Source organism: Oncorhynchus gorbuscha, linkage group LG16 (genome assembly GCF_021184085.1).
Source record: "Oncorhynchus gorbuscha isolate QuinsamMale2020 ecotype Even-year linkage group LG16, OgorEven_v1.0, whole genome shotgun sequence".
NCBI classification, from domain to species: domain Eukaryota; kingdom Metazoa; phylum Chordata; class Actinopteri; order Salmoniformes; family Salmonidae; genus Oncorhynchus; species Oncorhynchus gorbuscha.
In genome coordinates, this window is record NC_060188.1 from 71,454,752 (window position 1) to 71,598,930 (window position 144,179).

General features: G+C 41.7%; 7 protein-coding genes and 2 pseudogenes across 9 annotated transcripts; 5 read left to right on the plus strand and 4 right to left on the minus strand.

The window, feature by feature from the left end:
• Window positions 1–20,062: 20,062 nt before the first annotated feature.
• Window positions 20,063–21,722, minus strand: vma21 (vacuolar ATPase assembly factor VMA21). Its single transcript, XM_046306123.1, has 3 exons — window positions 21,546–21,722; window positions 20,942–21,051; window positions 20,063–20,716 (listed from the first exon to the last, which is right to left on the minus strand). Exons 1-3 carry the CDS (start codon window positions 21,605–21,607, stop codon window positions 20,571–20,573), a joined length of 318 nt encoding a protein of 105 aa, XP_046162079.1. The 5' UTR covers window positions 21,608–21,722; the 3' UTR covers window positions 20,063–20,570.
• Window positions 21,723–26,612: 4,890 nt separating this feature from the next.
• Window positions 26,613–30,003, minus strand: LOC123999811 (annotated as a pseudogene).
• Window positions 30,004–37,741: 7,738 nt separating this feature from the next.
• Window positions 37,742–42,580, plus strand: zgc:113208 (uncharacterized protein LOC550591 homolog). Of its 2 annotated transcripts, XM_046305901.1 has the most exons (7): window positions 37,742–37,860; window positions 37,958–38,122; window positions 38,356–38,511; window positions 38,592–38,690; window positions 38,806–38,876; window positions 40,757–40,887; window positions 41,004–42,580. In XM_046305901.1, the coding sequence occupies exons 2-7, from the start codon at window positions 37,990–37,992 to the stop codon at window positions 41,236–41,238; spliced, it is 825 nt and encodes a 274-aa protein (XP_046161857.1). In that variant the 5' UTR covers window positions 37,742–37,860; window positions 37,958–37,989; the 3' UTR covers window positions 41,239–42,580. The 2 variants fall into 2 exon arrangements, with proteins under 2 accessions (XP_046161857.1, XP_046161858.1); XM_046305902.1 differs by lacking the exons at window positions 37,742–37,860; window positions 37,958–38,122 and having other exon boundaries at window positions 38,372–38,511; window positions 38,603–38,690.
• A 3,664-nt stretch (window positions 42,581–46,244) lies between these two features.
• On the plus strand, window positions 46,245–51,423 carry LOC123999587 (non-POU domain-containing octamer-binding protein-like). Its single transcript, XM_046305498.1, has 10 exons — window positions 46,245–46,402; window positions 47,084–47,210; window positions 47,303–47,496; window positions 48,992–49,293; window positions 49,403–49,498; window positions 49,640–49,836; window positions 50,063–50,250; window positions 50,492–50,513; window positions 50,624–50,730; window positions 50,926–51,423. The coding sequence occupies exons 2-10, from the start codon at window positions 47,084–47,086 to the stop codon at window positions 51,028–51,030; spliced, it is 1,338 nt and encodes a 445-aa protein (XP_046161454.1). The 5' UTR covers window positions 46,245–46,402; the 3' UTR covers window positions 51,031–51,423.
• Window positions 51,424–55,702: 4,279 nt separating this feature from the next.
• Window positions 55,703–71,096, plus strand: aifm1 (apoptosis inducing factor mitochondrion associated 1). The gene is given in 21 exon segments (XM_046304163.1): window positions 55,703–55,947; window positions 57,019–57,149; window positions 58,123–58,231; window positions 58,342–58,368; window positions 61,425–61,487; window positions 61,598–61,663; window positions 61,767–61,841; window positions 62,283–62,354; window positions 62,819–62,967; window positions 63,161–63,291; window positions 63,378–63,468; window positions 63,842–63,926; window positions 64,043–64,119; window positions 66,153–66,261; window positions 68,517–68,624; window positions 68,783–69,012; window positions 69,250–69,392; window positions 69,485–69,609; window positions 70,227–70,309; window positions 70,311–70,421; window positions 70,543–71,096. Coding segments are annotated over 21 exon segments (2,145 nt in total). The 5' UTR covers window positions 55,703–55,859; the 3' UTR covers window positions 70,615–71,096.
• A 3,351-nt stretch (window positions 71,097–74,447) lies between these two features.
• On the plus strand, window positions 74,448–81,971 carry glra4b (glycine receptor, alpha 4b). The gene is made up of 9 exons (XM_046305833.1): window positions 74,448–74,556; window positions 79,058–79,125; window positions 79,217–79,440; window positions 79,639–79,721; window positions 79,925–80,062; window positions 80,154–80,368; window positions 80,576–80,812; window positions 81,300–81,410; window positions 81,698–81,971. Exons 1-9 carry the CDS (start codon window positions 74,448–74,450, stop codon window positions 81,965–81,967), a joined length of 1,455 nt encoding a protein of 484 aa, XP_046161789.1. The 3' UTR covers window positions 81,968–81,971.
• Window positions 81,972–85,525: 3,554 nt separating this feature from the next.
• Window positions 85,526–86,734, minus strand: LOC123999813 (annotated as a pseudogene).
• Window positions 86,735–86,959: 225 nt separating this feature from the next.
• Window positions 86,960–119,413, minus strand: LOC123999944 (dystrophin-related protein 2-like). Of its 2 annotated transcripts, none has more exons than XM_046305992.1 (24): window positions 118,909–119,413; window positions 118,568–118,703; window positions 101,040–101,220; window positions 99,309–99,465; window positions 98,037–98,145; window positions 97,598–97,860; window positions 97,170–97,316; window positions 96,878–96,956; window positions 96,676–96,736; window positions 96,250–96,311; window positions 96,081–96,155; window positions 95,753–95,972; window positions 93,291–93,376; window positions 93,031–93,188; window positions 91,665–91,831; window positions 91,463–91,568; window positions 91,230–91,366; window positions 91,050–91,115; window positions 88,660–88,707; window positions 88,403–88,534; window positions 87,962–88,196; window positions 87,719–87,842; window positions 87,509–87,607; window positions 86,960–87,311 (listed from the first exon to the last, which is right to left on the minus strand). In XM_046305992.1, the coding sequence occupies exons 1-24, from the start codon at window positions 118,987–118,989 to the stop codon at window positions 87,292–87,294; spliced, it is 2,949 nt and encodes a 982-aa protein (XP_046161948.1). In that variant the 5' UTR covers window positions 118,990–119,413; the 3' UTR covers window positions 86,960–87,291. The 2 variants fall into 2 exon arrangements, with proteins under 2 accessions (XP_046161948.1, XP_046161947.1); XM_046305991.1 differs by having other exon boundaries at window positions 91,463–91,574; window positions 118,909–119,412.
• Window positions 119,414–127,135: 7,722 nt separating this feature from the next.
• Window positions 127,136–137,260, plus strand: LOC123999127 (nuclear fragile X mental retardation-interacting protein 2-like). Its single transcript, XM_046304569.1, has 4 exons — window positions 127,136–127,264; window positions 128,713–130,380; window positions 131,592–131,624; window positions 131,784–137,260. Exons 2-4 carry the CDS (start codon window positions 128,877–128,879, stop codon window positions 131,834–131,836), a joined length of 1,590 nt encoding a protein of 529 aa, XP_046160525.1. The 5' UTR covers window positions 127,136–127,264; window positions 128,713–128,876; the 3' UTR covers window positions 131,837–137,260.
• Window positions 137,261–144,179: the final 6,919 nt, after the last annotated feature.

Here is a 144,179-nt window from a genome sequence, read left to right on the forward strand (position 1 = left end):
ACGACTAACGCTACCAGGCATTTAGCCCCCCAAATCAAACCATCATAGTTTTGGAGTTAAACCCTTTTCTCGGCTTGGCCCTGACCTGTCTGTGACATAAAGGGTCATGGCACAGTCTCTGTCTGACCACAGTCCGGCTGATTTAATCAAGTGAATCCATTCCGAATCATTCTCTGAATGTATTTTTTTTACCTAACACTTGCATGTACACTGGATTAGGAGCATTGCTATTTCTCTGCAGAGTCACTTTTCTGAAGTGCAGGTATGATTAGATTGTGTCCTGAATTGCTGCTGAGCAGAATGCACTGTCCAATCAGAGCCACTGACGATGATTTGGTGGTCCTCAGAACGGAAAAGGTTGGGAACCGACGCAGTAGGCTAAATCCTCACTGATGTCCCAAAATAGAGGAGTTCAACTGGGTGTCACAATGCTAAAACGTCGCTTCATAAAATTGAAGTTTTCGGTAATATAAAACTGCCCTTTAAAAAGGAAAACTCCAGCCAGCACACTTGAGTTGAGCTTGATGCTTCACTTTAACAACTACACCTAATAACAAAATAATAAAAACACTTCAGCAATAGACATTCTTCTCAGGTTAGCCTTCATGCAATGAAAAACGACCAGCAGGTACGTTCCATTGAAAGAGTTCATAATGAAACATTCTCAGGTACATTTTAGAAACAGGAAATGGTGCGGTGCGATCGATCCTCACTGCTCACAGCTAGACCTAAGAATAAAGTGAATTCACTGCTCATCTCGAGACCTCTATGAAATAAACCTGTAGTCATGTTTCACTCATTTATTGTGTGCTTGAAATGAACCATCATGAGTTGAACATCAAAGCCTTGAAGAGAGTCTTTCTTAAAGGGACAGAGCACAGGGGGAAAAAATTACTTTGCTTTTACACGGACCTGCTCCATTTGTGCATGGCTAGTCACACTTAGCATCCCCAGCGATATTCCAACTAGCGTTCAGTTTAAGCTTGCAGGACATGGCCCAGTAACCTACTTTCCCTCCAGCAGGCTCCGTAACAGCAGAGGCTGCGTGTCATGAGTTACCTAACATTCACACAGCATATTTTCAGGCAGAGAGACGTGAAAACCCTCTACAGCATAAGGAGGGGGCTGAGACCCCCATTTCCTCTCTGTACACCTTTCGATTAAAAACAAAAACTTGTCAAGGAGCTCTGTGAAAGTAAAGGTTATGGCATCACCTCTTTAACAGAACTCACTGCATCTGTTCTAAAAGCTCATAAAAAGCATGTTGCATATTTTCAACCTTTATAGGGCAGCAGGTAGCCTAGTGGTTAGAACGTTGGACTAGTAACTGAAAGGTTGCAAGATCAAATCCCCAAGCTGACAAGGTAAAAATCTGTTGTTCTGCCCCTGAACAAGGCAGTTAACCCACTGTTCATAAGCTGTCACTGAAAATAAGATGTTTTTCTTAACTGACTTGCCTAAACTGACTTGCCTAAATAAATAAATAAAATAACCAAGGCTTGAACTGACCCTTTATACTGCCATGACACAGCTTTACTAAGAAGACCTTATAGAGCCCCACAGTGGATGTGTCATAATACTCATATAACCTAGCTGTAAAACAGGGAAATTGTTCCAATTGTTTTTCCACCATTCAATTTTCCAATAGGGTATTTTAGAAACACTTCAAATAAGGGCTGTGTTTCGTGTAGGCTTACCATGCTGTGACGTTTTGATAACCATGTAAATCTCTCTTGGACAAGGTGACTTTTATCAATGCAGTACCAGTCAAACGTTTGGACACACCTACTCATTAAAGGGATATTCTTAATATTTACTATTTTCTATATTGTGGAATAATAGTGAAGACATCAAAACGATGAAATAACACATATGAAAACATGTAGTAATCAAAAAAGTGTTTTATATATACAGTGCCTTGCGAAAGTATTCGGCCCCCTTGAACTTTGCGACCTTTTGCCACATTTCAGGCTTCAAACATAAAGATATAAAACTGTATTTTTTTGTGTAGAATCAACAACAAGTGGGACACAATCATGAAGTGGAACGACATTTATTGGATATGTCAAACTTTTCTAACAAATCAAAAACTGAAAAATTGGGCGTGCAAAATTATTCAGCCCCTTTACTTTCAGTGCAGCAAACTCTCTCCAGAAGTTCAGTGAGGACCTCTGAATGATCCAATGTTGACCTAAATGACTAATGATGATAAATACAATCCACCTGTGTGTAATCAAGTCTCCGTATAAATGCACCTGCACTGTGATAGTCTCAGAGGTCCGTTAAAAGCGCAGAGAGCATCATGAAGAACAAGGAGTACACCAGGCAGGTCCGAGATACTGTTGTGAAGAAGTTTAAAGACGGATTTGGATACAAAAATATTTCCCAAGCTTTAAAAATCCCAAGGAGCACTGTGCAAGCGATAATATTGAAATGGAAGGAGTATCAGACCACTGCAAATCTACCAAGACCTGGCCGTCCCTCTAAACTTTCAGCTCATACAAGGAGAAGACTGATCAGAGATGCAGCCAAGAGGCCCATGATCACTCTGGATGAACTGCAGAGATCTACAGCTGAGGTGGGAGACTCTGTCCATAGGACAACAATCAGTCGACAACTGGTGACGAGTGGAAGACCGCTTTCAACACGCCTACTGGTCACTATGAATACTTGGTGATGCCCTTCGGCCTGACCAACGCCCCAGCGGTGTTCCAAGCGCTCATAAACAATGTGCTTAGGGATATGCTTAACATATTTGTGTTCGTTTACTTGGATGACATCCTCATCTTTTCGAGCTCTCTTCAAGAACACACTAAGCATGTCAGAGAAGTACTCAAACGCCTCCTAGACAGCCATCTGTACGTTAAGCCGGAAAAATGTGAATTCCATTCATCCCGAGTACAATTCCTGGGATTTGTAGTGGAACCCGGTCGAGTCCAAATGGACCCCAGGAAGGTAGGGGCGGTAGCAGATTGGCTCCCACCCAAATCCGTTAAGGAAGTTCAGCGTTTCCTGGGCTTCACTAACTTTTACCGCAAATTCATAAAGAACTTCAGCTTGGTGGCAGCCCCTCTCTCAGCTTTAACCAAGGGTGGCAATGCAAGGTTTTTGTGGGGAAGAGAAGCTGAAACGGCCTTCCAAGGACTCAAGCAGCGCGTCCTCTCTGCTCCCATCCTGATACTACCGACTACGGATGAACCGTTTGTGGTGGAGGTAGATGCCTCAGAGGTTGGTGTTGGAGCTGTCCTGTCTCAGAGGGGTGAAGACAAGAAGCTTCATCCGTGCGCTTTCTTCTCACACCGGCTTAACCCGGCTGAGAGGAACTACGATGTGGGGGATCGTGAACTCCTAGCGGTTAAGATGGCATTGAAGGAATGGAGACACTGGCTCGAGGGGGCTTCTCACCCGTTTCAAGTGCTTACGGACCACAAAAATCTGGAGTATATCCAGCAGGCGAAGCGGTTGAACTCTAGACAAGCTAGATGGTCTCTTTTCTTCAATCGATTCCAGTTTATCCTCACCTATCGGCCCGGGTCGAAGAATCTCAAACCGGATGCCCTGTCCCGAGTCTACGCTCCTGCCATTCGAGGTGACACGGACATGCCTGTCCTTCCTGCTGCTAAGATCGTGGCTCCGATCTCGTGGCAAGTTGAGGATACCGTGAGACGAGCTCAAGCTATTGAACCGGACCCGAAAGGAGGTCCTGCCAATCGGTTGTTTGTCCCCAAGGCAGTGAGGACTCAGGTCCTTCTGTGGGGGCACTCCTCTCACCTCACCTGTCAACCGGGCGTAGGTCGCACCTTGGAGTTCATCCAGCGTAAGTTCTGGTGGCCTACCATAAGAGAAGACGTTGCCACTTTCGTCAATGCCTGCCCCGTGTGCTGCCAGGGCAAATCTTCTCACCTCCGCCCGCAAGGACTCCTTCACCCTTTACCTGTTCCCCACAGACCCTGGTCCCATATCTCGTTGGACTTCATTACTGGCCTTCCTCCATCCCATGGCAATACTACTATCCTAGTCATTATCGACAGGTTTTCTAAGGCGGCCAGGTTCGTCCCTCTGACTAAGTAGCCTTCTGCCAAGGAAACGGCTGAGTTGGTAATTAATCATGTGTTCCGAGTCTTCGGCATTCCTCAAGATATGGTTTCTGACAGATGGCCCCAGTTTGCCTCTAGGTTTTGGAAGGCCTTCTGCCAACTCATGGGGGCTTCTGCCAGTCTATCTTCAGGGTACCATCCGGAGTCCAACGGCCAAACTGAGAGGATGAATCAAGAGCTGGAAACCACCCTCCGATGTATGACTCGTAACAACCCGTCCACATGGTCGTCCTTCATTGTTTGGGCCGAATACGCGCACAACACCTTGCGCTCCTCCTCCTCTGGTATGTCCCCACACGAGTGTCAGTTTGGCTATGCCCCTCCATTGTTCCCGGACCAGGAGGCAGAAGTCAGAGTGCCTTCAGCCTTGAAGTTCGTCAGACGCTGTCGGCTTATGTGGAGGAAGACCCGTCTTAATCTTATGCGTTCCTCACAGAGGTACCAACAACAAGCCAACAGACGTCGCCGTCCCGGGCCTACCCTGCGCCCCGGCCAGAGAGTCCGGCTCTCCACAAGAGACTTACCACTATGGGTGGAGTCTCGCAAGCTGTCCCAAAAATACATCGGTCCCTTTAAGGTTGCCAGGAGAGTTAACCCAGTTTCTTATCGCCTACACTTACCCAGATCCCTTAAGATTAATCCCACGTTTCACATTTCCTTATTAAAACCTGTTGTTTTTTCTCCCCTTGTACCGGCAGACAGACCTCCGCCTCGTGTCATTGGAGGCCAGCCGGCTTATACCGTCCATCGGATACTGGATTCCCGCCGGGTGCAGCGGTCCTGGCAGTATCTGGTGGACTGGGAAGGCTACGGTCCCGAGGAGCGCTCCTGGGTTCCTGCCAAAGACATACTGGACCCTGACCTCATTCGTCAGTTCAGGGCCCTCCACCCTGAGAGAGCTGGTAGGAACGTCAGGAGCCGTTCCTAGGGGGGGGATTCTGTCAGGATTTGGCCAGGGTTGTTCCGGTTTTTGGTCACTAGATGCCCCCATTGTGCCTTTTGACCTTTTGTTTTCCCTTGATCCCCATTATTATTTGCACCTGTGCCTCGTTTCCCCTGATTGTATTTAAACCCTTTGTTTTCTTCTGTTCTTTGCTCTGTGTTTGTATGTTAGCACCCAGCCCTAGTACTCTGAGAACTCTTGTTGTTCCCGGTGGACTCTCTTGTGGAATTCTGTTTTTTGTTCTTGTTTGTTTTTTGAGTATCTTTTGAGGCTTTTTGTGCCTTACCTTCCACCTTGTGGATTTACCTTTTTGTCTTGGAGGATTACCTTTGTTCTGGTAGGATTCCTTTTGAGGTTGTGGAGTTAAATGTTTTCCTGAAGAACTTCACTTTTTACTTCATTAAATACACCGTCTTAAGTACTGCTGTGTCTGCCTCATCTTCTGGGTTCTGCTGACTATTCGTGGCTCAGTTGGTTAAGTAACTGTTTCTCACTCCGGAGACCTGGGTTCGTAACCGGGTCCTGACACGTGTTATTTCATAGTTTTGATGTCTTCACTGATTATTCTACAAAGTAGAAAATAGTAAAATAAAGAAAAACCCTTGAATGTGTGTCCAAACTTTTGACTGGTACTGTATATTCGGCTTGATTTACTCTCATATTTGAACATGCTAATTCGAATCAAAGTAGACATCATGCAAAACTACAATTCCCTGCAAGCTCCTACACCTCATCTCTAGCTGACAACTTTTCTAACCGATACTGTGTCAAATTTAAAACTTGTACAAGACATTTCACAGAACTGTCCATTTAAATACATTTGGCCAATTTTTTCATTACTACATTTAGCTATAATTCAGAGATTCTTACCTCTGCCTTGATTCGGCAATCTCGTCCAGATAATCATGGCATTTGTAGTTTTTTATGATAGCCACATTAGTAGCTAATTAGCGTTTAATTTATAGGATAAGTCACCTTATCCTAGAGAGTTTTACACGGTTATCAAAGCATCAACCAGGGTAAGCCTACACGACACCCTTATTTTAAGTGTTTCTAAAATCACCCGAGGGAAAAATGAATTGTGGAATTAGCGATAGGAACCATTTCCGTTTTGGTATTATGACTCATACTGTGGTACTCTATAGTATAAGTATCTATCGATGGAAGGGAAAGTTACATGAAGAGATAGATAAAAATGGGCAGATGAGTGAGGAAAATGAGATGTCAGCCAGTAGAGGGCAGACAGTGTATCTCTTGAGTTAAAAGTCTAACTCTTAGTGGGTTGTCTCAGTAAAATAAGCTTAGCTACCTCACTTCACCATTACTTCACCTCACCTACTCTGGCAACCAAAACCCTGACCACATGGGACCAGCCTCATCACAGACCAGATGAACAATAGTAAAACTATCAACATAGGCTTCCAATCCTGGCTCCTTGAACACTTTATCAGGATCATTGTGAGCCAAAAATCATCAAATCGTCAGTATAAAGGCAAATGGAAACTTAAATAATGTGATGTCTTCAAAATAATGTCTCACATGATTGTACTGTGTGTTGAAGTAATTAAACGATGACCGCAAACTTTTTGCCATTATAGATTGTTTTTGTGAATAATATCCATTATCTGAACTAAGCCAGCACTTTTTCTGCGAGTCTGATATACATTCAGGATCGGTGTGAGTGGAGAAGAGTCACCATCATCATCATCAATCGTACCACGCAATCATAGGCCTACATTTTCTCATAAGGATGAACAGCTTTCGTTGCAAATATTTTCTCCTGACGCCCAGAACAACTGCGCAGCACGGGTAAATTTAGTTTCCCTTCTTTAATAAATATATCTGAGGCGTGACGTCACTGCAACTGGCTCATGCTTCTTCATGAGTCATGAGTTACATAACAATGTCTCTTTTAGTGATTAACCTACATAAATTAGATGTTGTAAGGAGTGCTCTCCTGATAGTGTGGTCACGATCAACCTTTCAGAACGAAGTAACTTTTATATCGGACCAAAACTATAATTCCACGACTGGTCTGGCTCGCATGGATAGCCTACTGTCTTTCCAAGTAGACTACAGGCTATTCAACACATCCAAAACGTGCAGCCTTATTCTTAATACTGTATGAAAATAAATAAAAAATAACTTGGTATAGCCTGTCAAATTAGGTAATCTAATAGAAAACCGTGAAATCACCTGGAAGTTTCCATTTCCGACAACTGCACGACTATAAAACCATAGACTATCATGCACCGGCATATCAATGGAACATCAACTTTCGATCAACCTTAGCCAGATGTCACTCACTCCACTCAATGTAGGTTACGCGTGAACTTGCTGTAAGCGAGTAAAAGTAATGCATTAACTTACTTAATGTAAAGCAGCAACGAGGGGACGATTCCGATATGAAAATCCCATCCGAGAAATACAACAAGGCTTTTAGACTCCTATTCCCACCATGAAATAGTGTTAAGTAACTGGCACCGTTTCTGTAGGCAATGAGATACTTCGAAGTGTTTTCACTGCTGATGTTCATTTTCCAAACCACACACCTCACAATTTACATCATCAGCCGTCGTCGCACCTTAAAAGGAGCTACAGGGAGTGACCTAACCAAGCGCGTCGTGTCCAGATTCGCTACAGTAGGGGAGTGAGGAGGAGCGTCCGGCACGAGCGCATATCCTCAGTTCATTGCCATTGAAGCGTAGCCCGCCAACGTCATCGCCTAAAATTATGGACAACATTCACTACTCAGCCAATTCGTTCACAGTAATGATCGAGTCCATCTGGCATCTAGTGCTTCAGGACAACCTCATCCCATTTTTATCACATTGCTATTTTTCCGATTTATGCATGCATCATAGTGCTGTAGCTTTAGTTCTATTGTCGCATTAAAACAACTGGAAACTCGAAAATCTCCGACTTCTAACTTCAGTGCGTTCAGGACAACTGGAAACTCAGATTGGAAAAATCGTTTTTATCCAACTCGGAATTACAATTTTGGGCCTCTTTTTAGAGCTCCGACTTTGCGACTTGAAGATCACTGACGTTATGATTTGATCTCGAATTTTTCTGAGTTCCCAGTTGTCTTGAAAGCACCATAAATTGACGTGTGCCCAGCAGCCAACGAAGTTACACAACAAACATTATTTTGCAAGTACAGGGCTTCTGCTACTTGTAAACTTCCATCACAGTAAATTATTGAAATTGCAGAATGGACTGATATTACTACCTTAACACTCATTTGCTTTTTATGTCTAACCTTATTGCCTATTTCAAATAATCGCCTACCATTGGCCTATTGACATGTGGTGCACATATCGGACTAAACTACATAGGCATATGCTACAGCTCAAAGTAGCCCACTATAATTTGAATAAAATGGTGGGTTAAACTGGGTCATACAGGGTATTTACAGTCTCTGTACAGGACAGATAAAGGACACGGTATTGCTATCTGGTGACAAACATGATCATTGGCAAATTATGATTTTCCCTCAAAAAATCAAACCCAACTCATAATAGAAAATAAGTATGACTTTTGTATCTACAATGATTTAGAATGAGACATTCACATTATCTACAGTATATCACTGAAACATTCAAATGTCATTCAAAATGTTTTAAATGAATGATTTCCACATTTACATGGATTAACAGGTGGAAAATACATTTACAGATAACATAATTTGTGACATAGTCTATCATACTTACAAATTCAATTCAACATTTGCATCAACATGATCACTTAGCCTATGTGTGAGATATTTTCACATTTGCATAAGCAATGATGTGGCATGGCTAATCTTATTCACCAGCAGATTATCAAACGTTGTGGCAAGTAAGGTTTTGGTGTGGAATGTTTAAAGCTAGAATCCTTAGTTGCTACATCCATATTTGGACTTTAATGACATATACCCATTGATTCTTGAAGAATACAACCTATCAATGCCTGATGAGCTTAGTTCAATTGTTGCCAAATTCTCTTTGGTGAATCACCCTTGGTTACATTGCATGATAACCTTACAGGATATGAGTTCAATGTGTGTCCATGGCGACAGGTTGACTTCATTCTATTTCAGAAGAGGAGAGAGAGCAAGCGATATCTCTTAGCCATTACCTAACCCTTGGACTCTTCCCTGTGCTGTATTCAGGGGAAGTAGGGGTGCTGAGGGTGCTGATAAATCCAAATCAAATAAAAAGTAAGGGTGCTGAGGGTGCTGATAAAAATATATATGCAAAAATATATATACAAAAAATATCCTACCAAATTAGTACACTAGGCGTTTATTACTCCTGTATGATTAATTACATTGTCTGAAAGTATGAAAAATACACTGACAACATCACAAATACATTATCTGTACAGCTAAAAACAACAATCCAATGTAAAAACAAGTTGACATTGAGGTTAAAGAAAGTGTGCTTTCTCAATTTACCAAATTTTTAAAACTCTTCATTTAGACAAAATCAAGACATCAATATTCATGTAATGTTTTTTGTATAAAAATATTAATTTACAGCTTAATTTGAGCCAATTCAGAACAAATCCTGCGATGAACTGAATGACATGTTTTCTATTGTTTGATAGCCCAACATAAAACATGACTATTATAACATAAAAAGCCATCACTACAGTTAATGCCTACACAGACATGTATTAGGGGTTGTCCTAGTATCCATGGTAGCAGTTGCATAAATGATAAACTTCCTTATTAACAATTCACATCTCACACACCAGTGGAGTCATCATGGTATATCTTATTTCATCATTAGTTGACCAGGATCCATGAAGCAATGACAAGTAAATTACATTAACTGTGTTATACAACTCCCATCTACCTTACAGACCTGGCAACCTGAGGTTATGCCATCATGGTGAGTCAGAGAAGAGTGAAGAAATAAAGTGAGAAACACACATTTACACACAAATGACAATCAATTAACGCAAGCGTCCAGCCAGTCACATACGTTGTACTGCTGTAATTTAGTAGTTCAGCATTTCTCCAAAGCCAAACTAGAGATCTTCACATACAGACACATACAGCCTACAGTACGTGATCAATTCTCTTTCCTTAAACATATATTAACGCAACGGTATTTTAATGTACTGTACATTTGATTGGATTTTTATTTATATCACTAACATTTAGGAGACATTTAGGAGACTTTTTCAAACAAGTTATGTTGACAATGGCTCTCTCTATTCGATTCAGTTTGTCAACTAGACCTAACAGAACTGTTTGGGATTGAGACAAACATGAATTCAAGTTTGAAAACAGGCTGAAAGAGAGCTGCCTTTATATGAGGAATATGCTGGTGTAATTGTCTGTTTCAGTCTTTCATTCAATCCATTGAGACAGTTATACAAACCTCCAATCCAGTGGTGACCCATCATTCAGGGCATGTGGGGCAGAGCCCCACTTGTTTTGAGCCCCACATTTGTAGCTATGTTTTTGCATGTTATTTTGGCATTAATACGTGTCACATATCAGTTTGCAAACAATGTAAAAAAATATATATATATATATTTCCTTGAGTTAATAATGCTGCATACAAACATGATCTCTTGTTATGCTTTATTGAGTAAGGCATCTCCAAAATGCAGGTGTTTCAGCCGAGCTCAGTGCTTTCTGTGGTGGTGGGGCAGCCAACATAAAATACGGAGCATAGGAGTTGGTAATGTTCTCTAGTTGTGCTGTGATTGACTCGCTGTGTAGAGCTCGAAAATTCAAGCCCCTTGGGTGCTGCCATAGAGTTACATTAGAAGTGCCCATCCAAGAAGGCGCAAGGTCATTGGCCATAGATACAATGACATCAAATCACATTTTGTATTTACAGAAGCTTTGATTGGACGAATCAATCAATCAAATGTATTTATAAAGCCCTTTTTACATCAGCCAATGTCACAAAGTGCTGTACAGAAACCCAGCCTAAAACCCCAAACAGCAGGCAATGCAGATGTAGAGGCAGATATAGAAGCATGGTGGCTAGGAACAACTCATTGACTGATCATGTCAACATCATACTTTCAAAGTCTTAACTAGCTGTCATCATGAATCAAGTCGACAATCTACTGGAAAATCATATAAATCATATCATATCATATAAAGAGAAATAATGAAGAGAAATTATAAATAAAACGTATTGGTGCTCATCGGCCATTGGACATTACAAACATTACACAACACGTTGGAAATCACAAATTCAACAATGAGTAGTTTGGAAGGAATCAGTGGCTGACTGCAAGCATTGCAAAGCAATCACTAGCCTGCTATTCAGTGGAGTGGCTGTTGAAGAGTCTCTTTTTGCCAAGCTTAAAATAATTAACATTCAACATTGGCCAATGCAGTCAATGAAGCGTTATTTGTTCCGTGCTCAAAACAACTGTTAACTCAGGAACTGAGAAATCTGACTTCAGTGAGTTCAAGACAACTGGAAACTCGGGATAAAACGAGCTCCGACTGGGAAAATACGTTTTGAGCGCTCATCCATCTCGGAATTGTAAGTCATGAACTCGGGCCTCTTTCTAGAGCTACGACCTGAAGATCACTAACGTCATCATGATTCGACCTAGTTTTTTTCCAAGTTCCCAGATGTCTTGAAAGCACCATAAATCAACAGAATGCTGGACTTTGATGATAAAGTTTGATTACAAAATTTGCACACGAAGGATCGTCACTCCACCTTCCTGTTCAAGTGAGCACAGCACAACAAGGTGAGCCCAAAAATGTATGGTATGCTGCTGCATAAATTATGTAATATGCCAGGGAGATATGTATATTGTAGCTAAGAAAGTAATACTAAGTGTATGTTGTGTAGTAAGCTGTTAGTAGCCCACCCTAATAATTTGATCTATTTCCCCCTCTTAATTTTGCCAACTGTTCTGACTTGTTCTGACGAACGAATTGACTGTTCTGACTTGCCTACTGTTCTGACAGTGCACATGTGGCCTATAGCCTGATTTAGAGAAATGTTATCAAATATTGTAAGAACTTTCATTGTCTGCTTACATGCCCCCTTTATTTATCCTCCGGTTCTGACTTGGTGTACAGGGAAAAACTGTAAGAACGTCCCATGTTCTGAATTCTGTCGCTGTATACCACTGCTCCACCTGGCTATCAGCAGAGCCTTGTTTGGCAGAAAAACAGTTCATTCAGCCTCATTTACTGCCTTTTAAAAATATAGCTTATATGGCTGACTTGCTTAAACAAATGTGGTTTCTACTGACTATTGAGATGTACAAACTACGGTATATTTGGATGACAAGCACATAATTAGGATTAAGACAATAAGCTAGCTAGGACGGAGGTAGTCAATAAAACTATTTGTTCAGCATGTCATGGCTGTTGAAAGGAGAGGACCAAAGGTGCGGCGTGGTGAGCATACATTTTCCTTTTATTAATCAAAATGACGCCGAACAAAAACAAATAACACTACAAAAACAAACCGTGAAGCTCAAAGGCCATGTGCCCTAAACAAAGTCAACTTCCCACAAAGAAAGGAGGGAAAAAGCTACCTAAGTATGGTTCCCAATCAGAGACAACGATAGACAGATGTTCCTGATTGAGAACCATATCCGGCCAAAACATAGAAACACCAAATGATAGAAAACGAAACATAGAATGCCCACCCCAACTCACACCCTGACCAAATCAAATAGAGACATTAAAGGCTCTCTACGGTCAGGGCGTGACACAGCACTTTTGAAATGCACACAAAAAAATGTGGGTTTCAACAACGGTTCTTCTAAGATCCTCAAAGTTCTTCAAAGAACCTTAGGGTTCTTGGCACTGAAAATGGTCCCCAAAAGGTTCTTCAAGACCCCATAGGAGGTAGGGTTTATCGAGGAACCTCCTTAGTTGGTGGGGGTTCTTGCAGGAACCTAACTGCCCAACTGAAACACTTGGATTTGAATTTAAAAGGACAACAGGTGCAGACACTTAACTGAAACGTGTAAAGGTCTCCTCAATTTAAGGTAAGGTTTATCCCTTGTATGATCTAAATGTATATTATTTTATGATGATACCATCTTTTCATATTTGTGCAAATCTTTCTAAAACATAGAATAGGCACAATTCAAATGATATGAATCAACAAAGAGGTAAGAATATCTAGGCTATAAGAATATGTTGAAGGCTAGCTGTATTGGTTGAAGATGACAGAACTGCTCCCTTTTGTGTCTGTGTCTGCAGGTATACAGACAAGGAAGCATACGTATGTCAGTTGGTATTGGTATGTTATGCAAATTATATTTACCATCCTCCGCCCTTACCTCTTCAATGAATATCCCATAGGCCTCTACATTATCGACAAGGTATGTGATCAAGACAAAGGAGATTATTGTAGACTACAGGAAAAGGAGGACTGAGCATACCCCCCATTCTCATCGACGGGGCTGTAGTGGAGCAGGTTGAGAGCTGATGTGGATGCAAAGTTCCTTTGCATCCGCATCACCAATAAACTAACATGGTCCAAGCACACCAAGACAGTCGTGAAGAGGGCACGACAAAACCTATTCCCCCTCAGGAGACTGAAAAGATTTGTCATGGGTCCTCAGATCCTCAAAAGGTTCTACAGCTGCACCATTAAGAGCATCCTGATGGATTGCATCACTGCCTGGTATGGCAACTGCTCAGGCTCTGATTGCAAGGCACTACAGAGGGTAGTGCGTACGGCCCAGTACATCACCGGGGCCAAGCTTCCTGCCATCGATGACCTCTACACCAGGCGGTGTCAGAGGAAGGCCCTAAAAATTGTCAAAGACTCCAGCCACCCTAGTCATAGAGTGTTCTCTCTGCTACTGCACGGCAAGCGGTACCGGAGCGCCAAGTCTAGGTCCAAGAGGCTTTTAAACAACTTCTACCCCCAAGCCATAAGACTCCTGAACATCAAATAAAATGGCTACCCAGACTATTTGCATTTCCACCCCTTCCACCTTTCCAGAAACAAGTCTCTCACCGCTTGCTATAGACCACCCTCTGCCCCCAGTTGTGCCCTGGACATTGTAGGTGAATTGATTGCCCCCCATCTATCTTCAGAGCTCGTGCTGCTAGGTGACCTAAACTGCGACATGCTTAACACGCCGGCCATCCTACAACCTAAGCTAGATGCCTTCAATCTCACACAAATTATCAATGAACCTACCAGGTACAACCCCAAATCCGTAAACACGGGCATCCTCATAGATATCATCCTAACCAACTTTCCCTCCAAATACACCTCTGCTATCTTCAACCAAGATCTCAGCGATCACTGCCTCATTGCCTGCATCTGTAATGGGTCTGCTGCCAAACGACCACCCCTCATCACTGTCAAACGCTCCCTAAAACACTTCAGCGAGCAGGCCTTTGTAATCGACCTGGCCAGGGTAACCTGGAAGGATATTGACCTCATCCCGTCAGTAGACGATGCCTGGTTATTCTTTAAAAGTGCCTTCCTCACCATCTTAAATAAGCATGCCCCATTCAAAAAATGTAGAACCAGGAACAGATATTGTCCAGATATAGCACAAAACCATCCTGGGGCGTACCGCATTAACATCAAATAGCCCCCTTGATATACAACATTTCAGGGAAGTTAGGAACAAATATGCAGGCAGTTAGGAAAGCTAAGGTTAACTTTTTCAAACAGAAATGTGCATCCTGTAACACAAACTCAAAAAGGTTCTGGGGCTCTGTAAAGTCTATGGAGAATAAGAGCAGCTCCTCCCAGCTTCCCACTGCACCGAGGCAAGGAAACACAGTCACCACCGATAAATCCACTATAATTGAGAATTTCAATAAGCATTTTTCTAAGGCTGGCCATGCTTTCCACCTGGCTATCCCTACCCCGGTCAACAGCCCTGCACCCCCCACAGCAACTTGTCCAAGCCTCCCCATTGCTCCTTCACCCAAATCCAGATAGCTGATGTTCTGAAAGAGCTGCAAAATCGGGACCCCTACAAATCAGCCAGACTAGACAATCTGGACCCTCTCTTTCTAAAGTTATCTGCCGAAATTGTTGCAACACCTATTACTAACCTGTTCAACCTCTCTTTTGTATCGTCTGAGATTCCCAAAGATTGGAAAGCTGCCGCGATCATCCCCCTCTTCAAAGGGGGAGAAACTCTAGACCCAAACTGCTACAGACATATATCTATCCTACCATGCCTTTCTAAGGTCCTCAAAGGCCAAGTTAACAAACAGATTACCGACCATTTTGAATTCCACTGTACCTTCTCCGCTATAAAATCTGGTTTCAGAGCTGGTCATGGGTGCACCTCAGTCACGCTCAAGGTCCTAAACGATATCATAACCAGCATCGATAAGAGACAGTACTGTGCAGCAGTATTCATCAACCTGGCCAAGGCTTTCGACTCTGTCAATCACCTCATTCTTGTCGGCAGACTCAACAGCCTTGGTTTCTCAAATGACTGCCTCGCCTGGTTCACCAACTACTTCTCTGATAGAGTTCAATTGAAGGGCCTGTTGTCCGGACCTCTGGCAGTCTCTATGGGGGTGCCACAGGGTTAAATTCTTGGGCGGACTCTCTTCTCTGTATACATCAATGATGTCGCTCTTGTTGCTGGTGATTCTCTGATCCACCTCTACTCAGACGACACCATTCTGTATATTTCTGGCCCTTCTTTGGACACTGTGTTAACTAACCTCCAGACGAGCTTCAATGCCATACAACTCTCCTTCCGTGGCCTCCAACTGCTCTTAAATGCAAGTAAAACTAAATGCATGCTCTTTAACCGATCGCTGGCCGCACCAGCCTGCCCGTCCAGCATCACTACTCTGGACGGTTCTGACTTGTGGACAACTACTATATGTGGACAACTACAAATACCTAGGTGTCTGGTAAGACTACAAACTCTCCTTCTCGACTCACATTAAGCTTCTCCAATCCAAAATCAAATCTAGAATCAGCTTCCTATTTCGCAACAAAGCCTCCTTCACTCATGCTGCCTAACATACCCTCGTAAAACTGACCATCCTACCCATCCTCGACTTTGGATGTCACTTAAAAAATAGCCTCCAACACGCTAGTCAACAAATTGGATGCAGTCTATCACAGTGCCATACTACCCACCACTGTGACCTGTACGCTCTCGTTGGCTGGTCATCACTTCATACTCATCACCAAACCCACTGGCTCCAGGTCATCTACAAGTCTTTGCTAGGTAAAGCCCCGCCTTATCTCAGCTCACTGGTCACCATAGCAGCACCCACCTGTAGCACGCACTCCAGCAGGTATATTTCACTGGTCACCCCCAAAGCCAATTCCTCCTTTGGCCGCCTTTCCTTCCAGTTCTCTGCTGCAAGTGACTGGAACAAACTGCAAAAATTCCTGAAGCTGGAGACTCATATCTCCCTCACTAACTTTAAGCACAAGCTGTCAGAGCAGCTCACAGATAACTGCACCCATCTGTAAGTAGCCCATTCAACTACCTCATCCCCATACTGTATTTATTCATTTATCCTGCTCCTTTGCACCCCAGTATCTCTACTTGCACATTCATCTTCTGCACATCTATCACTCCAGTGTTTAATTGCTATATTGTAATTACTTCGCCACCATGGCCTATTTATTGCCTTACCTCCCTTATCATACCTTATTTTCACACAATTTTTTTAGAGTTTTTTTTACTGTATTATTGACTGTATGTTTGTTTATTCCATGTGTATCTCTGTGTTGTTGTGTGTCGAACTGCTTTGCAATATCTTGGCCAGGTTGCAGTTGTAAATGAGAACTTGTTCAAAACTAGCCTACCTGGTTAAATAAAGGTGAAATAAAAAATATATATGCTGCTGCTACTCTGTTATTATCTATGCATAGTCACTTTAATAACTCTACCTACATGTACATATTACCTCAATTACCTCGACTAACCATTGCTCCCGCACATTGACTCTATACCCCCTGTATATAGCCTCGCTATTGTTATTTTACTGTTGCTCTTTAACTATGTTACTTTTATTTCTAACATTTTTATTTTCTTAAAACTGCATTGTTAGTTAAGGGCTTGTATAAGTAAGCATTTCACCTGTTGTATTCAGCGCATGTGACAAATAATCATGCAAACAGGTTTTTTCCATCACATTCACCACAAATACCAAAGGTATGAATTCTGTTGTGTGCATGTTTTGTTAATCATCTGTATAATTACATTTTTGGGGATAAACAGACTTCACCCTCCCTACATCTCTGATGAATATGACAGGAAACTTGTTCAATCACCATGCACGGCAAAATCATTCTGGCTGTTGATACGGAGAACATCAACACATTAACATCAACACGCCAGAGGATATACAGTGCCTTGCGAAAGTATTCGGCCCCCTTGAACTTTGCGACCTTTTGCCACATTTCAGGCTTCAAACATAAAGATATAAAACTGTATTTTTTTGTGAAGAATCAACAAGTGGGACACAATCATTAAGTTGACCGACATTTATTGGATATTTCAAACTTTTTTAACAAATCAAAAACTGAAAAATTGGGCGTGCAAAATTATTCAGCCCCCTTAAGTTAATACTTTGCTGCGATTACAGCTGTAAGTCGCTTGGGGTATGTCTCTATCAGTTTTGCACATCGAGAGACTGAATTTTTTTCCCATTCCTCCTTGCAAAACAGCTCGAGCTCAGTGAGGTTGGATGGAGAGCATTTGTGAACAGCAGTTTTCAGTTCTTTCCACAGATTCTTGATTGGATTCAGGTCTGGACTTTGACTTGGCCATTCTAACACCTGGATATGTTTATTTTTGAACCATTCCATTGTAGATTTTGCTTTACGTTTTGATTCATTGTCTTGTTGGAAGACAAATTTCCGTCTCAGTCTCAGGTCTTTTGCAGACTCCATCAGGTTCTTCCAGAATGGTCCTGTATTTGGCTCCATCCATCTTCCCATCAATTTTAACCATCTTCCCTGTCCCTGCTGAAGAAAAGCAGGCCCAAACCATGATGCTGCCACCACCATGTTTGACAGTGGGGATAGGGTGTTCAGTGATGAGCTGTGTTGCTTTTACGCCAAACATAACGTTTTGCATCGTTGCCAAAAAGTTCAATTTTGGTTTCATCTGACCAGAGCACCTTCTTCCACATGTTTGGTGTGTCTCCCAGGTGGCTTGTGGCAAACTTTAAACGACACTTTTTATGGATATCTTTAAGAAATGGCTTTCTTCTTGCCACTCTTCCATAAAGGCCAGATTTGTGCAAAATACGACTGATTGTTGTCCTATGGACAGAGTCTCCCACCTCAGCTGTAGATCTCTGCAGTTCATCCAGAGTCATGGGCCTCTTGGCTGCATCTCTGATCAGTCTTCTCCTTGTATGAGCTGAAAGTTTAGAGGGACGGCCAGGTCTTGGTAGATTTGCAGTGGTCTGATACTCCTTCCATTTCAATATTATCGCTTGCACAGTGCTCCTTGGGATGTTTAAAGCTTGGGAAATCTTTTTGTATCCAAATCCGGCTTTAAACTTCTTCACAACAGTATCTCGGACCTGCCTGGTGTGTTCCTTGTTCTTCATGATGCTCTCTGTGAGACTATCACAGTGCAGGTGCATTTATACAGAGACTTGATTACACACAGGTGGATTGTATTTATCATCATTAGTAATTTAGGTCAACATTGGATCATTCAGAGATCCTCACTGAACTTCTGGAGAGAGTTTGCTGCACTGAAAGTAAAAGGGTTGAATAATTTTGCACGCCCAATTTTTCAGTTTTTGATTTGTTAAAAAAGTTTGAAATATCCAGTTTCAGTTTTAATTTAAAAATGAACCCTGAAAGGTTCTTCAAAAGGTTATTTGAGAATCCATTAAAAGGGGTTCTTTGAAGAACTTATAGGGGTTCCCCCACAGTTTCAATTTGAAGAACCCATAAAGGATACTCCAAGAACAGTTTTATTTTTCTGAGTGTAGGGTGTTGGGACTGCTGTTGAGACTCTGCTGCTGGGACAACTTTATGCAGGCACTAACAGTTTGTGGGCAGCGTTATAGTGCAATTAATGTATTGTTTAGTGTTGTGCAGTGACTTTGCTGGCATGCATCCCAACTTTTTTGTTGTTTGCCCCACCACACTAAAATCACCACTGCTCCACCACACTAAAATCACCACTGCTCCACCACACTAAAATCACCACTGCTCCAATCCTGACCTGAAACACATGGCTGTCAGTCTTGCTGTGACAAGTTGGTTTCAGAAAAGGTTTGTGTTGTTCGTGTAAGTGCAGTATGTCTACCAAGTACTATTTATTATATATTCATTACATTGATCTGACGTTTTACATAAATTCAGCCTGACTTAAATCTGAGGTTTAATGCTAGTTTTGCCTTTTTGTAGGATGCAGTTTTTCTTTGAGGGAATGGTTAGATTTCTAAATCATTGGGCATATTTAAGCAAATCATTACAAAGTTACTAGGCCAATCAGTGGCCTTGGTTTCCATATTTCCTCCATCAGAAGCCAGACATGTTCTCAAGGTTTCCATGATTGTCTTTACTTTCCATGTTTTTAAACTCTTGGTTTGCTGCCTTTCATTAAGTCAAGACCTTCATTCTTTGTTTTTCCAGTAAGTATTTGCTGTGTGAATTGAAAACATTTTTGTTATAATTCTTGAACCACAAATCAGAGATGAATGCTTTATTGAACAACCCGTTGTTTTCCCCCAATGACTATTCAATTTCATCCAATTGTCAAACCTTGACAGCACACCTTCATGGTGTCAAGTTTGAATATATTTTTTGTTGAGACAAGCTTACAGAAAGAGACCCAGGGTGGAGGTCTCTGCAAGCATGATCAATAAAAACGCCTTCATGGGTATTTCACATATCATTGTGAATTGTATCAAATTGGGTGAAAACAAACATAGAATACAACATATGTGACAGTGAAAACGAGCCCTGGGAGTTCAACAAACTAGAATGTGCAAATCACATTTGAAGGAATCAGTGAGAAGAAAACATGCATTCTAAAGTAAAAAAAAACAGATGAAGTGAAGATAGATGTGGTACATGACATTAAGACTTATTATCAGCCATCTATTTTATCCATTATTCTTTATTTTGATACAATCTAACCTCCGATGAATCAAAGCCACAGGTGTTCATATTAGGTTGATACCTACAGATGTTTATCAAGTATTTAGATTCAAAACAATGACTGAATGATGATTGATTACCTTAATGGCATATGGCAAAACACCAAAATATAATGCTCTTCCCTTCCCTAAGAAAACCTACCAAAAACATGCTTTTGACTCATCCCCAAAGCCCTGTTACCAGGTTAGATTTAATAGGGCCCCATGTCTTAAAAATAGTTGTCCCTAATTTTTTAACTGCTGAAACTGGACAAACTCATTGAGCAATTCTTATGCCTGAACACCACATTGCATACTTTCGTGCCTCTCCAAGCATATAAATCCTGAACATCAACCATCCACTATTGCACTGCATCAGTGGGCTCTAGGCTGTAGCCTCACTGTCTTCTCTGTGTGTGGTGGTAGTGATGTGGTCACCCTCTTCTGGTCCACACACAGCCTGATCCTCCTAGTCCTGCTTTCCTTCTCTTGTCTGATGTGAGCCGGTGCCCTCATTCCATGCAACATACACAAAGAGGGCCAAGACCACATGGACAGCTATCACTGCCACGATGGCAGCATAGAAATAACTGTCATTGCTGGAATACCCAGAAGCTGAGGAAGCAAGAGAGAAAAAAAATGTTCTTGTATATGACATTAAAACAATATAGGCCTATGGAAAAGCCATCATGATGGCAGAAATGGATGTCTTTAGAAAATTACACCAAAAACAGACATTTTACACATAAAATATTCCACTAAACAAAAACAATGTGGCTCCTGCTGTGCATAATTTTTGGTGGGCAAGCGGTGGGCTACACCCTTAGCTATCAAATTTACCTTCAAAAATATATGATTTTGATGTAAAATATAATCCTATTGGCAGGGTTATCATCATGACCGTGAAAAACAGCAATGTCTTCAGTACAGACACCAATGATCCATCGTTCCTGAAAGAGAATGAAACAAAGAAAACACCTTTTGTTTTAATTTAGATGATTTGGTGACCACATTTCACAAATCTAACCACTTTACTTGTTAGATTCATAAACTGTTTCTTATACAAGGAAACAAAACGGAAAGCTATAAGCACAAAATTAAACTGTGTCAAGTATAATGGCATCATATGCATAACCCCATTATTAATGTGCATGTATAACTGTAGTGTAATTTAGCTAGTTGGTTAACCCTGGACAGAGAGCGCAGTTAGCTATATTTCTTGTCTGGTGATGACTTTGTAGGTGGTCAAACACTATATGCCCATGGTGAAGTACCGTAGCTAACAACATTGCATGTAACCTTGCAGCTACATGCAAGTAGATATAGTATTGCATAAATTAAGTTCACAAGCTGGGCTAGCAAGATATCTAGCTAGCTAGCAATCCATCCCGTTAGCTAGCAAGGCTCCAGTTTCACAACCTTTTGCCTATCCGTAATAACTTACCCTCTGAAATCTGGAACAGGACCTGGCATTGAGTTCAAAGATTGTTTATTATAGTTATCCATTTTTGGTTTAACTGAATGACACAGGCAATATTTTCTAGAAAAGATTACTATGTCGATGGCTCTTGTAGTGTGGCGATGAAAACATAAAACTTCCTGGTAACATCACATGATCATGACGTATACATTTTAAAGGAGCACGGTATACAGTTGACCGAGTCGAAGGTGCTGACGTTATTTATTTAACTAGGCAAGTCAGTTAAGAACAAATTCTTATTTATAATGATGGCCTACCCCGGCCAAAATCTAATCCAGACCACACTGGGCCAATTGTGCACCACCCTATGGGACTCCCAATCACAGCCGGTTGTAATACAGCCTGGAATCAAACCAGGATCTGTAGTGACACCTCAAGCACTGAGATGCAGTGCCTTAGACCACTGCACCACTCGGGAGCCCATGACATGGTATATATTTGTATTTGTGCAGTGTCAGTGTTCTTTGTACCATGTCTATGTTTTTAACAGGAGCATTTTATTCACCGATGTTATTTTTTGTACTATCTCTACAGATGTACTCACTTATTGTGGCTACTTCGCGTGATGTATTGTTCTCTACCTTCTTGCTGTTGTCTGGGCCGAATAATGTTTGTACCATGTTTTGTGCTGCTACCATGCTGTGTTGATATGTGTTGCTGCCATGCTATGTTGTTGTCTTAGGTCTCTCTTTATGTAGTGTTGTGTTGTCTCTCTTGTCGTGATGTGTGTTTTGTTCTATATTTTTATTACCAGTCCCCCTCCCCGCAGTAGGCCTTTTGGTAGGCTGTCTTGGTAAATAAGAATTTGTTCTTAATTAACTGACTTGCCTAATTAAATAAAGGTTAAAAAACACACACAAACATGACCTGATAAAATGTCACTTCATAGCCATTCTCCCAGAGAAATACATATTCGTGAAATTGTATACAGTGATACTAATTTTAAGACATGAAAAGCATGCTGATCAATGGAAATATGAGTCTACGTATATATATATATATATGCCATTTAGCAGACGCTTTTATCCAAAGCGACTTACAGTCATGTGTGCATACATTCTACGTATGGGTGGTCCCGGGGATCGAACCCACTATCCTGGCGTTACAAGCGCCATGCTCTACCAACTGAGCTACAGAAGGACCACGTAATTGCATTATCTTTATCTTACCACTAGAGGGTAACATACTATTAGAATCGGCACTAAACTAATGTTTTACTCTGGTTTTACCAATGGGCGGATTCGATTATTCTGGGTGCCGGGCACCGGTCTATGGCCTGTGATGTGAATGGGCAAAAGTGGTAAGGGAGGAGCGCCCTTCTCAAATCGAACAGTAATCTGCGTCGCTCCGTCATGGTGTCAACAAGTCAGCATCGTCCAGAAACCTATATTTTCCATGAAATATCTGTTTTAATTTCCAAACTAGTTTTTAACTGGAAGGCGGATAAAGCCTTTTTATCAAAAGTATGTGAAAACACAGAATCCAACTCATTACTCCACATGCTAATTACATCACTTTTGTTTTCAACTGGGTTTTGTAATGGGCATCTGGCTCACGCCCGGGAGGCAGCCGGTTCCTAAACGAATGTGAGAACATGCCTACTCCGGCGCCCGAGGCCAGATGACTGTATGATGAGTTTTACCCAACGATGTATAAACCCTGGATTGATATTTTGCTATGTATTGGCCAATGAGAAGCTTTGAAGCCACCGGTCGGCCATATTGGCACTCTCCAGAAAAAGCAGTCCGCTATAAGAATGAATTGATTTCTACAGTATTTCAATTAAAGGACAAAATTACATGTATTTAAGTATTTTTGCTGTTGTAGTGGGGACAGTGACATTGGTACTTTAAAACAAAAAAAACTGTAATTAAGGTTTTTTTATATATATATTCTCTTCAAAACAGCACCCACTGTTATTTTGTTTTGAACAAAACTTTTGTTGAAATGTTTGGGTAATGTCACTAATCACCATGATTCTTTCTCACTATTGTGCAGTACAGTCTTCGCTGTATTTTTTTAAAAATGGTGTAGTAAGGTAAAGGATCCTCAATCCATCAATATGTGTTGCATTTCTACCTGTTGGCTGACCAGTGCAAGAATCTCTTCATATAGGATTGGCCTTGTATAGGAAGTGATTTATATTTTGCTCTTATCATATATTTTAGACTCAGAGAGGTACTGTATGCAATTACAATAAGGTTTGGTTGCTTTCATTTGCCTTGGCAAAAAAAAACACAAAAAAAACAGGTGCACCCAGGTCACCATGCAGTTTGGCTGTATCAGAATAAGTACATGACTTGCACTGACTGAGGCAGCAGAACACATCTCTGAAATAAATCAACTTACATCCTTACAGCGAGTGCCCTTTGCCAAAGTATGGAGAGTGAAGTGATTACACAGCCCATAAAGCCACATATATATTGATCAACCAGGTACCCAATGAACAGAAAAAACTATTCTTGAAGGGACATACCATCCAAAGGCGGACCTCCAAATCTGGGGCCCAGGGTCACCTACCTACATTTTAGGGGGGGGGGGGGGGATACTGCTAGCTTGCTGCAATTCTACACATTTTGCCATGGGGCAGATATTTTTTTTTCTTCAGTTTTATAGCTGAAGGGAGGATGGTAAATGTGATCAGCATAACATACCAATACCAATTGACATACCTTTGTATGCCTCCGTCTGTATACCTGTAGACAGAAAGTGAGCAGTTCAGTCATTTGCACCCAATGCAGCTAGCCTTCAATATATTCTTATAGCCTACAGTACATATTCTTACATCTTTGTTGATTGATATCCATTGAATTGTGTACATTTCCTGTTTTAGAAAGAATTGCACAAATATGAATGACCTTCTTGATCCAAAATTACCTTCTTGATCCAAATCAGTCAGGTTTCAAGACTAGTCATTCAACTGAGACTGCTCTTCTCTGTATCATGGAGGCGCTCCGCACCGCTAAAGCTAACTCTCTCTCCTCTGCTCTCATCCTTCTAGACCTATCGGCTGCCTTCGATACTGTGAACCATCAGATCCTCCTCTCCACCCTCTCCGAGTTGGGCATCTCCGGCGCGGCCCACGCTTGGATTGCGTCCTACCTGACAGGTCGCTCCTACCAGGTGGCGTGGCGAGAATCTGTCTCCTCACCACGCGCTCTCACCACTGGTGTCCCCCAGGGCTCTGTTCTAGGCTCTCTCCTATTCTCGCTATACACCAAGTCACTTGGCTCTGTCATAACCTCACATGGTCTCTCCTATCATTGCTATGCAGACGACACACAATTAATCTTCTCCTTTCCCCCTTCTGATGACCAGGTGGCGAATCGCATCTCTGCATGTCTGGCAGACATATCAGTGTGGATGACGGATCACCACCTCAAGCTGAACCTCGGCAAGACGGAGCTGCTCTTCCTCCCGGGGAAGGACTGCCCGTTCCATGATCTCGCCATCACGGTTGACAACTCCATTGTGTCCTCCTCCCATAGTGCTAAGAACCTTGGCATGATCCTGGACAACAACACCCTGTCGTTCTCAACTAACATCAAGGCGGTGGCCCTTTCCTGTAGGTTCATGCTCTACAACATCCGCAGAGTACGACCCTGCCTCACACAGGAAGCGGCGCAGGTCCTAATCCAGGCACTTGTCATCTCCCGTCTGGATTACTGCAACTCGCTGTTGGCTGGGCTCCCTGCCTGTGCCATTAAACCCCTTCAACTCATCCAGAACGCCGCAGCCCGTCTGGTGTTCAACCTTCCCAAGTTCTCTCACGTCACCCCGCTCCTCCGTTCTCTCCACTGGCTTCCAGTTGAAGCTCGCATCCGCTACAAGACCATGGTGCTTGCCTACGGAGCTGTGAGGGGAACGGCACCTCAGTACCTCCAGGCTCTGATCAGGCCCTACACCCAAACAAGGGCACTGCGTTCATCCACCTCTGGCCTGCTCGCCTCCCTGCCACTGAGGAAGTACAGCTCCCGCTCAGCCCAGTCAAAACTGTTCGCTGCTCTGGCCCCCCAATGGTGGAACAAACTCCCTCACGACGCCAGGACAGCGGAGTCAATCACCACCTTCCGGAGACACCTGAAACCCCACCTCTTTAAGGAATACCTAGGATAGGATAAGTAATCCTTCTCACCCCCCCCCCCTTTAAGATTTAATGTACTATTGTAAAGTGACTGTTCCACTGGATGTCATAAGGTGAATGCACCAATTTGTAAGTCGCTCTGGATAAGAGCGTCTGCTAAATGACTTAAATGTAAATGTAAATACATGGTACTGTATCTTCATAAAATACTATAAATTAACATCATACAAAGGACAAACCTTACCTTAAGTTGAGGAGATCTTTAAAATGTTTTGTGAAGTGCCTGCACCTGCTGTCCTTTTCAAATCAAAATGTTTCAGTTAGTTAATGTTTTTTTTATTTTTTTGCAGGAACCTAAGGAGGTTCCTCGATGAACCCCCAAAAAAGGGAATAGCCTTTTGGGGGCCATTTTCAGTGCCAAAAAAGTACTCGGTGCATGTTGAATGTTTAGCAGGATAGGACCATGGTCCAATTTACGCACTTATCAATAGAACACGTGGACATCCCTACTTCCTCTGATCTGGCAGACTCACTAAATACAAATGCATCGTATGTCAATTATGTCTGAGTTTTGGAGTGTACCTCTGGCTATCTGTAAATTAAAAAAACAAGAAAATCTGCTTTGCTTAATATAAGGAATTTTAAATTATTTCTACTTTTACATTTTATACTTAAGTATATTTTAGAAATTACATTTACTTTTGATACTTAAGTATATTTAGAACCAAATACTTAGACTTTTACTCAAGTAGTATTTTACTGGGTGACTTTCACCTGAGTAACTTTCTATTAAAACATATCTATACTTTTACTCAAGTATGACAATTGGGTACTTTTCCCACCACTGTATACAGGTTAAAGGTTAATTTAACACATTTATAATTTGAGCAAATATATTTCTTGCTCCATTTCATAGTATTTTAAAGGAGTAAGTGAACAGTCATTTGCTATTCAACTACAGGTTCACCCTCGGCCTGATTGCTGTTTGACACTACATGCGACTGTTTACTTGTTGTTCTTATAAATCCCTCAGTCCCACACCTGGAGCCTTCCACAAAAACTGTTAGAGCGGTGCACAGCCACAGGAAGATGGGCTGGTATTCCTTACGAAAGTTCTGATTGAGTAGCCCGTAGATGACAGCATTGAGACACCCTTCCGGGTCAGTGGCCACTGCCAGGCCAATAAAGCTGAGTGGTCCCCAGCACACAGCAAACAATAGGAACACAACAAACATAGTCAAGAAGTTGTGAAGTTCGCTGGGCTTTAGTTTCTGCTTGTCATTTGGTTTCACCCTTTGTTTCACCTGGATGACGAACACCCAGATCCTCAGGTAGCAGTAACAGACCACCGAGAGGGGCACCAGGAAGTGGATGAGCACCACAGAAATGGTGTAGTAGGAGCTGCAGTCTGGGCGAAGGTGCAGGAGTAGATGCATGGGTCGTACTGCAGTGAGCCCACAAAGACGTTGTGCACCGTGACCATGGCAGTGAGCAGCCAGATGATGCCCAGGTAGCAGCAGGTGTTCCTGGTGCTGAACAGGCGGTTGTAGTGCAGGCTGTGGCAAATGTAGCAGTAGCAGTTGATGGCAATGACCATGATGTTGAAGATGGAGCCAATGACACTGAGGCCCATGATTAAGCCTCTGAGCTGGCAGTGCACGTCCAACTGTCCAGTCATTGTGGAAGATGGCCAGGAGAGCCAGGAGGTTAGGCCACCACCATGTCTGCCACCAACAGACTCACCACAAAGATATTCCCTACAAGAGACAATACAATCATTTTAGTAGTCAAACTTACTGAATACAAACATGCTTCCATATTAAATACACACACATATATTAAACCCACACACACACACACCACACACACACACACACACATTACACACACACACAAATGTATGTGGACACCTCTTCAAATTAGTGGATTTGGCTATTTCAGCCACACCCATTGCTGACAGGTGTATACAATCAAGTACACAGCCATGCAATCAAACAAACATTGACAGTAGAATGAAAGTCACTGAGCTCTTCAGTAAGGCCAACATGGCACCATCATAGGATGAAACCTTTCCAGAAGTCAGTTCGTCAAATTTCGGCCCTGCTGGGGGGGCATTAAGGTCCATGTGCTTATTGATTGTGACCCGCGGATGCCTTGTTCACCTTGCCCGGGCAGAGACTGAAGTGTGAGTGTTACGGTTTTCTTCCTGGGAAGGAGAGGAGGACCAAAATGCAGCGTGGTTATGGTTGAACATCTTTAATAAAGATGATAACGTGAACAATAATCGTATACAAAATAAGAAATCGTGGAAAAACCGAAACAGTCCTAACTGGTGCAAAACACAGAGACAGGAACAATCACCCACGAAATACCCAAGGAATATTGCTGCCTAAATATGGTTCCCAATCAGAGACAACGATAAACACCTGCCTCTGATTGAGAACCACTCTAGACTTACCTGGAATACTACACTGAACACAACCCCATCAATCTACAAAACCCCTAGGCAAGACAAACACATAATCACCCATGTCACACCCTGGCCTAACCACAAATATAAAGAAAACACAGAATACTAAGGCCAGGGCGTGACAGTACCCCCCCCCCCCCCCCCCCCCCCCCCCCCAAAGGTGCGGACTCCCGGCCGCACACCTAAACCCATAGGGGATGGTCTGGGTGGGCGTCTGTTCACGGTGGCGGCTCTGGTGCGGGACGTGGACCCCACTCCAACATAGTCTGCTTTCTTAGCGTCCTTAGAGTGGCGACCCTCGCCACCGACCTTGGCCTAAGAACGATTCCCGGGACCACCCATACGTAGAATGTATGCACACATGACTGTAAGTCGCTTTGGATAAAAGCGTCTGCTAAATGGCATATATTATTATTATTATTATTATTACTAACAGAGGGCAGCTCCGGACTGAGGGGCGGTTCTGGCGGATCCCGGCTGAATGGCGGGAGACTCTGGCAGCTCCGGACAGGCGGGAGACTCTGGCAGCTCCGGATAGGCGGGAGACTCTGGCAGCTCCGGACAGGCGGGAGACTCTGGCAGCTCCGGACAGGCGGGAGACTCTGGCAGCTCCGGACAGGAGGGAGACTCTGGCAGCTCCGGACAGGCGGGAGACTATGGCAGCTCCAGACAGGCGGGAGACTCTGCGCTGGAGAGGAGGGAGGATCTGGCAGCGCTGGACAGGCGAAGCGCACTGTAGGCCTGGTGCGTGCTGCTGGCACTGGTGGTACTGGGCCGAGGACATGCACCTCAGGGCGAGTGCGGGGAGCTGCCACCGGAGGACTGATGCGTGGAGGTGGTACTGGATAGACCGGACCATGCAGGCGCACTGGAGCTCTTGAGCACCGAGCCTGCCCAACCTTACCTGGTTGAATGCTCCCGTTCGCCCTGCCAGTGCGGCGAGGTGGAATAGCCCACACTCGGCTGTGCAGGCTACTTCAGCACAATAACTGTTCGTCGGGGGCATCATGAAATAGGTTTCCATGGCAGAGCAGCCACACACAAGCCTCAGAACACCATGTGCAATGTCAAGCATCGGCTGAAGTGATGTAAAGCTCGCTGCCATTGGACTCTGGCGTGATAAATCATGCTTCACCATCTGGTAGTCCGATGGACGAATCTGGGTTAGGCGGGTGGCAGGAAAATGTTACCTGCCCCAAATCATATTGCCAACTTTAAAGTTTGGTGGAGGAGGAATAATGGTCTGGGGTTATTTTTTAAAGGGTCTGGCTAGGTCCCTTAGTTCCAGTGAAGGGAAATCTTAACGCTACAGCATACAATGACATTCTAGACAATTCTGTGCTTCCAACTTTGTGGCAACAGTTTTGGGAAGGCCCTTTCTTGTTTCAGCATTACAATTCCCCTGTGCACAAAGTGAGGTCCATACAGAAGTGGTTTGTTGAGATCGGTGGGGAAGAACCTGACTGACCTGCACAGAGCCCTGACTACAACCCTAACGAACACCTTTGGGATGAATTGGATTGCCGACTGCGAGCCAGGTCTAATCACCCAACATCAGTTCCCGACCACACTAGTGCTTGTGGCTGAATGGAAGCAAGTCCCTGCAGCAATGTTCCAACATCTAGTGGAAAGCCTTCCCAGAAGAGTGGAGGCTATTATAGCAGCAAAGTGGGGACCAACTACATATTAAAGCCCATGACTTTGGAATGAGATGTTTGATAGTGTCCACATACGTTTGGTCATGTAGTGTATGTCTGAGTGTTTCAGTGCATACTAATCTCACGGCCAGCCAGTTCCTGCATACTATCCAGAGACACACGGTCCAGAGTATGTGAGCAGAGTTGAGTCTTGGAGCTGCTCACATCCATGTCCTTTCTTCTCCGCTAAAAACCGCTCCATGCTCACAGAATAACTACTGTTCCAAATTTGCTCCATTCATTAAAATCACAATTGAACCAACACCCATCTATTTTTGTGACTACCTGGACCTACCATTTGGGTTTGAAGTATTGACACCAAACCATATGCTTGAATTAAAGTATTTTAATAAACATGAAAATATTAATGTAAGAAGCACCCATAATTTCAAATAGGCTACATGCCATATTAAACAGCATATAAACACTTTAAAATAGGTCAGGAACTAGACAGGGAGCCTGAGAAGGAACATAAATGAACTATTTAGGCTATATTATTTCAAGGCTATAACCTACAAAGAAATACAATGTTAAGCATTTGCGAGTGCAACACACTAGGCTGGTAGGCAGTCAGGGACATTACGCGCTCAGCATTTAAACATTTAGTTTTATTAAATCATTAGTCTATAAATTGCGTGTATAGGCTGTGACTTACTAAGAAATAAATACACAATAAATGAAAAATGCCTTATTAGGCTCAGTGCCCTTGAATACATTTTTTTTTTAAACACCAGTTTGGCCAGAGTCTGTGGCTTCAGGCTCATGCGATGGTACCTTGAGAGAGAATATCCTCTCCATGTTTGCAGAGCCACTGGGGATACTAAACACCCTTTTGGCCACTCTTGCCAGGATGGGCAGGGATTCAGAGTATTTTTTTCCTCTATAGGTAAGCCTAAATGTTTTTAAATAACCCAATCAAAAAAACAAAAAAAAGCTCCTTGAAAGTTTAAATATGCCAGGCCTATTGGGCCAAAATCAAGTATGACCTGTTGTATAAACAATAGAACAAAAATGTAGGAAACTTTTAAGAGATCTGATTTTTTTGTTTACAAATACTTTGCTACAATGACACTTAATTATCTACCCACCTAATTCCTTACTTATAGCATATGCATGCATGAAGTACACCATCTTGCTTTCCGGATATGTGTCTTTTCAGATTCCACAATGATTCTTTCATTGTGGACATCACCGCACTCCCTCTCTTGCTCTATATCTTTGTATGTCACCTTGATTTTGTACCTGTGTGTTTTATCAGTTTCTTTATAAAAATATTTAGTGAACTCCATGACAGTAGCTAAAGCAAGAGGCTATGAAGTGAGTGCTATGGAAGAGAAGTTGGAGAAGGGCAAGAAAGCCGATGCTCCAGCCTTTGGGAATTTTTAGCAACAAAATACAATAAAATAACTTTTTTCCGAGGGGTCTTGACTGTTTTGCATTTTATTTTGACATTAATATGTGTCACATATCAGTTTGCAATGAGTAAGGCAGATCCAAAATGCAGGTGTTTCATCCTAGCTCAGTGCTTTCTGTGGTGGTGGGACAAGCCAGTGGAAAATACGGAACATTGCACCATGATTTGTCTCAGTATTCTGCCACTCATGGGGACACTACGTCACCACCAAGTCTAAGGGTAGAGCTTGAAAATTCAAGCCCCTTTAGTGCTGCAATTAGAAGTACCCATCAAAGGCTCGAGGTCATTGGCCACAGATAAAATGACATCAAATCACATTATATCTACAGTAGCTTTGATTGGATTGATCATGTCAACATCATACTTTCAAAATCTTAGCTAGCAGTCATCATGAATCAAGTCGACAATCTATTGGGAAACCCTTTTTAATCCTTGTCAAATGAAAATAGTAATTATAGATGAAGATTATTGGTGCTCATCGGCTATTGGACATAAACATTACAAAAACAAGTTGGAAATCGCAAATTCAACAATGAGTGGTTTGGAAGGAATCAGTGGCTAACTTCAAGCATTGCAAAGCAATCATTAGCTATTCAGTGGAGTGTCTGTGGTCCCAAGTCTAAGATTAAAGATCTGCTTTCCTAGTTTAAATGATAAACATTCAACATTGGCCATGCTGTCAATGAAGCATGATTTGTGCCGTGCTCAAAACAACTGTTAACTCGAAATTGCAAGATCTGACTAGTAAGTTCAAGACAACTGGGAACTCTGGAAAAACGAGCTACGACTGGGAAATTACGTTTTGAACTTTCATCCAATCGGGTAAATCGGGAACTCGGGCCTCTTTCTAGAGCTACAACCTGAAGATGACTGACGTCATTATGATTGAAATATATACATAAATATTTTTTTTCCTTCCCAGTTGTCTTGAAAGCACCATAAATCCAGAGATTGGACTTTAATGACAAAATTTGCCCACAAAGGACCGCTGCACCACCTTTCTGTTCAAATGAGCACAGCACGACAAGGTGAGCCCAAAAATGTTTTGTATGCTGCTGCACAAATTATGTAATATACCGGGGAGATATGTATACTGTAGCTAAGAAAGTAATACTAAGTGAATGTTGTCCAACACTCTAACCACTAGGCTATCGTGCCGAACTTTTCTGGGGCCACGGAATACATTGCACTGGGAGTGGGAACATGATGGGTGGTAGTGCAGGTATAGTATAGGGGCCAACAAGCTGGAGAAACTGGCCAAATCTGGAAAAGGCAGATTAAGCTTTTGATAGGATGCCCTGGTCCAGGGATAGCCACATAAAATTCAAGAGACACTACATGACCAAAAGTATATGGACATCTGCGCGTTGAACATCATGGGAATTAATATCGAGTTGGTCCCCCCTTTGATGCTATAACAGCCTCCACTCTTCTGTGAAGGCTTTCCACTATATGATGGAACATTGCTGCAGGGACGTGCTTCCATTCAGCCACAAGAGCATTAGTGAGGTCGGGTACTGATGTTGGGCGATTAAGACTGGCTCGCAGTCGCCGTTCCAATTCATTCCAAAGATGATCGATGGGTTGAGGTCCGTACAGACAAACCATTTCTGTAGGGACCTCGCTTTGTGCACAGGGGTATTGTCATGATTAAACAGGAAAGGGCCTTCCCCAAACTGTTGCTAAAAAGTTGGAAGCACATAATCATGAAAAACAGCCCCGGACCGTTATTCCTTCTCAACCAAACTTTACAGTTGGCAATATGCATTCAGGCAGGTAGCGTTCTCCTGGCATCCGCTAAACCCAGATTTGTCCATCGGACTGCCAGATGGTGAAGCGTGATTCATCCAGTGGAGGTCAGTGACGTTTAAGATGGAGGACAATTCTTTTTTCTATTACAGCATATTGGATGATATTGGATGAATCATTCATATTCCATTCACCCAGTTCAATGTAACAGCGAGAGGTTTAGGCTACTACATGATACAAAAATGTTCCATATACCCATCATGAGGTTGCTACAACCTAGCCTATGAATGAAAGTTTACAAAGTAGGTGCACACAGGTCGAGAGAAACATTTGAGGTGAAAGACAGTGACACATGGACAGACAGTGACACATTAAATAGTTGCAAACAAGAGTTTCTATTGAACAAATTCAGGTATGTTTATTCCTGTTTTGTTCCGTTTGCTTCCGTTTAAGAAACGCTTTTCAACAGAATCGGCAGAATGAATACACTGATCACGCGTAAACAAAGTTCACTTTTATTGCAGACATATTGCATTCCTTCTCTCCTCCTCTCACCTTGTCCCTTCACTTGTGGACTTCAATGCACAACACATCAGCTGTATGTGACCTGGCGAAAAAAGATTTCCAAGCCAAACCATATCATAACCACTACACACAGCCTTTCATCGTTTGTCAACATATTAGCTAAAGTAACGTCATAGTCAACATACATATAACTAACTCGTTAGTAAACTCACTAGAATCATGCAGTAACGTTACAGTGTACAGTCATTAAGCAGTTTAGCTCTAACACCGACAGGCAACCAAAAGCTTACCTGTTGTGTTGGATAGTCATAGCCAGCTAGCTAACATAGCATCCCTCTATTTGAGCAGGGTGTTTGAGTAGGCTAAACTAGCTAGCTGCATTTGCTAGCTAAGTAAGTGAAACTGAAAGCAAAAAATAAATAAATAAATAAAATAAACTTTCTTCTCCTTCATTTTGGAAGAAATACATTTTTTCAAAATTGTTAATCTAGTGCCCTGACATACATGGCTTTGAGGTGGGCCTCCATACCCATAAGTTATCACTCTTTGTGGATGACTTTATCTTATTTCTAACAAACCCAGAACACTCCCTCTCTCACTTGCATATCCTTCTACAGTGTTATAGTTCTTTCTCTGGATATAAGGTACATTTTGATAAAAATCTAAATCTTACCGTTGTCTGTCTTTGACCATCATACCATCAAGCACAAGTTTCCTTTTAGATGGTCTCCTATGGGCTTCACATATTTGGGCATAACGGTGGATGGTAACATGAAGAACCTTAATAAACTCAATCTGGCCAGCTTGTTGCAAAAGGTGGAGGGTGACCTGTGTAAATGGATGGACTTGCCTCTCACTCTACTGGGTATAATCAATGCAATTAAAATGAATATCCTGCCCAGATTTCTATATTTGTTTCAATCTCTCCCCATCCCTGTTCCCGCAGCATTCTTTTCCTCTCTCGACAAGCAGACCATACGGTTTATCTGGCACGGCAAAACCTCTAGGGTTGGCCTGGATAAACTGACCCTTGATTACGGTCAAGGGAGCTTAAACCTCCCCAATTTTAGAATGTACTACTGGGCTGCACAGTCTAGGTTTCTGGCTCAGAGGTTTGACAATGGTCCCTCTCCCTCATGGTTGAACATTGAAACGTTTGAGGTAAATTATGACACTGGGGTAGAATTGTTTTACAAATGGGACAGAAAATCTATAAAACCCATCACAGACAACCCTTTAATCATGCATTCTGTCCTGGCATGGTGCAAACTGCCTGAGCTGTTCAGACGAGGGGGATTCCTTTCCCCTAAAACCCCTTTATGGAACAATAAATTGATCCCTATGTTTTTCCAGAATAGTAACTTTAGACCATGGTCTGATAAGGGGATCACTCTTCTGGAACATTGTTATGAGGAGGGAGTTCTTATGTCTTTTGATCAGCTGAAACAGAAATATCACTTGCCTAACAGCGACTTCTTTAGCTACCTACAGCTCCAACACTTTATCAGGGTGACTCTCAAGGGACAATGGAACCTACCTAAGATGTCACCTATTGAACAACTCTGCCACGCAGACCAACCACTGTTCAAGACCATTTCCCGTGTTTACGATGCTCTTATGTCAGGACTAACACTGCCTGAGCTAGATAAACCCAGACTTAGATGGGGAAAAAGATCTGGGTATTAATCTTGATGAGGGTCTATGTAGTGACCTATGCAGGGATGGTGTTACATCCACATTGAACTCCAGATACAGACTGATCCAGTTTAATTTCCTCCATCAGCTCTATATCACCCCATCTAGACTGCACAAGTTCAACCCTGATATATCCTCCCCATGTTTTAGATGTGGCTCAGATGAAGGAACATTGCTCCATTCCACTTGGCAGTGTTCAAAACTACACGGTTTCTGGCAGGGGTTATGCGATACCATATCCTCAATTCACGGGGTTGCATTCCCTTTAGACCCGGAGCTCTGTCTACTGGGTAACTTTACTAACTCCAATCTTAGACAAAGCCATACTATAAAGCTAACAGAAATATTGCTAGCGATTGCCAAGAAATGTATTGCCTTGAAATGGAAATCGGATTCCTCCCTGCCAGTTGCAATGTGGCTATCGGAAGTTAATAGTTGTATCCCACTGGAGAAAATCACTTACTGCTTGCGGAATAAGTTTGAGACATTTTACAGAATTTGGCAACCTTTTGACTATATGGAGAATCTCCCCTCACATCACATTGATTGAATCTCTATATAATCCTCACATAATGTTTCACACATAATGTATAATATGTAGTTTACGGCAGGTGACCACGTGATCCAATGTCTCATTATTATTATTTGATTCTTTATTATGACTTATTTACTTTATGTTTGTATATATAATTATTATTATTTGTTTTCTAAATTTACGCTCGTCTGTTACTGTCACTTTGTCATATTGTTGTCTAATATCTTTTCACTTTTGTTATGAATGTTCTTAATCGGAAAATGGAAAAATAAAATATTCAAAATAAAAATTGTTCAACAATTGCCTTTCTGTCTCTTTGAGTAAACTACTTACCAGCTTTTATGCACTGTAGTGCTAGCTAGCTGTAGCATATGCTTTCAATACTAGATTAATTCTCTGATCATTTGATTGGGTGGACAGTTCATTTCTCAGAACAAGAATAAACTGACGAGTTTCAGAAGAAAGTTCTTTGTTTCTGGCCATTTTGAGCCTGTAATCGAACCCACAAATGCTGATGCTCCAGATACTCAACTAGTCTAAAGAAAGCCAGTTTAATTGCTTCTTTTATCAGACAACAGTTTTCAACTGTGGGTTTTCTAATGATCAATTAACCTTTTAAAATTATAAACTTGGATTAGCTAACACAACGTGCCATTGGAACACAGGAGTGATGGTTGCTGATAATGGGCCTCTGAAAGCTTATGTAGATATTCCATTAAAAATCTGCAATTTCCAGCTACAATAGTCATTTACAACATACACAATGTCTACACTGTATTTCTGATCAGTTTCATGTTCTTTTAATTGACAAAAATGTGCTTTTCTTTCAAAAACAAGGACATTTCTATGTGACCCCAAACTCTTGAACGGCAGTGTTTATATTATGACATTGTATTTTTCTCTGAAAATCATTGTAACGTGGTTAACCTCAAAAATCTAAATGAAAATGATTCAAATCTAACAGTTAAAATTCAATCAGAGAGCGCCCTTAGATCAGGGGAAAAGGCTGCACCTGACCGTTGCACTTGAATCATTCCCATGGTGAATGGCTATGCCCGCTATAATATGAAACCACACAATTCCAGAGACTTTGATATGACTGGCCCGATTTATATGGTGAAAACAATGTGTGGGGAGATAGAGGCACAGAAACTCACATCAATACCTTTGTCAGATAACACTGTGAAATTAAGAATGTATGATATAGCTGCAATCAAGATGAAAGTCTGACTGAACGACTCAAAGACTCCCCACCTTACGCTCTCCAAATGGACGTATTTATGTCTGTAATATAAAGCCCTTTTGTGGTGGAAAACTCATTTTGAATTGCTGGGCCTGACTCCCCTGTGAGTGGGCCTGGCTGCTTAGTGGGTGGGCCTATGCCCTCCAAGGCCCACCCATGGATGCACCCCTGCCCAGTCATGTGAAATCGATAGATTTTGACCTAATTTATTTATTTCAATTAACTGATTTCCTTCTATGAACCGTAACTTAGTAAAAATCTTTGAAATTGTTGTATGTTGCATTTATATTTTTTGTTCAGTATATTTAAGTATGCATTAAGGTGTCTTTAATAGTATACACATGGCAAAAAACAATGTAGACGTTAATAAATGCATTTCTATAGATTCCAAATATGTTTTACAATGATGGGGGTGCAAAGATGGAGGCATGGTGGTTTCAAAACAGCACCAACTGTCAGTTTTCTAAGATATATATAAGTAATTGTTTGGAACCAAAAAATATAAAAACATTTTCCTTGAAACATAATTTTGGAAACTACTAATGTTACTGTCCCCACTACAACAACAAAAATATGTAAATAAACATACTTTTTGTCCTTGCAACATTCTAGAATTCCATTCATTCCAATGGAAGACTGCTTTTCTGAGGAGTGACAATTTGGCTCCTTCAAAGCCTCTCCATGGCCAAAACATAGCATCAGCAATCCAGGGTTAATATGTCATTGAATGGAACGCGTCATCTGACTACGGAGCCTTGGTCGGGGTGCGCTGGCTTGTAAAGCAGGCGCACCCGTAGAATTACATAAACAGTGAGATGCGCAGTTACTTAACACGATTTTCCCCCATTCATTCATACTGAGGATACAGTTGAGTCCCACCTTCTTCACAACAAAACCATTGTAGCTAGGGTTGTGCAACTCTGATGCTTGATCATTTGATGTATTTCTTTTGAACGTTGTCTAGGGCCTACAGGAAGGAACATAACTAGACGAAACATGGAGAAAAGCAGCGGGACAACTTCTTCAAAAAGAAAAGCTTCCTCATCTGAGACAAGTCTTCCAGACTGCAAAAAGCTGAAATCGAAGGATAGTGGCAAGGCTAGCGCAAATAAAGCTCTGAACAAGAAGAGTAAGTCACGGTTTTGAGTAGGTACAACGTGGCTGCATAGAAAATGGCCGTGCTCCAGAGCATCAAAACGACTATCAACAAATCACTTTTCATCATAAATAACGACTCATTATTAGTCAGTCAGTCACAATTTAACCACGATACATTGCGGATTTGATCCTCTTGAACACGGCCAATGGTAGAAAAAAATATATATACGTTAGCCACCTAAAAATAATTTTACTTTCCCACAGAAAATACTAAAATAGAGAAGGACTCAAGCAAGAAAAAACACACATTCTTGGGTAGCTCAGAAGTTTCTCTAAGTTCTACACATGCAAGCCAGAAGATGATCCGGGATGGATGCCTAGAGGTTTCAAAGAATGACAAAGGACAACTTGTTTTTAAAGGTATGCCTACATATGCAACTCTGTTTTAACACACGGACATTCATTTCACAGAAGGCTCGGTGACAAGTAATATTTCTTAGACTTCCCACAGTTCCAACCTAACATGTCACCAAAAGAAGTACTTCAAGCTGGCAGCTTTGGTGGTACCTACTTCAGACCAATATACTCAAGTGTCACAAGTGAGTAGCCTATCCCACACACATCTATAATCATTACTTTTGATGTTATGATGTAATTTCTAATGTAGGTTAACCAATTTACTAATCACACTTTTTTTTGTTTCTTTCATAATAGAACACAATTGCAAAGATGAATGGAAAGAGCTCCCTGAGGATTGGCTGAAAGGTTTGAACATTCCCACACAGGTGATTATACGAAACCAAACGATAAATGATAAAACACCTATGATGATAAATGATAAAACACCTATGAACACATTCATTGAAATAGAGACACCCAAACAAGACCGAACAATTCAAGCTGATTGGTATAATGCAAAAATAAAGCATAATAAGACTTGCCATAAGCATGCCCACCAATGTTGTTATGATCTCATAATGATCCTGACGAAGTTACACATTTTGAGTCATTTGGAAATTTGCTGAAATATATGCACCGATATTTTCCTTGCCCAAAAAAAAACAGATACCGATATCCGATATTTAACATTTTAGCTGCCTTTTTAAGCATTCTAGTACAGTTAAATAGTTAACACACACACATGGACGCAGCGCTCGAAGGCACTGTATCTCAGTGCAGGAGGCTTCACTACAGTCCCTGGTTTGAATCCAGGCTGTATCACATCCAGCCATGATTGGGAGTCCCATAGGGCGGCGCACAATTGGCCCAGCGTCGTCCGGGGTAGGCCATCATTGTAAATAAGAATTCTTAACTGACTTGCCTAGTTAAATAAGTGTTTGCAAACTGATCAAAAAGTTATTTTGTTGGCATTTACCAGTAAAACATAATCGAAACCTATTTCTTTCACTTACTTGCTGTGCTGTTTCGTTGTGTATTTATTCAGTCGTTTCATTCTGAACCAGGATTTCTATGGAATGCCGTTTGGGTCTTTGTGTGTCAAAAAGATACAGGTCAAATAACACTATTTGACTAATCAGGACCTGAATATGACTGCACGTCACATAATTTAATGTGTTCATACATTTTTGACGTAGTTATTACACATTGATTACACTATCACTCGTATTTCATATGTCACAACGATTCATTAACTGGTCATTAACAAAAAAGATAGGTAGCTCATGTATGCAAGCAATGTTCTTCCCCCAAAACATAGCAAAACAACAATCTGTTTCAGTAGCTATAGTTAACTAGCTAACTATATAGCTAGCTGTCATCATCTAAAATATATAAGACAGTTCTTATTTGATTAATGGTGGTCGGACCCATCTATGTGAAGCTAGCCACAATAAGGATTAGCCACAATAGTGGACTTTGCAGTTAGCCTTCAAAATAAAAGTATGTCATTGACAGTGATGCAAATTAATACAAATAGTAGAATTATGCCATAATTGAATAGATCATGTTAAACGAGGTTGGAATGTTATATAAAATCAAAAATAGTTTGAAATCACACTGGATGTATTATACTTTAGAATTGCATTGAGGGCATACTTATTTCACTGTACAGCCTTCCCTATGGATTGTGGATGGATGACATGGGGTATCAGTCTACTCAGTGACACCCAGAAAACATTAGTGTATTACTGTGTAACTCCGGTAGGTCAAAATCTGAAAAAAAGTGCATTTGGTAGTGTGTCCCGGTGCTCGACCAGTCGCGAAAAATCCAACATCACCCACGACAGAGAATGGTTGATTGTCAAGGGCAATGAATTCCATTATCTTGGAGTTAATGGATTTCGCCTTTGAGTTGTCTCGCTTAAATGTTCTTACTCTTTCAAATGACTGCTTGACTTGTTGACTGCTCGATCCACACAGCAGACATTGTGGGCTAGGTTAGGAATGCTGTGTTGCACATGTAGCGCAAAATGTTACGTGGCATCATTACGCCACGTTATATAGGCATGCACGTCAGCTTTGACATTGGTTTTCCACATCGGCATTAAACTAGACATTGGGCCGATACCGATGTTGGCATTTTTAGCTAATATCGTCCGATTCTGATATGTCCACCGATATATCGTGCATCCCTACTAATAAGACATTACAAAGCCAGGCTCACACTGCTTATAATAAATAATGCATTATGTGTTTCCCCATACAGGTGGTCTCATCAACATACAGAGACAGTGTAAACACATACAAAGTGAAGTGTGGAGGCAGTCTAGAAATGTGGGAAAGCAGTGGATGGATTGTAACCCAGGATCCCTATGGGTGGTTTCAGTGGTACTGCAGGTATTTGCAGAATATATACAGTACATTCAGACTGGGTATAACAAGGCTCCTTTCTAGTCTCTTACATTAGTGTCTTCTTCCTCAGAATCTTACTCTGAAATGTAAATTCCCTACAGGTTTTACCATGGTCGGCGTACTAAGGATGATGAGCGTCAGATCGGGCGATGGGCAAAGTGTGCTGGGGTAAAAGGCCGGTGGAGAAATAATCTGATAACCAAAGTAGTCCGGTCAGGCTGTGGCTTTGACAACCCAACAATCTCTCCTGTGGTCAGACAGACATTACAGCACTGGGGGTACCGACTGACCAAAGAGGATTACAATGAGGGTGCCAAGAGGGTTAAGCCAAAATAACCGTGCACCCTGCTTGTATTCATTATACGGGTACAGTAGGGAGGCTGGTGGGTGGAGCTATAGGATGGGCTCATTGTAATGGCTGGAAGGAATTTAAATGGAACATTAACAAACAGATCAAACATATGGAAACGACATTTGATTCCATTTATTTAATTCCAGCCATAACAATGATCCCATCCTCCTATAGCTCCTCCCACCAGCCTACACTGGGGTACAGAAATAAGTGCATGAGTTTGACTGTTTTATTTGCAAACGTGTGTTTGTGGTATTTTTTGACACTGTAAATGCAATGTTTAACTTTAATTCGACTTTAAAAAAAATAGAGATACCTAACTCCCTTTCCTGGAGATTCTGTCAAATTTTTATTCTCATGCGTCTTTCACCTCTTATGAAGAGTGTATTGTGCGCTGCAAAAATAATATCAGCTCGCCAGCTTGTAGTCTTAAAACCCATAAATTAGTTACCTCTGGTTCGTTCAGCCATCTCTAAGGGAAGAAAGTATAGGGCTTTGGAATAAAAGCAAAAAAAATAAGGTCTGAGGATAACTGACTGAGCATGCTTTTGCGGCACAGTCGATAGTGCGCCGGACCTCGGGCTCAAAGGTCGAGGGTTCGAGACCTGCTCCCTGCTGTTTCATTACATTGGCGGTGTTATACATTTTGTTCTGTGATATAATAGCAGTTATGTAAAAAGGGCTTTATAAGTACATTTGATTTGAGTTAACATACAAATCCTTTATGAATTATGCAGTGATTTTTAGCATGAAAATCTTGGTGGGGCAAACAATTAAAAAAAATGTAATGCATGCCAGCAAAGCCACTACACAACATTAAACAATACACTATAACGGTGACAAACAGTGCCCACAATCTGGTAGGGCCTACTTTAAGCTGTCTCAACAACAGTCCCAACACCTTACCACTGCTACACCTGGGACCTGTTTCAGAAAGCAGGTTTAACAAACTGAGTTTAAACCTGAACTCTGGGTTGACTAATTCTGAGCTCTCAAACTCTGCATTATTTGGTTTCAGAACAGGTGATAACAATTAGTTAAATCAACTCTGAGTTAAGTTAACCCAGAGTAAAGCATGTGCATGAGGAGATTAAAGGCCCTCATCAATGGAAAGCAGATAACATGATTCATCATGGCAACAGGAGAAAAAAGGTCTCGAACCTCCTACTTCTCCCTAGTGGAGTTAGAAATATAAATGAATGCGTATGCAGAATATGAGTATACACTACCGTTAATTTTAGGGTCACTTAGAAATGTCCTTGTTTTTGAAAGATAAGCAAAAGAATTGTCCAAATTGATCAGAAATAGTATAGACATTGTTAATGTTGTAAATGACTATTGTAGCTGGAAATGGCAGATTTTTTATGGAATATCTACGTAGGCGTACAGAGGCCCATTATCATCAACCATCACTCCTGTATTCCAATGGCATGTTGTGTTAGCTAATCCAAGTTTATAATTTTAAAGGCTAATTGATCATTAGGAAACCCTTTTTGCAATTACGTTAGCACAGCTGAAAACTGTTGTTCTGATTAAAGAAGCAATAAAACTGGCCTTATTTAGACTAGTTGAGTATCTGGAGCTTCAGCATTTGTGGGTTCGATTACAGGCTCAAAATGGCTAGAAATAAAAAACATTCTTCTGAAACTCGTCAGTCTATTCTTGTTCCTTGAAATAAAGGCTATTTCATGCGAGAAATTGCCAAGAAACTGAAGATCTCGTACGTTGTACGACTCCCTTCACAGAACTGCGCAAATGTGAGTCGAAAAATGCGAGTCATGTACAAAACCAGGCCACTTTGCTTCCACCATGCTGATGATGTGGGCTGCATCACATATGATCTTCACAGTGCAGAACAGTAATTAGCTACAGTAACAGTATTGTAAAGTATCTTTCATTTGGAATGCGAAAGGCTACTATTTAGGCCTATCTGCACATTAATGCTGTGGAAATACTTCCTATTCACATAATCTGCTTCAGTTACTGAAGGAGCTGTGATAGGAATATGAGTGCCATCTATGTAACTAATCACACCTGGAAACCCTAAAATGTATCAAATTAAGTTATTAGTGTAAACGTTATCATATATTTGCAAAAAAACAAAGTGCAACACAAATCATTTGTTTCCCAAACTGAGAGCATGTCCACGATGTGTCATATGAACGATATAAGGGCTGAAAATATTGTGAAGATGAATGATCCATCTGCATTGTGTCCCACCCACCACCCCCCTCTTTTACACTACTGCTACTCTCTGTTCATCATATATGCATATTCACTTTAACCATATCTATATGTACATACTACCTCAATCAGCCTGACTAACCGGTGTCTGTATGTAGCCTCACTACTGTATATGTATATGACATACTGTATATGTCCTTTTACTGTTGTTTTATTTCTTTACATACCTATTGTTCACCTAATATTTTTTTTTTTGCACTATTGGTTAGAGCCTGTAAGTAAGCATTTCACTGTAAAGTCTACACCTGTTGTATTCGGCGCACGTGACAAATAAACTTTGATTTGAATCGATCGATCGAACCCTCCAACAGATAATCATCAGGGAATGATTAAACATCCAAGCGGGGTCTGATTACCCTCTCCCAAAGGAGATTTCTGTGGAGTATTTGTGCTTCAATATCAACTGGCTCTTCAAGAAAAGGACACGCCATGTCTTACACCTCCTTCAGTCTGCAGGCTTTAGCTAAAGAGGAGAAACTCTGGGTTAGTTGAAGAAAACCTGCCAGCGAGCAGGTTAGCTTCACTGATTATGTTGCCATAGTAACTGACTCAGAGTTTAACTGGCTTTGTCAAACCGAAAACCCAGAGTTTCCTTCAACTCTGGCTCAACTAACTCGGTCACTAAACCCGCTTTCTGAAACTGGGCCCTGGCTATCAGCAAAGCCTTGTTTGGCAGCGAAACAGTTCCTTCAGCCTAATTTACTGTCTTTAAAAATAATATAGCTGATATTGCTGACTTACTTAAACAAAAGTGGTTTCTACTGAGAATTGACCTGTACAAACTATGGCATAAGGAGACAACGAGTGGATAAGAGGCCATCTGTTATTTTGGTTAAGACAATGAGTGAGCTAGGACGGACGTAGTCAATGTAACTATTTGTTCAGCACTTTTGAAATGTCCAGCGACAGAATTGAACATGGGCCGCTATTACCATATTCTCCCTGTACACCACGTCAGAACCATATGAAAAATAAAGGGGGTATATAAGCAGACAATGAAAGCTCTTACAATATTTGATGGTGACATTTCTCTAAACAGGCTATAGGCTACATGTGCACCGCTAAGTGAGAACAGTAGGCGAAATTAAGAGGGGAAAATTTACCAAATTTTTAGGGTGAGGGACAACAGCTTACTACACAACATACACTTAATATTACTTCCTTAGCTACAGTATACATATCTCCCATGTAAATTACATCATTTATGCAGCAGCATAAAGACATTTTTAGGCTTGCCTTGTGATGTGCTCACTTGAACAGGGAGGTGGTGCAGCGGTCCTTCGTGGGCAAATTTGGTCAAACTTTGTCATCAAAGTCTGGCATTCTCTGGATTTATGGTGTTTTCAAGACAACTGGAAACTTGGAAAAAAAACAAGATTGAATCATGATGATGTCAGTGATCTTCAGGTTGGAGCTCTTGAAAGAGGCCAGAATTCCCGACTTGGATGACCGTTCAAAACGTATTATCCCAGCCGGAGCTCGTTTTTTCTTCTTCAGAATTTCCAGTTGTCTTGAACTCACTGAAGTCAGATTTCCCAGTTCCCGAGTTACCACTTGTTTTGAGTGTGGCAGATGTCATGCTGGATTGACAGCATGGCCAATGTTGAAAATGTATCCTTTTAAGCTTGGAAAAGAGACCTTAAACCCAGACTTGGGACCACACCCTGAATAGCAGATCAAGTTTGTATGTGGCTTTATTAACTAAATTATTATTATTTATTTTTTAAACAATGTTTGCAAACTGATATGTGGCATGCATTAATGCCAAAATAACATGCAAAACAGGTGTAAGAGCAAAATTGCAAGATGATGTTATAATGTTGTAATTGCATCAAATGGTTGTTTTGAATAAGGGGTTGTTAGAACGCTCATCTGTGTGTGTTCTACTGAGGATGGGACTCTGGAAGATTTACGATGTCTTTGGGTGATACTGCATTCCAGAGCATGAGTTAATGTTTCTGTTCTATAAGGTACCAGGGAGAGATGACTCCAGGGCCATACCTTGGTCTCTACACAGTGAGAACTGTTTTTACAGCAGATACTGTCTGCTGTGAATTATAAGTATCTTTCATACAATTCTTAACCCATTCCATACATCTGTTGTTTGTCATGTAGACAGAAGGAGGATGGACTTCGCTATAAAATGTTGTGGTTCATACCAGCTCATTGAGTTCTCAATGATCACCTCCAGGGGTGATTGCCGACCAGCTCCATTAGTGCAGTAATGAAATAATAACGTTTGATTATTTTGAAGAAATCTAAAAGTCTCTCCTTTTAATTACAATAATTCCACCAGACAGGCTATCAAAAATATATATATTTTAAAAGGTAGGCCTCAAAACCTTCCCTGAATGACAGGTCACCACTGGAATTATGAGGCCTTTATGTGCTTTTTTATAACATCAATTTGTCAAAATTCACAAAAAAAAGTGTATTTAGCTGATGAAGATTATCTCATAGGACAAAACGTATAAAGTCTGCTAAGCCTGTGTTTACCACATTCCTTATTATGGGTGTTTATCACAAAACCCCATTCATTTCCCTCAGGCTTTTTCCAACAAACCATGGCGGAGTTATTTGTGCCTACAAAAGACACAGTTACTATTTATTTTACCCTTTAGCGTCGTACAAACTATAAACGTAATTTCCAGACAAAAATCAAAGAACATTCAAATACAAAATGCACCAATCAGATTGTTAGATATCTTGTTCTCTATATAATTGACGGCAATTGTTCCAATCACTGCATGTCTTCACGATATCCGCCTCCTCTCTGTCGGCAAATCTACTTTCGCATGCATTATCAAGGTTGTTTGTGAATCCATTCTCTGTTCTTTGTATAGAGCGATTTTCCCTGCTACGTGCGTTGGAATCGTATTGACCCAAACATTCATTTTGGTAAAGGTATGAAGTAATGGTTGGATATATAAAAATGGTGCTTTCATCTGAGAAGTATCTTATATTAGTTAGCAATATGTTCGATTAATTTGCTAGAAAAAAACGAGTGTGCTAGCTAGCTATTGTTAGCTAGGAGTGAGGGTGATTAGCTTAGCTAGCTGGAGTTGTTGCTAGCCCGCTTCCCAAATGTATAAGGTAGCTAGCCGCTAGCTATCGGTAGTTATCGAACGTGTGCTACTAGGTTTTAGTTCGTTAACTGATTGTTTCAACATCGATGTTCGTTTGCTAGCTGCCAATGCACGCCTTGAACTAGTTAACTAGCTAATTAGGTGGCTTTCAAATTCGGATAGTTAGCGTTAACGCGTTAGGTAGTCGCTTTATTCTATCTTGACAATTTAACTAACTAGCCAGCGATGTCGCATTTCATTACTTAGCCGATAGTAACGTTCTCTCAAAACGCCACTCTTTACCATATACTATTTGCTTGTTAAACGTTAACCAAAAATATTTTAGACGGTGAAATTATCAGTTAACGTTATATAACTAACTGAACACTTACATTAGCTAGCTAACGTTATATCGTTAATCTAGCTTTGGAATCTTTATTTGATTTCATAACTAGTTAACCCGATTATGTTCTCTATAATTAATGTAGTGACTGTGTTAATGACTGTCCTTTTTTATTAGATGCAAGGAAACTGGGGCCCCCGTGGTGAACAGCAGAATCATGGCCCATCTAGACACCAGATGGATAGTCAGAAAAAACCTGGAGATAACAGCAATGGACAGCATGCAGATGAGCAGGAGAGCCCAAGTAAGATGAGATTCATTGCCTCCTGAGCCCTTTATTGGAAGGAAATTAAATCCTCCTGTATTAGGTGATTATAATATTTTGCTTCTCTGTAGATGCTGGGATAACCATAGATCTACAGAACTTCAGGAAACCTGGAGAGAAGACTTACACTCAGCGTAGCCGTCTCTTTGTGGGAAATTTACCAACTGGTGTTACGGAGGCGGAGGTGGAGAAGTTGTTTTCCAAGTATGGCAAGGCAGCTGAGATTTTCATCAACAAGGACAGGGGGTTTGGATTCATTAGACTGGTAAGTTGCTAGTGTAGTGGATGACCAAGTGTATCTACTGCCTTACTGAGATGTATAAATGCTGTTGCCCCGGCATTAGAATTGCCTTGGCGTTTCCAGGTCAGTGGTATTGACAGTGCCTCGTGTGAGTTGTTACGTTGAGAAGGGTTGTGAGTTCGCACCCCGGTCAGGTGGAATTTCCACTCTGTCGCAGCAGCATATTCAAGTGATGGAAGTTATATTCCTCAATCCTAAATTATATGGAAAACAGACTGGCTGGCTGACCTCACACATGATTTGCGCAACGAGGTGGCTGGAAGGTGTACGTTATGAATCTGAACGGTCAGATGACTAGCAACAATGGGGAATCTTGGCTTCGTTTCAGCACATATCTTATTGATACCATGGCATGTTTTGACTGTCATGTCCGTGCTAATATGGCTAACATTAGCTAACTAACAACTCTAATGATCTATGTGAGACAAGCGCATATTGTGCAAATGTTCTTGTTTTCAATGAACATTTGGAGACAAAATAGTTTACATGTTGTCAATAGTCTAAAGGCATCCGCGGCAGGGTAGCCTAGTGGTTAGAGCGTTGGACTAGTAACCGGAAGGTTGTGAGTTCAAACCCCTGAGCTGACAAGGTCGTTCTGTCGTTCTGCCCCTGAACAGGCAGTTAACCCACTGTTCCCAGGCCGTCATTGAAAATAAGAATGTGTTCTTAACTGACTTGCCTGGTTAAATAAAGGTAAAAAAAATGTTTAAAAAAAAGGCATCCGCATGCTTCCCATCCGAAACAGTTAGGAAGAGTTTGTGCATATTTTATGACAACATTTTGTGGCCTTTTAGACTTAGGTGAGGGTTTTTTCAGCTGTCCTGACGCGCACACTTTCTTTTCTGGAGGCAAGCCGAAGTCTACACCCCTTTGTTGTTGTTTGGTCAGTGGTAGAGATGCTTCAATAGTCTTTGTCATTCAACCAGAGAACTCATTTTCATGTTAATTTTTTCATTGAGAAATACTGCAAACAGATGTGAAATTGCGTGACTAAAATCTCATCTTAGATGCAGCTGTCTAAGGCACTGCATCTGTGCTAGAAGTGTCACTACAGACCCTGGTTCGATCCCGGACTGTACAATTGGCCCAGAGTCGTCTGGGTTAAGGGAGGGTTTGTCCGGGGCAGGCCGTCATTGTAAATAAGAATTAGTTCTTAACTGACTTGCCTAGTTAAATACATATGAAATATCTGATGTTTGAGGAAGTGTATGCTGGCTATGTCATGTCAAAATAGACAAACTGCTATTGTAGCTTTTTTTCCTAGTTTTCAAGCCACAGTCTTTTAAGGCAGTATGCAAGCTGAGTTGGGTTTGGCGCCAGCCGAACTAATGCATGCTGATGCCTCAAGCCAACCCTGTCTGTTTTGCCCTAAGTGTTGGTTTTTGTTGCTCAATAGCCAACCTTTCTATTTATGTGATACATTTGGAAATGTTCTAATTTTATAATTGTCTACCAACAGGAGACAAAAACAGTGGCTGAGATTGCTAAAGCCGAACTTGATGAAACCTCATTCAGAGGCAGACAGTTGCGAGTGCGGTTTGCGACACATGGTGCTGCTCTAGCTGTGAAGAATTTGCCACAGTTCATTTCAAATGAGCTCCTGGAAGAGGCTTTCTCCTTCTTTGGCCAGATTGAAAGGGCCATAGTTATAGTGGATGATAGAGGGAGACCCACAGGAAAGGGGATTGTGGAATACACAGCCAAGCCTGCAGCAAGGAAGGCTCTGGATAGGTGTGCAGATGGAGCCTTTCTATTGACTGCGTAAGTATTATGCTGGAAATGTATTAAAACATGTTGATGTTACAAATGCATTTTTTGTGATGTTTTCAAAATGGCAGAAGTAGTCATGCTGATTGTTTTCTGCTTTCAGATTCCCCAGGCCAGTAACAGTCGAACCAATGGAGCAGTTTGATGAAGATGAGGGACTGCCGGAGAGGATTGTAAACAAAAACCAAGTTTTTCACAAGTGTGTAATACTTTCTCAGAATGCATTGGTCAGAACTGTGCGTACAACAATCTCACACTTTGCTGCTGAAAAGAGGTACAATCCATAACTTGATAATGTTGCGTACTGAGCTGTTTCTCTTATGTAAAATCTCTCCGCCAGGGAGCGGGAGCATCCACCAAGGTTTGCTCAGCCAGGGACATTTGAGTATGAGTATGCCATGCGCTGGAAGGCCCTTTTGGAGATGGAGAAGCAGCAGTATGAGCAGGTTGACCGGAACATAAAGGAGGCTCAGGAGAAGCTGGAACAGGAGATGGAGGCAGCCAGACATGAGCACCAGGTTGTCCTGATGAGACAAGGTATGCATGTATGGTCTCGGTCCACTCTAAAGACGCATATCAATACAAAGTTTAGGATACCGATGAACACAACGTGGTGTCTTATGGGAAAAGTGTCCTACCACCAGATTTAGCCTAGAGGTCAATCGCATACCACACCGCTTGAATGTAGTCCTGTAAGCAATTGATTCATGTTTTAGGTCTTTTGACTGGGTTACTAACAAATGGGGTGTTCATCTCATTATAGACCTTCTGAGGCGTCAGGAGGAGCTGAGGAGAATGGAGGAGCTCCATAACCAGGAGATGCAGAAGAGGAAGCAGATGGAATTGCGTCAGGAAGAGGAGCATCGCAGGAGGGAGGAGGAGATGAGGATGCACACTGAGGAGAGGATGAGGAGGCAGCAGGAAGGCTTCAAGGGGAACTTCCCTGGAAATGTGAGTCTTTGCTTCTTGACACTGCTTAAATGCACAGAAATGAAAGTTGCCTAAAATGTTTCTAAGCATCTTTACAATTGTTTTGTTTGTGGTTACTGGTTGTCAGCGATCGGAAAAAGGACAAGTATTCTCTAAAAAACAATTTTGTTTGGGTATTCTGAAAGCTGTATATTGTTTAATTAATGTATCTGATTTAAGAAATACCTTTAATGTGTTATCTTTTTTTTTTTTGTGGGAGCAGGAGATGCGGATGCACATGCAAGGTAAGTTTTCCATTAGCGGTCAGATCTTCACTGAGTTATCAAGGGCTCCATGTTATCTAGTAGATATTGCATTGGTTTGCAGATGTGCTGTCTGTCTTGGTTTGGTGTAGGTCAAGTAATGAACAGAAACTCAATGGGTGGTGTTGAAGGAAAGCCCAGCGGGCCCAACCCTGGACCTGGAGCTGCCAACATGCCTGCTGAGAACCCCCCTTTAATGGTAATATAAGAGATCACTTAGAATAACAAACCATATATTTACATACCAAGATGAACTAATTTATTGTGCCAAAGAGAACATAAACAAGAATGTATTTGATCATTTCACCTCTGGTGTCATGTAAATATACCGCTGCAACAGACTTGCTTTCATTTGTGGTTGTCACTCATGTTATGTATTTTCTGTTTTCTCCAGCAGGGGGCAGGAAACGACACCATGCCCGTAGGAGGCCAACCTGGCTTCGCAAGAGGCCCTGGCCAAGGCCCTGCTGACTTTGCCAACAAGCGTCGCAGGTTCTAAAATGGTCAATTAAACTTTTTTACTTTTCAAACTGTACTATATTTTAAGTCATACATGGATTATTACATTTTATGTACTGTGAAAAATTGTATGCAGATTTTTTTTTTTTAAGTGTCAAGTTGGCATTTTCGTATTTCAGATGAATACTGCTTCTGTATAGACTTTCTTTTTATTCCTCAAAACCAGTGGTGTAGTGGGGGGTAAACGCAAATGCATTGCAAATGTGTGGAGTGTTGCTTTTTTCACCTTGACCGGCGATCAGTTTACCCACCTATTTTTATACCACTACACCACTCCTCAAAACAATGTACTTTTATATAGCAATAGTACATTTGTCACGCTCATTCTCTCTCTAAGCCTTTCTGAACAGCTTTAAATAAAATCTTAATTCCATGTAGGGTTTTTTGGTACTTTGTCATGTTTTAATGTTCATGTTAACTGTTAGAATGTTATCCTTTCCTTTAAAAGGCTGGTTCAGCAACTGTATAGAAGACATGCATAAGAGGATAATGTAGTTACATGTATGATTTGAAGACTTGGTCTTTAAAGCATTTAGATTTTTACTAAAGCACTGTTACACATCAGTGAAAATCATATGATATAAAAATAGTATAAAGGTATTTGAGTGAAGCATACCATTGTTCCTATGGTCTAATGTACAAGTTGGTGTACTGTAAAATAGGGTGTTACTCTTATTGCCATTTAACTCAAGTGTGTGTAACAGTTCAACTTTTCGCTAGTCTACAACTCACCACATTTACAAACTGCGCTTGACATTTATTTACAGATCAAAAACAAAAGGCATCAGGAATGTGGCAAGACATCGGGCTTGAACCCACAGCATGGTTCTTAGTGCAGACCTTAATTTAGCCATGAGACTGTCTCTCGTTAGCTTGACGTGTGGACTTAGCCTGCATGTTAACTACAAGCAACCATCCAAGATCTCAGAAAGTAGGGATGTATCCTAATTCAAGCTTGGACCACATTGGTCTATCTAGAGAAAGGGGAACTAATAAAATGCTAATATTCTGTATATTTGAGAACTTTAGTTAAGTGTTTCTACCCATCGATGCAATATAAGGTGGTCGATTTTGAAATTAGGTAATGCATCAGCAGTTTCTCGTCATTGTAGAACGTGAGTTATTTAGAACTTGTCAAATGTTCAGATCAACTAACCTATGTCAGCTAATGTTTTTAGCCTGTTGATTTTGCTGTAATGTTTGAGTCATGCATTAGACATTGGCCAACAAGAGGGTACAGTGCTTGTGGCCATAGACTGCCACATCTATTTCATGAGTGGAAAAAGTTTGGGAAGCTCCAGAGTAAGCCACTTAAATGACAACACTAACTCACGGTCAAGTGTCACTTTAAAAGCACTCGTGGATAATACTAGGATGTGTAACCTTTAACTAGGCAAGAACAAATTCTTATTTACAACGACGGCCAAACCCGGGTGCCGCTGGGACAATTGTGTGCCGTTCTATAGGACTCCCAATCACGGCCGGATGTGAAACAGCCTGTATTCAAACCAGGGACTGTAGTGATGCCTCTTGCACTGGGATGCAGTGCCTTAGAGATGGGCTCCCGAGTGGCGCAGGGTCTAAGATGCTGCTGAATGAAAATGTCAGCATGCAGGAAAATATCAGATGTACAATTGTAAATACATCACATTTAGCCCAATACCTATAGTCTACTTTGCATTGTTGAAGATGGAGCAAAAAGCTACCGTATTCTGTTGGCTCTATGACCATATTCCGGGAATGTCCATTCCAAGTGCAGGGAATAGGGTTTGACCATTACCAATCAGTGATGGACATTTTCAAGTACAGTGACTTGTGAAAGTGTTCCCCCCCCCCCCCCCCCCCCATGACATTTTTCCTATTTTGTTTCCTTACAACCTGGAATTAAAATGGATTTTGGGGGGGTTGTATCATTTCATTTACACAACATGCCTACCACTTTGAAGATGCAAAATATTTGTGTAACAGGAAATTGGACAGGGAAACAACTTGAGCATGTGTAACTATTAGTCAATACTTTGTTGTAGAGACACCTTTGCAGCAATTACAGCTGCAAGTCTCTTGGGCTTTGTCTCTTTAAGCTTGGCACATCTAGCCACTGGGATTTTTGCCCATTCAAGGCAAAACTTCCAGCTCCTTCAAGTTGTATAGGTTCTGCTGGTGTACAGCAATCTTTAAGTCATACCACAGATTCTCAATCGGATTGAGGTCTGGGCTTTGACTAGGCCATTCCAATACATTTAAATGTTTACCCTTAAACCACTCAAAGGTGTTGCTTTATCAGTATGTTTAGGGTCATTGTCCTGCTGGAAGGTGAACCTTATTCTCAAATCTCTGGACGACAAACAGGTTTTCCGCAAGAATTTCCCTGTATTTAGCACCATCCATCATTCTGAACAATTTCCCAGTCCCTGCCGATGAAAAACATCCCCACAGCATGATGCTGCCACCACCATGCTTCACTGTGGGGATGGTGATGAGAGGTGTTGGGTTTGCGCCAGACATAGCATTTTCCTTGATGGCCAAAAAGCTCTATTTTAGTCTCCCACGTGCCTTTTAGTGAACACAATGTGTTTGCTTATTTTTTTCTTTAAGCAATTGCATTTTTTCTGGCCACTCTTCCATAAAGCCCAGCTCTGTGGAGTGTACGACTTAGTGGTCCTATGGACAGGTACTCTAATCTCCGCTGTGGAGCTTTGCAGCTCCTTCTTGGTTATCTTTAGTCTCTGTTGCCTCTGATTAATGCCCTCCTTGGCAGGTTTGTGCTGGTGCCATATTATTTCCATTTTTTAATAATGGATTTAATGGTGCTCCATGGGATTTTTTTTATAACTCAACCCTGATCTGTACTTCTCCACAACTTTGTCCCTGACCTGTTTGGAGAGCTCCTTGGTCTTCATGGTGCCCCTTGCTTAGTGGTGTTACATACTGTGAGGCCTTTCAGAACAGGTGTATTTTTACTGAGATCATGTGACACAGATTGCACACAGGTGGACTTTATTGAACTAATAATGTGACTACTGAAGATAATTGGTTACACTATATCTTATTTAGGGGCTTCATAGCAAAGGGGGTGAATACATATGTGCGCACCACTTCTCTGTTTCTTATAATTATTTTTAACAAGTTATTTTTAATTTCACTTCACCAATTTGAACAATTTTCTATGTCCATTACATGAAATCCAAATAAAAATCCACAATGCAGATGAGACACAGATTAGCCAGCTAGATGAAGAATAATGGAAAGGTAAATTCATCAGAGATACAATCTACTGATAAATGGGTGTCATTGGATAGTTCTCCCCCACTATTCTTATGCCAGAGTAAGACTGGCTAATAGATTGAGACGGCTCTTTAAACATCTCGTTGTATCCCCAGAAAACACTGGAACTCATCTGTACACTATCCTGCAAGGTGAAGTGATGTTTTTACACATTATTGTAATGAAACAGCAAGGAGCAGGTCTCGAACCCTCGACCTTCGATCCCGAGGTCCGGCGCGCTATCGACTGCTGCAAAAGCATACTCCTTCAGTACAGTATAAATCGCGTTTATAAAACCAGGGTCGTTACAAAGAGCGCGTCCTCACGCTAGCATGCGACTCCAGCTAGCTTGCGTTTTACAGGAACGCGCTCACCAGCCAAGCACACGCACTGTCGTGGATGCCAGGTCCGATCACTTCTGACACCAGTATAATGAAACCGCAGGGGAGCTTCTAGCCCGAGGTCCGGCGCGATATCGACTGTGCCTGCTCGTCAATTTCCGCGCTTATAAACCCATGGTCCTTTACACTATGTTAATTCAAACTGGTGAAAATAAATTGCTATTAGCTACCAAAAAGTTCAGATCCAGAACCTCACTAGGATGCTCCACATTTGGCAAATGTGCCTGATCTGATCAGGCTGATGGCGTTTAAAGTCAGTGTCCACAGTGTTGACAGATTGAGAAGCATCATGATGATAAGAAAATATGTTGCCCAGGTACACATCTCGTAAAGTGACAACAGACTTTAAAAAAAAGTTAATTAAGTATATAGGCTAGAGTGTATTCTGCCATTTTTTTCCCTCTTGCTATCTATCTTGCCAGCTACAGAGCTAACTGGGAAGTTCGTTAGCTAGGTCGAACCGGAATGTACTCAGAAATGTCAGGAATTATAATTTACTTGTAAACTCGAGAACGGTCTGCAGAAACAGCTAGAAAAACAATGATGGTAAATAGTAAAGTCATAATATTATTATTATGCGCGATACACATTCAGTTTAAATTCCCGCCATGACAATATTTTTCTTGAATATTGTTCCAAACAATGTAATAAATAAATGGCACCAACTGATTTTTCAGTGACAGTTATGCTTCTCCGGGTCTGGTTTTGGAATACACTGGGGGTTTTAGCACCAGATCTCAAAGTTTCAAACCATATTTGCTGTAATTATTATTTTGTACAATCTATTTATTAGAGCAAGCCTACTTTCTCAGTCTTGCGCACACCAACTGCGTAAAATTGAAACCAGAGAAATTGTTGATATGCTCGAACACATGAGTGTGAGCCAATGTGCATCGAAAGAACATGCACACGTAAAGTAAACCACCAATGAAATGGTGAGATGGGCGGGCATTGCGTGATGACAAAAAAACGCTTTTGAATCAGATGACCTAAAAAAAAAATCTGTCTGGCCTTGTAGCTGGTACTAGCCGTTCTAATTATACTTCAGAGGTACTAGCTGTTTGAGTCACTGGCAAAAGCGAGCCAACGACATTGTTGTACAGATCTAGCTTGTAGCTAGAGGTTTCTCTGTCGTGAACTCGAAATGTGGACGTGTAAAAGCCTGTGGAAGAAGTTAGCCCCACTCGCCAGATCATCTTCAACTTTGTGCCGGCAAAATGCAAGGGGAGTATGTAAGTAACGTTAGCAGCTTGGTGAGCCCTGGATAGCATGTGCAACTTCGAAACTGTGCAGTTGTTAGCCGGTTTCACTGTACACTTACACCCCAAGTCAAACATGAACTACTTCAGTCTGATAACTTTGCTAGGGTAGCTAGTCAGTAACGTTAATGTGCAGTAAAATGCACTAACTACAGATGCGGCTAGTTAGCTAGCTAACGTTAATTAAGTGTCATAGGTAGCTAGCTAACTAGACATATATTTAACGTTGGCTAGCTAGTTACTAACGTTAGATGAGTTAGCACCATTTCGCATGGTGAGTAATGAAACACACAGGCATGTCTGCTAACTAGGATGAAATATTCTCGCATTTAAACCGACGTGGCCCTGTTTTATCATAACTTGTGGCGCAACCTCCCCATGGCCATGTATTCCGCCAAGGTCGTTGCTAGAAAGCATGTCCACCGTGGCTACGTGGTGGGCACCGTCATCTCAACTTCATTGGACCATCGTGACATATTTTCTGTAGGAAAAAAGTTCACATCTCAGTTGGCTTACTGAACTTGAAACTTCAGTAATTTGTTTCTCACATTTTGGGCAATATTCAAATGTTTGCAGAAATTATATAACTTGGGGGAGGCTTGGCTTGTAACACGGTCTCGGGTGCATATACACACAACGTTTATTTCAGACTGTTTATAATGTCAAACTGGATCATCCATCAGGTGTATATGTATTTTTAGGAAGTATTAGTATGATTGAGCCATGCATCATTATCAGCCAGTCAGGGTTTTCTTTGCAGATAAGGTCTTATTGAGATGGTGAGACAAAGAACAGATTCAACTGATATGTTAAACTACCTTTATGAAATCACCGGAATGATTGACTAGTGTCATAACTTGTCACATGCAGGCTATTTCTGTTTACTTTATAACCATTAATCCATTGAAAAGTAATGTACTATTTGAGTTAGCCTAATGGAAAACACTACAGCAGGAGTCCTCAACTCTAGTCCTGGACAGCTACTATATGTTCAGGCTTTTGCTCCAGCCCAGCTTACTTAACACACACCTTGATTCATTTCAGTGTTTAACAATGAGAGAAGACTGCCACTGGTTCCACAGGCCCACATGTCCTCAGGAACTCCAGGGAGTGGAGGGGACAACAACTTGTACTACCTCCTAGTGGGAGCAACCTGTGTAGGGGGAGGATTTTATGTAAGTAATAAGTGTCCTGCCCATTTCTTTCAGTACTGCACACTAGTTTCAGTGCATTATTCTTTTGTCTAATCACAATGTGAATGCAAAGGATTTTGATTGTAGTACTGTGAATCATGCTTTGTTGTGACGTGAACCTGCTTAGTGCTATAGGCTAGCTTTAAAAAACAAGTAGGGCAAATATATTGGACACCATAGGTCGTTGACCTTTGTAGCTGATGACCGTTTTAGTTAAGTCAAAATGTCATCAGGGCTTCAAACTGTAAGGTGCCATTACAAGTCTGGTCTGCATTTGATGTCTTCTGAGTTTTGGCCAGAACTGTGGGTCACCCTATTAATGATTATGTATGGACTTTATTCAATGGAATTGAACAGTTGTTGTTGTCATTGCCCTCTTGCCTCATTCACCCATTCATTACATGTCTTTTGACAGAAGCCTTTAAATACTGTGTGTTGGACCTTCTGGTTTTGAACTTGGCAAATGTAGTCATTTAAGATTCAACTGAGTTTGAGGGTCAAAAAGGGGCCTAGGTAGTCAGGCCTGTCAGCATGGCTGAATTTTAGATAACATTTTAGATGCCCCCATTTTGGCGACGTAGATTAAAAAAACAAATTATTTAATTTAAAAAATGTTTTTGCTAGTTTCCTGCAATTCTATGCATTTTGCTATGGCTAATGCTGTTATTTTGCTCAAGCATAATAACAATCAATACTGCTGAATGTATGGTTTTTGTAATTTTCACTTCTCCCTGACTGTCTAGCTTTTATTTTGGTGATTTGTTAGTTCTCAATGATTATATTTAAAGAACAAATACTGCGTGTTTTTCCATCCCGAAAGCAAATGTATTTTTACACTGTTTGGACATGGGTATCTTGAAGAAAAAAAAACGTTTAGACGTCCTGCCCAAGGATTTCAATGGTAGAAAAATCCCTGAAAAGAGGTTTAAAGATGTAATGTTCTGTATCTTCACAGGCTTACCGCACCATCAAAGGAGACAAAGAGCGATATCAGGAACGAATTAATGAAATTGCTTCCAGACCAAATAAGGTAGTGCCAGAACAACCAATCACAGAGGCCCCAGGTGAGAAGGTTCGATTCATAACACACATTGGCAGTCTAAAGTCACATCTGCATTTTTTGGTCTTTACATTTAAACAAAATTACTCGTGTGGTGTACATCTTGTCTTTCAGGCGAACAAGCTGCTGAAACTCCACAAGGTGAGAATTTTGAGTTGCTTGCCGATAAGAATCCTGTCCCTAACCCTTATGTCATACATTAACATGTAGTCGCTCTGTTTTATGTAACAATGTGCATGATGGTATAACATTAGTGGTCAGGTGAGAATCATAAAAGGCTCAATTATGTTGCATAGTTCAGATTAAAGCAAAATTATTTTTCAATTTGACCCGGTGCATTCTAGCTAGGCATTGAGCCTTTTTTATGAGACATTTTATAAACCCTTGTTCAAAACCTGGAATAAAGGATTATTTGTGGACTTTTCTTAAGAGGAAAAACATGTAAGCCTAGTTATACAGTGCATTCGGAAAGTATTCAGACCCCTTCACTTTTTCCAAATTTTGATACCATACAGCCTTATTCTAAAATGGATCCAAAAAAGTTGTACAGCTGCACCATCGCGAGCATCCTGACCGGTTGCATCACCGCCTGGTATGGCAACTGCTCGGTATCTTGACCGTAAGGCACTACAGAGGGTAGTGCGAACGGCCCAGTACAACACTGGGGTCAAGCTTCCTGCCAACTAGGACATATATACCAGGTGGTGTCAGGAAGGCCCCAAAAATTGTGAGACTCCAGTCACCCAAGTCATAAGACTTCTCTCTGCTACCGCACGGCAAGCGGTACCGGAGTGCCAGGTGTTGGTCCAAAAGGCCCCTTAAACAGCTTCTATCCCCAAGCTATAAGTCTGCTGAACAGCTAATCAAATGGCCACCCCCCCCCTTCCCCTTTGTTTTTTACACTGCTGTTACTCGCTGTTTACCATCTATGCATAGTCACTTTACCCCCACCTACATTTACAAATTATCTCGATTAACCTGTGCCCCTGCACATTTACTCTGTACCGGGCTCCCTGTATATAGCCTTGTTATTGTTATGTAGTTCTACTGTTACTTTTGATTTTATTTATTCAATATTTTCTTCACTATTTCTTGAACTTCACTGTTGGTTAAGGGCTTGTAAGTAAACATTTCACCTGTTGTATTTGGCGCATGACATTTGATTCGAGGATCAATGGCAACTGGATGCACCTGAGCTCAATTTAGAGTCTCATAGCAAAGGGTCTGCATACTTACGCAAATAAGGAATTTCTGTTTTTTATTTTGAATACATGAGCTAACATTTCTAAAAACCTGTTATCGCTTTGTCTTTATGGGTATTGTGTGTAGATTGATGAGAACATATTGTATTTATTCAATTTTAGAATAAGGCTGTAACGTAACAAAATGTGTAAGATGTCAAGGGGACTGAATACTTTCCGAATGTACTGTATATTTCATATTTAGATGTGTATTGTCAAACTCTAGAAAAGCACCACTAGGGGGCATGGATGCTTATGTTGGATATTGTTTTAATTTACATGGATGGTTCGGTTTTTATTTGTGACTTTTCAGATTTTAAAGTTTGGTGGGCAGAGCAAGATTTCACTGAACATGACTACTCTATAAAGCAGTTCCCCCTGGCATCACACCAATGTCACTTCTGTTTGCAACACTAATTCGGCTGTTATTAATAGTTTGTAAATTGTGTGTTCAAAGTAAAGCTAACACATGAAAACTATAGTTTTGTCTACCAACCTACCATGCTTCTGCTTTCCATTTGTTCAACCTCGTCATTGTCTATCATCTTGCACTTACCAGGCTGCCTTTAGCTTTGCTGAGCTTGATTCTTTAAGTTTGGTCAATTATATGGCCCTTAACTGTTGCAGCAGGGTAGAAGGCCTTTAGCTATACATATATGTGTTGAGTTTGCATGTGATTACTCACCATGAAGAGACTTCTGTGCAGGGTTCGGTCTCTGAACCTATAGCGGCTGAGAGCGAGGAGAGCTCTGAGCCTATAGCGGCTGAGAGCGAGGAGAGCTCTGAGCCTATAGCGGCTGAGAGCGAGGAGAGCTCTGAGCCTATAGCGGCTGAGAGCGAGGAGAGCTCTGAGCCTATAGCGGCTGAGAGCGAGGAGAGCTCTGAGCCTATAGCGGCTGAGAGCGAGGTGAGCTCTGAGCCTATAGCGGCTGAGAGCGAGGTGTTACTTTCAGCTATGGAGGAGAGCTCCCCACCTCCAGAGGAACCCGCCCCCTGTGAAACAACGGAACCATCTACAAGTTCTATAGAATATATAGCCATTTATATACGTATATTCCTCCGTCACGTCTGGAACTTCCAAACACATTCACACCCCATTATGTGTATAGAGATGCTTAAGTTCAGAGACTGAGAACTAGCTTATCTAGTTGCCTGTCCTGAGTGTTGCATGGGGCCAGTTTCTGGTCAAACCTCCTCTTCTATCTGTGGCATGTGACTATTTCTCTGTTTTAACGCCCTCTTCAAGTGGCTCACCTCCCGTCAGCACATTTCCCTGTTGTCTACTTTGTTCCTATTCTGCATTTTTATTTTGTCTTCTCAAACTTGGATCAACTGTCTGGGTGCAATGTGTACTCATCCAATCTTGTTTTGTGACGGCACATGTGTTCTGGAACTCCACTCACATACCCCACCATACCATGTCCTTGAATGTAATGTGTACTATTTCAAACGTATAGCTAGGATGTTGTAATTGGATGGAACATGTTGGTGGGGGCATTGTAATTGGAGTTTGTCGGCTATCTATCTATTGGTTGACACAATACCTAGCCCACAGCTCCATGATTATGAATGGATCTCCTCCTGTCTCACATTTTCTGTATCAATCAAACTTTAATAAGTTTGATTTGAATTGTTTACCATCTTGACTAACACCACAGCCTTTCCAATCTCTGCTTCTTTTCCCGTTATAACTACTAGATGTTATGGGAATGTTCCGTTTTTTAAATGACATATTGTTGAAAATTAATTTTGTGTTATTATTATGTTTTGCCTTAATGTTCTGGTTGTGTTAATTGAGGGAGGCAGATCCCACCTTTACAGTTAACTCCTCTATGAAGTCCGTTAAGCTCCTTACGTCATATCAAATGGAGAAGAGCTAAAACCAGTGCAGCACATTTTCAAGCGTTCTGTTTTTCTACCACTCCCCTTAACATTTACGGTCATGCCTACTAACAGAGATTGCACCTGTTACGGAAGATGCTCCTGTGGAAACTCCGGAAGTAACCCCTATTGTCGAAGGTGAGGGTGAAAGTTGCTAGAAAACTCCCCATTTTAGTCAAATCAATGCTTGGCCTGTAAGTATCATAGACCCCCAGAACTTTTTTAAAGAATGTTGGTCAAATACACAGTAGTGTCCCCTGAAGTTGCTGCAGTGGAACAAGAGGATCCTCCCACCACACCAGAGGCTGAGATTGGTAAGGCATGGTTGCATGGATGAAGAAAGCAGGCCTTCCACTCCCATAGGTTTTTGATGTGGAGTTCACCCTATAATCATGGACTATGGATTACCCTCAACAGCACGTGAATCGGTGGTAGAACCAGCTCCTGAAGAATCAGTAGGGACGCCTGATGCTGATCCAGTAGTTAAGAGTGGTAAGATCTGACTTCGTGGAATAAATCATTGTTCATTTTTATTTTAGTTGAAATAGAGTTAATAATAATAATTTAGGACCCATGCTAAAAGAAGCAGCACTTGTAGCTAGATCTGTCCCAGAAGAAGCAGTGGAGCAGCCAAGTGCACTAGCTCTGAGTTGGTAAGAGCTTTGGCCAATGAAGATGAAGTCTCTATTTATTTTTTGAAGTCACTACTAGCATAATGAATAAGCCGTTACATTTTTAAAATGCCATTGGGCTAAACAGAACCTTCAGTGGAACCGTCCCCCGTAGAGGTTATAGAAGAGCCTCCTGCTCCCGTTGTGAAGAGTGGTAAGCACTCAGACCAGTGCATGGGAAAATGATCCCATATTTTTCAATGATCAAAATAGATTTAAGATTTTTTTTCCCAATTGCCTAATGCTTCGGTTATACTAACAGAACCAACACCAGTAGCAGGAAGCCTTCCTGCAGAAACAGCGGAGCTGCAAACTACGACAGAGACAGAGAGTGGTAAGACCTGAGTCCAACCTCTGCTGGAGTGGGAGGGGGCAGACAGACAACACAGCACTATGGGTTTTTCTGTAAACACGATTTGGTTACTTCCAACACATCTCCTTTTTATTTCTTTATTCATTTTCTTTTTATGGTTACGTTGATTTCATTTTCTCCTTCCCAGTTAAGGTTACTCGTTGTCTATGTTTGGGTCCTGTTTATGCTAAGTGATAAAGCTCTCACATGGATGGATAACAATTTTACTTTTTTTGTTTTCCCTTAACTCCATTTGAATCTCCTTTCCTTTTTAAGGTTACTTGTGCAATGGTCATTGTACGGCTAAATGATAATCTCCTACACATGGTTCTGGTGTTTTTAGACTTGAGGTTTTCTATTGTACAGCAGGATGGAGCATGCTTGGGGTCTACCTCTGAGTCCACAGTATCAGACCAGGCAGTGATTTTACCTATTTGCTGTCCCAGCTGCGGAACCTGCAACTGTTGCACCTGCTGAGGTCCCTGCATCTACCCCTGTAGAGTTTCCCTCACACGCCCCCTACCTCTTGATTGGCGGAGGCACAGCCTCCTTCGCTGCAGCACGCTCCATCAGGGCCAGGGACCCAGGAGCCAGGGTTAGTGGGCCTCTCTGTTGTTGATCTATGGAGTGACCAAGAACTTAGCAAGCTGTGTTATGATAGTAGGCTCATTATGGTATGAGTTTTGCAGAGTAATGCAGTCCTACCTCATGTTGATTTCTTTAGACCATAACTAATCTATTTTAGCTCCTTAACCAAAATCTATTTTTCTTTTGATATCTGTCCACAGGTATTGATTATCACTGATGAACCAGACCTTCCATACATGAGGCCTCCTCTCTCCAAGGAGCTGTGGTTCTCTGATGACCCCAGTGTGGTTGACACCCTGCGCTTCAAACAGTGGAATGGCAAGGAGAGGAGGTGTGTGTGTGTGCTCACATGTTAACAGAACACAATCAACATGTGCAATATTATTGTATTAATGCATGTTTATTTCTGGTTTTCAGCATCTACTTCCAGCCTCCCTCATTCTATGTTAGTCCTCAGGATTTGGAGAAAGTGGAAAATGGTGGAGTGGCTGTGCTCACTGGGAAAAAGGTTGGTGCTTGTTTGTTTTTATAGCATAGTATTCTGGTCTTGAGCTATATTCTATATAATTGAAGAATTTGCTTACATTTCATTAGTTATACTATCTTTTCCAAACTTATTCCGATTTAGTAAAAATATTTATCAAACCTTCTTGGAGATTGCAATGGACAGCACTCCAAGGATAATCTTTAATAATTAAATTATTGGTGAATGATTTATTGGTGAATAAATTATTAAACCGTATCCTTAGTGCTGTCCATTTCACTCAATGTATTTTACTAATGCGAATCCAGCACCCAACCTCCATGAAGAAAAATCTGTGAGTGATGAGCATGTTGTCCTAATATCACATTTTTATCAAACCTTCCCTCATCTTCTTCAGGTGGTGCACATGGACGTGAGGGGCAACAAAGTGACACTGAGTGACGACACCGAGATCTCCTATGATAAGTGCCTGATTGCCACAGGTAAACCATGGGGAAAATCCTGTTTATTGAGCGCATCCTGTTTAGCTGCTGACTTGGGTGCGACATTCACAACAGGCTAGGACTGAGCAGTAATTAATATGAGCTTTTTTCTTAAGGTGGAATCCCAAGGAATCTGCAAGTGATTGAGCGAGCTGGAGAAGAGGTGACAAAGAGGACTACACTGTTTAGAAAGGTAAACACATTGCCTAAAGAATCAATGTTTTAAAAGGTGTGGGCAGAAGCCACAAGACGATGATTCATTAATTTGGTGTTTGGTACCATTGACATGACAATAAAACATGCTGAAGCTCGGTCCTTTACAATGTTAGGAAGGGGCAATTATTTTAGTCATCTTCAGGTACTTCCAAGTCATAACTTAGACATGTTCCATCTGTAAGGAGAGCCACCAGGGAGAGCCTTTGTGCTTGATTGATGCGATCTGGTGTTAATGCATCACAAGCCTGGGGGCTCTATTTTCGGGCTGGAGTTAAGGTGGCGCTAGTGTCAAACACATGTTCGTTTTTCCATGACGAAATTGCAAATATTCGCGCTGGCATTTTCCAGCCCTAACGCCAGGTTTGGCAATTTACCTGTCTTATATTAGCTTAGTTGGGTGGGGTGAAAATATGTGCGGTGTTTTAAGTGCTAATTTCAGGCAGTACTGATGGGGATATTTAAGACTAACCAAATGCTGGTTTTTATTGATAACACAGTTGGTTATGGCATGAATTTTGACCTCAAATGCAGCCTATCTAGCCAAGAAGCACACTGCCCATATGAACATGGAACAAGAGTAGGCTAATGTGCTTTTGGTGCCTCTGTATACTTTGTATTTAGAAATACAAAGTAGTCAAGACTGTCGATAAAGGGTTTGGCTTCTGAGACAGCTTGGAAATAAATCTTCATCAAAGCTTTCTTAAAATATCAAGTTTGAGAGGAGTAAAACTGAGCTTACATTACCTTTTTATCTATGCATTGTGGGCAGGCCCACATTATTTTAGTCATGTAGGTCCCATTCTGGACGTGCGTAAAACTCCCTCCATGATGCAGGCTACATGTCTATGCCTATCATGAAACAAGAGATGAGAACCTTGGTGAATACCGGTGAACCACAAATTTGGACGTTATCTGTAACCTGTAAAAATGTCTTGTTTTCCCGTTTCATACGTTAAAAACCCAAGCCCTCCCTTAGGCCTGCTATAATGAAGGCTGGTTCAACAGCAATGCCTGTGTTTTTAACCTGTTGATTTTTATGATATCTTTACGTTTATTGTTTAAAAAAACAACATATTGCTTTTTCATTAAATTTTATTACAACCAAACTTGTTAGAATAATTTACCTTCCTGGTTTTATGTTGACCATGTCCATAGCGCTCTTGCAATGCAACTTCTGGAGATCTGACCTGTAAGGTGGTTCCGATTATGGTAATTGAAAATAAACAGGCATATTTGGGAGCAGTATAACGTCATCCTTTGCTATTTATATTGGATCTTTGACCAGCTACTGTGAAAAGTTTGGATAAGTGTTAAACTCTCCATAGTCTGTCATTTGAATATTATATGCCCACAAGGAGAAATGATGGTGCCTGTAAGTGTGACAGCCTATTTAAAACAGGTTGTTGTGTTTAGAACTAGTTTCAAATGATTGTTTCCTTAGTCTTTTATCAATAATTAATTTACAGTAGGCCTAGCCGTTGTATCAGTGTGAATGCTATTGAAGCCATGCAATTACTTAGAACAATGTGGACTGCAAATGGGTTCAAGTTAACCTATTTATCAAAGATGGGTCTAAATTTTATTTTCGGTTCTGTAAGCCATTTAACAAACTATAACGGACTAACATTGGAGTTGATTCCAAGGCAATACATAACTTGAAGCAACCACGTATCGCCACACCCACATAGTTTTATTCATCAAAACCTAGCCCTTTCGCGCCAACGCCAGCAAGTGCACCGAAAACTGTGATGGTGAAATTAGTAAAACTATTTCTGACACCCCTGAACCTATAGCGCTACCCTCTGCACTTTGATTTACCATTGCATTAGGTTTGTTACAATGGAGCCCTGCGTTATGTCATGTACTTCTGTTTTGCGTAAAACTATAGTGATGTCGATCATTCAAAATAAATGATGGTTTAAGATAAGTGCCAGCAAGTATGTTTTTTTGACAGGGAATACTTGTAGTTACTTGCTATCATTGACAGGGAATACTTGATATCATCCCTAGGTTGAAGATTTCAAAGCTTTGGATAAGGTCTCCAGAGACACCAAATCCATCACCATCATTGGAGGAGGTTTCTTGGGGAGTGAGCTGGCCTGTGCCCTGGGCAGGAGATGTAAGTTAAGTAGGGCTGACCCCATTTTGTCCACTGGTCGATTGTTTGTTTGGTTGATAGGCTATTGTTTGGTCGACCAAGATTTCATAGTGTACAAGACACCTGTCTGATTCGCACCTGCCACAGTGGACTTATCCATTGGGGAGACCGTGGAGATGGCACAATCCATCAGTCTCATACATGTGAAACTAAAATTTTATATGGTGGTTATATTATGTGAGAACATTGGTGCAACACAAATAAAATATTATTTTATAACATGCGCTTTCTCCTGCGTTGGATAGTGGTCGCTGTCCGCAATTCTGAAACACAGTGCGCTGTTGAATTGGCACCATTTCCTAGACCATGTTGCTATGTGCATAATACAAAGTTAACCAGCATATTGATGTTGCGAACCATGCAGCAGCAGAGTTGGGAGATGAGAAAACAGCCCTTGCCTTAATTGTCTTAAGAAAAGTGAGGAGAGAGGAAAACACAATTTAATTAGTTTTATAATCAATTGCCTAACTGTTAAATGTGCCTTGTTTTATAAATCATTTGTATATACAGTGCATTTGGAAAGTATTCCTACCCCTTTTTCCACATTGTTACTTTACAGCCTTGATCTAAAATGTATTTTAAAAAAAAATCTCATTACGATACCTCATAATGACAAAGCAAAAACAGGTTTTTAGAAATGTTGCAAATGTCTAAAAAAAAGAATAATAATTAAATATCGTATTCAGACCCTTTGCTATAAGACTCGAAATTGAGCTCAGGTGCATCCTGTTTCCATTGATCATCCTTGAAATGTTTCTACAACTTGATTGGAGTCCACCAGCAATACATTTAATTGATTGGACATGATTTGGACAGGCACACACCTGTCCCTCAGTTGACCATGAATGTCAAAACAAAAACGAAGTCATGAGGTCGAAGAAATTGTCCGTAAAGCGCGGAGATGGGATTGTGGCGAGGCACAGATCTGGGGAGGTAACAACAAATGTCTACAGTGTTGAAGGTCCGCAAGAACACAGTGACCTCCTCCATTCTTAAATGGAAGAAGTTTGGAACCACCAAGACTCTTCCTATAGCTTGCCACCCGGCCAAACTGAGCAATCGAGGGAGAAGGGCCTTGGTCAGAGAGGTGACTAAGAAGTTCCTCTGTGGAGATTGGAGACCCTTACAGAAGGACAACCATCTCTGCAGCACTCAACTAGTCATGTCTTTATGGTAGTGGCCAGACTGAAGCCACTCCTCAGTAAAAGGTCTGATGAAACCAAGATTGAACCTTTGGCCTGAATGCGAAGCGTTATGTCTGGAGGAAAGCTGGCACCATCCCTACTGTCAAGCATGGTGCTGTGGGGATGTTTTGCAGGGACTGGGAGACTAGTCAGGATCGAGGGAAAGATGAACGGAGTACAGACATCCTTGATGAAAACCTACTCCAGAGCGCTCAGGACCTCAGACTGTGGCAAAGGTTCACCTTCCACGAGGACAATGACCCTAAGCACCCAGCCAAGACCACAAAGGAATGGCTTTGGGACAAGTCTCTGAATGTCCTTGAGTGGCCCAGCTAAGAGCCCAGACTTGAACCCGATCGAACATCTCTGGAGAGACCTGAAAATGGCTGTGCAGCAAGCTCCCCATCCAACCTGAGAGCTTGAGTGTGCCAAGCTTTCGGTATTCTATGGGGTGGCAGGTAGCCTAGTGGTTAGAGCACTGGGCCAGTAACCGAAAGGTTGCTAGATCGAATCCCTGAGCTGACATGGTAAACATCTGTCGTTCTGAACAATGCAGTTAACCCACTGTTCCCAGGCCTTCATTGTAAATAAGAATTTGTTCTTTAACTGACACAAGACTCGAGGCTGTAATCATGGCCAAAGGTGCTTCAACAAAGTACTGAGTGGTCTGAATACGTAAGGCAATGTGATACTTCAGTTTCTGAGAACGGATGCCAGTCACACAGTCCCTCGCCGCCTTTAAAAAATGTTTTAACACAGCAAGTCTGTGCCAGGCCAGGCACATTCAAATAAATTGTGGTCGAACTCCCTCTATTAATTTGTGTGACTTAATTATTTCATCAACAGTTCACTTAAAGTATCAGACAAGCTCAGTGCATATAGTTGATTTGATTAAAACACATAGGATGTGTCTATGGCCCAAATTTTCAAACGTGTTTTTTTTTCTCAATTAATTTGACACTATTACTGAACCAACATTCACCACAGTGAAATGCCCCTTTTGTAATGTGTCTCTGTCCATCCTTCTCCCAGCTGCTGATTCTGACCTGGAGGTAATCCAGATGTTCCCTGAGAAGGGCAACATGGGAAAGGTGCTGCCGGAGTATCTAAGCAACTGGACAACAGCCAAAGTCAAGAGCGGTAAGGAGGGGAAACCTCTTAATCTCTATTATTTGTATGTTTCACTAATGGACTGTATATGGCAGTATATGACTGAGGCAGCCATTGCCAAACTCGCCTGGTTGATACTTCTTTTAAGTAAGTTATTTATACCGAAATTTATCTCTCACCTTTTACAGAGGGAGTGGCGGTCATCACAGAAGCGTTGGTAAAAGCTGTGAGCTTCAAAGATGGTAAAGTGGAGATCAAACTGAAGGATGGTCGTGTGGTGAAGACGGACCATATTGTTGCAGCTGTTGGGCTGGAGCCCAGTGTAGAGCTGGCCAAGTCAGCAGGTCTGGAGGTAGACTCTGACTTTGGGGGCTTTCGGGTCAACGCAGAACTGCAGGCTAGGTCCAATATATGGGTGGTAAGTGCAAATTCAAGTGGTTGTCTTCGGCTCCTACTTCATTTTCTTCTGAAAGGTCAATTCTCAGTAAAGAAGAGCTCCCCCATTGAAAGATTGAGAACATCTCATAAGATATGCATCCTTTACTCTCATTCTCAAGCACAAGGAAACTATAAACTAAAAAGTGTTGTCATTTATTACTGATGTGTCATGACTACGTAGGCCACTGTTGTGATCCTTTGTGTCCTCTGTTTACAGGCAGGTGATGCAGCGTGCTTCTATGACATCAGACTGGGCCGCAGGCGAGTGGAGCACCATGACCATGCAGTCGTGAGTGGCCGGCTGGCCGGAGAGAACATGACTGGAGCCAATAAGCCCTACTGGCATCAGTCCATGTTCTGGTACGAGTCATATCATTCAGTTTCCTTGTCACTAATCGTCAGTGGCTCCCTCTCCTCTAAACTTGTATCTAATTTCCTATTTTGTCCCACAGGAGTGACCTGGGGCCTGATGTAGGCTATGAGGCCATTGGGATAGTAGACAGTAGCCTTCCAACAGTTGGAGTATTTGCCAAAGCCACTGCTAAGGACACCCCCAAAGCTGCCACAGAGAAGTCAGGTATAACCATCCACATTATACTGATTTACAGTCAACATAATTGTCAGATTCCAGCCACCCAAGTTCTAGACTGTTTTCTCTGCTACTACACTGCAAGTGGTACCGATGCACCAAGTCTGGAACCAACAGGACCCTGGAGAGCTTCTACCCCCAAGCCATAAGACTGCTGAATAGTTAGTTAAATAGTTACCCAGACTATCTGCATTGACCCTTTTTGCATGAACTCTTTTGACTCATAACATATGTTGTTGCTACTGTTTATTATCGATCCTGTTGCCTAGTCACTTTACACCTACCTATATGTCCAAATCTACCTCTTACCTTGCACATTGACTCGGTACTATTACCCTGTTTATATAGCCAAGTTATCGTTGCTCATTGTGCAATCATTCCTCACGGTATCATTTTTTATTTTTTAATCTTTGCGATGTTGGGAAGGGCCTGTAAGTAAGCATTTCACTGTTAGTCTACACCCGTTGTTTACAAAGCATGTGCTGACAACTATTTGATTCTACAGAAGGACCTCTGTTTTACAAATCAACTCAACTTTTAAACCCCCCCCCCCCCCCAACAATTGTTTCAAAGACATAGACTGAGCGTCTTTCCTATCCCGATAGGAACTGGAATCCGTTCGGAGAGTGAGACCGAGGGGACGGCCAGTAGTCCTGTAGCCTCCTCAACCCCTGAACCCCCCTCCAGTACCCGAGCAGAAGGACAACTACGGGAAAGGAGTGATCTTCTATCTGCGAGACAAAGTGGTGGTGGGCATTATCCTGTGGAACGTGTTCAACAGAATGCCCGTTGCAAGGAAGGTGAGAATTGTCACAAATGTCAGAGGATACATATTTTCTCTGTTCTTTAACCCGCTCCATGTCACTTAAGTGATGTTGAACGCAGTTAAATATAGACTGCTTTGTATTCTTGTCTTTGCAGATCATCAAAGATGGAGAGGAACATGCCGATCTGAATGAAGTGGCTAAGCTCTTCAACATTCACGACGACTGAGTCTTCTCTCCTCTGGGGAGGCTGAGCCTATGCTGGGAGAGACGTGTGCTGTCACTACTCATAAAGGCTTTGAACTTTCACAGTCATCGCCAGGCTTTGGCAGACCCCACTATGATGATGCACTTGAAAAGGGAGAATCTCTGGACACAAATCTACTCTGTACATTTTAATGTCGCTGGAATATTGTCATGTTTGTAATTTCTATCACATGCATGTTTTTTTTCTTATTTTCTATTCAAGATAGTGAGTAGAAATGTTCCCGATGTCGATCAGTCTAATCGTTCTATATAGAATGAATGCCGCCCCCATATCCTCAGATCTATTCTGTTGCGTTTTGTGATCAAGGTGAAATTGTCAATCCCGGGAATACAGGTGATGGTGTGCAAGCCTGACAACATACTGGTACATAGAGGTTGTTTTTCAGTGTGATCAGAGCAGCTCCTATTGTTAAAGGCTGCAATAAACATGTTTTTAAATTGAAATTATCCTACCATTTGCATTTTTATTTCCTAAGATGATGTTATCACTTAGTTAGGAGAACTGGTTCTGATATGGACTGCAAGCACTAAAGTCCCTTGATACATTTCCAAGAGAACTTGTATTATAACATGGTTTCATATGGTTTAAATGTTGGTAATTAAATGACACAAGCTCAAATATGGAGTCTCTTATGCAGTGGCTTTTGCTATGGTTTACCATGTTGAGACCGTTTTGTTGAACAAAAGATCCAGGTTAGTGCCATGGCTCTCCTCAGAGTGGATGGGAACAGGCAGTCCTGCTCCAAGGGCGCCTGACCTGTGGGCTATAGCATACAGAACCACTCACTGGGAAAGTAGGTCTGCAGTATAACTTAATACTCTACAGAAGGCTGCCACATTAAAATTAAAGTTGGCCTACTTAACCACTATGGAACTGGAAATGTTTTTACATGCAGAAAACTTGCATGATTTTAAAGATTTTTTCCCCTCCCAATCTGCTGACACTGGCTCTTAAACACCTCCCTGTGGGAAGGAGGGAAACTTTTTACAGATGTAAAGGAACTGTCTTAACACGTGTGAGGTACAGCTAGCATCGCTTTTACTAAGATAAGTCTGCCATAGGCGTAATTATTAAAAGTAATGTGTGAAATGTATTGCTGCCTTATGTCTGACTGTTACTACTGAGTTCCTCCAAAGGTGTGATAATTTATCTAGGTGTTGAAAAGAAGTAATTAACCTGTGAACAGAAAACGTATCCCTTCGAGGGATTGTTTAATTAACTAGTCGAGAACTTCTCATAAGAAAGAAATATACAAAATGTCTTTCCCTTTTGTATTGTACACCTTGAAAGTACTTTCCTTTTGATAACAATGTTGTGCCCTTTATTCTTTAATTTGTCTGCTTAACTGCCTTGAGTGCCCCTCTTCATTCTTGAATAATTCAAAATCCTTTTATCAATTAATGTTTATTTAATACATTCTTCAAATTAATTATTTTAATAATGGAGATAGACTTGTATCTAGAAATATACTTACCAAAAATATAAATGCAATAATTTCAAAGATTTTACTGAGTTACAGTTCATATAAGGAAATCAGTCAATTGAAATTCATTAGGCCCTTATTGGTGGACCTTGGAGGGCATAGGCCCACCCACTGGGGAGCCAGGCACAGCCAATCAGGTGGAGTGTTTCCCCATAAAAGGGCTTTATTACGGACACAAATACTCCTGTGATTGTGAGGCCGTTTGTACTTATTGCCAAATTCTCTAAAATGATGTTGGAGGGGCTTATGGTAGAGAAATGAACATAAAATTATCTAGCAACAGCTCTTGTTGACATTCCTTCAGTCAGCATGCCAATTGCACGCTCCCTTAACTTGAGATCTGTGGCATTGTGTTGTGTGGCAAAACTGCACATCTTAAAGTGGCAATTTATTGTCCACCAGCACAAGGTGCACCTATGTAACGACCATGCTGTTCAATCAGCTTCTTGATATGCCACACCTATCAAGGCCGATGGATTATCTTGGCAAAGGAGAAATGCTCACTAACAGGGATGTAAACCAATTTGTGCACAACATTTGAGAGAAATATGCTCATATGGAACATTTCTGGGATTTATTTTTTCAGCTCATGAAACATTGGACCAACACTACATGTTGCGTTTAAATTTTGTTCAGTGAATATATATTTGGGGAATGTATGTCCATGTTCTCTGTTACTGTGTTTTTCTTTTTAGGTGAAAAAAAGGTATTTAATAGAAAATGCCTTGACTGTGGATCCAAACTGTTCATGAAAGTCTAAAGCCATCATAAAATAAAGTCTCAAAATATTGGAACTTTAAAGACTCACTGACTAAAAAATGTATAAAAAAGAGGTCTCAAATGCTGCTGTCTCTAAATATTCCTGCTGAAATTCCTGGAGCATGCATTTGGCTATGAAAAAGACATAAAGCTTGTGGGTCTTCAACACAAAAAAAATCACATGGCAAAACTTCCCCAGACCTTGAATTATAGACCAGCATCATCTTGGATGTTACACCTGCAAAGAGCCGGAGGCTCAGAGGGCTCAATATGGATTTGTCTGGATAGAGGAGCAACACCATGTTTCTCAGCCTAGATTCACAGACTCTTCACTGAGTTATATGCCTCTAAACATTTCTTCATCCATTTGTATTTTATTTCATACATAGAGCTGTAAGCAGAGAATGCTTTCACTAGTCCTGTGGATGGTATGGGTCTCCTCGGTCTGCTTTCTACAATGCAGGTAAGATACATAATTGTCTTGCCTTGTGGCTTAGTAAGTACTTTTTGTTTTATTATAGCCTGTGGTTGTTTGAGTAAAACTAAAAGGACACTAAGAAAAATGTTTCAATGTGCATTTGTGTAAACTGAAGAAATAGAGATTATCTACTTTTGTAGTGAGAAGTTGTTCCATGGGGAATGTACAATGTTTTCCCAATTATATGAAAATCACAGAAATAAAATCATTTTTTTCACCTTGAAAGGTTCATATGTTCTACAAGATATATTTTTTAAATGTGCCTAAAAATAATACATGTATAATAGATAGTAAATTGATTTTGATGAGCTAATCATGTTGATCATCATACATTGCATTTTGTAAAATAATTACCAATAACTGTAGGATATTTATTTGGACTGTATACTAAAAGGTGTAGTTATTCCTCCAAATTTTGCAGACTTTTACCCTGTATTAAATATTTATTCATAAACAACTCTACATTTAGCTTAACAAATGTATAAGATTCTGCTATTAGTCTAATGCATTGGGACTAGACCGTAGAAGTCCTACACTTAAAGTAGGATCATCTATGAAAGAAAACCGCTGATAGAGGGAGCAAGGTGATTTGGAATGTTGGGAAAGACACAGTGGAGAGATGATTTTGTTCAGGGATTAGATATAGTCTACATAAAGGAGAAAGCTTACATGACCTGTGTGTTTACTAAAATCAATATAAATGATCACACCAACTCAAATACCATCTCTTAATTGTAATACATGAATATTCCAATTTTATTACAACAAATAGTCACTACTTTACTGCTTGTGGCTGATTAAAAAGAAATAGTAATTACAAAAAGCATATATCGTCCCTACCATTCTTATTCCCGCCTTGTATTTTCAAAGAAATATGTTTTTGCATCATATCACTTGTTTAGCAGAGTATGTAACTCTTCACCTTTTATGAATCAAATTCTTTCTATCACATCCATTTATTATGACTGTCTGAAACTGTAGTTGCCCATCAGTTCCAGATAATACTACTCCTGACATTCCTCTCACAGTTTGCGCCTCTTCCTCCCCTCTGGCAGGCTTGGGTCCTGTAAGGAGATGAAGCTACCTAGCAGGGTAGGGAAGGCCCCTTCCCCATCTGACTTTCTGGATAAACTCATGGGAAGGACATCTGGGTATGATGCCCGCATTAGACCCAACTTCAAAGGTATAATGCAGTACATTGTAGATTATAAAACAATACATATACAGTTATACACATTATGATACAGTACAGTAAAGCCTAAACAGGTGGCTGTAGTACAGTAGCTTTAAATAATATATTTAAGATACAATTGGATATAAATCTGAAAGATTTCCACTTTCATATTATAATTATTATTTATTTTGAAACTTAAAGCCGGAATTACTCAGAGCATTTGTTTTTGGTTAGAAAAGTGTCATTTTGCGTGTATGTTAACCCGCAGACCTTGGGCTCTAATAAATCCGCGTGGCAGAAGTTCAGCCTTACAGTGTGATTGAAATGTAAAGGCAATATTCCCGCTTTAGCGGAGACTGCATTCACAGTATATGCTGCATGTCAGCTCAATCGTAAATTACCTTAAAATGTTATCTCGGGATCAGAATGAATAGTGCCCCTAGTTCAGTCCGTTTCTCCACAGCCAGCGAAGCCAGCAGATTCCCTCTGACATAGTTCCTCTTTATTTCTCAAGGGTCAAATCTCATCATATATATTTTATACTTGCTGCACATCACTGAAATATGCCAGTGAATGCAATGCAAAGTAACTCCATGCTGATTGTCTATAAATACACAAATGTAATTAAAGTAGAATCAATAAATTATACCCTCTTAGGAAATTAGATTATGAAATATTTATGATGTCAGTAGTTGTGAGATGCAATGTACTAATGGGAGCATATTGGAAACGACAACCATTTCATCCTGTCTATTTGTGATTACTCAATCTAATACAAGACAGCTTGCCACATTATAAACTGTGTAAACACATCCACCGCTGTGCAGTCAATCATCTCTAAAATGAAAGGCCACCACCTTCTCCCTACATCCCTACTCAAAACCTGCTCATCAAGCCTGCTTATGTTTCTCATCACCCTGATCAACAAGTCCCTGCTGACCGGAGAGGCACAGTACCACCAATCTTCAAAACAGCTGCAGTCACCCCGTTACTGAAGAAACCCAACCTTGACCAGCACATCCTATCCAACTACAGGCCCATCTCCAACCTCCCCTTCCTATCAAAAGTACTGGAGAACGTGGTTGCAAACCAACTTCAATCTCATCTGTCATCTAATCAGTTGTAAAAGTTTTTCCAATCTGACTTCTGGCCCTTGCACAGCACCGGAACAGCTCTGATTAAAGTTACCAATGACCTGCTGATGGCTGCTGATTCTGGATCTCCTAGCATCCTCCTCCTCTTAGATCTCAGTGCTGCTTTTGACTCTGTACACCACATCATCCTCCTGTGGCATCTCAGAGAACACACTGCTGTCTCTGGAACAGCTCTGAACGGGTTCTGCTCTGACCTCTTCCAATAGGTTATACCATCACTCTCCCAGACAGATGCATAGAAATTCATCCACGCCGCCTTCTCTCAGAATGACTATGGCAATGCGCTGTTTGGGGGCTTCCTAGCCAAATCACTACAGAGGATCCAACTAATCCAGAACAGTGCTGCCAGGGTCTTGACCAGGACCAAGAAGTCAGACCATATCACCCCGATCCTGGTCCAACTCCACTGACTACCGGTCAACTACAGGATTGACTTCAAAATGGTCATGCTTGTATTTAAAGCCCAGCGATCTCATCTCAATCAGCGAGCCACCTTGCACTCTCTGCTCCAGCCACTCCCTACTGCTTCAAGTCCTCAAGACACGTCTCCGAACTATGGGGGACCGACCCTTCTGATTCCTTGCCCCTGCCTATTGAATGCTCTCCCTGGCCATCTGAGAGTTGCACCATGACTCTGAACTTTTAAAACGGGCCTTAAAACCCACTTCTACAGACTGAATTTTTGATAGTCCTAGTCCCAATCTAAAATGTATTTAGCACCAATCACACCATTGCTGTTTTTATCTGCCTTGATTCTAAATGCATGTTGTTTTTAATGTATATATACAGTATCAAAAATAAATCTAATCAAAAGCTTTATACAAATGTATTATTATTATACTGAACAAAAATATAAACACAACAATTTTATACTTACAATTCATAAAAGGAATTCAGTCAATTGAAATTAATTAATTAATTAGCCCCTAATCGATAGATTTCACATGACTGGGCAGGGGCACAACCATAGGTGGGCCTGGGAGGGCATAGGCCCATTCACTTGGGAGCCAGGCCCACCCACTGGGGAGCCAGGCCCAGCCAATCAGAATGAGTTTTTCCCCCACAAAAGGGCTTTATTAACGACAGAAATACTCCTCAGTTTCATCAGCTGTCCGAGTGGCTGGTCTAAGACGATCCTGCAGGTGAACAAGCTGGATGTAGAGGTCCTGGGCTGGCGTAGTTACACGTGGTCTGCGGTTGTGAGGCCAGTTGAACGTACTGCCAAATTCTCTAAAATGACATTGGAGGCAGCTTATGGTAGAGAAATGAACATTCAATTCTCTGGCAACAACTCTGGTGGACATTCCAACAGTCAGCATGCCAATTGCACGATTCCTTAAAACTTGAGATCTGTGGCATTGGGTTGTGTGACAAAACTGAACATTTTTGATATTTTTTATTTCACCTTAATTTAACCAGGTAAGCAAGTTGAGAATAAGTTCTCATTTACAACTGCGACCTGGCCAAGATAAAGCAAAGCAGTGTGACACTAAAAACAACACAGAGTTACACATGAAATAAACAAGCGTACAGTCAATAACACAATAGAGAAAAAAATAAAGTATATATACAGTGTGTGCAAATGGCGTGAGGAGGTAAGGCAATAAATAGGCCATAGTAGCGAAGTAATAACAATTTAGCAGATTAACACTGGAGTGACAGATGAGCAGATGGTGATGTGCAAGTAGAAATACTGGTGTGCAAAAGAGCAGAAAAGTAAATAAAAACAATATGGGGATGAGGTAGGTTGATTGGGTGGGCTATTTACAGATGTGCTATGTACAGCTGCAGCGATCGGTCATCTGCTCAGATAGCTGATGTTTAAAGTTAGTGAGGGAAATATAAGTCTCCAGCTACAGCGAGTTTTGCAATTCGTTCCAGTAATTGGCAGCAGAGAACTGGAAGGAAAGGCTGCCAAATGAGGTGTTGCTTTACCTAGCATAGACTTATAGATGACCTGGAGCCAGTGGGTCTGGCGACGAATATGTAGCGAGGGCCAGCTGACTAGAGCATACAGGTTGCAGTGGTGGGTGGTATAAGGGGCTTTGGTGACAAAACGGATGGCACTGTGATAGATGGATGGCACTGCATCCAGTTTTCTGAGAAATCGAGGATCGGTAGGATAGTCAGTTTTACGAGGGCTGCGTCAGTGAAGGAGGCTTTGTTGCGAAATAGGAAGCAGATTCTAGATTTAATTTAGGATTGGAGATGTTTAATATGAGTCTGGAAGGAGAGTTTACAGTCTAACCAGACACCTAGTTATTTGTAGTTGTCCACATATTCTAAGTCAGAACCGTCCAGAGTAGTGACCGCGGCAGCTTTCCAATCTTTAGGGATCTCGGACGATACGAAAGAGAGGTTGAACAGATTGGTAATGGGGGTTGCAACAATGGCGGAGGATCATTTTAGAAAGAGAGGGTCCAGATTGTCTAGCCCAGCTGATTTGTACGGGTCCAGGTTTTGCAGCTCTTTCAGAACATCTGCTATCTGGATTTGGGTGAAGGAGAAGCTGGGGAGGCTTGGACTAGTTGCTGTGGGGGGTGCAGCGCTGTTGGCTGGGGTTGTGGTAGCCAGGAGGAAAGCGTGGCCAGACGTAGGGAAATGCTTATTGAAATGATCGATTATCATGGATTTATTGGTGTTGACAGTGTTACCTGGCCTCAGTGCAGTGGGCAGCTGGGAGGAGATGCTCTTATTCTCCATGGACTTTTTGGAGTTAGAGCTACAGGGTGCAAATTTCAGTTTGAAAAAGCTAGCCTTTGCTTTCCTCACTGACTGCGTGTATTGGTTCCTGACTTCCCTGAAAAGTTGCATATCGCGGGGACTATTCGATGCTAGTGCAGTCCGCCACAGGTGGCCTTTTATTATCCCCAGGTTCTTGATATGCCACACCTGTCATGTGGATGGGTTATCTTGGCAAATGAGAAATGCTCACTAACAGGGATGTAAACAAACATGTGCACAAAATTAAGCTTTTTGTGCTTATGGAAAATGTCTGGGATATTTTATTTCAGCTCATGAAACATGGGGCCAACACTTTACATGTTGTGTTTATATTTTTGTTCAGTATATACAGTAAAATAGTTGTTATTCCATTGTGGGCTGGAATACAATATTATCCCGTCATTAAATAGACCTGACAATGTTTTCAGATCCGTTTTTATTTGCCACAGATGCTCTGCCACAGATATTTTCCTTGAAATATGAATGAATGAACATGTACTGTATGAGTAATGCATTTTACAGTACAGGTTAAGCAATGAAAAAATGGTCAGTTTTAGAAAATAGTATAGTGAAACACATGAAATTATAATCCAGTATAGATGAGTAGCTGTGTCTCATGGACTATTTTTCAGGTCCTCCTGTGAATGTCACCATCAACCTGTTCATCAACAGCTTTGGGTCCATCACAGAAACCACTATGGTGAGGGCTTTTTATTCTCATCCACCTTTCCTCCAAACAGCGGCTGTTCGCTCACTTTAATAGACTCTCTTTTCTACTATAACTACCATAGGACTATCGGCTTAATGTGTTTCTACGGCAACAATGGAATGACCCACGACTGGCCTATAAGGAGTACCCTGATGACTCTCTGGACCTGGATCCTTCCATGTTGGACTCCATCTGGAAACCTGACCTTTTCTTTGCCAATGAAAAAGGGGCAAACTTTCACGAAGTCACCACAGACAACAAACTGCTGCGGATATTCCAAAATGGGAATGTCCTCTACAGTATCAGGTGACCGGTGTCTCTAAAACAGTAGTGTCTCCTCATAATGATATATAAGAGTACAATTGTGTTATTTATAACATGTGATCAGTAACAATAATTATCAACGCTCAATTTGAGGCCACAAGTAATATTAGTGTACAAAGCTCCCCCCATACCTGTCTTCTATTCACCCTCTCACTATGTGCTTCTGGTTCTGTGAGTCAGGTTAACTCTGATCCTGTCCTGCCCTATGGATCTGATTAACTTCCCTATGGACATTCAGACATGCTCTATGCAGCTGGAAAGCTGTGAGTTTTCTATTACCTCTTTTTTATCCATTCTTTGCACTCGGCTAGTTTCACTTCCCGGTGCCTCTTTTCCCCCATTCTCTACACTTGACTAGACAGCTTTTGATGTTGACAACTTTATAAATAAACTTGCCTCTCCCTCTGTAGCAGGCTAGATCATGAATAAAAGAAACCTGTGTTCTCCCTTCTCCTCTGTGCTCTAGTTGGCTACACCATGAATGACCTGTGTTTCCAGTGGCTGGACATTGGCCCTGTGCAGGTGGCTGATGACCTGATGCTTCCTCAGTTTGTGTTGAAGGAGGAGAAAGACTTGGGCTACTGCACCAAACACTACAACACAGGTAGATTCTGGGTTCTCAATGGAATGTTATTGCCACAGTTTGCTTAATGACAATGTCTTCATCTCTAACCATCTGGCATCTGCTGTGGCAGGTAAATTCGCCTGCATCGAGGTAAAGTTTCACCTGGAGAGACAAATGGGTTACTACCTGATCCAGATGTACATCCCCAGCCTGCTAACCGTCATCCTCTCCTGGGTCTCCTTCTGGATCAACATGGATGCGGCCCCAGCTAGAGTGGGCCTTGGTATCACCACAGTGCTCACCATGACAACACAAAGCTCTGGGTCCAGGGCATCCTTGCCTAAGGTAAGGTACATTTTTTATTTTTTATTTTGCTCAGGTGTTCTAGCTGGACAAGCTACATACAGTACATTCAATCAAATTTGATTTCAAAAGATGATTTAATTCAGAAAATGCCAGTTACCAGTTTTATACTTAATACCTAACCATCACAGGTTATTTCAGTTGTTTACCTGTATGTTGAAGTTCTAACACGTATTCATCTGTTTGTAGGTGTCTTATGTGAAGGCCATTGATATCTGGATGGCTGTGTGTCTTCTTTTTGTGTTTGCTGCACTGCTGGAGTATGCAGCAGTAAACTTTGTCTCACGACAGCACAAAGAGTTCTTCAGACTGAGGAAAAAGATCAAAGAACAACAGAGGCAGAGAACTGTGAGTACGAGACCCTGTGCAGCCCACTCCCTCAGGCTGCTGTCACCTGCTATTCCCTCATTGCCCTGTTATGCAGCAGCAACACAGTTCAGCTGGCTGTTGTATCATGCTGGGAGATCCACAGATCTGTTCTAAATTCAAGTCATTTTCTTCCTTCTTCTAGCCATTATTGCTCTACTCAACAGCTTGGCTTTTCGTTTCACTTTGGACCTCAACATAAACAAGTAGCCCAAAAGAGTGGTCTAAAAAATAATTATCTGGAATTATTGAACTGACTTGTGGTAGTAGTTTGTCTGTAGCTCCACAGTTAGCCTTCCATTATATTATGAAAATTCCCAATAGTTTTCCCTGACACCTCCATCTAGATCAGTTCCAGGGACCAGGTAGTCTACTGTTTTACCTAAGTCTCATCTTATTTTGAAACCTTTACACATTCAGTTGGTATTTCTCAGACTCTGTTAACATACTTGAATGTCATCAGTAATGTGTCACTGCATGTTGTTTAGATTGAATCACAGTATTCCCGTATACCTGCTAAACCTCCATGTTGCTCTGGCTCTATCAGCAGGGAAGTGGAACTGGTGAGAGCAGCAAAGTCAAAGGTAACAACGTACCAGGCAACAACACCTGCCAGGGGACCTTGTCTGGCCCTCAGCAGTGCAGTGTCTGTGCCAGGGTAAAAACTCCTACTTTTCTCACATCGACTGGAGTCTAGTTTAATGGGGATAGTCCACTGTTTGTTCACTTAGAAAAACAAAATGGTAGATCTCACAGTGATACGGTTGTCATCGCTATCTGTTTAATCTCTCTCATGTGAAATGTATTCATCACAAAATCCAAGTCCTTTTTTACTTTGCCACACTTGAATAATTATAATACTGTATGTGGCAAGAAATGTGGAGAAAATGTTTCAGGTTGAGGGTGACAGATATATTTGACCCTTTTCCTTTTGTTCTTTCCTAGGAGCAGGAACTGGCAGAGCAGAGTCAGGCCTATTTTCTCCATAGTTATGGAGCAGCAGAAGATGCACCACCAGAGATGGACGCCCCAATCTTTCAGGCCTTACCTCCTGGGTTTCCACTGTATGACATCCGCAGGCGGTTTGTAGATCGGGCAAAAAGGATTGACACTATTTCCAGGGCTGTGTTCCCTCTGAGTTTCCTTTGCTTCAATGTTTTCTATTGGCTCACGTACAAAGTGCTACGGAATGAAGCAATCCAAGCTACTCTGTGACAAACCAACATCCGTGGACTGAATTATAGCACTAGAATCTAGTCTTCCACAGAACACTTTGAGACAGTGTTAGAGATCCATCAGCTGTGTCAATGGATAAATAACTGACTGCATGTCCAGTCCCATTCATTTTTTTATGAAAGTAAGCAAACTTGATGTCTCTTCGAAGTGTCATCCTTAAGTTTTTTTTTACAATTCCAATGGAACGCACTAATGGCATATAAGCCTTCTTGCACTATGGATACTTTCAATGTCACCCCCATGGAGGGCACAAGTCCAGATATTGAAGCAGGACTGCATGGAATTTTTTATTTATTTTTTGTATTTCAGAATTGTATTTATTTTGTACTCTTGTGGATTGCCACATTACCATATTGGCAAATCATAAACCCCTACAAATATATTGATTTCAACATATGGTACACTTCATGTAATTGTACATTATTGGTACAGAAGTGAATGCTGGACATATTGAATTGTCTAATTAGGCAATGTCCTTGATTATCATACTGTGTCAAGTATTGATTTTGTCATCCTCAATTAAACAAATCAAAAAGCCAAATTAATGATTAGTGTGAAAATGAATGACTGCTGTTGTCACTGTCTCAGTGATGCTCCTAAACTTGTGTCCATTCTGAAAGAAAACATACATAAGAGGGGGAACGGATGTTCAGGATACAGCGTACACCTTTAGGAGTATTAAATCCACAGCTAATCCATTACAAACACTGAATAATACATAGGGATTATTATCTAGTTTGTTTTAACAACTAGAACCTACATTCTGCTCACATTTGATAGTCAATTAGGGGGAGGCATCATCCAAACTTCACTACAGATCAAAATAAATTGTATTGGTCACATACACATGGTTAGCAGATGTTATTGGTCACATACACATGGTTAGCAGATTTTATTGGTCACATACACATGGTTAGCAGATGTTATTGGTCACATACACATGGTTAGCAGATGTTAATGTGAGTGTAGCGAAATGCTTGTGCTTCTAGTTCTGACAATGCAGTAATATCTAACAATTTCACAACAACTACTACCTTTTACACACAAGTGTAAAGGAATGAATAAGAATATGTACATATAAATATATGGATGAGCGATGGCCGAATGGCATAGGTAAGCTGCAGTAGATGGTACAGAGGACAGTATATACATATGAGATGAGTAATGTAGGGTATGTAACCATTATATAAAGTGGCATTGGTTAAAGTGACTAGTGATACATTTATTACATTCAACTTTTAATTATTAAAGTGGCTAGAGATTTGAGTAAGTATGTTGGCTGTTTAACAGTCTGATGGCCTTGAGATAGAAGCTGTTTTTCAGTCTCTCGGTCCCTGCTTTGATGCACCTGTATTGACCTCGCCTTCTGGATGATAGCGGGGTGAACTAGCAGTGGCTCAGGTGGTTGTTGTCCTTGATTATCTTTTTTGCCTTCCTGTGACATCGGGTGGTGTAAGTGTCCTGGAGGGCAGGTAGTTTGCCCCCGGTGATGCGTTGTGCAGACCTCACTACCCTCTGGAGAGCCTTGCGGTTGTGGGCGGGGAAGTTGCCATACCAGGCGGTGATACAGCCCGACAGGATGCTCTTGATTGTGCATCTGTAAAAGTTTGTGAATGTTTTTGGTGACAAGCCAAATTTCTTCAGCGTCCTGAGGTTGAAGAGGCGCTGTTGTGCCTTCACCACGCTATGTGTGGGTGGACCATTTGTTTGTCCGTGATGTGTACACTGAGGAACTTAAAACTTTCCACCTTCTACACTACTGTCCCGTCCGTGGATAGGGGGCGTGCTATATCTGCTGTCTATCCACAATCATCTCCTTTGTTTTGTTGACGTTGAGTGTGAGATAATTTTTCTGACACCATACTCCGAGGGCCATCACCTCCTCCTTCCTTGATGATTGAGTTGGAGGTGTGCATGGCACGCAGTCATGGGTGAACAGGGAGTACAGGAAAGGGCTGAGAGCGCACCCTTGTGGAGCCCCAGTGTTGAGGATCAGAGGGGTGGAGATGTTTCCTACCCTCACCACCTGGGGTCATCCCATCAGAAAGTCCAGGACCCAGTTGCACATGGCGGGGTCGAGACCCAGGGTCTCAAGCTTAATAACGAGTTTGGAGGGTACTATGGTGTTAAATGCTGAGCTGTCGTCGATGAACAGCATTCTTACATAGGTATTCCTCTTGTCCAGATGGGTTAGGGCAGTGTGATTGCGATTGCGTTGTGTGGCCCTATTGGGGTGATAAGCAAATTGGAATGGGTCTAGGGTGTCAGGTAGGGTGGAGGTGATATGATCCTTGATTCATCTCTCAAAGCACTTCATGATGACGGAAGTGAGTGCTACGGGGCAATAGTCATTTAGCTCAGTTACCTTAGCTTTCTTGGGAAGAGGAACAATTGTGGCCCTCTTGAAGCATGTGGGAACAGCAGACTGGGATTGATTGAATACGTCTGTAAACTCACCAGCCAGTTGGTCTGCGCATGCTCCAAGGACGCGGCTAGGGATGCCATCTGGACTGGCAGCTTTGCGAGGGTTAACAAGTTTAAATGTTTTACTCATGTTGGCTGCGGTGAAGAAGAGCCTGCAGGTTTTGATAGCGGGCTGTGTTGGTGGCACTGTATTGTCCTCAAGGCGAGCAAAGAAGTTTAGTTTGTCTGGGAGCAAGACATCGGGGTCCGCGACAGGGTTTGTTTTCTTTTTGTAGTCTGTCACGGCCCCTCCTCTGCAGTGCAGGGGCGGTTCCTCCTGCAGGCAGAGGAAGGTCCTTAGTGATTGGAGTCACCTGGGCTCAGGGTATTTAAATGGCTTCACTAATCACTCGTCTCTCTCTCTCTGCTCCTCCAGGTATGATCCTGTTTTGTTTGTTCCTTTGTAGTTTTGCAGAGTTTTCACTCAGTCATTCACACACACAGATTCACACATCCCTGCACTTTACATACACCTTACATTATGATACTTTCACACCTCATTCCTTTTTCTTTGTTTAAAGTTAATAGTTTTAGTTTACAATAAAGAACCGTTTTGATTGGCCTATACCCGTTGTTCGTCTCCCCTCATTTTTGCCACAGGCTATGAGCAGACCTGTGACAAGTCCGTGATTGACTGTAGACGCTGCCACATACCTATCGTGTCTGACACTTTGAATTGTGACTTTGTCTCTATACTGATGCTTAGCTTGTTTGATTGCCTTGAGGAGGGAATAGCTACACTGTTTGTATTCGGTCATGTTTCCGGTCGCCGTGGGTACAACGTCACCGATGCACTTGCTAATAAACTCACTCACCAAATACATCAATGTCGTTTGATGCTATCCTGAACACATATCCCATTCCACGTGAGCGAAGCAATCTTGAAGCGTGGAATCAGATTGGTCGGATCAGCGTTGAACAGACTTGAGCACGGGCATTTCCTGTTTTAGTTTCTATCTTTTGGCTGGGAGCAACAAAATGGAGTCGTGGTCAGATTTGCCAAAAGGAGGGCATTATCATGTGTAACTGCATGTGTCAGACAATTCAAGATCACTTGTCTGACTGGTTCCAATGTTTCAACGTATACTTAGAGGTTTATTATCAAGTGACAACAGTAAATACAGTACAAGTTCAGGTACAGTTAGAATATATATTAAGTGGCCCAAGAAAAGAGAAAGTTTAAAACTGGATGACCTGGCCCTGAGAGTAAGAAAAAGGATAGCGATTAGGTAAAAATAAAAATTCACAGATTGCTGCAAATTGATTTAAATCACCGTCTATAAGAAGCTAAATTGTCTTAGTGTCCATCTCATTAACACCATCCTCTGCTTCGTGCCTACGTTTCACAATTAGGCTACCAATAGACGCAAAGGTTTGCTGGCTCTCAAAACTGAGGAGAACCAGTACTATTACCTTCCTCTTCTTGTCTCCTCCCAGTTCAAAGTGTTTGCATCGCTTGATGGGCACCATTCTCTTTTGTCGACAGTTGGGCTCCACACACTCCAGCCTCAACACAATCTTCTTTGTAGTTTTACCCTGCAGAACAAATCACAAGGGTTCAAGCATGCAACATATTCATGTGCCGACTTGGGTAGACATGGTAACTAAAACAGGCAATTTGCAAACAACTCCCATCTTTAGAAGGGAAGACTAGGGTAACAGTGCATTTGTAAAATATTTCCCCATTGTGATTCTTGCAAACCTTCTTCCTGAAAATAGGCATTGTCTGGCCACCACAAACAGATTGTTTTCGGTTGTATTTCCTTTTGCCTAAAATACATTGTTACCTGATTAACGCATGCGGAGGTAGACACCACGCATAAATACATGTGAATGTTCAAGCAGACAGACTGGGAAGTAACGACACATGGCAGCTCTGCTTCTAGCGCCTACGTTTAAAAAGTTACAAGCATTTCGCTACAACCACAATAACTTCTGCTAAATATGTGTATGTGACCAATACAATGTGATTTTGAACGTTAAACTCCGTGGAAAACTTACCCTGTGCATACAGAGAATCCTTGCCCTTCTTGTACGGGGTAACTTTGTGAGTTTTGCGTTTTTGTTTTTACATTTCTTGCAGTAAGTCCTACGGGTCTTCGGTACGTTTCCCTAGATACAACATAAACACTAGTAAATGACTGTAGCAAAGATATAGTTAAGACTTCCTCTCCACTGAAACCTGTATCACATTGCTTCAATAATTTCAATAACGTTTTCCTAAATTCTCCTAACCTGCTACGAAAAAGTCACTTCGGTATAGTGGCGTGAAAATTGTGCCATCCTGTCGATTAAGTCCATTTAACAGAAGAGAATATCCTTGCATGGAAAGTACTGATAAGTGATTTGTATGGCTGTTCCCTCTGTGGGCCTACATTGTGACACTGAAATATAACTTTTTCATATATTTAAACTATTACTGAGAGACAGAATATTGAATACTGACATGAATAACTGCATGTGGAAATGTACTTTTGTGCAAAATAATTAAACGGTTAGAGAGAAACATTGAATCATGAATTTATTCATTCTTGAAAATGTAAAAAAATATCAACATCATGAAATATTACACATAGACAAAGATGGGCCTGACACCATAAAACAACACATTTCCATTCAGTGGTACATTTGGCCACTGGACATCCATAATGTACACTTATTTTGTAAAACGTATTCATTATCAGCCTGTTTGTTCATTTCAATGTGTATTAAGCTGGATAAGACACACATGGATCTCAGTTGTGATATGTGCTTGATCATAGTGAGAGGAATCTTGAAGGCTGTCCGTTAACGATGGGTGTTGTTAGGTTCACAGTCTGGTCTCTGGAATGGCAAACAAGTCAAAAAGGTGATGCAACACCTATGGGGCCAAAAAGAAAAAGAACAGACATTTTAATGTACTAAGTACACACTATTAGAGAATATCCAGAGACGGTCAAAGAAGGCTGGCATACTTTTGAGATATTTTTCTATTGTAATAAGGATTATGCAGTGGGGATATCCCATTGATCATAACCTGGCACAAAGGCTGCATTCTTATCACCCCTTTGAACTTACCGTTCTCTCTGGTCTCTAAGGGGAAGACGTTCTTCAGTTGCTCTATGACCTGTTGAAGGTGATCGGCTGTAACACCCTGCTCTGGCTCCAAGGCAGGCCCTGATTACACGTAGGGAAAACAAAGGCATGAGGGCTCCCTTTTAGACAAGCCCCTAATGGCAACATGTCTTTGATTGTTAATCCTCATATCAAACTAGCGTTGTATGTTACCTGGGGGTTCTGTGTTGGAGGCTCCTGAGCTTAGCTGTCTCCCCAGCTGGTCTCTTCGTGACACAGGAGAGTACACAGATGATGGTGTTCCAGTCGATACATTGTCCTCTGAACCCTCTCTGTTCTGTTGGACTCACAAAACATATGCTAAAATCACAAGGAAATAAAAGGATGCACTTTCATGTGGACAGGACTGTGCATTCGAGGCATCCCCCTATTTGCTAACCTCTTGCTGAGACTCACCTGTTGTAGAATCTCCCTGAGCCGGTGAAGCTGGGACTCTAGCTCCTTGTTGTGGTCCTCCAGGATCTGCATGCGGGTTTCCAGCCTGCCCTTATGGTGCCTCAGGCCTTTGGCCTCAGCCAGCAAGGCCCGGTCCTGGTAGTCCTCCTGGTCCACAGAGCCCTCCCTCAGGTGTGGACATGCCTGGGCCTCAGCGTGCTGCCACTTCAGACGTCGGTACTCCCCCTGGAGCACCCTGGGGGAAATGACACCTTTGTGACCCCAGGCACTCATTTGTGTTTTTATGTTTTCATCTATGCTCTTATGGCAGATCAGAGGTAAACTAATGATGATTGAATATGATTCGATACCCTGATGGCAGAAATATTTTGATTTGGATGTGATTGGACTGACCTCACCACTCATGAAATGATAAGGACATGAGCGTTAATGACCTCTCACCTGTTCTCATTCTCCAGCATGGCCAGTGTCCTCTGCAGCTCATCCTGGGTCTCACAGCCTGTATAACCCAGGTAATGATGACAGGAGGCCAGGGAGTCCTGCTCCAGACGGTCAAGATACTGATCCTCATCCCTGGCCATTAACAGAGGGAAGGACAGAATGAACTATGCGGACATGTAAGAAAGATCATGTAATGTTCATCTTGGACACAGTCTCATTTTGTATCATTAAGTAAGAGCTTTATATGATAAACTTACAAGCTCTCATTGAAGAAGGAGCAGTTCTGGTCCTCCATGTCAGCAAGTCTTGAACAGAAGCAGACAGTAAAAACATAGAGTACCAGTCAAAAGTTTGGACACCTACTCATTCAATGGTTTTTCTTTTTTTAAACTTCTTTCTACATTGTAGAATAATAGTGAAGACAACAACACTGTGAAATAACACATATGGAATCATGTAGTAACCCCAAAAATGTTTTTTTTAATTCTAAATATATTTGAGATATTTGATTCTTCAAAGTAGCCACCCTTTGCCTTGATGACAGCTTTGCACACTCTTGGCATTCTCTCAACCAGATTCACGAGATAGTCACCTGGAATGCATTTCAATTAACAGGTGTGCATTGTTAAAAGTTCATTTGTGGAATTTATTTCCTTCTTAATGTGTTTTAGCCAATCAGTTATGTTGTGACAAGGTATGGGTGGTATACAGAAGAGAGCCCTATTTGGTAAAAGACCAAGTTCATATTATGGCAAGAACAGCTCAAATAGACAAAGAGAAATGACAGTCCATCATTACTTTAAGACATGAAGATCAGTCAATCTAGAAAATGTCAAGAACTTTGAAAGTTTCTTAAAGTGCAGTCGCAAAAAACCATGAAGCAATATGATGAAACTGACTCGGAGGACCGCCACAGGAAAGGAAGACCCCAAGTTACCTCTGCTATAGAGGATAAGTTCATTAGAGTTAACTGCACCTCAGATTAAAGCCCAAATAAATGCTTCACAGAATTCAAGTATCAAACAAATCTCAACATCAACTGTTCAGAGGACACTGCGTGAATCAGGCCTTCATGCTCGAATTGCTGCAAAGAAACCACTACTAAAGGACACCAATCATAAGAAGAGACTTGCTTAGGCCAAGAAACACGAGCAATGGACATTAGACCGGTGGAAATCCATTCTTTGGTCTGATGAGTCAAAATGTGAGATTTTTGGTTCCAACCGACATGTCTTTGTGAGATGCGGAGTAGGTGAACGGATGATCTCCACATGTGTGGTTCCCACCGTGAAGCATGGAGGAGGAGGTGTGATGGTGCTTTGCTGGTGACACTGTGAGTGATTTATTTAGAATTCAAGGCACACTTAACCAGCATGGCTACCACAGTATTCTGCAGCGATATACCATCCCATCTTATTGCGTTTAGTGGGACTATCATTTGTTTTTCCACAGGACAATGACCCAAAACACACCTCCAGGCTGTGTAAGGGCTATTTAACCAAGGAGAGTGGTGGAGTGCTGCATCAGATGACCTGGCCTCCACAATCGCCCGATCTCAATTGAGATGGTTTGGGATGAGTGTGACCGCAGAGTGAAGGAAAAGCAGCTAACCAGTGCGGGAACTCCTTCAAGACTGGTGGAAAAGCATTCCAGGTGAAGCTGGTTGAGATAATGCCAAGAGTGTGCAAAGCTGTCATCAAGGCAAAGGGTGGCTACTTAGAATCTCAAATATAAAATGTGTTATTTCATAGTTTTGATGTCTTCACTATTATTCCACAATGTAGAAAATAGTAAAAATAAAGAAAACCTTTTAACGAGTAGGTGTTTCCAAACTTTTAACTGGTACTGTAGTTCACTGTGAGGTAAATGGAATGTGTATCATAGGAGGGAATTCCCAGAAGTTCAAATGAGAGCAGTCTAAACGTTACAAGGGGGAACAACTGTTGCTCCTTCTGTTGCTCCTAAATCAGGCTTCTGTGCTGTTCTGTAGACACTTTCCTTGGCAGAATTACATTTCTGTGTTTTCTTCACTTTTTGCTTTCATTTCTTATAAACATGATCTTGCAGAGAAAGAGGACACGCCAGACTGACTGTTTTAATATGATTAAGCCGAAATAAGGAAGTCACGCCACTCCACCATACTCATTAGTGGCATCATGTTCATCTGTGTGGAGAAGATTATTTCAGAGAAAAGGCACATCGTGAGCAGTGCTGCTGAGGGCCGACTGTAGGGACAGATAAAGACTGCATGCATGGATAGTGAACAGATGAAAATTAAGAAGTTACTAGAGAAGTTTATCGAGATTTCTTCACTAACATTGAAGTAAAGAAACTGACAAATGTGTGTCTGACATAATAGTTGCTTTGTTGAAGTAAACACAGCGGTGCCGGGGAACACGTAGTGTTCAGCAGGCGGCTGATCTCAGACCAGCTGTTACAAATATAGGCTGCAGGAGTTATTGCCTGAGAAACTGGATTATAAGGTTCTGTGGACACTGCTAACCTTCAGCGTGCTCTCCTCCTGGCCCTAGTGCTGGTATGCTTCAGGCCCACTTTTCTGACTCAGCCTGACCCAACACCCCCAGGGTGAAGTCCACCCAGCTAATGGGCAGCAGCAGGTGGCTGATACTATATTAGGATTTCATACCTGCAGGCATAGTGCTCAATCCTGGAGTGTGTGTCCGAGTGGGGAAGCCTCGGGGACGAGCTGGGCCTAAAGGAAGCACAGAGATGTCAATCAAAGTCAGGCGTCAATCTGTGCTCACAGTCTCCGGATGTGCCATCACATAAGACCTCCCAGGGTTTAGAACTAATTCTGTGGACTCACGTCTCCTCACTCCCTGGCCTCAAGACAGACTGTACAGGCAGGTAACCCCTCTGGGGATGCTTGCTGAAGTACTGCTTTGATCTGAACTTGTTCTTCAGTGTTTTGGCAAAATCACGCATCCTCTCCCCTGAAGTGGTCTGTCAGGGATCAGAAAATAATGTACATTGCAATTCCATGGGAATATTCTTGTAGCCATGCTTGGGTGTAGTATGGCATAATAAAATGAGTCTTACTGGGGTGTAATACTCCATGATGGGGTAAATTAAAGCCTTGGCCTTGGTCGTACGCCCGGACAGGAAGCAACTCTGACAAATGTCCACATTAAACTGCTTGAGGCTTCTGTATCTGGGGGAAAATGAGTTGAAAAGCCTAAATATGATTGACATTCTCTATATGGTTGAAATTGTGTTCCCCTGTCGAGGCCCTATGGTTCACCTGAAGCCTTTGATGGGACACTGTTTGCAGATGGAGCACTTGGCCTGGTGTTGGGCGTTCTCTGCCTGGACCACTCGCTGCAGCACGGGCAGCCACACAATGGACTGGGGCTCCAGGCTCATCCACTCCAGGAAGTGGGACAGCTGGATGGTGGCCTTCCCAGGAGCCTGCAGCCACACGGTGGGGAGGAGAAGAGGACCATGAGACCACCAGAGATCCCGAAGGCAGGGCCTGTGCTCTCTGGCACCCTGAGGGCAGCTGGTCCCCTTCAGAGACTGACTAAGTAGAGCTGTAGCAAATTACTGGCGCTTCACAGTCATTCATTGCCAGAAATAATTAATGACATTGATGATAAGAAATGTTAAAGAAAAGCCTCATGAGTCACTAATGTTCATTACTGGACTAAATTCTCATTAAAAAGGGTTTGAAAGGCACTCCATGTTACATTTCTTGAGGGCCTTGATGAGAGAAATTGCATAATTAAATTGTCATTGCAGTTTGGGTTCCAGTGGTGTGCTCTAATCCAGCTGTGGAGCCTGATAAAGCCTGTCTACTATAGTAGCATTCCGATGCCACTGGAGTGAAGGACTGCTGAGTATCTATCATGGGGACATACCAGAGGACAAATCACATATTTTCTACACAAACAGACATGCATGTGGACATACAAATATACACGACGTACACAAATACACCAGTGTACACATATGTACCTCCGTAAAGCCCACACAAACAAGCTGACAGACAGCAAAAGGTCAGAGCGACAGAGCCTGTGGTAATTAGCCCTTTCAAATAAGTTAACACAGCCTGTTAAAATGCCATGACCCCTTTGACATAGTTGACTGTTTACTAATCTCACTCAGATATGTCAAGATGAAACAGAGGCAGCAGACATATGACTGGCTGATCTAAAAGAGTCTATCAGAGGCGTTGATGTCTCAGTATTTATCATGAATGTTTGACATGAGCTTTGAACACGATACAGTTTAGCATAACTGTCATCATAGATGGTTAGTTGAATAGGGCTCACAGTGTTTAATCAGGCATATACATGCATCTCTCCACCATGGTCTCAGATCTACTCAAAGACATATAAACAGCCTCAAGTCCTCTGTGATATTAGTCTGCTGCTCACATTATTTGTTATAGATTACACCTTACAAATGAATAAAGAATGTTCAAAATCCCCTTTGATAATCAACACCACATATCAAGATTGGAGATACTCTAATGACAAGTATCCGTTTTTAACACAGAATGGATTTTACTTATTGTAATCTCACACAATAACAGGGAATTAGATGGGGAAAACCTTAGCTATACTTAACAGTAGTAGCTAGTTTGATCAATGTAAATCCTAGCTCACCATGCGAAAGCAGCTGGCCACGCTTGGCTCCACATTGCTCCCTCCAAAGGCAGCCACCTCTCCTAGCTGCCATGGGATCTGGATTATCTCCTGAAGCAGGACATTGAGGTGCTGCTGGTCAGCACATCCACCAGGCCCAGACACCTGCCAGAACAGATCTGACATACCCTCTCCTCAGACAGGACATATAGGACACAAACTACACTTCTCTGTACGATTGATTGGAAATGCACAATATACAGTAACAAAGCACATCTTACATTTGCATTTCTCCTGAATTTCAGCATTGCATAGACACACCAGTCCTGTCTTGAAGGATAGGATTCTCAGCTGCCCATTACGGCCACTAGAGGGTGCAGAGAGAGAGAAAGAGGAAGTCTCAGTGTTTGACTGCCGCACAGTATGGAGTGAGGTGGATGTTTTTTCACAGTGGTATACATTCTTACTCAACAGAGTCAACTGCCATCTAAGCATGAGATAATGCAGTAATACACCCTCACTATCTCTCTCCTTCTCACACACAAATGCACATGGTTCAATACCCACGCACATTCACAAGATATCCAGGTGTTAGCCCCAGAGCACTATGCTCACTCTTTTGGCCTTCAGCCGCTCAGCTGAAGTGCATATAAATGCATCTATATGTATATACATATACACACACACGCACGCACGCACGCACATTTACATTTACATTACATTTACATTTAAGTCATTTAGCAGACGCTCTTATCCAGAGCGACTTACAAATTGGTGCATTCACCTTATGACATCCAGTGGAACAGCCACTTTACAATAGTGCATCTAAATCTTTTAAGGGGGGGGGGTAGAAGGATTACTTTATCCTATCCTAGGTATTCCTTAAAGAGGTGGGGTTTCAGGTGTCTCCGGAAGGTGGTGATTGACTCCGCTGTCCTGGCGTCGTGAGGGAGTTTGTTCCACCATTGGGGGGCCAGAGCAGCGAACAGTTTTGACTGGGCTGAGCGGGAACTGTACTTCCTCAGTGGTAGGGAGGCGAGCAGGCCAGAGGTGGATGAACGCAGTGCCCTTGTTTGGGTGTAGGGCCTGATCAGAGCCTGGAGGTACTGAGGTGCCGTTCCCCTCACAGCTCCGTAGGCAAGCACCATGGTCTTGTAGCGGATGCGAGCTTCAACTGGATGCCAGTGGAGAGAGCGGAGGAGCGGGGTGACGTGAGAGAACTTGGGAAGGTTGAACACCAGACGGGCTGCGGCGCACGCACGCACGCACGCACGCACGCACGCACGCACGCACGCACGCACGCACGCACACACACACACACACACACACACACACACACACACACACACACACACACACACACACACACACACACACACACACACGTACGTACGTACGTACGTACAGCTAACCTTGTGGGGACACACAATTCAGTCACATTCAAAATCCTATTTTCCATAACCCTAACCCGTACTCTTACCTTAACCTTAACCCTATCCCAAAGACCCAACCTTAACCCTAAACCAAACACTAGCTCCTAACCCTAATCCTAAAACCAACCCTAGCACCTAACCCTAATTCTAAGATTAACACTAACTCTAACCTTAACCCTAAACCCGCTAGAAATAGCATTTGACCTCGTGGGGACCAACAAAATGTCCCCAGTTGGTCAAATGTTTGTTTGTTTACTACTCTTGTGGGGACTTCTGATCCCCACAAGAAGTTAAACACGTCCACACAGTCTTCACACACACACATACAATCGCCCAGGGACAAATGCACGCTATCCAAAGAGCGTAAAGGCCGCAGTATAAAACACACACACACATACAATCGCCCAGGGACAAATGCACGCTATCCAAAGAGCGTAAAGGCCGCAGTATAAAACACACACACACATACAATCGCCCAGGGACAAATGCACGCTATCCAAAGAGCGTAAAGGCCGCAGTATAAAACACACACACACATACAATCGCCCAGGGACAAATGCACGCTATCCAAAGAGCGTAAAGGCCGCAGTATAAAACACACACACACATACAATCGCCCAGGGACAAATGCACGCTATCCAAAGAGCGTAAAGGCCGCAGTATAAAACACACACACACATACAATCGCCCAGGGACAAATGCACGCTATCCAAAGAGCGTAAAGGCCGCAGTATAAAACACACACACACATACAATCGCCCAGGGACAAATGCACGCTATCCAAAGAGCGTAAAGGCCGCAGTATAAAACACACACACACATACAATCGCCCAGGGACAAATGCACGCTATCCAAAGAGCGTAAAGGCCTCAGTATAAAACACACACACACATACAATCGCCCAGGGACAAATGCACGCTATCCAAAGAGCGTAAAGGCCGCAGTATAAAACACACACACACAAACTGAGCGCTGTCACGCATCATTGGATATTTATTTGATACTTGGTTGGTGATGTTGCCCTGGGGAATATTGTTCACTAAACTGAATGGCTAATCCAAGGAGCCCTGCTAAGAGTGATGTACTGCAGCTAAATTATCTAAGAGATAGAGAGAGCAACCCCTGATGTGGGACTGACCTAGGATGTCTCTTAGAGGAAGATGCAGAGAGAGATGGAGGGAAAGTATTTAAGGGAAAGAGTGGAGAGAGTGGCATGTTATGGAATAGATAGAGATTGGGAATAGAAAGGCTAAAGGATAGACAAAAAGGGGAATAAACTGTAGAAAATGAAGATGTTCCATTAGGCAGACCTGTCATATACGTTGAGCAGCCAGTTGAGACACATGTCCACACAGAGCGGGATGTCGAGCAAGACGCCATGTTTCTCCTCCAGCTGCTCGTACAGGCTGGTCAGAGCATGGATGACCTCCAGGACATCCATAACCTCAACAGCGTCCGTCACGGGGTCATCATACCCCGACCCCAGGCCCTGGAAAACCGCTGCCGCACAGCCAAGGCTCAGCTTGTCCACTTTGGGTAGAGGGGAAAGGGAGAAGGGCGTTAGCTGTGACACTACTGCTGCGGTGATTGAGTGGGGTAATTAATATGACAGGCCACTGGGCACAGTAACACACTCACATCTCAAGGCCTGTTGTACACGTCGCAGCTTCATGGCTGTTCGGTAGGCAGAGAACCTGATATTGTTCAGATCAGCTGGGGAAAGATGGTAAATAATGGCACCTTTAGATCAACACCATAATAGGAAGCATCCTTGCAATCATATGGCGATCCTTTTCTTCAGTCTTACCAAGTGCCTGGTAGAGCTCTTTCATTTGTGGATGATCCCAACAAGTGGTCTGGGTTTGATGGCTGTAGCAAGAGAGAGTAACATGTAGAGAGACGTAGAGGGACAGGGGTCACAGTAAACAAACTGGGACACGGGTCGCAAAAAGAGGGAAACTGTTGTGACATGCTACAGTGGTTCTTCCCTTAAAAGTTGTGGCCTTATTGCAGCACAGCTTGCGGAGTGCCGCATAATTATATGGCATGTTATTTGTCAGCTATTGTTGCCAGAATGACACAATTTACCCCAATCTGCCACCATCTACCACAAACGGTCACGGCATAAGCTCTAAACTTTTAAAGGAAGAACCACTGTATGCTGCTAGACTTGTATTTGTACTGGAAGGCTGATGTTTTTTCACACTGGTTTTGTGTTTTTATTTATGCTTACTTAATGTAGTATGGCACTTTGTTGGGTGATATGGCACGTTCCCATGGAATCTGCACTGAACCTAAAATGAAACAATGTAAATCAAGCATGCACAACAATGTAGCATGGAAAATGTAACCAGAGGAGCAAGGGCACACAGCATGGCAAATGTAACCAGTGTTCTGAGGGGGTTCTCCAGCAGAGAGAGAGAGAAGCAGCTTACCAGAGAGGAAATGCTGGGACCTGGGCCCAAAGTCTCTGTGGGCATCCTGCAGATGCCTCAGCCTCTTCTCAGTGGACTCCTGCAACAGGGAAACACACACACTAGAGCACACACATCTCTAAGCCTGCTACAGCACATTCCCAGGGACAGAGTAACATACTACACGTGATCTGATAACAAGAGGCTTACGAAGAGTGATGGGAAAAATGAGACTGCTGGAGAACATTGTTGCAGGGGAAGATCAGGATTGTAAAATCTCATATAGGATTTTAGCCTCTCCCTGTTTTTGTACCTCCAGCAGTTTCCACCTGGTGTTGAGTTGCTGCAGACCCTGGGTGTTGTCCTCTGATAGGGGGACACTGGAGATGGTCAGCTGGTGGACTAGCTGGTTGACATGCTTCATGCCCTCCTGACCCTGAGTCAGCTCCTCCTGGAACAACTACAACATAGAGGCCATGCCAGTCACTAACACGACAACCATTTGCCAATCATAACACAACATCCTGGTATGTAGGGTCTTTGACCAAATACGCTGTATCTGCTGGTAAAGCAATCTAGAATAAATCAAACTATATAATGTGCAGAGAATAGCTGCTAATTTAGTTATTCTATGCCTATGCACACGGATTAAGCATTTGGAGGATATCAGCTCACTTTCAATGTCAGTCTAAGTAGTCACTATATAATGGAAAATAAAAATGGTTGCTGATTCCTGCATACCTTGGTGGCATCGATGTGGTCCTGCAGTGAGTCAATGAGGAGGTCTCCTATGGGCCCCCAGGCCTCCTGCACCCCCTCAGCCTGCTCTATGTCCAGGCACAGCTCCCCCACAGCCCCCTGTAGCTCTGTGAGGCGCTCTAGAGTACACTGCATGTGTTTGTGGCGCTGAACACTGCGTGACATCACACTCTCCCACAGGTCTCCGGCCACTGCGGCCTGCCTCCACACCCAGCAACCGACACTCTGCTGTTGAGTACTCACGTCTACAGACAGGAGATGCAGAGTAACAGAAAGGGCAGATCTCACTTGAGAGACAATGACAAATCAGGATTCAGCTTATTATGAAATAAGCATTTTCTTCCTAACCAGGAACACATAACTAACTTCTTTACTTTTTGGTCTGATAATTGAGTTTGCCATATCTTGTTGACTTCCCCACCTTTGCTGTCATCTGGATCCACAGTGGCACATTGTGACAGAAAGGCCTGAGCGGACTCCAACACCGAGTAAATAAAGGGTCCCCGAGACTTTAACTCCTCAACGAAAACCTAAAGAAGAGATCAACAGAACAGACATCAGTTCCATCGTCATTCCATCTGCTCTGGGTTAAGTGCTGCACATAGCAGCATAACAAGACTTAACGTTAATAAAACCACAAAACTGGAGTATGCACAAGACACTGGATATCTTGTTTTTTTCATCCTTGTAACTGAATTAGATAACAGACCTCTGTGGACTTGCAAATATAGCCAGGAGCAAACAAGAGAATAAATATTCACAAGTTCAGGCTTCAGACTGAATCTGTGTTGATTTCCAATGACAATACATTCAGACTACATCATAATGTGGGTTGAAGTACTCTCTCTCTCTATTTAGAATTTCTCTTGGACTACATTTCATGCATTGCATGTGTTGGGAATTTGCGATTCATGACAACAGACAGACGTCAAAGACTGTAGAGATGATTTTGCACGGGCATATAAAGATCATCAAAACCATTCCCATAAACAATGGCTTAATGTGAAATAACTGTACAAGGCCATTTTTATGCTCATATTTGATTTATATTCGGCACATGTGTATTGTGTACATATCCTGCAAAAAAAATAGACAATAAAAGTCAAACAAATAAAATGTTCATCACTGTTCAAAAGTTTGGGGTCACGTAGAAATGCCCTTGTTTTTGAAAGAAAAACACATTTTTTGTCTATTAAAATAACATACATTTGATCAGAAATACAGTGTAGACATTTTTTATGTTGTAAATGACTATTGTAGCTGGAAACGGCAGATTTTTGGGGGGAATATCTACATAGAAGTAGAGGCCCATTATCAACAACCATCACTCCTGTGTTTCAATTGCATGTTGTGTTAGCTAATTCAAATTTATCATTTGAAAAGGCTAATTGATCATTAGAAAACCCTTTGCAATTATGTTAGCATAGCTGAAAACTGGTGTCTGATTGAAGAAGCAATAAAACTAATGGGATAATGGGCCTCTGTACGCCTATGTAGATATTCCATGAAAAATAAATCTGCCGTTTCCAGCTACTATAGTCATTGACAACATTAACAATGTCTACACTGTATTTCTGATCAAATGTATGTTATTTTAATGGACAAAAAATATATATTTAAAAAACAAGGACATTTCTAAGTGACCCCAAACTTTTGAACAGTAGTGTATAGCTTATAGATTGTTTTGGCCTACCTGATGTATCTCACTCTGATGTTTGTAGCTTGTTATATCACCATGTAAAGGCAAACTGTCAGATAGCTCCTCATCCTTCACAGATAGCCAATCAATGATGCCCTGTAGCGAACGCTGAAGCCTCTCATTAATGTCTGAGAGAGTCTCCAGTCCTTCACTGTGTGGATTGGAAATATATTTTGAAACACAGACAAACACGAATCGTACATACATTGTTAAATGTTGAGTAAATACAGCAATTTTCTCACAAATCATTCCAAAATATGTGAAGTTTGAAAGTGGGTAATCTATGTGTGGGTGGTTAAGAATTTCAAACACATTAATGGATGTATTTGAAATGTACTGTAATGACTTCCTCAGAAAACCGCGCCAGACCATGCTCTCCATCTAGGCCTATCAGCACAGTGCGAGAATCTCAATTGCATAAACCTCACATCCTCTCTCCTCACCTCCTTCTCAAAACCTATTGGATGATAAAGCCAGAGGTGAACTTCTCCAAATGGGTTTTAAGAAGGAGGCGAGGGGAGAGGATGTGAGGAGTATGCAATTGAGATTCTTCCAAAGATGCCCTAGAGTTCAACAGTGACCCCTGACCTGACCTAAACTTCAAGAGTCAATCAATGTCCTGCCAGAGGCCACTTCTGAGCCGAGCAGTCTGAATGAGGGAACCCTCAAACGCACAATCCAACATGGTACTGACAAGTAACATTCTTGCAGGGCATATTCCCCTCTGTGTTATCTATGATTCAGAACAACGTCTACTTTCTGTCAGTTCAATGTCAACACCAGCAATTCAAATGCTACATCCAGCCTGTCTATTAAGTGCTGTGAGAGTCAGTGGGGGTCCCTTCATGGTTTATGTGCTAATTAAAGCCTGGGAGATAAGCTCTGGGTTAGCACTAATTTCCTCCGCTCTCCATAGAATTCTCCCTGGTTCAATAAGTTCGACTTTCCTCGGCAGTGACAAAAACAACACGGCACACAAGTAGCCATTTACCAAAACTGTAAACGGTAACCAAACAGGAAAATATAGAATTGACAAAACAGAGCCACAGACACTGGTCCAGAAAGTCAGGGGCTAAATGAACAGATGGCAGATGATAAGTAGCATGATATAAATACATCTAGGAGGGCACATCACAACATATTTGGTAAAGAAAACACACCACAGTTAAGGATATTGTGGAATAAATATCTATTATAATAATCATAATAATTTATTGAACTTTTATAGGGCTTTTCATTACAGACAGAATCTCAAACCGCTTGTTATTAAGCAAAATAAACAACAAGCAATTTTAAAATGATTATGTGATTTTACCATCACACAAATGCATGCTTCAAACTACCAGGGTTGTGTTTGACTTCTACTGGCATCACAGTAAAAATAAAAATAGGTTGTTCTGTATGAAAGCTGAAAGCTAATGCCCGGGGAAATGCAGGGTTGCATCTCTTCTTTCGCTTGACTGGTTTACCTTGTGTAATAATTAACCCAGAAACATCAGTCCTCACATCAGCGTACACAAGACATACACACATGGACAGGCATAACGCACCCTCACATACTGTACACACACACTGCACAAATAAACATGCTCTTCGTAGACTCATGCTCATATTAAGACTCAACTTATACATAATATTATGAAAACACATTCATGCACATTACATCCATTAGTACATATATTACATACAAAGATCATACTAAGTATGTGTGGTGCAGAGTCCTACCTGGTGTTATGAGGATTGTGTTGGACTCCCCTACACCACAGACACATCTCACAGTCTTCACACTGCCCTCCCTGCTGGCTGGCTGATCGTCTGTCGTCTCTGGCCCATTCCTGGTCCCTCGGAACCCCAGGGTGTGGCTGTGGCTCACACTGACACTGTGGCATGGAGAGGTGTCCCCGAGCTAGATGAGACACAAGCAGGTACACATGACAGATGGCCATTACAATACAAACAAATAAACAGCAAACGTAGACAAGAATCGGACTAAATCTTTAAGTGATTTATTCCTGCAAACTATATACTGTATCTGTTTTCATCTTTCAGCATGGTTGTGATCCTGACTGAGCCACTGTACATACTACAGTAAAATGTGTCACTGCAAATAAGGCAACCATTCTGTGTCTTGTGCCAAATCTATGAGACTATGCATTACTGCATACTGGGAGTCATGCTCTCTAACACTACATACTGTGGGGAGAACAAGTATTTAATATAATAATAATAATATATATGCCATTTAGCAGACGCTTTTATCCAAAGCGACTTACAGTCATGTGTGCATACATTCTACGTATGGGTGGTCCCGGGGATCGAACCCACTACCCTGGCGTTACAAGAGCCATGCTCTACCAACCGATACACTGCTGATTTTGCAGGTTTTCCTATTTACAAAGCATGTAGAGATCTTACATTTTTATCATAGGTACACTTCAACTGTGAGAGACGGAATCTAAAACAAAAATCCAGAAAATCACATTGTATGATTTTTAAGTAATTCATTTGCATTTTATTGCATGACATACTGTAAGTATTTGATCACCCACCAACCAGTAAGAATTCCGGCTCACACACCTGTTAGTTTTTCTTTAAGAAGCACTCCTGTTCTCCACTCATTACCTGTATTAACTGCACCTGTTTGAACTTGTTACCTGTATAAAAGACACCTGTCCACACACTCAATCAAACAGACTTCAACCTCTCCACAATGGCCAAGACCAGAGAGCTGTGTAAGGACATCAGGGATACAATTGTAGACCTGCACAAGGCTGGGATGGGCTACAGGACAATAGGCAAGCAGTTTGGTGAGAAGGCAACAACTGTTGGCGCAATTATTCAAGATCAAGATGACGGTCAATCACCCTCGGTCTGGGTATCCATGCACTCGCCGTGTTTGGAGGAAAAAGAAGGATGAGTACAACCCCAGAACACCATACCAACCGTGAAGCATGGAGGTGGAAACATCATTCTTTGGGGATACTTTTCTGCAAAGAGGACAGGACAACTGCACCGTATTGAGGGGAGGATGGATGGGGCCATATATCGCGAGATCTTGGCCAACAACCTCCTTCCCTCAGTAAGAGCATTGAAGATGGGTTGTGGTTGGGTCTTCCAGCATGACAATGACCCGAAACACACAGCCAGGGCAACTAAGGAGTGGCTCCGTAAGAAGCATCTCAAGGTCCTGGAGTGGCCTAGCCAGTCTCCAGACCTTAACCCAATAGAAAATCTTTGGAGGGAGCTGAATGTCCGTATTGCCCAGCAACAGCCCCGAAACCTGAAGGATCTGGAGAAGGAATGTATGGAGGAGTGGGCCAAAATCCGTGCTGCAGTGTGTGCAAACCTGGTCAAGAACTACAGGAAACGTATGATCTCTGTAATTGCAAACAAAGGTTTCTGTACCAAATATTATGTTCTGCTTTTCTGACGTATCAAATACTTATGTCATGCAAAAGAATGCAAATTAATTACTTAAAAATCATACAATGTGATTTTCTGGATTTTTGTTTTAGATTCCGTCTTTCACAGTTGAAGTGTACCTATGATAAAAATGACAGACCTCTATATGCTTTGTAGGAAGTATGAAAACCTGCAAAATCAGCAGTGTATCAAATACTTGTTTTCCCCAGTGTATGTGGGATCTTAATTTGACCTATATTGTCACATCAAAATAGTCCTGCAGCAACAGGATTTGAACGGTTCGTCCATAATGTTGCTTGATCGATGGTTAGGCTATTAGATGGCCAAACGTCGACTAATTGAAAAGTGCAATACTGTTAATATGTGTGTCAGTGTGGGCTTTCAGTGTATTTATGCAAATCACAAAACTCATCTGCATTTCCTAGGGTGCAGGAAGATTCTCAGCAACAATAGAGTGCTCAAATTAAGATCCTACAGCCACATCATTGCCAGGAAAAACATAAAATGCATGTGACAGACATAACTTGCGGGGCAGAGTCATTTGGCAAAAGAGCCCATTATCACACATAATGCAGTTATTGTATGTCACAATATCTCTGTAAAACAGGACTAAACAGAAATGGTTTCCTTATCATTTAGGGCCCTCTCAATATCTTAAAAATATAATTTTGGTGAGAAGTGAGAACCTTGCCTATGTTTGCGATTAGAGTGATGTTTCCAAAGGAACTTGGGTATTAGCTGGGGAGGAGTAGCGTAGTGCAGTTTCGCGGCCCCCGAAATTTTAGAATAAGCCCCTCACCCCCCTTTTACTTCAGGATGAATTTTTTCTTCCATGGGGCAGAAAGAAAAATGTGCAGTATTTATGGCGAATGTCATACGGTTTTACACATTTTGTCATGAGGCTGGGAGAAAATGTTGCTGTTTTAGAGCTCAGTACAAGGCGAGACCCAGATGCAGACACAGGAGGCATATGGTTGGAGTCTTACAATATGTATTAATACAATGGGGTAAGGCAAGAGAATGGTCGTGGACAGGCAAAAGGGTCCAAACCAGTTCAAAAGGTACCGAAGGGCAGGCAGAATCAAGGTCAGGGCAGGCAGGATGATCAGGCAGGTGGGAAAGTAGTCCAGAGTCAGGCAGGGTTCAAAACCAGGAAGACTAACAAAAAGTTAAAAGCAAAAGGAGTACGGGAAAAATACACTGGTTGACTTGACTAACATTGACTGACAAATTGAAAACCCTAGTCATTGGCGACTCCATTACCCGCAGTATTAGACTTAAAACGAATCATCCAGCGATCATACACTGTTTACCAGGGGGCAGGGCTACCGACGTTAAGGCTAATCTGAGAGTATAGAGATTTTGTTATCCACGTCGGCACCAACGATGTTGGGATGAAACAGTCAGAGGTCACCAAGTGCAACATAGCTTCAGCGTGTAAATCAGCTAGAAAGATGTCGGCATCGAGTAATTGTCTCTGGCCCCCTCCCATTTTGGGGGAGTGATGAGCTCTACAGCAGAGTCTCACAACTCAATCGCTGATTGAAAACTGTTTTCTGCCCCTCCCAAAAGATAGAATTTGTAGATAATTGTCCCTCTTTCTGGGACTCACCCACAAACAGGACCAAGCCTGGCCTGCTGAGGAGTGACGGACTCCATCCTAGCTGGAGGGGTGCTCTTATCTTATCTACCAACATAGACAGGGCTCTAACTCCTCTAGCTCCACAATGAAATAGGGTGCAGGCCAGGCAGCAGGCTGTTAGCCAGCCTGCCAGCTTAGTGGAGTCTGCCACTAGCACAGTCAGTGTAGTCAGCTCAGGTATCCCCATTGAGACCGTGTCTGTGCCTCGACCCGGGTTGGGCAAAACTAAACATGGCGGTGTTCGCCTTAGCAATCTCACTAGGATAAAGACCTCCTCCATTCCTGTCATTATTGAAAGAAATCGTGATACCTCACATCTCAAAATAGGGCTACTTAATGTTAGATCCCTTACTTCGAAGGCAATTATAGTCAAGGAACTAATCACTGATCATAATCTTGATGTGTTGGCCTGACTGAAACATGGCTTAAGCCTGATGAATTTACTGTGTTAAATGAGGCCTCACCTCCTGGTTACACTAGTGACCATATCCCCCGTGTATCCCGCAAAGGCTGAGGTGTTGCTAACATTTACGATGGCAAATTTCAATTTACAAAAAAAAATGACGTTTTCATTTTTTGAGCTTCTAGTCATGAAATCTATACAGCCTACTCAATCACTTTTTATAGCTACCGTTTACAGGCCTCCTGGGCCATATACAGCATTCCTTATTGAGTTCCCTGAATTCCTATTGGACCTTGTAGTCATAGCAGATAATATTCAAATTTTTGGTGACTTTAATATTCACATGGAAAAATCCAGAGACCCACTCCAAAAGGCTTTCGGAGCCATCATCGACTCAGTGGGTTTTGTCCAACATGTCTCTGGACCTACTCACTGTCACAGTCATACTCTGGACCTAGTTTTGTCGCGTGAAATAAATGTTGCGGATCTTAATGTTTTTCCTCATAATCCTGGACTATCGGACCACCATTTTATTACGTTTGCAATTGCAACAAATAATCTGCTCAGACCCCAACCAAGGAGCATCAAAAGTTGTGCTATAAATTTACAGACAACACAAAGATTCCTTGATGCCCTTCCAGACTCCCTCTGCCTACCCAAGGACGTCAGAGGACAAAAATCATTTAACCACCTAACTGAGGAACTCAATTTAACCTTGCGCAATACCCTAGATGCAGTTGCACCCCTAAAAAATAAAAACATTTCTCATAAGAAACTAGCTCCCTGGTATACAGAAAATACCCGAGCTCTGAAGCAAGCTTCCAGAAAATTGGAATGGAAATGGCGCCACACCAAACTGGAAGTCTTCCGACTAGCTTGGAAAGACAGTACCGTGCAGTATCAAAGAGCCCTTACTGCTGCTCGATCATCCTATATTTCTTTTTGATACTGTCGCAAAGCTAACTAAAAAGCAGCATTCCCCAAGTGAGGATGGCTTTCACTTCAGCAGTAATAAATTCATGAACTTCTTTGAGGAAAAGATCATGATTATTAGAATGCAAATTACGGACTCCTCTTTAAATCTGCGTATTCCTTCAAAGCTCAGTTGTCCTGAGTCGGCACAACTCTGCCAGGACCTAGGATCAAGAGAGACACTCAAATGTTTTAGTACTATATCTCTTGACACAATGATGAAAATAATCATGGCCTCTAATCCTTCGAGCTGCATACTGGACTCTATTCCAACTAAACTACTGAAAGAGCTGCTTCCTGTGCTTGGCCCTCCTATGTTGAACATAATAAACGGCTCTCTATCCACCGGATGTATACCAAACTCACTAAAAGTGGCAGTATTAAAGCCTCTCTTGAAAAAGCCAAACCTTGACCCAGAAAATATAAAAAACTATATTGAATCTTCCATTCCTCACAATTTTTTTAGAAAAGGCTGTTACGCAGCAACTCACTGACTTCCTGAAGACAAACAATGTATAGGAAATGCTTCAGTCTGGTTTTAGACCCCATCATAGCACTGAGACTGCACTTGTGAAGGTGGTAAATGACCTTTTAATGGCATCAGACCGAGGCTCTGCATCTGTCCTCGTGCTCCTAGACCTTAGTGCTGCTTTTGATACCATCGATCACCACATTCTTTTGGAGAGATTGGAAACTCAAATTGGTCTACACGGACAAGTTCTGGCCTGGTGTAGATCTTATCTATCGGAAAGATATCAGTTTGTCTCTGTGAATGGTTTGTCTTCTGACAAATCAACTGTAAATTTCGGTGTTCCTCAAGGTTCCGTTTTAGGACCACTATTGTTTTCACTATATATTTTACCTCTTGGGGATGTCATTCGAAAACATAATGTTAACTTTCACTGCTATGCGGATGACACACAGCTGTACATTTCAATGAAACATGGTGAAGCCCCAAAATTGACCTCGTTAGAAGCCTGTGTTTCAGACATAAGGAAGTGGGTGGCTGCAAACTTTCTACTTTTAAGCTCGGACAAAACTGAGATGCTTGTTCTAGGTCCCAAGAAACAAAGATATCTTCTGTTGAATCTGACATTTAATTTTAATGGTTGTATAGTCGTCTCAAATAAAACTGTGAAGGACCTCGGCGTTACTCCTGACCCTGATCTCTCTTTTGACGAACATATCAAGACTGTTTCAAGGACAGCTTTTTTCCATCTACGTAACATTGCAAAAATCAGAAACTTTCTGTCCAAAAATGATGCAGAAAAATTAATCCATGCTTTTGTCACTTCTAGGTTAGACTACTGCAATGCTCTACTTTCCGGCTACCAGGATAAAGCACTAAATAAACTTCAGTTAGTGCTAAATACGGCTGCTAGAATCCTGACTAGAACCAAAACATTTGATCATATTACTCCAGTGCTAGCCTCCCTACACTGGCTTCCTGTCAAGGCAAGGGCTGATTTCACTGCTTTTTTACTGCTAACCTACAAAGCATTACATGGACTTGCTCCTACCTATCTCTCTGATTTGGTTCTACCGTACATACTTACATGTACGCTACGGTCACAAGACACAGGCCTCCTAATTGTCCCTAGAATTTCTAAGCAAACAGCTGGAGACAGGGCTTTCTCCTATAGAGCTCCATTTTTATGGAAGGTCTGCCTACCCATGTGAGAGACGCAAACTCGTTCTCAACCTTTAAGTCTTTACTGAAGACTCATCTCTTCAGTGGGTCATATGATTGAATGTAGTCTGGCTCGGTGGTGTGAAGATGAACGGAAAGGCTCTGGAGCAACGAACCGCCCTTGCTGTCTCTGCCTGGCCAGTTCCCCTCTTTCCACTGGGATTCTCTGCCTCTAACCCTATTACAGGGGCTGAGTCACTGGCTTACTGGTGCTCTTTCATGCCGTCCCTAGGAGGGTTGCATCACTTGAGTGGGTTGAGTCACTGATGTGATCTTCCTGTCTGGATTGGCGCCCCCCCTTGGGTTGTGCCGTGGCGGAGATCTTTGTGGGCTATACTCGGCCTTGTCTCAGGATGGTAAGTTGGTGGTTGAAGATATCCTTCTAGTGGTGTGGGGGCTGTGCTTTGGAAAAGTGGGTGGGGTTATATCCTTCCTGTTTGGCCCTGTCCGGGGTATCATCGGATGGGGCCACAGTGTCTCCTGATCCCTCCTGTCTCAGCCTCCAGTATTTATGCTGCAGTAGTTTATGTGTCGGGGGGCTAGGGTTAGTTTGTTATATCTGGAGTACTTCTCCTGTCTTATCCGGTGTCCTGTGTGAATTTAAGTATGCTCTCTCTAATTCTCTCTTTCTCTCTTTCTTTCTCTCTCTCGGAGGACCTGAGCCCTAGGACCATGCCACATGTCTACCTGGCATGATGACTCCTTGCTGTCCCCAGTCCACCTGGCCGTGCTGCTGCTCCAGTTTCAACTGTTCTGCCTGCGGCTATGGAATCCTGACTTGTTCACCGGACGTGCTACCTGTCCCAGACCTATTATTTGACCATGCTGGTCATTTATGAACATTTGAACATCTTGGCCATGTTCTGTTATAATCTCCACCCGGCACAGCCAGAAGAGGACTGGCCACCCCTCATAGCCTGGTTCCTCTCTAGGTTTCTTCCTAGGTTTGGCCTTTCTAGGGAGCTTTTCCTAACCAATGTGCTTCAAACAGCAAGCATTGCTTGCTGTTTGGGGTTTTAGGCTGGGTTTCTGTCCAGCACTTTGAGATATCAGTTGATGTACGAAGGGCTATATAAATACATTTGATTTGAATAAGAATAAGTGACACCTGGAGTGGGTGGAGACAATCACAAGGACAGGTGAAACAAATCCTTCTGTAGCTCAGTTGGTAAAGCATGGCGCTTGTAACGCCAGGGTAGTGGGTTCGATCCCCGGGACCACCCATACGTAGAATGTATGCACACATGACTGTAAGTCGCTTTGGATAAAAGCGTCTGCTAAATGGCATATATTATTATATTTATTATTATATAAATCAGGGCCTGACATTCAGAGATTTTTGAAAGATGGGACAATCTAAAAAATAAGAAAAAACACAAATATTTACATTTATCTTAATATTAACAACATTTAAATATATACACTGAACAAAAATATAAACACAACATCAAGTTTCAAGTTTCAATGTCACAAGTGTAGTGAAATGCCTTTCTTGCAAACTCAAAACAAGATTTTAAAGTTAAAGTTCATAAGGAAATCAGTCAGTTGAAATAAATAAAGGCCTTAATCTATCGATTTCACATGACTGGGAATACAGATATGCATCTGTTAGTCACAGATACCTTAAAAAAAGGTACAGTTGAAGTCGGAAGTTTAGATACACTTAGGTTGGAGTCATTAAAACTCCTTTTTCAACCACTACAAATTTCTTGTTAACAAACTATGTTTTTAGAATGTCGGTTAGGACATCTACTGTGTGCATGACACAAGTAATTTTTCCAACAATTGTTTACAGTCAGATTATTTCACTTATAATTCACTGTATCACAATTCCAGTGGGTCAGAAGTTTACATACACTAAGTTGACCGTGCTTTTAAACAGCTTGGAAAATTCCAGAAAATTATGTCATGGCTTTAGAATCTTTAGAAGCTCATGAAATAACATAATTTGAGTCAACTGGAGGTGTACCTGTGGATGTATTTCAAGGCCTACCTTCAAACTCTGTGCCTCTTTGCTTGACATTATGGGAAAATCAAAAGTAATCAGCCAAGACCTCAGAAAAATAATTGTAGACCTCCACAAGTCTGGTTCATCCTTCGGAGCAATTCCCAAATGTCTGAAGGTACCACGTTCATCTGTACAAACAATAGTACGCAAGTATAAACACCATATGACCACGCAGCCGTCATACCACTCAGGAAGGAGACACGTTCTGTCTCCTAGCGATGAACATGCTTTGGTGCAAAAAGTGCCAATCAATCCCAGAACAACAGCAAAGGACCTTGTAAATATGCTGAAGGAAACAGGTACAAAAATATTATATCCACAGTAAAAAGAGTCCTATATCGACATAACCTGAAAGGCCGCTCAGCAAGGAAGAAGCCACTGCTCCAAAACCGCCATAAAAAGCCAGAGTACGGTTTGCAACTGCACATGGGAACAAAGATCATACTTTTTGGAGAAATGTCCTCTGGTCTGATGAAACAAAAATAGAACTGTTTGGCCATATTGACCATAGTTATGTTTGGAGGTAAAAGGGGGGTGCTTGCTAGCCGAAGAACACCATCCCAACCGTGAAGCACGGGGGTGGCAGCATCATGTTGTGGGGGTGCTTTGCTGCAGGAGAGACTGAAATAGATGGCATCATGAGGAAGTAAAATTATGTGGATATATTAAAGCTACATCTCAAGACATCAGTCAGGAAGTTAAAGCTTGATCGCAAATGGGTCTTCCAAATGGATAATGACCAAGCATACTTCCAAAGTTGTAGCAAAATGGCTTAAGGACAACAAAGTCAAGGTATTGGAGTAGCCATCACAAAGCCCTGACCTCAATCCTATAGAAAAATTGTGGGCAGAACTGAAAAAGCGTGTGCGAGCAAGGAGGCCTACAAACCTGACTCAGTTACACCAGCTCTGTCAGGAGGAATGGGCCAAAATTCATCAACTTATTGTGGGAAGCTTGTGGAAGGCTACCTGAAACCTTTGACCCAATCCAAACAATTTAAAGGCAATGCTACCAAATACTAATTGAGTGTATGTAAACTTCTGACCAACTGGGAATGTGATGAAAGAAATTAAATCTGAAATAAATCACTCTCTACTATTATTCTTTCATTTCACATTCTTAAAATAAAGTGGCGATTCTAACTGACATGAGACAGGGAATTTTTACTCTGATTAAATGTCAGGAATTTTGAAAAACTGAGTTTAAATGTATTTGGCTAAGGTGTATGTAGACTTCCGACTTCAACTGTAGGGGCTTGGATCAGAAAACCAGTCAGTATTTGGTGTGACCACCATTTGCCTCATGCAGTGAGACACATCTCCTTCACATAGAGTTGATCAGGCTGTTGATTGTGGCCTGTGCAATGTTTTCCCACTCATCTACAATGGCTGTGCGAAGTTGCTGGATATTGACGGAAACTGGAACATGCTGTTGTACACATCGATCCAGAGTATCCCAAATATATTCAATGGGCGACATGTATGGTGAATACTCACCATGGAAGAACGGGGACATTTTCAGCTTCCAGGAATTGTGTACAGATCCTTGTGACATGGGGCCGTGCATTATCATGCTGAAACATGAGGTGATGGCGGTGGATGAATGGCACGACAATGGGCCTCAGGATCTCGTTATGGCATCTCTGTTTATTCAAATTGCCATCTGTAAAATGCAATTGTGTTTGTTGTCTGTAGATTATCCCTGCCCAAACCATAACCCCACCGCCACCATGGGGCACTCTGTTCACAACGTTGACATCAGCAAACCGCTCGCCTACACGATGCCATCTGCCCGGTACAGCTGAAACCAGTGGCCATCGAAGGAGAGCATATGCCCACTGAAGCCAGTTACGACTCCGAACTACAGTCAGGTCAAGACCCTGGTGAGGATGATGAGCATGCAGATGAGTGTTCAGAAATGCTTTTCTGATCATTTCTGCAGAAATTCTTTGGTTGTGCAAACCCACAGTTTCATCAGCTGTCCAGGTGGTTGGTCTCAGACGATCCCGCAGGTGATGAAGCCGGATGTGGAAGTCCTGGACTGGCGTGGTTACATGTGGTCTGCAGTTGTGAAGCCGGTTGGACGTACTGCCAAATTCTCTAAAATGATGTTGGAGGAGGCTTATGGTAGAGACATTAACATTAAATTCTCTGGCAACAGCTCTGGTGGACATTCCTGCAGTCAGCATGCCAACTGCACACTCCCTCAAAACTTGAGACATCTGTGACATGGTGTCGTGAGACAAAACTGCACATTTAGAGTGGCCTTGTATTGTCCCAAGGACGAGGTACAACTGTGTAACGATCATGCTGTTATGATTGTGACAATGGTGGTTCGAGTATTGTATGTTTAAATCGATAAAAAAATAGAGAACTTTGTAGACCATGAGTGTCTTATTGTACTATATGTAATGAAGACATGAATAAGGGGTAATGGTATAGCTGACCCTGCTCCTTCCTGATTAATTTAGGATTATAGACAAACCTAATGGAGTTATCCAAATCTCCGGACAAACATTTTAGGAATCACAGTCTTGCGAGAAATAATTATTTAAAGTCAGAGCACGCTATTGCAAGAAACTACATTTTTTTGTTAATATCCATTATTGGCAGTTTTTAGAATTTGTTTGACTTTTTGGAAGAGTTTATAATTGTGATCCTTTGCTCCAAACAAGGGAATTTCCAAGCATTGAGCCGACATGGAAATTAATAATATTGAAAGTATTTAGAAAAATCCCCAAACAAATCTTTTCCCTATAAAATTCCACTAAATGTCCATTTTAAGCAAAAGATTATTATTATTATTTATTACTATAAAAATAAAGTTTCCCTGATAAAGTTTCCCTGATGGACAAGGGTTGTCCCGACTTTCAATAATCTAAGCTAATTTCCTGCTATTCCACACATTTTGCCATGAGGTTGAGAGAAAATGTTGCAGTTTTAAAGCTATTTTCCTGTAATTCTTAACATTTCTTTCATATGCTATGCTATCCCTGGGCTCGGGGGTGTGTGCTACGCCAATGCTGGTGCAGGAATTCAACTCTGTTGTCTGGCAAGAAGCAAGTTTGTCTCACACTGTCTGCGCTTGTCACAATCATTATAATAAGTGAACCAAGACGCAGCGTGGTATGGTTCCATCCTCTTTATTTGGAAGTGAAACTCAAAGAAAACAATAAAGCGCAAAACGAAACGTGACGCTACTATACTGCTCGCAGGCAACTATACATAGACAAACAATATCCCATAACCCACAGGTGGAAAAATGCAACTTAAGTATGATCCCCAATTAGAGACAACGATTACCAGCTGCCTCTAATTGGGAATCATACACAAACCCCAACATAGAAAATAAAACATAGACCCCACATAGAAAATATAAATGAGACTAAAACCCCATGTCACACCTGACCTACTCTACCATAGAAAATACAGGCTTTCTATGGTCAGGACGTGACAGCTCTTTGATACGTGATCTGATATAAGCCTTTTAGATTCAATTTCTGTCTTAGGACCAGAGCTTTTGAATCAGTGAAAGTTCCCTTAAAAAAGAATGAACTGAAAAAACATGTTGACACTTACAACTGTGGCCTAAGGAATTACATGACAGAAAAAAGGGTCTGCATTTATGCATATATGCATATCCGCTGCTGTAAAGAAGTACTCATCATTATTTGTTGATGAGCACACAACTCAATACATCAAATTCCCTGAGTGAGATCTGAGTGCTGGTGGTCAACTAGTGGTGGTCAACAATTTTTTTTCTACCTCCCAGCAGGCTCAACAGCCTGGTCTCAGAAGCTAAACGGTATATAGTATATGTGATGGTGTGTGTGTCTATTTGTCAATAACAGCTTGTGCGTGATGTCTAATATTATGGAAGTCTCGAGGTATTGCTCACCTGAGGTAGAGTACCTCATGATAAGCTGTAGACCACACTACCTACCAAGAGAGTTTGCATCTATATTTTCCATAGCAGTCTATTTACCATCACAAACTGATGCTGGCACTAAGACCACACTCAACGAGCTGTATAAAGCCATAAGCAAACAATAAAGTGCTCATCCAGAAGCAGCACTCCAGTGGCTGGGGAACCTTAAATCCATTTTACGAATTTCTACAAGCATGTCACATGTGAAACTCTAGACCACCTTTGAGGCGGCGCACAATTGGCCCCAGCATCGTCTGGGTTAGGGGAGTGTTTGGTTGGCCGGGTTGTCTTTGTCCCGTTGTCCTTGTCCCACAAATACAATTTAATTTGATTTGATTTAAATCCGGGACACTCAAATTAGTAAGACATTAAGTTTGGTATTGTTACATAAGACAGATGGTTACTTAAGGCAAAAATGAAAGTAGGGTGGTTGGTTGGGGTGTATGGCTAGGTGTATAACATGAATGTCTAGCAACCCAAAGGTTACGAGTTCTAATCTCTTCATGAACAACTTTAGCATTTGAGCTAATTAGCAACTTTTCAGCTACTTACCACTTTTTTAGCTACTTTGTAACTACTTAGCATGTTAGCTAACCCTTCCCCTAACCCTATACCTTAACCCTTTACCTAATTCCTAAACGTAACCCTAATGCCTAACCCTTATACCTAGCCGAGCTAACGTTAGCCACCTAGCCACCTAGCTAGAATTCGCAACATATTGTACGTTTTGCAAATTCATGCGAATCCACAAATTAATACATTCCATAGAAACGTAACATATCATACTAAATGGAATGTCTTGGAGAATACGAATAATTCAAAAAATTCAACAACTTTTGCACTTATTTTACTTTTAGCCTCACCACTAGAAAGCCTCAGACAGCCTCACTACAGCCCCAGACAGTCTGCAGTCTGCATCAGACCTTTTGACCTGTAGCCCTATTACATTGGCTGTGTAGAACAGGAGTTAGAGGCCTTTTTAAATCAAACTAAGATCCTACATCTGTAGTACCATAAGGCATGGATTGCCAAGAAAAAGATATGGTGCATATGACAGACATAACTTGCAGGGTAGGGGGGGGGGGCAGGTTGCCTAGTGGTTAGAGCGAAAGATTGCAAAATTGCATCCCCGAGCTGACAAGGTTATAATCTATTGTTCTGCCCCTGAACAAGGCAGTTAACCCATTGTTCCTAGGCCATCATTGAAAATAAGAATTTGTTTTTAACTGACTTGCCTAAAGGTAAAAAAAGGTTTTAAAAATGTGATCTTATATCTATATGCTAGACAGACCTTTTCATTAGGCCATTCCAAGACATTTAAATGTTTCCCCTTAAACCACCCCGAGTGTTGCTTTAGCAGTATGCTTAGGGTCATTGTCCTGCTGGAAGGTGAACCTTCCGTCCCATTCTCAAATTTCTGGAAGACTGAAACAGGTTTCCTTCAAGAATTTCCCTTGAATTTCCCCATCATTCCTTCAATTCTGACCAGTTTCCCAGTCCCTGCCGATGAAAAACATCCCCACAGCATGATGCTGCCACCACCATGCTTCACTCTAGGGATGGTATTCTTGGGGTTATGGGAAGTGTTGGGTTTGCACCATACATAGCGTTTTCCTTGATGGCCAAAAAGCTCAAATTTAGTCTCATCTGACCAGAGTACCTTCTTCCATATGTTTGGGGAGTCTCCCACATCCTTTTTGGCGAACACCAAACGTGTTTGCTTATTTTTTTCTTTAAGCAATGACTTTTTTCTGGCTACTCTTCTGTAAAGCCCAGCTTTGTGGAGTGTACGGCTTAAAGTGGTCCTATAGACAGATACTCCAATCTCTGCTGTGGAGCTTTGCAGCTCCTTCAGGGCTATCTTTGGTCTCTTTGTTGCCTCTCTGATTAATGCCCTCCTTGCCTGGTATGTGAGTTTTGGCGGGCGGCTCTCTCTTGGCAGGTTTGTTGTGGTACCATATTTTTTCGATTTTTTTATAATGGATTTAATGGTGCCCGTGCGATGTTCAAAGTTTTGGATATTTTTTATAACCCAACCCTGATCTTTACTTCTCCACAACTTTGTCCCTGGCCTGTTTGGAGAGCGTCTTGGTCTTCATAGTGCTGCTTCGTTGGTGGTGCGCCTTGCTTATTGGTGTTGCAGACTCTGGGGCCTTTCAGAACAGGTTTATACAGTGGGGCAAAAAAGTGTTTAGTCAGCCACCAATTGTGCAAGTTCTCCCACTTAAAAAGACGAGAGAGAAAAAAATGTCATCATAGGTACACTTCTTCTTTAAGAGGCTCCTCTGTCCTCCACTCGTTATCTGTATTAATGGCACCTGTTTGAACTTGTTATCAGTATAAAAGACACCTGTCCACAACCTCAAACAGTCACACTCCAAACTCCACTATGGCCAAGACCAAAGAGCTGTCAAAGGAAACAAAATTGTAGACCTGCACCAGGTTGGGAAGACTGAATCTGCAATAGGTAAGCAGCTTGGTTTGAAGAAATCAACTGTGGGAGCAATTATTAGGAAATGGAAGACATACAAGACCACCGATAATCTCCCTCGATCTGGAGCTCCACGCAAGATCTCACCCCGTGGGGTCAAAATGATCACAAGAACGGTGAGCAAAAATCCCAGAACCACACAGGGGGACCTAGTGAATGACCTGCAGAGAGCTGGGACCAAAGTAACAAAGCCTACCATCAGTAACACACTACGCCACCAGGGACTCAAATCCTGCAGTGCCAGACGTGTCCCCCTGCTTAAGCCAGTACATGTCCAGGCCCATCTGAAGTTTGCTAGAGAGCATTTGGATGATCCAGAAGAAGATTGGAAGAATGTCATATGGTCAGATGAAACCAAAATATAACTTTTTGGTAAAAACTCAACCCGTCGTGTTTGGAGGACAAAGAATGCTGAGTTGCATCCAAAGAACACCATACCTACCAGAACGACTGTTCCGTGTAAAGGAAAGAATGAATGGGGCCATGTATCGTGAGATTTTGAGTCAAAACCTCCTTCCATCAGCAAGGGCATTGAAGATGAAACGTGGCTGGGTCTTTCAGCATGACAATGATCCCAAACACACCGCCCGGGCAACGAAGGAGTGGCTTCGGAGGAAGCATTTCAAGGTCCTGGAGTGGCCTAGCCAGTCTCCAGATCTCAACCCCATAGAAAATCTTTGGAGGGAGTTGAAAGTCCGTGTTGCCCAGCAACAGCCCCAAAACATCACTGCTCTAGAGGAGATCTGCATGGAGGAATGGGCCAAAATACCAGCAACAGTGTGTGAAAACCTTGTGAGGACTTACAGAAAACATTTTGACCTCTGTCATTGCCAACAAAGGGTATATAACAAAGTATTGAGATAAACTTTTGTTATTGACAAAATGCTTATTTTCCACCATAATTTGCAAATAAATTCATTAAAAATCTTACAATGTGATTTTTTTTTCTCATTTTGTCTGTCATAGTTGAAGTGTACCTATGATGAAAATTACAGGCCTCTCTCATCTTTTTAAGTGGGAGAACTTGCACAATTGGTGCTTGACTAAATACTTTTTTGCCCCACTGTATATACTGAGATCATGTGACAGATCATGTGACACTTAGATTGCACACAGGTAGACTTTATTTAACTAATTATGTCACTTCTGAATGTAATTGTTTGCACCAGATCTTATTTAGGGGCTTCATAGCAAGGGGAGTGACTACATATGCACGCACCACTTTTCCGTTTTTTATTTTTTCAAAATTTTTTAAACAAGTTTTTTAGTCATTTCACTTCACCAATTTGGACTATTCTGTGTCCATGTCCATTGCATGAAATCAAAGTAAAAATCCATTTGAATTACAGGTTGTAATGCAACAAAATAGAAAAAACGCCAAGGGGGTGAATACTTTTGCAAGGTAGTACATAACAGTAAAAGTAACTATTATTTTCAACCCAGCAAGCCTTAGAAATCCATGTTAAAGGTTTAGACATTCTCATCCTACCACAGAGAAAATCCTTTAAATAAACAGTTAAATGAATTCACTCCTCAGGCCTTCAAATTATTTAATGAGCACTCTTTTTGAAGACAAGTCTCTGAAATAATGAACTGTACAATGCAGAGAAATAAAATGGTTAATACGCTTAGCTGAGCAGAAAATCTAATTAATCTGGTGTTTTCAGCCAGAGAGGAAAACAAGTCAACACCTCTGTCTCTGCAAACTAACACGGACACACATACGGGATAAACGAACAAAGCAAACATTCAAAGTAAGTCAACGTCATACGTAAATATCAATATTTGTCTATTGTGCAAAGACATGGCTTTTCCCCACAATAGCATTCAAGCTGTGGCCATTTGGTACCAGCATAAACAAGCACTTTGGAATGAAGAAAATAAACACACCCCTGCTTTGAACCCATTTTAAGCAGACCTCAGGGTTCCAGCAGCACTATATTCGTATGGTAATAGTATGGTTACTGCCTTTTATTTTATTTGACCTTTATTTAACTAGGCAAGTCAGTTAAGAACAAATTCTTATTTACAATGACAGCCTACCAAAGTGCAAAAGGCCTCATGCGGGGACGGGGGCCTGGGATTCAAAATCAAAAATAAAAACAATATCAATTTAGGACAAAACACAAATCACAACAAGAGAGACAACGCAACACTACATAAAGAGAGACCTAAGACAACAACTGTAACAAGGCAGCAACACATGACAACACAGCATTGTTGCAACACAAGATGGTAGCAGCACAAAACATGGTACAAACATTATTGGGCACAGACAACAGCAAGAATGCAAGAAGGTAGAGACAACAATACATCACACAAAGCAGCCACAACTGTCAGTAAGAGTGTCCATGATTGAGTTTTTTAATGAAGAGATTGAGATAAAACTGTCCAGTTTGAGTGTTTGTTGCAGCTCGTTCCAGTCGCTAGCTGCAGCAAACTGAAAAGAGGAGTGACCCAGGGATGTGTGTGCTTTGGGGACCTTGAACAGAATGTGACTGACAGAACGGGTGTTGTATGTGGAGGATGAGGGCTGCTTTAAAAGAGTCTGGCACATGCACTTTAGTACAGACACTTTAGTAAAGAAGGCCTTCACATCCCTCTATGTTGCCTGAGAGAGTGAAAACCAAAGACACTTTAATAAAAGAGTACAATTTCAGAGTAATACACATGCTTGACTGTTGTCTTTCTACTTACGGTCAATGTCCTTGGTCAGGTTGGCGATCATCCAGTCACAGAGCCCTGATTCCATTCCATTGGAGTGACTGTGGTCTGGAGGACATAGCATAATGTGCTGCTGTTTCACATGGATCTCCTCATGCAGTCTGTGAGTCTTTAACATACAATGACAGCATAACAATCTCAGACTGCTTACGACTTCACATTAGTTAATTGCACTTCTGGGCAAATTGTGTAATGCAACTCTTGATTGGTATGAAGGAAAATACATAACTTACAAACTATTATCAACTACATAGAAATTAATTACTCGAGATATCATCACACACAGACAAAAGTGATTCACAGCTGAATCTTACCATTGCGCTCAATCGTTCCACAGACTCGACAATGTTCCGAGGACAACCAAAAGTCTCTGTGGTTCCTGAGAGAAAGTACATCCACAATCTGCTCACTGCCACACCCGTCCTGCTGCATCATTCACAGCGCCAAAAGGAGAAGAGAAATTGAAAAGCAAATGAAAGCCAGCAGCCAGCAGCAACAGAGCCGATGTGGATAATGCCACATTAACTCATCCTCATCTTCAGTGCACTCAAGTAGACTTCCAGAGGACGACACATGCACAGGGACCTCCAGCGCCTCAAAGAGCAGGCTGAGGGGGAAGGGTGACCCTCCTCAGGGGTGGCTGAATCACTGGAACTGGCAGTGTCTAGGTTCTCTACGGGGAAGGATTCTCTTTTGATGTCCAATATTACATATCTTCTGTGATGAGATGTCTACTGGTACCTTATGGTAATCAATAAGTATGTGGGAAATAGCGGAGTTATCTTCATGCTATAATGAAAGCTATTCACAGTTCAAGGTAATTTCTTATTATGGCATGGTAGTACCCTTAGGACATATGTCTATACAAGGATTAATATCAGTATGTGCTTATAAAGGCCAAATTCAGGGTCGCTTTCAGTGGTCAAACATTCATTGATGACCAGCATATAAAGTGTATGAAATCTATGAGATGAAATCTATAAACTATGAAATGGCACCACCTGGTGCTTGGATAGCAATTTACAGTAGCTCAAACAGGGGAAGAGCTGTCTAAACTACTTAAGTAAAAATACTTTAAAGTACTACTTAAGTTGTTTTTTGGGGTATCTGTACTTTACTTTACTATTTCTATTTTTTACAACTTATAATTTTACATCACTACATTCCAAAAGAAAATATTATACTTTTTAATCCATACATTTCCCTGACAACCCAAAGTACTAGTTACATGTTGAATGCTTAGCAGAAAATTGTGAAATTCACACATTTATCAAGATAACACATGGTCATCCCTACTGCCTATGTTCTGGGAGACTCACTAAACACACATGCATCTTTTGTAAATAATGTCTGTGTTGGTGTGTGCCCCTGGCTATCCGGAAATTTTAAAAACAAGACAATGGTGCCGTCTGCTTTGCTTAATATAAGTAATATGAAATTATTTATACTTTTACTTTTGATACTTAAGTATATTTTAGCAATTGCATTTACTTTTGATACTTAAGTATATTTAAAACCAAATACTTTAAAAGCTTCTATTCAAGTACTATTTTACTGGGTGACTTTTACTTGAGTAACTTTCTAATAAGGTATCTATACTTTTACTCAATGGTGAAAATTGGGTTATTTTTCCACCACTGCTGTCCACTACACACCACACCCCACTCAATAAATGTCAGATGGCTACAACAACACATGTTTTTTTATTCTAAATTTTGTTCAACAATATTATCTAATTGGTATGCTTTTCACACAGACAGTTAAGTATGTTGATTAAATTATATCCTGTGTGAGTTGAATACCAGCTAGAATGGAGCACATTACAAAATTACAAATTGTAAAAACCATTCTGCTGTGCAGCTAGTACCACACATTGTGTGTCAGCCATAGAGATAGATAGAGGGCTCTAGATGGATATAACCAGTGATGTATATACACTAAATGACTGACAATGGGCACTGTTTTGAAATCACCGCGCCTCCATCTTAGCACTCCCCCACCAGTCTAGAAAATATTTTATTAATGTATACATTTGTTTAGTCCATGTTTATTCTATTACAGACACCTTAATTCATACTTTTAAATGATATGTGATCAACAAAAAAATAAAAAAATAATGAACTTTCTAATGTTACTGTACCCACTACAACAATAAAATACTTAAATACATGTAATTTTGTCTTTGAAACGTTTCACTGAAATACTGTAGAATTCCATTCATTCCTATGGAGGAAAGCTCCTTCAAAGCCTCTCACTGGCCAATACATAGCATCAGCAATTCAGGGTTTATGTACATCGCTAGGTATAACTCGTTTTAATTTCGACATTGCCATTGAGGGCTTCTACCATTTTAAAGTAGTCAACTGGGTGGGGATTCCCTGGGGTTGGAAGCAATGACTGTATATATGAATGGACAAAGCTATCGATCACGTGACACCATTCATTCCTATGTGAAGACTCAATAGTGGATTGAAGCCGAATGACGTCAGTTAAGATGGTGTCTCATGGAGGAGACATAACATGCGCAGTTTGAGCTATTCTAGGAAGTGACGTTGCAGGTTAGCTCAGTGCTCCGTCTCTCATTGAGTAACTCAAGTTGAAGGCCTACCAGGCTACTGCAGGCTGCCATTAGCAACTAAATTATACTTAATTTCTTCTGTGGGTGATTTTAAAATAATTGGTTCAAGGACATACAGTGAGTGCATTCAAAAAGTATTCAGGCCCCTTGACTTTTTCCAAATTTTGTTACATTACAGCCTTATTCTAAAATGTATAAACTTGTTTTCCCCCTTATTAATTTACACACAATACCCCACAATGACAAATCACAAAATGTTTAAGACATTTTTGCAAATTTATAAAATAAAAAAACTGAAATATCAACATTTACATAAGTATTCAGACCCTTTACTCAGTACTTTGTTGAAGCACCTTTAGCAGCGATTATAGTCTTGAGTCTTCTTGGGTATTGTCACGTCTGTGTCTTTGTCTGCGTCTGCTCCTGCTTCTCCCCTCCGGCGTTCAACGTCGCCAGAGTACTAACCACCGGTCCTGGGATTCATTATTACGCACACCTGGAACTCATCATTACGTGCATGTGTGAATCATTACACCTGGACTCCATTACCTTCATTTCCTCCCCTATATATGTCTCGCTTCTCAAGCCGGTGGTTTCTGGTCCCCTAGCTGATGCTGTCCCCCACGACACACCTCCACCCCTGGACATCGAGGGGAGCCCGGCGTACGCTGTCAGATTCCTACTGAACTCCCAAAGTTGTGGGGGTCGGCTCCAGTATCTGGTGGACTGGGAGGAGTGTGGCCCAGAGGAGCAGTGTTGGGTTCGGGTAGAGGACATTCTGGACCCAAACATCATCCGTGATTTCCACCTTCGCCGCCTGGACCGACCCCCTCCTCCTGAGGATGGAGCCGCACATCAGAGGGAAGGGGATACTGTCACGTCTGCTCCTGCTTCTCCCCTCAGGCGCACAACATTTGGGGAGTTTCTCCCATTCTTCTCTGCAGATCCTCTCAAGCTCTGTCAGTTTGGATGAGGAGCATTGTTGCACAGCTATTTTCAGGTCTCTCCAGAGATGTTCAATTGGGTTCAAGTCCGGGCCACTGAAGGACAATCAGAGTCTTGTCCCTTCGCCCCAGTCTGAGGTCCTGAGCACAATGGAGCAGGTTTTCATCAAGGATCTCTCTCTATACTTTGCTTAGTTCATCTTCCCCTCAATCCTGACTAGTCTCCCAGTCACTGCTGCCGAAAAACCCAGACACAGCATGATGCTGCCATCACCATGCTTCACCGTAGGGATGGTGCCAGGTTCACTCTAGACGTGACACTTAGAATTCAGGCCAAAGAGTTCAATCTTGGTTTCATCAGACCAGAGAATCTTGTTTCTCATGGTCTGATTTGTCCTTTAGGTGCCTTTTAGCAAACTCCAAGCGGGCTGTCATGTGCCTTTTACTGAGGAGTGGCTTCCGCCTGGCCACTCTACCATAAAGGCCTGATTGGTGGAGGGATGTAGAGATGGTTGTGCTTCTAGAAGGTTCTCCCATCTCCACAGAGGAACTCTGGAGCTCTGTCAGAGTTATTGGGTTCTTGGTCATCTTCCTGACCAAGGCCGTTCTCCCCCGATTGTTCAGTTTGGCCGGCGGCCAGCTCTAGAAAGTCTTGGTGGTTCCAAACTTCTTCCATTGAAGAATGATGCAGAAATGTTTTGGTACCCTTGCCAAGATCTGTGGCTTGACACAATCCTGTCTGAGCGCTACGGACATTTCCTTCGACCTCATGTCTTGGTTTTTTGCTCTTACATGCACTGTCAACTGTGGGACAGGTGTGCCTTTCAAAATCATGTCCAATTAATTGAATTAACCATAGGTGGACTCCAATCAAGTTGTAGAATCATCTCAAGGATGATCAATGAAAACAAGATGCACCTGAGCTCAATTTCGAATCTCAAAGCAAAGGGTCTAAATACTTATGTAAATAAGGTATTTCTGTTTTATTTTTTATAAATTTGCAAAAAGCTCTAAACCTGTTTTCACTTTGTCATTATGGGGTGTGTAGATTGATGAGGAAAAACATGAATTTAATACATTTTAGAACAAGGTTGTAATGTAACAAAATATGGAAAAAGGTTAGGGATCTGAATTACTTTCTGAAAGCACTGTACATCTGCTGTATTAGAAGCAATTATTGGTACCATGATTGTCTTTGAAGAAAAATGTATTTATTTGTAAAAAATATTTACACAAAGATTACCTCCATTCACTATAATGGAGGATGAGGTCGCAATGTTATCGTTCTTGCTCATTTAAAAAAAAAGCATGAAACTATGTCTAAAGACTGTTGACACCTTGAGGAAGCGATAGGAAAAGGAATCTGGTTGATATCCCTTTAAATGGAGCAAAGGCAGGCTATGGAACATGGAGTTTTCAAAATAGAAGCCACTTCCGGGTTTGATTTTCCTCAGGGTTTCGCCTGCAATATCCGTTCTGTTATACTCACAGACAATATTTTTGACAGTTTTGGAAACTTTAGAGTGTTTTCTATCCAATACTAATAATATATGCATATATTAGCAACTGAGACTGAGGAGCAGGCCATTTAGTTTGGGCAACTTATTCATCCAAGCAACTCAATACTGCCCCCCAGCCATAAGAAGTTCAGCCTAACATTTCAAGAAGCCATACACAGTGTTGCAATGCTATCAGTTTGAGACTTCTAGCTGATGGCAATAAATACATTACTTGTTCAGTAATTAAAGTTGGAAATTCAAACATTGCCTATTGTAAAATATATATATTTTGAATATACAATTGTCCTGAGTAGGATACCTGAATGACATGAGCCATCCTCGCGCTCTCTCCCAGCTTGGATAGAAAGTTATTGTGCATAAATGTCACAATAATTTTCAATCCCAATGATGATAACTCAACTATTTTATAACTTTGACCAATTCCCAGAGGTTTGTAAGACCCTGGGTTTAATAATAATCAGGCAAAGTATCAGATTCTGCAAAAAGGTTAATTCTTTATTCAGAGCGTACTCTGAAGTCAAAAAAGCAAACACAGTCATTTTATAACTCCCACCCCCACCTACACACACACACACACACACACACACACACACACACACACACACACACACACACACACACACACACACACACACACACACACACACACACACACACACACACACACACACACACACACACACACACACACACACACACACACACAGTTTATCACTGTTCTACCAGCCTGGCAGTTTATAGCCGTTCCTCTCCTCCCTAGATTAGAGGGGCCTTGGAAGGGCCCTCTTTCCTGTTGTCAGTTTTCAGAGTTATAACCAGGTCATGTGTAGTTCAGTTGTCCTTTGTTTTCTCAACTATACCCAGCACATATTTCGAAATAGTAACACAATGGTCTAGTCACACACATGATTAAATTATGACTCTAACACATTTCATACAATGATATGATTTCAGGGTGGAATACTTTAATCATTACTTTAAACATAGAAATTCCAGTCTATTAATGTCAAATAATACAGTCAGTTCAACCTCAAAACACTAGCCTACTAGGGATTGTTTCATTATGCAGTGTACTATCCATAGCTTATACCATATTTAGCAGCTATTTAAAAGTGTTTTATTAAAATGACATCAAATATCCGAACAATTAGGGGAAAAAAGTAGGCAGCTCGAGGATAAATGCAGCCACTATTTATTGTTGAACTCTGCAAGGTTTGTCTGGCTAATAGCCTACACAAATGGGCTGCAATATTCCAAGTAAATTAAATCAAATCCAACTTGAGAGACTCCCCTGGTCTTCTGAAGTCCTCCTTCTTTTGTGTGCAAATGTTTTCACCACGGCCTTTAGGTCCAGGTTGCGGGCCAGACTATTTCTATACTGAGTATTGCCGACCCAGACTTTCCTGAGAAATAGTGGATTATCTGTGTAACGGACGTGAAACGGCTAGCTTAGTTAGCGGTGCGTGCTAAATAGTGCTTCAATCGGATACGTCACTTGCTCTGAGACCTTGAAGTAGTAGTTCCCCTTGCTCTGCAAGGGCCGCGGCTTTTGTGGAGAGATGGGTAACAATGCTTCGAGGGTGACTGTTGTTGTTGTGTGCAGAAGGTCCCTGGTTTGCGCCAGGGTATGGGCGAGGGGACGGTTTAAAATTATACTGTTACATTGATGCTGTTGACCCGGATTACTGGTTGCTGCGGGAAAAAAAGGAGGAAGGTCAAAAGGGGGGTGAGTGTAACGGACGTGAAACGGCTAGCTTAGTTAGCGGTGCGTGCTAAATAGCGTTTCAAACGGTTACGTCACTTGCTCTGAGACCTTGAAGTAGTAGTTCCCCTTGCTCTGCAAGGGCCGCGGCTTTTGTGGAGCGATGGTTAACGATGCTTCGAGGGTGACTGTTGTTGATGTGTGCAGAAGGTCCCTGGTTCGCGCCCGGGTATGGGCGAGGGGACGGTTCAAAATTATACTGTTACATCTGTCCATTGCGCTACACACAGTTTTAATTTATTGGCTGTCCAGTTTTCAGACTACCTGTCCACAGAGCTTCATATACAGTTACTATCTTTCCATAACATGTTAAGGCCGGCAACTGAGGAGAATGAGGGGGTCAATTAAAGATGCTGAAGAACTGCTGTAGTTGAAGCACCACTCCCTTTTGCCCAGTTTCCCTGACGTTGCCGCGGCAATCAAGCTGTTTTTACCATCCCTGTAACTGTCGCTTCTGTGGAGAGATTTTTTTCTAAGCTAAAACTCATAAAGAACTACCTAAGAAGCATTAGGCTCTTGGTCTGAAATGCGCTTTTGAACACCTGAGTAAACTCCACTCAATGCCCGGGCACCGTCGTAGCCTTGACCACACTCATTGCACTGGCACCGTCGTAGCCTTGACCACACATTTGTTCACCAATATCCGCTTATACTGTCAATCAGTTAAAAAAAATATATATATATTTGTGGAGGCTGCTGGGGTGTCCGGTACGCCAGTGTGATGTCATCGCTGCTTGCACTGCTCCCTGTGAGCACTGAGTGCTAGTGTGCATGTGAAATTGGTCTGTATAAACCAGATGCAACTCAGATAAAGACAGTCCATGAATCGGACATATTGGATATTTCAGTGGTAGGGAGCTATCAGACAATTGTCAGAGCATTGTCTTCTTCAAATTTTCAAATTTGAATGCCTTTGGTTTGCAAATGGATTTTAGCTATATCACCACCATCTAGTGGCCACAATAAATTAATGACATGCAGGAGTTGGTTCGGTTTAACCGCAACGCAGCTGGCGGACGGGTAAATCATGAATATAGCCCCAATGGCGCTGCCCATGCTGTCACAGATGCCATAATAGCCCAGATATGAAGATGAGTCCTCTATCTATCTCTATGGTCTCAGCAGATCTCAAAGGTCGTGAAGACCACTTGTGGCATTTCACATTTACTTGAATTCTATATAATCTCGCATAAACTATTATTTTGTTCAACCTGGATTTATATGTATTTACAATACCTCTGTTTGCAATGATGGTGGGGAACCACCAAAAATAGTAGACTTGGATACTTTTTAGACATAATGCTGACGTTCACAGAGGCCTCGAATAGCTTCCGTTTGTCAGTCGCGTTTATTGGAAAGGAGACTGTGGGAAGATCTTAATTTGAATTCTCCTCGCGTCCTCTCTCCTTCTCAAAACCCATTGTATGAGAAAGCCAGAGGTACCGCCCCTCTGATCTTCTCCTCCAATGGGGTTTGAGAAGGAGACGAGGAGAAAGGACGCGAGGATTCACAATTGAGATGGTCCCTGTTTCTGCTTCACTTGCCCAGTGAGCTACGGCGCACATTGGTAGGACTGATATTCTATTCTAACACTTCAATGGAGGAACAGCCCAAAGATCGGGCACAAGATAGACGATATCACCACTATGGAGAAGAAAGGAATCATATTCAATACAAATCATCTCTAAAAAATGATCAGATCTACTTCCAGTACCAGGAAACGCAGACGAAGAAAACAGGTTGGGCCATCCGGAAAAGTTAGCCAGCTAATACAAATTACTTAACTAGCTAGATAGCCACATTATTACCGACGTCAATGTAGCGTGCTAGCTCGCAAGACAGTCATAGCAGGATGGTAGCGAGCTGGTAAATATCAATTTAACGTATTAGTTAGCTCTGACTAGAGTTGAGTATGGCTAGTTTAGGGATAGTTAAACGTCGCGTGACAGCTGGTGGTTTGACAGAGGGGATTGACCTTGTGCGCCGGTTTTTACCACCCATTTCTACATTTATGGTACTCTGACAATTCCCCTGTGTGACTAATTAGTCATTTTGTAGTTAAATAATTTTGTGACGTGAATACGTTGAGTTTACACCACAAAGTAAGGGCTAATTTGGTATGAATTCCGTGAAATATTTTGTTAACAAAAACAAGCCGGCTCCACTGGAATGTTCTGAATTGCCATTTCCTGTCGGCCATGTTAGAAAATGCAAGCGGGGAAGCTAACGAGCTAACTGGCTAATCCTAATAAAGAGAGAGAGCATAAAATACGTTTCAATGTTGTTTTGTTTACAAATTACCACTTGGCTACAGTCAGGGCTACAAAAGCAAGATGAGTAGTTACTTAACTTAATTTTGAGACATTCCAGTGATTTAAATAACTACTGGAGCTAGTGCCAGACATTTTAAACTTACGCAGCTGCGGCTTGGTCGGGCCTGTTGCGTCTAACTAGCCATGAAGCCACGCAAACATGTTAGCCTGGGTAGATGACCCGAAGAGTGTTAACACAGTTAGTTGTCTTTCTAGTTAGCTGATTGATGCATAGGATTTAGATTTTTAATAAACAATTCTGAAACTATTGCTTACCGATGTTTTAGCTACATGATTTGAAATGTAATTGCAGCATCGCCAGTTTATTTAGACTAGTTTAGACTTGATGGTATGCATGCAAAGAAAATTGTGCATACATTGAACCCTCGCTTCAGTTCAGATAAGGAAAATAAAACGCTTAACACAATTTGTTATTCTATAACATTATTTAAGATGTTTGTTAACTCGTATTGTAGACAGATATCTTAGGAGCAAGATGGCAAAACATTAATTTAGTTGAAAGCTTTGTTTTAGACGCTAGTGTGGTAAATACTGTTGAATTAGCTAGCAAAGTCAGGCTCAGTCACACTGACAACCACCTCCCTGTTACTAAAAGTCCTAGGACTGTAGGTAATGGCTATTTCTACATGCAGCACACGTTTTTCTGAAGTGACTTAAGTATGGTATCTGTTAACAAGTAGGCTACGGGACTACTATGTTCAAGGGAATCTGATCTGGGTACTGGCATGGTTGCTTGCTACCAGCTGACCTATTCAGTCTAAATTGCCATGATACAGCAGCGTCTTATAAAGGCCCCACCATGTTTCCTGCAAAAGGAGCTTCGAGGTTGCATAGGTCTTGTAAACAGATTAGGGCTGTTAGTCCCTTTTGATATAGAGAGGTGGTAGGGAATTATGGAATTTCCTTGGACTTATGTTTGTGTGTCTGTTCACATGTTATTCTATCACTGGCAGTGCAATTTTCTTTTGTTTCCATTTACAGGCAATGGGAAAATAAACACCAGTGACGTGGAGGGGGAGAAGATACTGTCTGCAAATTTTTTTTTTTGTATCCCTCGTCCCACCAACAGCAATGGTAACAGACATTTGATAAACACTAATGTAAAACAGAAGTCAACACGGAAGGTTTATACCACTCTTTCAAAAATGGACAGCAAAGAAGGTTTTGATCACAAGAAGAATATGGACAGCGACAAGAACTTGGATTTCACTAATGATTATGAGGGAAAGCTGTTGGACAAGGATTCTGCATTGCTTCTGAATGGGGTGGTAAACTCTGCTCATATTACCAATGGTTACTCCAGCAAGTCACCCCCTGACAACGATTGCAGTGGCTCAGAAAGTGGATATACTACTCCTAAGAAACGCAAGGCCAGACGCAACAGCATCAAGAACACAGAGCATGTGACAAGCGAAAAGGAGAGAGCTATGCAACAGGGTAATGCTACACAGGAGCCAGAAGCTTCTGGACTTGAACCAATGGAGAAAGCGGTGAACTTGAGACTTGTCCATAAAGCAGATCCCCAGACAGCAGTGAGGCAGATGGGGGCCCCAGAAGTGGCTATGGGTGAGTTGCAGAGGAAAAACTCAGACAGTAAAACTGCTGCAGTTGCCTTTGGTAAAAAGTTTGAGGATAGGCCCAAAGCCAAGCTCTCAACCTCTACAAAAGAGGACTCTTGGACTTTATTTAAGCCCCCTCCTGTATTTCCTGTGGACAACAGTAGAGCTAAAATAGTGCCCAAGATCAGTTATGCAAGTAAAGTTAAGGAGAACCTCAACAAAGCAGCCCAAGCTGGAGGAGAGATGCATCCTCCTCAGGTGCCTGATCGATTATCACAGGTCCCCATGTCTGCTATGAAAACCATCACCTCAGCTAGCGTTACTAATGGTCCTGTTTCTGGAGATGGAAATTGTTATCCCTCTGTTGGTACCTTCTTCACTCCTGCTGCTAGTAGTATTCCACCAGCCCCCTCTCTCCCATGCGGGGAGAACGTAGCATCCTTTTTGGACAATGACTGTAGTTCTTCAACCAACCTTACAGCAGATCTGAGAAAGTGTACTCTTTTTGTTTACCCTCTAAACCCTTTAAATATGCAACCTGTGCTCCCGAGTGCTCGCCAAGTGGACACCCCGGCTGCTCAGACAAATCAGAAAGCCTTGGGGGACATCTTTCAGAATCAGTGGGGCCTGTCCTTCATCAATGAGCCAAATGTGGGGCCAGAAGGTGGAAGCAGGCCGGTAGCTGCTGTGGAGGGAAAGGCTACGGTTGTCACATTTCAAGGGGAGCCATGCCCTGCTGTTGCAGCTGAGGCAGGCCTTGACGCTAGCCTATCAATCCCAGAGCCTTTCCTTCTCACTTTGGCTCAAGACTCAGAGAAAAGGACTAGTGCCCCAGCTTGCCCCCCTGCTACAATAAAGGGTGAGGATGGGGCAAAGGCTCAGCTGTCTGGACTGGATGAGACAAAGGTTGAGGCGAAGGGTCTAGGTGCAGTTGTGGCCTCTGGTAAAGACATTAGTGATGAGCCTGCACAGGCCCCCCTGACCAACCTGGTGTTGGGTCCATCTAAAGAGCAGACTCACTCTAAGAGCCTGGACAGAGGTAGCTGTGGGTTGTTTGATCTGAAAGCTGCTGTTACTTATCACACTAAAGGTAAGTCCTCTTGCTCTGCTGTGTCATTTCTATAAACACATGGTAGTACCAGTGCTTGACTTGGGAAGAAAGCAGTGCAGGTCCATTAGACCATGTTCACAAATGTACATTGCTATAGCTATATCTGATTATTCACTGTTAATGGTTCATACACATTTTGACTCGTGGAATTTCATGACTTCTAACCAAATTTCCATGACCAATAATTAGTGGTGTCTCCTACATGAAAAAGTCTGCATAAATGTGGTATTGACACTAGAAGGCTGCTGGTCTGTTTTCTATATGAGCAGCTGATGTTTAGGCTACAATGTGGTGTTTTAGAGCCGGGCTTGAACAAAAGCCTGCACACCCAGTAGCTCTCCTATAGGATGGTTGGCCACCTTTATAAGGTTAAATATATATGCACGGCATAGAAGTTGTTTGTCATTTAGGCTATTAGAATATTTTTTTAATGTCGGAATTACATGGCTAGCCTACTGTTTCAATAGAGGAATCCCAGCTTTCCAATAATGGTATCAGATTTATTTCTCAACCGTGCTGGTGGAAAAGGCATCAACATTAATGCTTATAGCTAAATGGTTAAGTAGCGAGAGAGCTTTTAGTATGACTAGTTATGTTTTGAATTGGCTATATAGTTAGTCTATCATTATTTTATAGGCTACCTCTGGCACACACGCAAATGATGCACAGCACAGAGACACGCTGAAGGTTAGGCCTAATTCTGATCTTGGCTGATAGATTGATAATATACTGTATTTAGAAAAACACAATATTTCCCTTATTTGACAACTTGGAAAAGCGCATTCAGGCATGGCGCATTCTCAATCTGCGCATTCTCAAACTCAGTCTACTGGTACGCATATACCGGATTCACAGACTAGTGGCAAATAAACCTGAACAAAGTGGAATCCGGATATGAATGCCCACTCTCCATTGCTATTCAATTCATGTCCCACCTTCATTCCGCTTTGATCAACCTTTTTTTGACGTTGTGTGTGAATCCGGGCTGGCGATAGGCAACTTTGTTTCATAGAGGAGCCGGTATGCAGTTCTCAAATAATTGGAGGTGCCGGTACAGCACTTCAGACAGCTCTGGCCCATGTCGAGCACTGGTTATTACACATTGGTAGCTTTAACCTACTATTTCACTTGCACCAAAAAATATATTATGCACCTGGAGGTATTAATCAATCTTTGTTTTTTCTATACAGAAATGGAATATGTTTTCAATTTGCAAAAACAAGGTAAAGGTCTCTTCTGTATAGTGTTTTCAAAGTTGTGAAATTGGGTTTTCCATTTGATGTTCAAACGGTATACAGCTGAAGTTTGAATAATATACATTATGAATTGCTAACTACGTTCCACAGGGCCTAGACACTGAAACATTTCTGTCCTTCCCCCAGATCCAAAAAGAGTAGTCTTCTATGACAAGACCAAGGATGGACCTGATCAGTGAGGTAGTGAATGTCTGTCAACACTAACCTCCTCCCTACCTGGGTGCTGCAGTTATCTTTTTTGGCGGTTATAATCCCTTTGGAAAAACAAAATCGAGACAACTGTGATATTGGGACTGATGGATGAGTGTCCTGTGACAGACTTTCATTGGAAATATAGAATGGCATAATGGAGACACATTTTTTGCCGGGGGGTTGGGGGCATCGCCGCAGAGGAGAGGAAGACGAGGGGAAGGGTAATGTGAGGACATATAAATCCAAGTATTGGAATTAATTTGAGCACAGAAGCTTCTGCTGACGCTCTGGACTACACAGACGCAAACACTTGAAAAAGATGCTGGGTGCCTCAGACTCCCATGTGAACGGACACTTGTGACACTTTCTGCTGTGTTAGACATTGGTCTCATAGCGCCTTCCTCTGGGTGTTGAGGAGAAATAAGATGAAGGCCCAAACTGCACCTCCCAAGCCTTTATCCTGTTGCCCATTGAACTATATGGCGAGTATTGGTCTTACAGTAAGATGCCTCAATCATTTTATGTCCTCATGCATTCAAATTATTCCAATATATGTAGATCTGTGCTATGATTTATACATACACATCAGTATATGTGCAAATTTGAATTCATTTTGAAATAAAATGAACTATAAGCTCAGATAAGAATGCCTTGAAACTGAAAGATTACGAGAAGACTGTTAGGCTGCAGGTTAAATGATAAATACATTTGAGGGAAAGCATTTGTCTTAATTACTTTAGTGAAATAACTATGCCCAGCAATGAACTGACTGCTGGGTATCTCTTGACACCTATTTTGTTTTGTATGGTTTAGCGATTTCAGATGTGATCTACAGTAGGAACAAACTCCCAGAGCACAGATGGGTTCATTCTAATCTTGTGGTTCGATTCTCACTTTTTGGTAGGCATGCTAATCAGTTGAAAAAATAGTTTTATTATATAATTGTCTTCATCTGAGTTTGCTTTTATGTTTATTATTTTGACTCTTCTTAAGCCCTTGCAGTTGTCAGTCCACATACTGAATTAATTTCAAATTAAGATGGATGTAGGCTGTTCCTTAATTTGTACCTTCTCTTGAGCTATTCACCTGATTGTGGGAGTTTTATGAAAGATGAGAAGTGACTTATTGTAGCACAAGGGCTATGTATGTGATTTTTTTTTGGGGGGGGGGGGGGGTTGGTGTATTTGATCCGTAAGAGGCTCAAGATGTCAGTAATTCATTAGACCCTCCTAGGCTATATTTGCTGATACTACATAGAGAAATGGCTCATTTCCTTATTTTCTTGCTCAAGCGATTTGCTTTTCATTTGCTAGCCAATTTATTCAGCCTAGGATACTTTGTGCTTTTTCAGCTTTTGGTCTTTTAATCTCTCTCTAGTTATGACAATGTATTTCTTGCACAGAGTATTGGTGTGGATGAGACTTGAAAAGTCACAGTTTAATATAACCAAGAAAATATGACAGAACCATCGCAATACTAATTATTTCATGTCGCAGACCAGCCACTTTGTTATACTGTTTGTAGAGATGTGGTGATAATTTCATAATACATTTTCATCCAGTCAGTGTCTTTGATCAAAGTGGTTGTGTCAAGAGGCCTATACATGGCAAGGCAGGCCACATTTGGTAATACAATGAGTGGACAGCCACAATGTCATTGGAACTACCATCTCCTTTTTTTGGGGGGGCGGCTAAGGGAGGAAGTGTCTTAGCTTATTTTCTCTAGCATAAGTGATTTGGTTGTGTGGATTAATAGCACTTTATGTAACACTTTTAAAAAATATATATTTTAATTACTACAGATACACGTACTATATGAAATACTAACTTCTTTTAAGAATGGCTTTGGACTGTTGTTCTTTTTAAGACAAATAAATGAATAAATACCGAAATACAAAATGTCACTCAGGTAGTATTGGTAAAGCCATGACAGTTGGATAATATTGTGTTCTGCCAAATGGTTCAAAACAAGATCCTCGTATTGTGCTCAAATATGAATTGGAGTGATATTTAATAATGAACGACAGAGCTGTGATTTAAAATACCAAAACATTTTGCTTGCAGAAAACACTGACATGGCTTGCAATCAGCTGTCATAGATATGTAGGCTTCGAACCTTTTAAGTTATCTGTTCAGGCAATTTCACTTTAAGCACACTGATTTCCACCGGATTCCACCTGTAATAGGACAGTGTGATCTTACTGTCCCTGAATTTATTTATTTGTGATTTTTTTTAAATATTTTTTTTTACCTCTTCATTCATGGGCTGAAGCATTTCTGAGTGTACCTACTGCTTAATCACAGTCCAGGTTATATGCAAAGGCAGGAATCAATGCCTGAGATTCCTTGTCCAGCCCTCTCTTGGGGTTCCTGGTAACTTCTTGGCTTATTCTTGCAGACAAAGGGAACTACAAGATGGTCAGACACACCCCTGTTGTGTACAAAACTGTGTACAAAACTGTGTCTCGCACACTAAGTTACTTCACTGTGGAATTCTGAGCAAAGGATAGACCTCTGGGACGTGGTATCTAAAACCTTTTGTTTTGCTTCCATTCTATGCCGTGTGTATTATCAGATTAGATCAGCTTCAATCAAGAGCACAAAATATCTTATTTTGCTAATGCTGCACAACAGCGAAAATATCACTTATTTTGACTTGATTGGCAGCGGAAATTTTTTGTGCGATGGACAACCCAGTTTGCAATGGTGGACAATAGCGGCAAAAAGTGTTTTTGGATTTTTGTGCTTTAATTGTTTATGCACAGTTGATGTAACTTTACTGGGTTCCCTAAATATTGGAATATGAAACACCAGAACATACCATGAGGTAAAAAAGCCAAAACAAGCTGTCTTTTTCATAACTCTAACCCTTTTTTTACATTTGATCCTGAGTGGAAGAACAAGAAGCCCTATGCTTCTTTGTAAAACAGGGGGGGGGCAAGTCTCTTGCGTGGGTGTGTAGAAGTGTGCTAACAGTCCAAAGTACTTCATCTGTTCATTTGTTTTTGACTCCGACATGTCCCCTAATGTTGAATTTGATTCTTAAAGCCCCTGTGCAGTCAAATGTAATTTCCCGTGTTTTATATATTTCCACACTGAGGTTGTAATAATATTGTGAAAATGACCAGAAATTTCAGCCTGTGTTGGTGGGATGGAGTTTTGGCCTGCCTGGTGACATCACTACGCGGTAAATTAGCTAATAGACCAATAAGAGTTCCAAACCTCTCTGCCAGTAACAGCTTGGCAAGTTTTCAGTTTTCCCACTCAGGCCACTCCCAGACAGTCCTAGCAATTATTTTGTTGAGAAATTGTTCTTTGCTAAGCTTTTTTCCCCAATTAAATCAGTCAAAAAGAATCACACTAAGGTACCTATTGTTCCCAGAAATGATTTGATATTTAGGTAACAGCTGCATTGGACCTTTTTTAGAGGGATCAGTGATCTCCAGGGAAATATTGCAAAAGTCTTCAAGCACTTAAGCAAAATGGGTGTTTTTTATTTTTCTTATACATGCATTTCAGAAAAACATATAGCTATATTACTTAACGATAGTGTTGTAGCCTGTAAACCAAAAACCGGTTCTTAATGGAGATTGTTTAATGAGCACTCTGCTGGGCAAGTGAGCGAGTTGGTGTGATGAAAGAAAAGCATGAAAGTGATGATTCTCTGTATTTTCAACCCCCTTAGGAGGTGCAAGCACCTCAAGGATACTCACACAGGCCTCTGAGTTCTGAATGATTGGTTAGGCCACTTTGCCTAGCTGTTTGGTGTGTGTGAAAGTGAGTTCTTCCAATTATATGCAAGTGTCCCTTTTTTTTTCAAGACCTCATGTTCAGGGTGCCTGTGTGAAAAGTATGCTTTTACAATAATTTTAAGAATATTTTTGTGTGTTTTGAAAATTGTTACTAAAAGTGATGTGCCATTTTCTTTGTCCAATATTTCTTTCTACAACATTTTGCAATGCTGTTGAACATTTCTTACAGCTTCCTTTCACTGACATGGAAGAAGCTGAAAGCAATGTGCGTTTTAGCTGTTTTGAATGAATTTCACAGCTCTCAATCATATGACCTGCAAATAATTGTTCAGTGGGCTTGCGTTTGAATAAACTGCTTGCTGGTATATTCTAGTCAGTCCGTTGTTATGGTCTGAAGTAGAGCAACGTTGACTTTTACTTGATCTAACACGTGTTTAATAAGCTGTTTTTATTTTTGAATTTTCACTTTTTATTTGTAGTTGCACAACCCGAGCGAAACTACTTTGCTTCAAAGGAAAATGGGGAGAATTAGGGTAAGGTGTCTCATTTGATCATAACACGTACCTACTTTTTTAAAGACCATTTACGTTACTGTATATTGAAGCTGAATTCTCAATTTTATATAAAGCCCCAATGATCAGATCCTTGTGGCTGAAAACAATGTTAAGCCTACTCCTTGCTTAGTTTAGCTATTTTTCAGAGTACACATGATTTATGTTCAATGCATTTCCTCAAATAGTAATGGTGGCGATGTGAGCACTGAACACCAAGTGTTCCTGATAAGAATTTCTCTCTGATGTTCATCATGTGTTAAAGGGGAGCGACGTAAAGTAGATGTACTGTTTGATAACCATCTTATTTCAAGTTTGCCAAAGGTACAGTACACAACTCAAATATTCAGCTACTGTATGGTCCATGCACTTAGATTGGAAAGACTTTGATGGTTTAAGCCTAAGCCACCTGTTGTCTGAGCCAGTTTGGGTGGGACCACAGCAGCTGAATGCCATTGTGGGAGTCTGTCCCCCCCCCCCCCCCCCCCCCAACCCATAAATAGAAATAATAACAAATACCAAAAGTGCTGCTTCTTCCAGTTATCGATTGTCTGTAATGGGAAATGCTGGACTTAGTGTTTTGTTCTCCATTTTCGTCCCGTCTCCCACTTCTTGCTGTCCATGCCTGCTGTTAAAACGTTTTTATATGGGGGGAGTTGGCGGGCGCACGCACGTTTACTCTCTTTGGCTCCTGAGATATTTGTAGACACACATCACCATGTTAACGACAAGGAAGAAGTGTTATTTCTGGGGCTCCACAGTCCTACTGCTTCTTTTGAAAGGTGGTGTGGTCATACGGAATATGTGTCTGAAGATTACAGCTGTGTGGTGCCAAGTCCATCTCTGTACCAGTTCTCACTGTCATATCTTGTTGTGCCTGTTGATGAGTTATCAATCTGCTCCAAGTAAATTGACCCCTCAGAATTTGAGGCAACAGCAGAAAGTGTATTTTATAATTTGACATTTAAGTGTTAATGTGACATCTGAAAAGGTTTAACAAATGCATCACATTATGAGTACCTAAATGTATTTTTTTTATTTTTAAAGCATGATAATGTCCCTTAAATTCCAAACCAATGTAATAAATTAAAGAAATTCAGTGTTCACAATTTCAGTTTCCATTAGTGTTCCATTTCAGTTTTAAAGTTGTTTTCTTCTCCCTCACCCTAACATTTTCAATTGAAATGTCATTGCATGGAAATAAAGGATTTCACAGTAGGTCTGGGACAAGACTTGGAAAATTGAAGAAGTGTGCCTGATTCCACAGGAGTCTGCTGAGGGGAGGATGGCTCATAATAATGGCTGGACCAGAAACAATGTATTTGAGTTCGATACCATTCCATTTACTCCGTTCCAGCCATTACCATGACCCTGTCCTCACCAATTAAGGTGCCACCAACCTGTGCCTGAAACGACAATAGAGCCCCACAGTAGTGTCATAATACCCATAAACTCTAGTGGTGTTTCCACCATTCATTTTTCCACCATTCATTTTTACCTCAAGGTTTTTTAGAAACCCTTAAAATAAAGGGCTGTCTTTCTCATCGGCTTACCTGGCGTAAATCTCTCCCAGACAAGGTGACGTACCAGTATATTTGGCTCTATTTACTCTGATTTTAAAATGCTAATTACCATCTAAGTAGACATGCAAGACTACAAATCCCTGCAAGCTCCTGCACGTCATCTCTAGCTGACACCTTTGTTAACAGGCATTGTGTCGATTTAAAACTTGCACAAGACCGTTCACAGAATTGTCCATTTAAAGAAATGTAGCCAATTTATTCATTACTACATTTAACATAGTTAATCCTGAGATTCGGCAGGTGCCCATTCCAACCCTCAGACAATTTACAAACGAAGCATTTGTGTTTAGTGGGTCCGCCAGATCAGAAGCAGTAGAGATATTCAAGGATGCTCTCTTGATAAGTGTGTGAATTGGACCATTTTTTTTCTGTCCTGCTCAGCATTCAAAATGTAACTTTTGGGTGTTTGGGAAAATGTATGGAGTAAGAAGTATATTTTATTTAGGAATGTAGGGAGCCAAAATATAAATAGTAAAGGACAGAGACCCCCAAAAAACTGCTTAGTAGTACTTTATAAAGTATTTTTACTGAGGTACTTTACACCAATGGAAACCCTGTGGGCAAATGAGGAACAGCAAGTACCCAAAGAAGAGGCAATATTAGGTTACCCATTCATAAAAATTTGAGGCTACTTTAGACAGCAGAAAAACATTCATTTGTCTGTCTGAAAATAAACATGAGTGGTAAAAGTGCTGTCCCAGTTACCCTGCCAACACCCCCATCTCCTGGTGGTCCTGAAACACTGCAGTATAGCTATTCATATTGTGGCAAGCAGCACTTCTTGGGATTGGGTTTGCTATTAGCTAGAATGAAGCTGTGTTAAACTGATGGTTGTGTGTCTGTCTTTGTTTCTGTGTGTCTGGACTTTCTGCTTCTCTCAGGTCTCAGGTGCTGAGTAGCAGATCTAAATTGTTTTCTGATCTAGTTTGACTGATCTGCCTTGCTCAGTGGCGTCCATCTGCAAAGCCCAGCTGGAGTGTAACGCACACGAAGAGAGTGGATTTGAACTAGAGGTCGACCGATTATGAATACCGATTATTGGAGGACCCAAAAAAAGCCGATACTGATTAATTGGACGATTAAAAAAATGTATTTGTAATAATGACAATTACAACAATATTGAATGAACACTTATTTGAACTTAATATAATACGTCAATAAAATACATTTAGCCTCAAATAAATAATGAAACATGTTCAATTTGGTTTAAATCATGCAAAAACAAAGTTTTGGAGAAGAAAGTAAAAGTGCCATAGGTGCCATGTAAGAAAGCTAACGCTTAAGTTCCTTGCTCAGAACATGAGAACATATGAAAGCTGGTGGTTCCTTTTAACATGACTCTTCAATATTCCGTGGTAAGAAGTTTTACGTTGTAGTTTTTATAGGACTATTTCTCTCTATACCATTTGTATTTCATTAACCTTTGACTATTGGATGTTCTTATAGGCACTTTAGTATTGCCAGTGTAACAGTATAGCTTCCGTCCCTCTCCTCGCTTGAACCAGGAACACAAAGACAACAGCCACCCTCGAAGCAGCGTTACCCATAGAGAACAAGGTGAACAACCACTACAAGTCCCAGAGCAAGTGACGTTTGATTCGCTGTTAGAGCGCACCTCGCTAACTAGCTAGCCATTTCACATTGGTTACACCAGCCTAATCTCGGGAGTTGATAGGCTTGAGGTCATAAACAGCTGCTGGCAAAATGCACGAAAGTGCTGTTTGAATGAATGCTTTCGAGCCTGCTGGTGCCTACCATCGCTCAGTCAGACTGCTCTATCAAATCATAGACTTAGTTATAACATGATAACACACAGAAATACGAGCCTTAGGTTATTAATATGACCGAATCCGGAAACTATCATCTCGAAAACAAGACCTGGATTCGTTCCGTATTTTATCTAACGGGTGGCATCCATAAATCTAAATATTCCTGTTACATTACACAGCCTTCAATGTTATGTCATAATTAAGTCAAATTTGGGCAAATTAGGCAGCCCAAACTGTTGCATATACACTGACTCTGCGTGCAATGAACGCAAGAGAAGTGACACAATTTCACCTGGTTAATATTGCCTGCTAACATGGATTTCTTTTAGCTAAATATGCAGGATTAAAAATATATACTTCTGTGTGTTGATTTTAAGAAAGGCATTGATGTTTATGGTTAGGTACACATTGGAGCAACAATACGCACCTCATTGATTATATGCAACACAGAATACTAGATAAAATAGTGATATCATCAACCATGTGTAGTTAACTAGTGATTATGATTGATTTATTGTTTTTATAAGATAAGTTTAATGCTAGCTAGCAACTTACCTTGGCTTACTGCATTCGCATAACAGGCAGTCTCCTCGTGGAGTGCAATGTAATCAGGTGGTTAGAGCGTTGGACTAGTTAACTGTAAGGTTGCAAGATTGAATCCCCCGAACTGACAAGGTAAAAATCTGTTGTTCTGCCCCTGAACGAGGCAGTTAACCCACCATTCCTAGGCCGTCATTGAAAATAAGACTTGCCTATTTAAATAAAGGTGTACATTTTATATATTTTTTTAATCGGCCAAATCGGTGTCCAAAAATACCAATTTCCGATTGTTGTGAAAACTTTAATCTGTTGACCTATAATTTGAACCTCCATTCCTGAAGCCAGAACATCAACCCACTTGTTCAATATTGCTCTTCTCTCGTTGTTTCATCCATTTCCTCTCCTATGCATCTGTTAACCTTAGTTTAGTGTTCTACTATTTATTTATGCATGTGTATTATATGTTTTTGTTAAGGTTCCCACATCTCTTATCGGATTAATCCTCTTCCAGGCTCACAGCCCCAACCAACAAGTATGGCTGTTAAAACAAAAAATCAGTGTAGACTTGATATTTATCTAAGAAGCAAAAGGCAATGTATGAATAAATCAGTACACACATCACTTTTCAATAGTGTATGAACTATGTACTGTGTGAATACTTTCCAGTAATAGCTGTGTTATTTTATATTAGTGCTGAAGTTTGATTTGGGAAAACGTTTGATTGTAATAATATCCTGCAGTTCTGGCTGCGCCTTGCTCTCCCTCTCCCATCCTTCCCTGTTCACTGCCACTGAACCTGCCTCAGCTGTTTTGCTTTTTTTTGCTTCCTCTCTGTCATGAGGTGTTTTTACCGACACAACTTGCTTGTTTAACCCATTGTGTTATACATGTACTCTTTACTGATCTCCCTTTTGTGCTTAGTGACAAAAGGTCTCAGAATATTGTTGTTGATTTCTGTCTGCAGGAAGTTAAAAATCAAAATCAAATCAAATTTTGACCTGCTATGTAAGGCTGCTGGAAAACGTGTGGCAACCATGCATTTTCCCCAGCACTTTTCAATTTTGATGCATTTATATGTTGATGGTGCATTTATATTTTTGTTCAGTATATAGGATTTGAGCTAAAAACATCTTAAAATATTATTTTTAGAAGTTCCAATGTTAGTCCCCACTACAACTACCCAATACTGTAACACTTCACAATAAGGTTCCATTTGTAAGGGGTTTATAAAAGGGTTATAATTGTTAATGATTATTTAATTATTTATAAATGCATTAAACCATTAATAAATGGTTATGTCATTGGTCAAAATAGTGCAATAACTGGTCAGTGTTTGCCAAGTAGTGAGCCAATATTTATCTCCAGTTATTAACAATTTATAAATGCACTTCCAAATGCTTATAATATTGAACCCTTATGGATCATCATGCAACCATATTTTCAAAACTTTGTTCTGGTCTTTTGTGGGAGTTAAATCTGCGATTAAGTGAATAGTTATTTTCTCACTTGTGGGTGTGATGCATTGGTGCACTGTCCCAGGACTTGGCACACCTTCTTGGCCCACCAGAACATTATTCCTCCTCCACCAAACTTTACAGTTTGCACTATGTATTCGGGCAGATAACCTTCTCCTGGCACCGCCAAAGCCAGATTTGTCTGTCGGACAGCCAGATGGTGAAGCGTGATTCATCACTCCAGAGAACACATTTTCACTGCTCCAGAGTCCAATTGCCGTGAGCTTTACACCACTCCAGCTGACGCTTGGCATTGAGTATGGTGAGCTTAGGCTTGTGTGCGGCTGCTTGGCCATGGAAACCCATTTCATAAAGCTCCCAACGAACAGTTATTGTGCAGAAGTTGCTTCCAGAGCCAGTTTGGAGCTTGGTAGGTAATGATGCAACCTAGTACAGACGATTTTTACGTGCTTCAGCACTTGGCGGGCCCGTTCTGTGAGTTTGTGTGGTATACCACTTTGCGGCTGAATCGTTGTTGCTCCTAGATGTTTGAACTTCACAATAACTGCACTTACAGTTGACCGGGGGCGGCTCTAGCAGGGCAGAAATGTGATGAACTGACTTGTTGGAAAGGTGGCATCCTGTGCCGGTGCCACTTTGAAAGTCACTAAGCTCTTCAGTAAGGCCACTCCACTGCCAATGTTTGAATATGGAGATTGAATGGCTGTGTGCTCGATTTTATTCACCTGTCATCAACGGGTATGGCTGAAATAGCCAAATTCACTAATTTGAAGGGGTGTGCATATATTGTGTATGTAGAGATATGGGATTAGAGCATGACAATGTTCTATTTCCCACGAGGCTTGGTGGTTATCGAGGGGAGTGTTGGAAAGAGAGGAACTGTTGTCATTTGCAATGGATGTAAAAAACAGACTTGGCTTTCTGTGTAATGAAAATAAAATGTGTCTCCTTGCATATGTAACAGACACAGTATTTGGGGAAACTGAACTAACCGAACGCGAGCATGCTGGGCAAATACAAAAACAATTATTTGACTGTAATCCTGGCTCAGTTGACATGCCGGTATGTGAAATCGAACAGCTGATCGAGTGGTCATGTGACCGAATGCTGCAGACAACGCATTTCCAGGTCACTATGGAGGAGTTTTGGTTCCTGACTTTACTTGGCTCATCGCACTCTAGCGACTCCTTGTGGTAGGCCGGGCGCCTACAGGCTGACTCAGTTGTCAGTTGAACGATGTTTCATCAGACACATTGGTACAGCTGGCTTTCGGGTTAAGCAAGCGGGTGTTGAGAAGCGCGGTTTGGCGGGTCATGTTTCACTCGACCTTCGCCTCTCCCAAGCCCGTTGGGGAGTTGCAACGACGAGGTGGTAAAAATTACAACAACTAGGTGAGTTGAGAATACAATTAGAAATACTGTTTGAATGTTTTGCAATTGACTGCCATAACTATTGACCCAATTAAAAAAATTAAACATTGGCTGTTAATTACATGTATTTTCTTTCACATGGTTGAGTCGTGAGAATTTTCAGATATCATAATGGGGTCGTAGGCCAAACATTTTTGGGAGCCCCTGTACTAAATGGAGTGTCTCGGGTTTTAAGTAAATGCTCTGAGATCTGGTTGTTAACATTGTAACCACTAGTGTGCTGATACGCTGTAAGAGCTTTTGTTCCCAAACCATTGCAGTGTAAGAATTGTAAAGGATTTGGCCATTTTTCAAATATGTGCAGACGGACAGAGTATATTGAAGAACGGTGTGTGGAAGAGGCTCACTGCAATCTTCCTCTGTTCTGCAGAAATACAATTAAATCAAAATAAGACCACTCCTGGTCACTCTGACAGACTCCACTTTTCCCAGTGCATACTTTACCATTTCCACACCTCAGGGCTCTCCCACATCTGCGTCCTTACTCAAACGCATCCCAACAAGAACTGATCATTCATACAAGTATGATCCATTCCAATTTTAGACAATTTGCTTTTTCTTACAGTTTTTGATACAACTGTTTATGGTGAAGACTAATGTCCATTCAGAACATTGGTCTTCACCAACTTTGCTCGACACTCTACTTGATTCGAACTGTTCGTCCACTTCCGCCATCTTTTGTAGCGTGAGATTGCATCTCAGCCACGCACATTAACAAACACACTGTGGTAAATTTTTAAAAATGGTGGAAGACCGACCCATCCAAGCAATACGCAGGGAGAGAGAAGTTGGGGAAGGTGCACGGAAGGGGAGATGGCGGAAGCAGGAGTGTCTTTTGGAGCTGAAAGCACATCGAGTACAGTTAGCAAGAAAGACGAGTGGACAACAGTGAAGTTCAACAATGGGACAAAAAGGGCTAAAATTGTTGTGGAAAACGAGTCTGATGAATCGTTGTTTGTTGGAGTAGGTTTTTTTGGAAAATGATATTTATTTGGGAAACTCTTTTGAAGTCAGGAGGATGGTGAAGAAGGTGTTGGGGAAAGTATCCAAGACTGGTATGGTGCTGATATCGTCTGTATCTATAGAGCAAAAGGAGCGTGCATTGTGGCTTGTGGAATTATCTACGCATGAAGTGAACAGCTTTGATTTTCAGAGCAGTGCACATTGATAATAAATATCTTAGGCAAAAAATTACAGGAGTAGTTAATGCACATTACTTAACCCGTCTGGG

What these genes read in the sequence shown, in the direction of transcription:
- LOC123999587 (XM_046305498.1), top strand. Translation starts at nt 47,084, where the DNA reads ATGCAAGGAAACTGGGGCCCCCGTGGTGAACAGCAGAATCATGGCCCA. An exon ending in GGTTTGGATTCATTAGACTG is followed by an intron (nt 47,497 to 48,991) that starts GTAAGTTGCTAG and finishes GTCTACCAACAG; the next exon opens with GAGACAAAAACAGTGGCTGA. An exon ending in AGGGGAACTTCCCTGGAAAT is followed by an intron (nt 50,251 to 50,491) that starts GTGAGTCTTTGC and finishes TTGTGGGAGCAG; the next exon opens with GAGATGCGGATGCACATGCA.
- LOC123999944 (XM_046305991.1), bottom strand. Translation starts at nt 118,989, where the DNA reads ATGTACTTTCTCTCAGGAACCACAGAGACTTTTGGTTGTCCTCGGAAC. An exon ending in CTGCTCAACGTATATGACAG is followed by an intron (nt 93,377 to 95,752) that starts GTCTGCCTAATG and finishes TGCACCCTCTAG; the next exon opens with TGGCCGTAATGGGCAGCTGA. An exon ending in AGGCCAGGGAGTGAGGAGAC is followed by an intron (nt 91,116 to 91,229) that starts GTGAGTCCACAG and finishes TGCTTCCTTTAG; the next exon opens with GCCCAGCTCGTCCCCGAGGC.
- glra4b (XM_046305833.1), top strand. Translation starts at nt 74,448, where the DNA reads ATGAAGCTACCTAGCAGGGTAGGGAAGGCCCCTTCCCCATCTGACTTT. An exon ending in CCAGGGCATCCTTGCCTAAG is followed by an intron (nt 80,369 to 80,575) that starts GTAAGGTACATT and finishes ATCTGTTTGTAG; the next exon opens with GTGTCTTATGTGAAGGCCAT. An exon ending in AGTGCAGTGTCTGTGCCAGG is followed by an intron (nt 81,411 to 81,697) that starts GTAAAAACTCCT and finishes GTTCTTTCCTAG; the next exon opens with GAGCAGGAACTGGCAGAGCA.
- LOC123999127 (XM_046304569.1), top strand. Translation starts at nt 128,877, where the DNA reads ATGGACAGCAAAGAAGGTTTTGATCACAAGAAGAATATGGACAGCGAC. An exon ending in TGTTACTTATCACACTAAAG is followed by an intron (nt 130,381 to 131,591) that starts GTAAGTCCTCTT and finishes TTTTCTATACAG; the next exon opens with AAATGGAATATGTTTTCAAT. An exon ending in TTTCAATTTGCAAAAACAAG is followed by an intron (nt 131,625 to 131,783) that starts GTAAAGGTCTCT and finishes TCCTTCCCCCAG; the next exon opens with ATCCAAAAAGAGTAGTCTTC.
- vma21 (XM_046306123.1), bottom strand. Translation starts at nt 21,607, where the DNA reads ATGGATAACTATAATAAACAATCTTTGAACTCAATGCCAGGTCCTGTT. An exon ending in CCTGTTCCAGATTTCAGAGG is followed by an intron (nt 21,052 to 21,545) that starts GTAAGTTATTAC and finishes ATTCTCTTTCAG; the next exon opens with GAACGATGGATCATTGGTGT. An exon ending in AAAATCATATATTTTTGAAG is followed by an intron (nt 20,717 to 20,941) that starts GTAAATTTGATA and finishes TTGCTTCCTCAG; the next exon opens with CTTCTGGGTATTCCAGCAAT.
- zgc:113208 (XM_046305901.1), top strand. Translation starts at nt 37,990, where the DNA reads ATGGAGAAAAGCAGCGGGACAACTTCTTCAAAAAGAAAAGCTTCCTCA. An exon ending in GTTTGAACATTCCCACACAG is followed by an intron (nt 38,877 to 40,756) that starts GTGATTATACGA and finishes TTCCCCATACAG; the next exon opens with GTGGTCTCATCAACATACAG. An exon ending in TGGTTTCAGTGGTACTGCAG is followed by an intron (nt 40,888 to 41,003) that starts GTATTTGCAGAA and finishes AATTCCCTACAG; the next exon opens with GTTTTACCATGGTCGGCGTA.